Source organism: Ahaetulla prasina, chromosome 3 (genome assembly GCF_028640845.1).
Source record: "Ahaetulla prasina isolate Xishuangbanna chromosome 3, ASM2864084v1, whole genome shotgun sequence".
NCBI lineage: Eukaryota > Metazoa > Chordata > Lepidosauria > Squamata > Colubridae > Ahaetulla > Ahaetulla prasina.
In genome coordinates this window covers 230,798,250-230,939,058 of record NC_080541.1, presented here as the reverse complement: position 1 = coordinate 230,939,058, position 140,809 = coordinate 230,798,250, and the positions used below count along the sequence as shown (strand labels likewise).

At 48.0% G+C, this 140,809-nt stretch overlaps 4 protein-coding genes and 2 long non-coding RNA genes across 6 annotated transcripts; 2 read left to right on the top strand and 4 right to left on the bottom strand.

Moving 5' to 3' along the window:
• Nucleotides 1-5,780: 5,780 nt before the first annotated feature.
• LOC131195289 (BPTI/Kunitz domain-containing protein-like) lies at nt 5,781-13,603 on the bottom strand. The gene is made up of 5 exons (XM_058177082.1): nt 13,447-13,603; nt 11,744-11,914; nt 8,598-8,759; nt 6,622-6,758; nt 5,781-6,138 (listed from the first exon to the last, which is right to left on the bottom strand). The coding sequence occupies exons 1-5, from the start codon at nt 13,550-13,552 to the stop codon at nt 6,130-6,132; spliced, it is 585 nt and encodes a 194-aa protein (XP_058033065.1). The 5' UTR covers nt 13,553-13,603; the 3' UTR covers nt 5,781-6,129.
• A 13,625-nt stretch (nt 13,604-27,228) lies between these two features.
• LOC131195298 (uncharacterized) lies at nt 27,229-33,607 on the top strand. Its single transcript, XR_009154398.1, has 5 exons — nt 27,229-27,348; nt 29,264-29,642; nt 30,354-30,486; nt 31,231-31,327; nt 33,480-33,607. It is a non-coding gene; the product is annotated as an uncharacterized LOC131195298 (long non-coding RNA).
• LOC131195287 (papilin-like) lies at nt 27,334-46,905 on the bottom strand. The gene is made up of 13 exons (XM_058177080.1): nt 46,357-46,905; nt 45,018-45,649; nt 42,285-42,383; nt 41,548-41,688; nt 41,057-41,191; nt 40,210-40,422; nt 38,388-38,501; nt 34,940-35,107; nt 33,445-33,594; nt 32,386-32,550; nt 30,334-30,764; nt 29,760-29,927; nt 27,334-28,713 (listed from the first exon to the last, which is right to left on the bottom strand). The coding sequence occupies exons 2-13, from the start codon at nt 45,085-45,087 to the stop codon at nt 28,426-28,428; spliced, it is 2,142 nt and encodes a 713-aa protein (XP_058033063.1). The 5' UTR covers nt 45,088-45,649; nt 46,357-46,905; the 3' UTR covers nt 27,334-28,425.
• A 7,774-nt stretch (nt 46,906-54,679) lies between these two features.
• On the bottom strand, nt 54,680-66,240 carry WFDC3 (WAP four-disulfide core domain 3). Its single transcript, XM_058177081.1, has 5 exons — nt 66,078-66,240; nt 58,068-58,208; nt 57,747-57,890; nt 55,835-56,038; nt 54,680-55,599 (listed from the first exon to the last, which is right to left on the bottom strand). The coding sequence occupies exons 1-5, from the start codon at nt 66,181-66,183 to the stop codon at nt 55,424-55,426; spliced, it is 771 nt and encodes a 256-aa protein (XP_058033064.1). The 5' UTR covers nt 66,184-66,240; the 3' UTR covers nt 54,680-55,423.
• Nucleotides 66,241-70,381: 4,141 nt separating this feature from the next.
• On the bottom strand, nt 70,382-120,178 carry LOC131195101 (uncharacterized). The gene is made up of 10 exons (XM_058176730.1): nt 119,993-120,178; nt 116,114-116,248; nt 114,014-114,023; nt 101,950-102,091; nt 87,522-87,702; nt 86,292-86,558; nt 85,868-86,017; nt 79,421-79,588; nt 73,714-73,866; nt 70,382-72,353 (listed from the first exon to the last, which is right to left on the bottom strand). The coding sequence occupies exons 1-9, from the start codon at nt 120,087-120,089 to the stop codon at nt 73,715-73,717; spliced, it is 1,302 nt and encodes a 433-aa protein (XP_058032713.1). The 5' UTR covers nt 120,090-120,178; the 3' UTR covers nt 70,382-72,353; nt 73,714.
• A 318-nt stretch (nt 120,179-120,496) lies between these two features.
• LOC131195299 (uncharacterized) lies at nt 120,497-137,012 on the top strand. Its single transcript, XR_009154399.1, has 3 exons — nt 120,497-120,579; nt 135,595-135,735; nt 136,873-137,012. It is a non-coding gene; the product is annotated as an uncharacterized LOC131195299 (long non-coding RNA).
• Nucleotides 137,013-140,809: the final 3,797 nt, after the last annotated feature.

The window sequence follows — 140,809 nt, the reverse complement described above, 5'->3', positions numbered from 1 at the left end:
AAGGAATGGGGAAGGAGGGAGCAGGAGCAAGAGGACATCACATGATAGCAAAGTGACAATATTTCAGGGGTTGCCACAAAGAAGAGGGGCTCAACTTAATTTCCAAAGCACCCGAAGGCAGCACAAGAAGCAACAGATGGAAATTAATCAAGGAGAGAAGCAACCTGGAATTGAGGAGAAATTTCCTGACAACAAGAACAATTAATCAGTGGAATGGAAGTTGCCTCCAGAAGTTGTGGGTCTCCATCACTGGAGGTTTTCAAGAAGAGACTGGACAGCCAGTTGTCTAAAATGCTATAAGGTTCTTGCCTGAGCAGGGGGTTGGACTAGAAGACCTCCGAGGTCCCTTCCAACTCTGGTACTCAATTATTCTGTGGAGGGGGAAAGACCCTCTCCTAGCCTAACTTCTTCCACAGGTTCATTAGAAGGCAGAAGTTCCCTCCTGTTAAGTTCGGGAAGTAACGAGGCTGGAGACCAGGGTAGTGACAACAGCTCTTTAATATAGGGTGAACCCAGCAACAGGCTGGGGCAAAAACCTCTCCTTTTATACAGTTCTGCTGGAGGCTTCGTCCAATCAGCAACGTGCTGATTTCCCGCTCAAATATTTAAAGGCACAACTGTTAATACATAACACTCCTCCCCTCCCAGAAAACACTTGGTCTTATTTACATATTTATTCACATGTTATTTTTCGACGTAGTCACGCAAATAACCTGGGCGTCTCCTAGTTCTTTCTGACCTGCGCGGTTCAGTTCTGGGTGGTGTTTTGAGCTGGTCGGAGGGGCTGTTTTCTCCTCCCAGCTCTTTCTCTAGGCCATCGGGTTCTGGATTATTGGCCGACTCTTTTTCTTGGCCATCCGGCCTTGGATTAATTTTGGAATTTTCCTTGCTGTTTCCCTCGGGGACCTGATGGCGTCGCTGGAACTCTGGGACCTCAGCTAAGTCTTGCGCCTCCCCCGGGTCATTGTCAGCTGTGGATTCAAAGTGGTATTGGTCATTACCTGTCTCTGTTGGTTTGGTTTGGTCAGTTATTCGTTTCCTTAACTGATCTATGTGGCGCCACATTCGGTTGTCTGGTAGCTCTACCACGCACGATTTTGGCCCTGTTACTTTTGTTACTTGTCCGGCGACCCAACTCGGGCCGTCCCCATAGTTTCGGGCCCACACCGTCGCCTATGCTCATTTCCTTGTTTTTCTAGCTCCCCTTGTAACCCTCGGGTGTGTAATGGGGTTCAAGCGGTCAAGTGGGCACCGGAGTTTTCGTCCCATTAGCAATTCGGCTGGGCTTTTCCAGTGGCTGTGCTTGGGGTTCTGTGCTGGACGGCTAGGAAAAAGTCTATTTTTGTTTGCCAGTCACCTGGCTTGAGCCTGGACAATGCCTCCTTAGCGCTCCGGACGGAACGCTCTGCAAGGCCATTCGACGCAGGGTGGAAAGGTGCAGAGAGGGCATGTCGGATGCCTTCCTCTGCCAGGTACTCTTCAAACTGGGCTGCCGTGAATTGGGGCCCATTGTCGGACACCAGAGTGTCCGGCAACCCGTGAGTTGCGAATAGGTGGCGCAGGGTTGCGATTACTGCTTCGGCTGTGGTGGACTTCATAAGTATGATCTCTAACCATTTGGAAAATGCGTCCACCACCACTAGGAACGTTTGGCCGTGAAAGGGGCCAGCAAAGTCAATGTGGATTCTTGACCAAGGCCCTTGGGGCTTTTCCCATTCTCTGACTGGGGCTGTTGGGGTAGCGGTCTGGACTCTTGGCAAGCTTGGCATTTCCCTACCCTCTCAGCAATCTCTGCGTCCATGGTGGCCACCATACATAGCTTCTAGCTAACCCCTTCATCCTTACGATGCCTGGGTGACCCTCGTGGAGGAGGTCCAATACCTTGCCCCTTAACTTAACAGGAATTATTACGATCACCCCATAACAGGCACCCCCTTGAGCCGAGAGCTCATCACGTTTCTTAACAAATTCTTTGAACCGTTCGCCCGGCGCAGCCACCCTCTCTGTACCCAACCGAGTACAGTCCTTAACACAATGTCGGTATGATGCCGAGCCACTTCCTTTGATGTGACTGGGCCAGAGTCAACGAGTCAATAAGGAGGATGGGTGTCCCGGAGTGGGGTCTTGATCGCCCCTGGCAGTGGGCATCGGCTCAATCGTCTGCATGCCCCACTTCTTTCCCGGTCGATGCTGCAGCTTGTATGAGTAAGCGGCTAAAAATATAGTCCATCGAGTCAAGCGTGGCGAAAGTGCCACAGGCGTTGGCGATCGCCAGCCAGTAATCCCAGTAACGGTCTGTGGTCAGTCACGATTTCAAAATTCCGCCCAAAGACATACTCATGGAATTTTTGACCCCTGATACAATGGCTAATGCTTCTTTGTCTAATTGGCTGTAGTTCCTCTCTGGGGAGGACATCGTTCTAGAGTAGAACGCTATAGGGGCTTCTGTGCCGTTTGAAGTCTATGGCTGAGTACAGCCCCACCCCATAAGGGGACGCATTGCAAACCAGCACTAGGGGTAGTGAGTCGTGATATTGGATGAGCAGGCTATCACTTGAGAGCAGGTTCTTTACTGCTTCAAAAGCCCTATTTTCTGACTTTCCCCAAGACCAAACAGTATTTTTCCTAAGAGCCTATGCAGCGGTTCCATAGCAGTTGCTTTGTTCTTCAAAAGACCGCGTAAAATTAACCAATCCAGGAATGCCTGCAGCTCTGCTTTGTTTTTGGGCGCTGGAGCCTTCCTAATTGCCTTAACTTGCTCTCAGTAGGGTGAATTCCTTTCTTGTCTATCCGGTAGCCCAAGAAATCGACCGATTCGACCCCTATCTGACATTTATTTGTCTTGACTTTTAATCCGGCTGTCCGGAAAATGCTCAAGACCTTTCTTAACCGCTCCCCCAATTCCTCCATGTTTTCCCCTGAAATTAGGACATCATCAGTAGGGAACTACCCTGGGAGCCCTTGCAGTAGTCGTTCCATCAGGTTTTGGAACAGCCCTGGTGCCACACTAACCCCAAATTGCAATCGGGTGCACTTGAATGCCCCCTGTGCGTCACAATCGTTTGGGCTTGGCTGTGCGGGCGTCTACTGGCAGTTGTTGGTAGGCTTGGGCCAAGTCTAACTTTGCAAAGACTTGCCCTTGCCCCAAGGAGTGCAATAAATGTTGCACTACGGAACTGGCAGCGCTTTTCTGTAAGGCTTTGTTAAGCGTCGCCTTGTAGTCAGCGCAAATTCTAATTGACCCGTCCGATTTGATGGGGTGACGATTGGCGTCTCCCACTTTGCGTGATCGACTGGCACCAAAACCCCCTGATTTATGAGCTTGTCCAGCTCCTTATCAATTTTGGTTTTAGGGCAAAGGACTCTCCTCGCCTTAAGCCTAATGGGGCTACCTGGGGTCTAAGTTGAAGGAAATAGGGGTCCCCTTGTACTTGCCCAGGCAGTCCTTGAAGACATCTTGAACTCGTTAAAGAGAATGTCTTTCAAATTGCAGTCACTTCTGTAGATGCCAGTCACTCCCATGCCCAGGGCACGAAACCAGTCTAGTCCCAACAGACTGGGCAGAGTTCCTTCGACGATCGTGATGGGCAGGGTCTTTTTGTGAGGGCCGTACTCGACTCGGACGGAGGTGGTCCCTCGAACAGGGATGCGATTCCCTTGGTAGTCGTGCACTCGTAGCCGCTGTGCTTGCAGATGGCGCTTCGCGACGGACGGCAGCGACTTCGCCAGGGTGTCCCAGGACATGATGGTGATCGCTGATCCCGTGTCCACTTCAAGCCTGCACCGTACTCCTCGATCTTGGGCTTTGTGAAAATCTTCTTTCCACTTTGGTTGAGGCGCGGCCTATAATGACAGTCGTTTGGTTAGACTTCGCGCCTTTCTTGTTTGAACCAATCGCGGGCCGCCTTTCCGGTTCCGCGTTGTGATTGGCCGATTTGAATTTTCGGCGGGAAGGTTGGGCCGCTCTGCAAACCTGAGCTAAGTGTCCTTTCTTCCCACACCGCCGGCATGTTGCGTCTTTAAACCTGCAGCGTTGGCGCTGATGCTGCCCTCCGCAGCTTCCGCACTCGTCACAGTCCTCAGTGTCGCGTTTCTCGGTCCGGCAGACCCCTTCCTCATCCTCGCCCTCACCTTCGGATTCGGACTGAATCTCCTCCTGGTGTACTGGCGTTGGCTTTGCGCTCGTCTTGGATTGAAGAGGCTTTTGCAGAGTCTCTGCTGCTTTAGTAGACATTTCGTGTGCTCTGGCCTCGTCCAGAGCGGTGGCTAGTGTCAGGTTGCTCCTGGCTAGCAGTCGTCGCCGTAGGCGGATGTCCTTGACCCCTCGGATGAGTTGCTCGAGTAGCACTTCGTCTAAGTCTCGGTATCCGCAGTCCTTGGACGCTCTTCTTAAAGCGGCCATGTAGTCACCGATGGACTCGCCCTCCATCTGTCTACGTTCTCCGAATTCAAACCGCTGCACGTATTTGGACGGCGTCGGTGCGAAATGGTTCTTCAGCAAAGTCTGCAGAGTCGGCCACGATACCGATTGTATCGGCGTTGGCTCTGCCAGGGCTTCCGCAATCTCGATTACCTCCGGCCCACAATGGCTTAGGAAGTAAGCCCGTTTGCGGTTATCAGGGATCCCCTGTAGTTCGTTGGCTTCTAGAAAGCTTTCGAAACGGGTCATATATGTTCCCCATTTCTCCTTGCCGGGTTGTATGCGTGCGGGTGGCGTGTTGCCATTTCCGCGTTTCTGCCCTGAGTTTGCTGGGTTCGGGACTAGCGTGCTTCAGCTCGGTTCTGGTTCTCCTTAGCCTCGAGATCCCACCTTCGTCGCCAATGTTAAGTTCGGGAAGTAACGAGGCTGGAGACCAGGGTAGTGACAACAGCTCTTTAATATAGGGTGAACCCAGCAACAGGCTGGGGCAAAAACCTCTCCTTTTATACAGTTCTGCTGGAGGCTTCGTCCAATCAGCAACGTGCTGATTTCCCGCTCAAATATTTAAAGGCACAACTGTTAATACATAACACCTCCCCCCCCCATTAATTTGCGATCTTGGGCAGAAGTGAGACAAAAATGTGGTAAAACCCTTTGGGAGAGAAACCCTTGGTCAGGAGGCAGAGTCTGCACTGCCCTTCTCTTCTCCCGCCATGGGTCAGTTGTGCCCTGGACCAATCTGCAGAAAGCCCAAGATCACTCATCCCCCTGAACATGCTCAGAGAAGCCTTGCGATGGGAGGTCCTCTATTCCAACCCCAGCCCAGGGCAGAGATCCTCAGAGCAATGGCCACCAACCAGTGGTGGGATTCAAATAATTTAACTGCCCTAATGACCAGCTGGGTAGGTGGGGCTCGGTGGTCATGTGACCGTGTGGGCGTGGCCAACTCAATGTCACTCACATCGATGGGCACTTCCGCCTCAGCTGTTACAGTGTAATAAGGGTTAACCGGAGAGGCAGTTTCTGTAAGGAGGGCAATAAAGTTTAGGCTAGAAACAGCAGAATGTTTCCTTCCTGCCTTCCTTACAGGATTAGCCCTGGAAAGTGGGAAAAAACAAAATGAGATTTCTTCCAACAACTGGTTCTCCAACTGCTTAGAAAGTCGGTTCTCCTGAATAGGTGCGAACTGGCTGAATCCCACCACTGCCGCCAACCTTTGCTTGAACCCTCCAGCGATGGAGGCTGGCGGCAGGGATGGTGAGAGCACCGAGGTGTCATGCAAAGCGAGGATGCTGCCCCCGAGACAGGCGGTCCAGACTGAGGATGGTTACGGAAAATGAAACACTGCAGGGGATTTGAGTGAGAGGGAAAGATCTTTTATTGGGGGGGGGTGTCATCTCCATCAGCGGAGGGGGAGGCAAGAGCAGGCAGCAGGAACAGCCAGAGGAGCAAAGACTCCTCAGGTGGAGCAGCGAGGGAGGGAGGAGGAGCACGTAACGAGGGAGGGAGGGAGGGAGGGAGGAGGAGGAGGGGCAAGGAGAGAGTGAGAGGAAGAGGAGAAGGAGGGAGAGAGGGAGGGAGGAGGAGGAGGGAGGGAGGAGGAGGAAGAGGAGGAGGAGGGAGGGAGGCTTTCAGCATAGCTAGGTCTTCACTTTGAGTTGGATCCAAGAACGGCCATTCCCGGAGCTCAACCTTCTCTTGTGGGAGGATCAACGCTCCTGTCGAAGGAAAGGAGAGAGATTCACCTTGGGAAGCAGCAACGACACCCCCCCTATGGGGGGGGGCAGGGTCTGGTCCCCCCCTCCCAGTTCACAGGCCCTGAGTTTGGCTGAGAGGCAGGAAGACCATCAGGGAAGAGGTCCAATCCTGATGGAGTGGGAACATTTGCTTCACACCAGAGATTCTTCCCTTCCCACAAGGGGCTTCACTATCCTCTCACCCCCCCACCCCAGGCTCCTGCTCTTGTGGTCCAGGGGACCCCAGGCCAACTCCTGCCCCCACCCTGCCACAATCAGGGCAGGCCTTCAATGCCCAGAGAGTCCTTCCTGGGAAGTTTTCCTGAGGCCCAGGAAAAGGTGGGGGCCTCATCTGCCGTCCGACAGCAATGGGGTGGGGTGGGATGGGACAGCACAGAGGACCTGAAGCCTCCACTTCCACATTCTCCATCTCCATCCCCCCCCCTCCTGAAATGGGAGTCGTACCTCCTCAACTCCTCTTCGGCAGACAGTGCCACAGCCGGTGGGGCAGCAGAATGACCCTTTGCCACAGTCGGCGTCTGATTGGCATTGCGTAATACAGATGCCAAGTCCTTGGGGCTTTGGGCACCGTCTTCGTGGTCCTGCAAGAAAGGTGGCAGCTGAACCACAGACTTGGAAGGGACCTCGGAGGTCTTCTAGTCCAACTCCCTGCTCAAGCAGAAGACCCTACACCAGCGTTGGCGAACCTTTTCAGCACCAAATGCCCGAAAGGGAGCACTTCGCGCGGGCGCACAGGCAGCCTGTCAGGAAGAGGAGCTGCCCAGGGGGTTTGCGCATGCTGGATAAGGTACTTCCGGTTTCCGGAATGTGCACCGGCCAGCAATTCTTCTGCTTGCGCATGTGTGTCCGGCCAGATGCTTCCAGCCCCAGAGGAGGAATCTGAAATTCTGCGTTGGGGAGGAAGTGTTTATCTCAGACTTTTGAGATGGGAGGGGCCAGAACAAAGGGCAGCACCAATGAGAATTCTCCCTGCTTGAACATCATTGGTCTCCGGGCAGAGTGCTTTTGGACTTCACCTGAAGGAGGAGAGACAGTTCTGCAGAGAGAGAGAAGTGGAGAAAGTGGGAGGGGGGATCTTGGCCTTAAGAACCAACTGGGGCTTCTCTGCGTGGAATTCTCTCCTCCAGCAGGTGAAGTCAAGGGAGACTCTGCCTGGAGACTGATGATGCTGCAGAAGGGATAATTTCCATTGGTCCTAATACTTTCTGGACCCTCCCCATTCCGAAGTTTGAGGAAGCCCCATTCCTGGCTCACAGACCTGCTGCACTCACAAAGGCCAGCTGATCATCACATGCGCATCCACCCCAGAAACCTGGAAGAGGAACGGGTGATGTTGTGTGTGCCAGGCGACATGGCTCCGTGTGCTACTTCGGGCACGCGTGCCATAGGTTTGCCATCACGGCCCTACACCATTTCTGACAGGTGGCAGTCCAGTCTCTTCTTGAAAGCTTCCAGTGATGGAGCTCCCACAACTTCTGAAGGCAACATCTGTTCCATCGGTTGATTGTTCTCACTGTCAGAAAGTTCCTCCTTACTTCTAGATTGAATCTCTCCTTGTTCAGTTTCCATCCATTATTCCTTGTCTGGCCTTCGGTTAGAAAATAGCTTGACCCCCTCCTTTCTGTAGCAGCCCCTCAAATATTGGAAGATGCTCTCACGTCTCCCCTGGTCCTTCTCTCCACTAGACTAGCCAGGCCCAGTTCCTGCAACCGTTCATCGTATGTTTCATTCTCCAGTCCCCTTATCATCCTGGTTGCTCTTCTCTGCCCTCTTTCCAGAGTCTCACATCTTTTTTATAGTATGGAAACCAAAACTGGACACAATATTCCTAATGTGGCTGTTTCAGTGGAAACTTACAGAGTCCCAGACCAGGAATCAACTGATGAGAAGGAGGGGTCCAGGGAAGAGAGGCAGCTGGACATGGCTTAGCGGTGCCCCTCTACTGTGGCAAGGAAGGTCACAAAATGAGATAGAATCAGGGGTGAAATCCAGCAGATTCTGACAGGTTCTGGAGAACCGGTAGCGGAAATTTTGAGCAGTTCAAAGAGCTGGCAAATACCACCTCTGACTGGCCCCAGAGTGAGGTGGGAATGGAGATTTTACAATATCCTTCCCCCAGGAGTGGGGAGGGAATGGGGATTTTGCAATATCCCTCCCTTGCCACACCCACCAAGCCACACCCACAGAACCGATAGTAAAAAAAAATTGGATTTCACCACTGGGTAGAAATCACTTAACAACTGTCTCACTTAGCTATAGAAATTTGGGCTGCAATTGTGGTTATAAAGCTAGCACTCCCTGTTCTACATATGGGGAGCCCGCTTCCCTCTGCTGGACACGGCTTGCTTTTTCTCTGGCCCTGCTTCCCTTTCTCACTTCTGCTGGGGAGCAAAGCCCCTTGGGGGTCCCACCCACCTTACCTGTGCAGAACTGGGTGCAGGTTTCCTCATCCCAAAAGTTGTTGGCGTTTCCTCTGCTGCCTTTGTAGAGGAAACTCTCACAGGCCTTGGAGACGGTGTTGTAGAAGAAGCGGAACCGATAGGCGTCACCAAACCCAGAATCACTTGGGAGTCGGCAAATATCTGGACGGAGGCAGAAGATTCTGAGCGTTTATTGAAGTGTATCCCCCCCCAAATCTCTTCTTGCCAATAATTATTGCTGGCCAATAATCAGCCATTAATTCAGCAAATGGTAGAAATGCCAGATTAGTAGGTTATATCTCAAAATATACACCTTGCATTAATATCTTAGAAATGGCACGAGTACAATATTAGGAGTGGTGCAGTGGCCTAGAGATGGATCTCTAGCCTCACAATCGGGAGGCTGTGAGTTCGATCCTAAGTAGAGGCAGGTATTTCTCTCTCTGGGCACACGGAGAATATACATCTGCTGAACCAAACTCCGCATTGGCGACAGGAAGGGCATCCAGCCATTAAAACACTCTGCTAGCTCCATTCAGTTGCCCAGACTCCATTCCACAAGGGATTATGAGGTCATTAAAAGAAGAAGAAGAACGCAAGTATAATATTAGTACAATAAAAAAACCCCTCCCCTTTTACAACCCTGTATTCCCTTAATTCAAGGTAGATTTTTGGGGCAACTGGATGGAGCCGAGCATTTACTGGCCAGATGCCCTTCCTGACACCTATGTGGAGTTCTCAGATTTTTTTTTTTCTCTGAGCCCTAAAAGAGAGAAACATCTGCCCCTATCTAGGATTGAACTCTCAACCCTTCTGGAGTTGGAAGTGAGCATCTTCACCACTGGGCCACCATGGCTCTCAGAACAATAGTAGTATAATAATCCCTGCTTACCAATTACTCATTCAGAGGCCATTTGAAATTATGACACTGTTGCTCCCACTGCTCTCAGAGAAGAAAGATTGGAGAGAGATTTCAAGACAGTATGTTGTTTGCTGTTCTACATATCAAAAGCAACACGATTGCATTGGCTGTGGGAAAGGATCAGGCAGTCAAGGTATTGCCTACAGAAGTCACTTTCTCCTATTCTCTGTAGAGCAAAACGATAGGAGAGAAAGGGATCTCAAGAGATTAAGCTGTTTGTGTAGAGTGCCTGAGCCTCTCAGTCCTATTATGCCGTGTGGTCGCATTTCTTTTGATGTGTACAAAACAGTAAGCAGGCACAGGATGGTGGAAGGGGCGGTTAGGAGATAAACAGAAGCCCAAAGTATGAAACTTGTCTCTTTCAAGCCCCAAAGCATAATCTTGGTGAAGTAATTTTCCACTTAGAGTCTGCTTCACTTAATGATAGAGTTGCCAGCCCCAATTAGTATCTTTTTTTTGGTAATTTTTATTTTTATTTTTTAGACATAGACAACATTAAAAAACATCATTTCTGAACAAAATATCTGCCAGGTACATGTTTGAATCCAATTTGTTATTTTCCAACCCTCCTTCCATGCTTTCATCAATGTCTTTTCTCTCATTTTCCCTTTCCTTATTTACAACCTTCTTAGAAATCTAATTGCCTTTCGTCCCCTTCTTTAATCTTTATATCTAATTATACTTCTTTTCCCCCCTTTTCTCTATTCCCATTTATATCAAACCCCCCAATTAGGAACTTTAAGTGATGACCGTCCGTATTAGTGAAAGGGAGCTGTGGGATTTGACCTTCCATGTAACCACTTGAAAACGGTGGATGGAGGACATGGTGGATGAAGGCCTTCAAACCCAACTAAGGCCTTGTGGGAGGAGCAGATCTCACTGTTAGGCCTCTCTAGCTCCATCCCTTGACTCATGGTCCTCGTCCAGTCACGGCTTAAACCCTCCACTTGCTCTCTGTTCTTACTCAGAAGCTTTTGCAGACGGGACCCTGGAGAGGTCAAGAGACCCAGCAGTTAAGATGCTGGGCTTGTCAACCAGAAGGTTGGCAGTTCAAGTCCCGAGGGCTGCATGACAGGGTGAGCTCCTGTCACTTGTTCCAGCTCCTGCCCACCTAGCACTTTGAAATCAGGAAAATGCAAATTGATAAATAGGTACCACTTCAGTGGGAAGGTAGCAGCATTCCGTGCACCTCGGTCACATGACCACGGAACCTTCCTTGGACAAGGCTGGCTCCCTCGCACTGCCCCCTAGAGTCAGACGTGGCTGGGCAGGGCAAACCTTTACCTTTAAGACCCCTAAGTAGTTAAGGGCCTCTGGTGGCTCAGATTGGTAAGACAGTCTGTTATTAACAGCAGCTGCCTGCAATTACTGCAGGTTCAAGTCCCGCCAAGGCCCAAGGTTGACTCAGCCTTCTATCCTTTATAAGGTAGGTAAAATGAGGACCCAGATTGTTGGGGGCAATAAGTTGACTTTGTATATAATATACAAATGGATGAAGACTATTGCTAACATACTGTAAGCCGCCCTGAGTCTTTGGAGAAGGGCGGGATATAAATGCAAAAACCCCCCCCAAAACTAACAGCTGTGCTATCTAAACATCTCTAAGAATGGAGCCCTTTCAACCCTGACATTTTATCCGGAGCCTCTTAGTTAGCCTGGCTCACTCCTTCCTCCATGGTGTGGGATTATTTTTTTAGTAGTAGTAGTAATAGAAGCGGCAGTAGCAGTAATGATAATAGCAGTAGTAGTCCTGTCCCCCGCCCCCCCGCAATCACTCTGCTGAACAGCTGATTCCCTCAGCACTGTCTTAAGACTAAAGATATTTATCCATGTAATTGCTATTATTTTTCTCACCTTCTCACCTTTCCTACTACGTCCTCCTACTGGTATCTTATGATTTATTACTTGTTTGTATTTTATGATTAATGATTGCAACTATGATTTATGATCTATGACTTTTCACTTCGTTGTTCCCATGGACACTGTGAGCTTCTGCACCAGAGACAAATTCCTTGTGTGTCCAATCACATTTGGCCAATAAACCTTTTCTCTGTTCAGTTCTGTTCCATATTTTCTATTCTAGTCTATTCTGTTCCGTTCCACTTTTATTTTATTCTATTCTCTGTTCAGAGAGATCTTTGACGGGCAGAAGAGTCTGTAAAATGACCCAAGAGCCCCCATCGCCTCCCGGCTCAACCTTCTCCCCCCACCCTCCCTTCCTCACCACGGCTGGCACAGGCCCGCAGGCATTCTAGCTGAGTTGCGAAGTTGTTTTCGTTGCCTTCGCAGCCTTGATGGACAAACTTTTCACACACGCCCGCCTGGGAGTTATAGAAGACCCGGATGGAGGACTTGTCGCTGCATTTTTGACGATCTGGAGGCAACTGGCAGAAACCTGGAGGTCCCAGAGGGGTGGCAGGTGGGGAGGCAGGGAATTGTCAGTTTTGGCAGAATTGGGAGAAAGAAAATAAAGGAAGAAGGTGGATTAGATACGTTCACCGGTTTCTAACTGTGCTTCAGTTATTTATAAAAAAGTAATGAAGGTAGGATATAAATAATTCAATAAATATATAAAATAAATAAATAAACACACACACACACACACATACACATTTATAAATATATAGAAATAAATCATTCTTCATATGTTTTAGTCTCCAGGCCTTTAATCATCTTAGTTGATCTTCTCTGCATATTTTCCAAGGTCTCAACTTTAGGCTCTGTGTGTCACCCTCAGAATCCCCACATCAGGATCCTCAGCTTTGATCCCTGGGACTGGGCTACAAGGGTCCCCAGGAAAAAGCCAACACCCCCCCCTTCCAGCCCTGCCTGTCTCACTGAGAAAAGGTTTTGGTCAAAGGAGACGTTGCCTTCATAGCTGATGTTAGAGGAATTGAAGGACGGAATAAAAACAAAGGATATCAAAGACGGAGTATTTTCATTTGGCTGGGAAAATGGAATAAATCATTGCAACTTATTAATAAATGGCAGAAACTTTAACAAAGTAAATGAATCCTTCAGTGGGATGTTTACTAAAGGTGGGGAAATGAGTGGATAAATTCCCAGCAGGTCACACCACCGTGTCCTTTGGGTTCGCCCATGGAGGGAACAAGGAAGTTTATCCCCAGAGTACAGAAGCCATCCCAAGAATGTGGGGTGCCCGGAAAAAGTCCTTATCCACGCCAGAAGAAGCGGGTCATGCTTAAAGGTCATGGATGCAAATCTCCCCCTCCCCCAAAGGCATAAGAGCAAACTCCAAACCAACCAGCAGCCGCCGCCAGGAGATGCTCCTGGCAATGAAGGTGGCCAGGTGAGAACCTGGGACAGGGTCTGCAAGGTGTGCCAGCTGGAAAAGAGGTCCTGGGAAGGAGAGGGTCTCACTCCGCAGCAGGCCAAGAAGCCAAGCTGACTGCTTGCTTCCTGCCTTGGGAGGGGTGGGCTGGCCTGGCCCTGCAGGAAAGGAAGGGTGCTGGAGCCTGAAACTCACCCAGGGGAGTTTCACCAGGGGAGACATCATAGCAGTCTTCCAATATTTGAGGGGCTGCCACACAGAGGAGGAAGGGGGTCAAGCTATTTTCCAAGGCATCTGAAGGCCAGACAAGGAACAATGGATGGAAACTGAACAAGGAGAGATTCAATCTGGAGATAAGGAGGAGTTTTCTGACAGTGAGAACCATCAACCAGAGGAACAGAAGTTGCCTTCAGAAGTTGTGGGAGCTTCATCACTGGAGGCTTTCAAGAAGAGACTGGACTTCCCTCTGTCAGAAATGGTGTAGGGTCTCCTGCTTGGGCGGGGGGGTTGGACTGGATGACCTTGTAGGTCTGTTAATCTGTAATCTGTAACCCCAGAAGAGAAAATAGTCCCAGCCCAGCCACCCGGCTTCTCAGGTCCATCTCCCACCAGGGGTTTCCTGTGAGTCTACTCACTGTTCAGAGGTCTCAGGCTCTCTTCATCACCATCTCCACCACTGGCAGCATGGAGGTCAGCAGAGAAGGAGAGGAGCACCCCAACGAGAAGAAGCCTGGCCCACATGGTCTCTCAGGGGGAAGGAGGTCTCTTGCCTGAGGCAGCAGGAGTATATAAAGCTGGAGAAAGGGGCTGGTGGTGGGTGGGGCAGGTTTGTGGGGCTTTCCCAATGCAGTGCTTCCTCCAGACAGGAGACCCAACCTCAGAAGGAGGAAGGACACAGCCGTGGTTTCCAGGAATGCAGCAATCTTGTGTAATGATAGAACTCCACCCAGTGTGCATATTGCAATGGTCAGACTAGAAGGATGGGGTGAGGTTGGGATTGGACCGAACCCCCTGGACCGGCAAATCCAACACAGACTGGGCTGGCTCAAGAGTCCTGAGTTGTATCCAATCACACTTGGCCAATAAAAAGTTCTATTCTATTCTATTCTATTCTATTCTATTCTATTCTATTCTATTCTATTCTATTCTGTGGGGAATGGACAGAGGCTCCTTTCCAGAGGATACTAGGAGTGGTAGTGGTGGAGGAACTCCTATCTTTTCCGAATTCAAAAGCGAAGGGGTGGAAGTTTCTGCTTTGCGGAGGGGCAGTAGGTGAACCTGTCTTTTGCTCCCTGAAGGCACATGGACCTCAAATAGAGGTTGAGTAAGCAAAATGTAGGTAAATTCTCACTGGAGGGGGATGTCTGGGGGCTTCTTGTTCTGGCTGGAGAGACAACGTGGAAGCCACCAAGCTCCTTCAACCAAGCAAGAGGCAAAGGGATCCTTTCTTCATCTTCTCATCCAAGGTGGAACCCCACTTGGTCTCTGCAGGGTCTCATCACCATAAGGCACAACATTCTCAGCCACAACCTTGTGCTGGCTGGGAATTCTGGGTATTAGGCCTGGAGGAACCCAATATGATTTTTCATGGTACCTTCCGCATGGTCAATGGGAGAGATCCTGCTAAAGCATTTTCTCCCTTTGTCTTTTCAGCTGCTAATTATTGAGAAATATTTGCTTCTCCCTAGGTTTTTCTTTTAAACTTTAAATGGTGATTGTACCTCAGAAAAGACCTAAAAGGTGACAAATCTTAAAGCTGCTAGGGTTGAACAACACTGCTGTCAATCATAATATGCATTCTGAGATTGCAAAAGGAATCTTGGCTTCCATGTCAGTTTCCTGAGGTCAGATGTCAGAACGCAAACAGCAGAGTTGGTGTCACAATCGTGTGAGGAACATTTTGTTCCACCTTGTTGCACTCCATGGACCTGGTGGATCTGTGCCAGGTGAGGGAAAGTCTGCTTCAGGTTCATTGTCTTCTGAATCTGGCTGGGAAGTGGGACCTGCCATTGCTGGACTGTCTCCACCCTCCTGGCCAGCCGCCCGTTGACACAGATGAGGGCCTAAGACCAGAGGCCTCCCGCTCCCTTCAGCCTGCAGAGGGAGGGTCTCCTTGGGCAGCATGCAAACTAGTTCTGGATCCAGAGAGACGGCGCACCTCCAACACCAGCTCTTAGGGAGACACAATGGCTGTGAGTGTGGGAAGAAATTTCCATCTGGTTCAGTTCCAAGCCGGGAGAAAGACACTGGAAACATGGAGGCTGATTGAAAAGATGGTTTAACGATGAAGCAGAACCACATGGGTTCTGGGTAGCTGACCATGGAGTTGAACTTCCTGTTCCTGTGCAAGAACATGTATTCTATTGGCTGTTGTAGGGCCCTTAGCTGGCCCTGTAGGTTGCTTGAGCTCCCAGGTTTGGTTGAAGTTTGAAGGTGATGCAATTTCCTTAGGAGATTGTGCAATGTAGTGAGAACTGTTCTCTTAGTGGGTTAATGCTATTATGTCCTGGGGGGGGTCATGTCTTAATCCCATCACCCTGGAGCTGAAGGTCTTTTGTTTTGTAGACAGGCTGGCCCAGTCTTCCTCAATGGGCACAAAATATCTGCTGGGGACAGGGAGCTGGGGCTCTGAGTTTCTGTTTCCCTTAAGATTTTTATTTCTCTTTTAGGGGAAATATTTTATCCTGCCTTTTTAAATATTCCTCAGAAAATTTCATTCTTCTAGGAGGGGGGTGGGAGGATGCTAACTTTTTTTTTTTAATTGAAAAAGTTTTACAACAACAATTAAATTTTTTCCCTTCCCCTCCCCCCTCCCCCTCCTTCCCCCCTCCCTCCAAAGCCCCCCCCCCGACTTCCCAGAGCAAACACAAGGTATAGTTCAATAAACAAACAGTCATACATTAAATTTTTAAAATCTAACACAATTATAATCCTTCTCTCTCACATAACCTGACTTCTTCCATTAAAATCAAAAACAACGTCCTTTATTCAAAGGCAATCCAAAATTTCTTAATCTGATATCTATTTTGAATATAATCAATCCAATTCTTTCATTCGTTTAGATATTTTTCTTGAGTACTGTCTTTCAAGAAGGCTGAGATTTTAGCCATCTCAGCCAAATTGGAAACTTTCAATATCCATTCTTCTATTGTGGGTAATTCTTTTTTCTTCCAATATTGTCCAATCAACAGTCTTGCTGCTGTTAGATGCTAACTTTCTACTGTCAGCAGCAAACAGCCTGATCCCAGATTCATCCATCATGAAAAGAAGAGACAGGTGGGAAGGAAAAAAACCCCCTTAAAGTCCAGTTGCCTCTTGGAAAAAAAAAAGCACCTTTGAGACAGGTGAAATCGGTCTTTCCCTCAGAGGAGGGTGCCCCCCCCAGCACCTATATTGGGTGGGGGGAGGGAGAGTGGAGTGCGTCAGAAGTTTTATATTCAAACATGTTTTATCCTTTATGCTGTTTCCATCTTCCCTTAAAATATGAACAGAATCCATAATGGTGTGAGAATCTGTGTCCACAAGTTACTCAAATTAGCAAACTTCCTCAAACCCCAAAATGTTACCCAACCCTAATGACTCTGAACATTCTCAGTCATCCAAGTCATGGTTGTCCCAAAGGTGCCTTTGGTGACCAGAAAGTCCAGTTGCCTCTTGAAAAATCACCTTTGGGACATCCAATATGGGGCTCCAACTCAAGCCAGGGTTGCACAAGAATAACTAAAGTTAAGGAAAAAAAACAGATCCAGGAAACTACAGACCTATCAGCCTGACCTCAATACTGGGGAAGATTCTGGAAAAGATAATCAAGCAACGAATCACCAAACACCTAGAAGCAAACAAAGTAATAACCAAAAGCCAACATGGGTTTGTCAAAAACAGATCATGCCAAACTAATCTTATCGCATTCTTTGACAAAATGACAAAATTAGTAGACCAGAGGAATGCTGTCGATATAATTTACTTGGACTTCAGTAAAGCATTTGATAAAGTAGACCATAACCTACTACTAGGTAAAGTAGAAAAATGTGGGTTAGACAGCACCACCACAAGATGGATTCGTAACTGGCTGACCAACCGCACTCAACGTGTAGTCCTCAACGGAACTACATCCACATGGAGGGAAGTATGCAGTGGAGTACCCCAAGGCTCTGTTTTAGGCCCAGTACTCTTCAACATCTTCATCAATGACTTGGACGAGGGGATAGATGGGGAACTCATCAAATTTGCAGATGACACCAAGCTGGCAGGAATAGCCAACACTCCAGAAGATAGGCTCAAGTTACAGAAAGATCTTGACAGACTTGAACATTGGGCGCTATCTAACAAAATGAAATTCAACAGTGAAAAAAGAAAGGTTCTACATTTAGGCCAAAAAAACAAAATGCACCAGTACCGTATATGTGGTACCTTGCTCAATAGTAGTACCTGTGAGAGGGATCTTGGAGTCCTAGTGGATAACCATTTAGATATGAGCCAGCAGTGTGCAGCAGCTGCTAAAAAAGCCAACACAGTTCTGGGCTGCATAAACAGAGGGATAGAATCAAGATCACGTGAAGTGTTAGTACCACTTTATATTGCCTTGGTAAGGCCACACTTGGAATATTGCATCCAGTTTTGGTCGCCACGATGTAAAAAAGATGTTGAGACTCTAGAAAGAGTGCAGAGAAGAGCAACAAAGATGATTAGGGGACTGGAGGATAAAACATATGAAGAACGGTTGCAGGAACTGGGTATGTCTAGTTTAATGAAAAGAAGGACTAGGGGAGACATGATAGCTGTGTTCCAATATCTCAGGGGTTGCTACAAAGAAGAGGGAGTCGGGCTGTTCTCCAAAGCACCTGAGGGTAGAACAAGAAGCAATGGGTGGAAACTGATCAAAGAAAGAAGCAACTTAGAACTAAGGAGAAATTTCCTGACAGTTAGAACAATTAATAAGTGGAACGACTTGCCTTCAGAAGTTGTGAATGCTCCAACACTGGAAATTTTTAAGAAAATGTTGGATAACCATCTGACTGAGATGGTGTAGGGTTTCCTGCCTGGGCAGGGGGTTGGACTAGAAGGCCTCCAAGGTCCCTTCCAACTCTGTTGTTATGTTATGTTATGAGATCTAGCCAGCTACGAGGAAAGAGGAAATATTTATTCTTAAAAGCAAAATGGTTTGCTTTTAGGGGAGGCTGCAGTTAAATGGGGTACAGTAGCAAACTTTTATACAGGGAGCTTGTATAAAAGACCTGGATGAACTCACAGATACTGTAACATCATATGTCAGCTTCTGTGAAGATTTATGTGTACCTACAAGGAACTTGCGAATACACAGTAACAACAAACCTTGGTTTACACCTAAACTTAAGCAGCTACGACATTCCACGGAGGAGGCCTACAGAAAAGGTGATAAAATGCTGTACAATCAGGCCAGAAATGCACTAACAAGGGAGATCAGAGCAACAAAAAGAAGCTACTCTGAAAAGCTAAAGAATCAGTTTTCAGCAAATGAACCAGCAAACATGTGGAAAACTCTTAAAAATATCACCGGCTATGGCAAACCTCCTTCCCAGGCTGAAGGTAATCAACAACTGGCAGATGACCTGAATGAGTTTTACTGCAGGTTTGAAAGGAAACTACAGCCACCTATCTCCACAACCCCCATCTCAGACACACCAAGAACAGCCAAGCCTCCTACAACTGACTCCATTTCATTGGGTTCACAACCCCTAGTGATCACAGAAAAGGAAGTGCAGGACCTATTTCACAGACAAAAGCCAGGAAAAGCTCCAGGCCCAGACAAGATAACTCCTTCTTGCTTAAAAGTCTGTGCTGACCAATTGGCCCCCATCTTCACCCATATTTTCAATAAATCACTAGAGATGTGCTATGTTCCTTCTTGCTTCAAACGCTCTACCATCATCCCAGTGCCGAAGAAGCCCACCATCAAGGAACTGAATGACTACAGACCAGTTGCTCTAACATCTGTAGTCATGAAAACCTTTGAAAGGCTAGTGCTTTCCTACCTGAAAACCATCACGAATCCGCTCTTAGACCCCTTGCAATTTGCATACCGAGCAAATAGATCAACAGATGATGCTGTTAATATGGCTCTGCACTACATCCTACAACATCTTGAGTCTCCAAAGACCTATGCAAGGGTCCTTTTTGTAGACTTTAGTTCAGCATTCAATATCATCATTCCAGACATTCTTCTAACTAAGCTAAACCAGCTACAGGTTTAACAGTAAGCTGCAACAGTAACTTGTAAGTGGATCACAAGCTTCCTAACAAACAGGAAGCAGCAGGTGAAGCTAAGCAAGATCACATCAAATACCTGTACAATTAGCACAGCCCCCAAGGCTGTGTGCTCTTCCCACTTCTCTTCTCTCTGTATACCAATGACTGCATCTCCAATGATCCATCTGTTAAGCTACTGAAGTTCGCAGATGACATAACAGTGATTGGTCTCATTCGAGACAATGACGAATCCACATATAGACGAGAGGTCGAACGACTAGCCTTGTGGTGCAACCAAAACAATCTGGAACTGAACACACTCAAAACCGTAGAAATGGTGGTAGACTTTAGGAAAAACCCTTCCATACTTCCACCTCTCACAATACTTGATAATACAGTATCAACAGTAGAAACCTTCACATTTCTGGGTTCTATCATATCGCAAGATCTAAAATGGACAGCTAACATCAAAAACATCATCAAAAAAGGACAACAAAGAATGTTCTTTCTGCGCCAACTCAGTAAGCTCAAACTGCCCAAGGAGCTGCTGATCCAATTCTACAGAGGAATTATTGAGTCTGTCATTTGCACCTCTATAACTGTCTGGTTCGGTTCTGCAACCCAACAAGAAAAACACAGACTTCAGAGGATAATTAGAACTGCAGAAAAAATAATTGCTACCAACCTGCCTTCCATTGAGGACCTGTATACTGCACGAATCAAGAAGAGGGCCGTGAAAATATTTGCAGATCCCTCGCATCCTGGACATAAACTGTTTCAACTCCTACCCTCAAAACGACGCTATAGAGCACTGCACACCAGAACAACTAGACACAAGAACAGTTTTTTCCCCAAGGCCATCACTCTGCTAAACAAATAATTCCCTCAACACTGTCAGACAATTTACTGAATCTGCACTACTATTAATCGTTTCATAATTCCCATCACCAATCTCTTTCCACTTATGACTGTATGACTATAACTTGTTGCTGGCAATCCTTATGATTTACATTGATATATTGATCATCAATTGTGTTGTAAATGTTGTACCTTGATGAAGGTATCTTTTCTTTTATGTACACTGAGAGTATATGCACCAAGACAAACTCCTTGTGTGTCCAATCACACTTGGCCAATAAAAATTCTATTCTATTCTATTCTATTCTATTCTATTCTATTCTATTCTATTCTATTCTATTCTATTCTATTCTATTCTACTGCTGATGAGCAGATCGAGTGAGTGGGTTCACCCCCTCCCAGGTTCGGTGCCCTCCCCACCAGCGCAAAACCAGCCAGGAAGACCACCACCACGTCCTCCTGTCTACCTAGGTGTCTGTGTAATGCAAGTTTAAAAAAGGGGAGGGCGTCTCAGTCACATAGTCACAGTCACTCTCCTCACTGCTACTTGGTGTTGTGTCACATCAGCCTTGTGCAAAATGGGGAAAGAGCTGAGAGTGACACTGAGCAGAAGAGTTTCCTGCTATTGTGCTCATCCAGGTAACCACAATGACCCAGTTTTTACACAACACATTGGACAATCAGTCCCGCAGTGAAGTTGGAGACACAATCTCAGGACTCTGGCCTTTGTGAGTGCAGCAGCTCTGTGAGCCAGGAATGGGGCTTCCTCAAACCTCAGAATTGGGGGGGACCAATTGGGGGGACCAATGGAAATTATCCCTTCTGCAGCATCATCAGTCTCTGGGCAGAGTCTCCCTTGACTTCACCCGCTGGAGGAGAGAGTTCCACGCAGAGAAGCCCCAGTTGGTTCTTCAGGGCAAGATCCCCCCTCCCACTTTCTCCACTTCTCTCTCTCTGCAGAACTCTCTCTCCTCCATCAGGTGAAGTCCCAAAGTACTCTGCCCGGAGACCAATGATGCTCAAGCAGGGAGAATTCTCATTGGTGGTGCCCCTTGTTCTGGCCCCTCCCATCTCAAAAGTCTGAGATAAACACTTCCTCCCCCAAAGCAGAATTTTGGATTCCTCCTCTGGGGCTGGAAGCATCTGGCTGGACACACATGTGCAAGCAGAAGACTTGCTGGCCGGTGCCCATTCTGGAAACCGGAAGTACCTTATCCAGCATGCGCAAACCCCCTGGGCAGCTCCTCTTCCTGACAGGCTGCCTGTGCGCCCGCGCGAAGTGGGACAATCACAGACTGTGAGAGGAGGGAGAGAGGGGAGCTCAGTAACAGTAAGAGAGTTGGAATGGACCTTGGAGGTCATCTAGTCCAACCCCCTGCTCATGCAGGAGACATGTACTAGGGATTTGAACCGCCGAACTGCCGACCTTTCTGATCAACAAGCTCAGAGTCTTGAAATGTTGGAGGTGTGAGAAATGTTGGAGGTGTGATTGTGATGATGCTACATATTTTCATATTTGGTGGACTTGCAAGAAAATTAAGGTCTTTTGGATAAGAATTTGGTGGATTATTCAAAATGTACTGAAGAAGAAGATAAAGTTCCTGCCACAATTTTTCCTTTTGGGAATTATAATGGATTGTACAGGGATTGAGACTAAACTGATTTTGAACTTAATAACAGCAGCAAGACTGTTGATTGGACAATACTGGAAGAAAGAAGAGATACCTACAATAGAAGAATGGATATTGAAAGTTATTAACTTGGCTGAGATGGCTAAAATCTCAAGCGTTTTTAAAAGACAATACAGGAAAGATATTTAATTGAATGGAAAAAATGGATTGATTATCTACAAAACAGATATCAGATTAAGAAATATCAGATTGCCTTTGAATAATTAGAAAGTTATTTTATGTAATGGGGAGGGGTTGGGAGGCAGCTTTGGATGTGGTTATTTGGATTGGACTTTACCTTGATTGACCGGGAAGCCGGGGGTGGGGAGGAGGGGATGTTTTGTTTTTTTTGTTTTGTGGGAGGGAGGGGGAAAAAAGGGGGAAAATGTTTTTGTTTTTTTTAAAACTCTTTCAATAAAAAAAAAAAAAAACAAGCTCAGAGTCTTAGCCACTGAACCACTTATTCTGGCTAGGCCTCTGGCTCAGGGGCTCAGGTGGAGGATAGAGGGGGAAGGAAGCAGGTGGTGGAAGGAGGTCTGGACACACCTGAGGGCAGGCAGCCTCGACTGCAGCCAGTGAAGCAGCACTTCTCGGTCAGGGGGCAGTCATGGTCATCACTGCAGGTGTTGCTGCCCGGAGCAAAAATCTGTATTTCAACCCTCCTGGGACACATGCCAAATGTTCTATAATGAGAGGGGGTGACAGGCCCAAGAACCAATCAGGAGACGTAGAGTTACTTCTGAGCAGTTTCCTTTACTATTCCTCACCTACGGACAGAATCTTGCCAGACTAAAGCAACTATTTAGGTCAGGGAAAGGTTAAAGATCTACTGTCTGTCCCTCTGCTCAACTTGGTTAATGTTAACCTTGTCTGGGTGTCTTTGTGGCTTAACATTGGTTGCACACCTTACACATTTCTTCCCTTTATGACACACATGTTGCACATGTGCAGGAAATGGGTCAATTTAGGGACCAGCTGACGTGTATGATGTGAATAGCCCCAGGGTGATATTATGGGCTTGTGCACTCTGCCTATCAGACCCAGCTGCATGGACGGGGGGGGGGGGGCAAGGGGGGCTGTTAGGGGGCAGAAGAGAGAAAAAGGAGATATACTTTCCAAAGCCTCCTCCATCAGTTGTCCCTGATGTTGGGTGGGTGAATCATCATTGGGCAGTATCCCATGGCATCTAGGGAGAAAAGGGGGAGACAGAAGGGAAGAGAGCATTCAGTCACTGAGTGGTGCTCACATCCTAGTAGAAGAAGACGCCGTCTCCAAATGTTGTAGCACCTGCCTCAGCCTGGCAGGGGCATTGTAGGCAGTGGGGTTGGCAGTTAGAAAGTGGGGGCTTTTGCCTTACACCCCATGAAGCTGATGGAATGGCCTGTGTCACTGTGCCACGGGTGGGTGGGGTGGGGTGGGGTGGGGTGCAGAGGGTGCTTTTACAGGGCTGAAAGGCAGCCTAAAGGGCTCTTTTTGGCTATGAGGCAGCTCCAACTTGCAGCCTCCTTCTACCGTTCAACCTCTGGGGAGTCTCACTGGAGCGAGGCTGAGCTCTCATGGCAAAGCTTTCCTGGACAGTCTAGGACAACTCACCACTGCCAACTATTATTATTATTATTTAGACTTTTATACCGCCCTTCTCCCGAAGGACTCAGGGCGGTGTACAGCCAAATAAAAAAATATACAATATACAATATTAAAACAACAAATTAAAATAACATATTAAATAATGGCCGAAAAATTTAAAAGTTTAAATGTAAAACCGTCAAATTGACCCCAATAAAACACAGTACCCCAATTTAAAATTATTAAAATTCTAAAAAAAAAACTAGCTGTGGCCAACTCACTGTGGGATAACCATTGCAGGGCACCTTAACTTGAGATAACTGTACTTTAGACCTGTTCCTTTCTCCATATTATTATTATCATTAATGATATTATAATTATCTCACATTGAGTTGTCCTGCGACTGGTTGGTTCTGGCGAGTTCCATTGGACTGGCTTCCCTCTGAGCACCGATTGGGCAAAGAACCGTACAGCTCTGGCACGGCTCTGCTTTCCTTGGTGTCAGGCTTGGAAGGGACCCCCCTCCATTCCATTCCTGCACCCCCATCGTCCCCCCATTCCTGCACCAGACTTACCTCCTTCTGGGTATTTACATCGTTGCCCACAAGACGTTGCACAGCAGCGCTGATTGCTGGAGCACAATTTGCCCCAAAGATGGTCCTTGGGCTTGGGGCAGGTGCCAGACTTAGGAATACCTGCAAGATTTTGGGAGGGGGGAGGAGATGGGAAACCTATCAGTAAAGTGGGAGTAATTCTGTTCTCTTTAAACATTATGCATGAATTCAGCAAAGCTTTGATTGGGGTCCGTCAGCCCCCTCAAAATAAGACCATGGTTGGTCTCTTCCCATCCTACTTCTTGGTTTGATTTCCCACCCAGCAGTCATGCAAAGGGGAGCAGCCCAGCCCCCTTTCTGCCCAGTCTCGTACAGCACGGGGAGGGCAGGGCTGAATTTCCCAGGAAGGGGTCTCATCAAATATCCGTGGGAAGCCCACCGTACTTCCTCCCTACATTGTTCCTCAGCAGCTGGTTGTCCAAGGCCAATTTGTAATAGTCGTCTGAACCTCTTGGCCTTACTGCAGCTCCTTCTGTTTCTTCAGTCCCCAAGTCATTTAACGGTGGGAGAAGCAGGTTTCCTATTCTGAGATACTTGCGGAGGGTTCTCTGGCTAACGTCTGGGCCTTTGATCTGATCCAACAGGGACCTTAGTTCTGTCAACCATCTAAACTCACACTTTTTTATTTTATTTTGTCACAACAATATACACAAGCATCAACATAAAATAACTACATATCATATAAGCATATATATGAGCAAAAGTATGCAATAACTATATTAATTTTTTTTAAAATTTGCATTTATATCCCGCCCTTCTCCGAAGACTCAGGGCAACTTACACTATGTCAAGCAATAGTCTTCATCCATTTGTATATTATATACAAAGTCAACTTATTGCCCCCAACAATCTGGGTCCTCATTTTACCTACCTTATAAAGGATGGAAGGGTGAGTCAACCTTGGGCCTGGTGGGACTTGAACTTGCAGTAATTGCAAGCAGCTGTGTTAATAACAGACTGTCTTAGCAGTCTGAGCCACCAGAGGCCCTTCATTTGAAATAATGAAAGGAAATAATAGGACAGGAACGGTAGGCACTTTTGTGCTCTTATGCACGCCCCTTATAGTCCTCTTAGGAATGGGGTGAGGTCAATAGTAGACAGTTTTTGGTTAAAGCTTTGGGGATTTTGAGAGGAGACCACAGAGTCAGGTAGTGTGTTCCAAGTGTTAACAACTCTGTTACAAAAGTCATATTTTCTGCAATCAAGATGGAAGCGGTTAACATTAAGTTTAAATCTATTGTTTGCTCTTGTATTAGTGCAATTGAAGCTAATGATGAATTGATGAACATATCTTTTCTTTTATGTACACTGAGAGCATATGCACCAAGACAAATTCCTTGTGTGTCCAATCACACTTGGCCAATAAAATTCTATTCTATTCTATTCTATTCTAAAGTAGACTTCAACAGGAAGGACATTGCAATAGATGATTCTATGAGTTAAACACAGGTCTTGTCAGAGTCGGTGGAGTTCTAAGTTTTCTAAACCCAGGATTTCAAGTCTGGTCTCTCACTTGTATGAGGAAGCCTAGTCCTCTGGAAGTTTCAGCCTGTAGGGTCTCCTGCTTGAGCAGGGGGTTGGACTAAAAGACTCCCAAGGTCCCTTTCAATTCTGTTATTTGTCTCCTGGAGGAGGACAGTTCTTCCACAGAAGTGGAACAAGCTTTGAAGCCCCTGGACTGCATCTGTCCCAAAAGTGCTTTCTGGACTGCTTAAGAGCCATGGATTCCTAGGTTATTGTGGAGAGGAACTAAGGGAAGGGCAGGTGTTGCCCAAAACCCACGCCAGAGGAGAAAGGAGTCCCAGCCCAGCCAGACTGGCTTCTCAGGACCATTCTCCACCAGGGGCTATTCACTGTTCAGAGGATTCTGGCTCTTTTGACCCCCATCCCTTCCACCACTGGCAGCATTGAGGTCAGCAGGAAGGAGAGGAGCCCCCCCATGAAAAGGACCCTGGCCCATACGGTCTCTCAGGAGGGAGCAGGTCTCTGGCTCGAGGCAGAGGAAGGAGCGTATAAATGGTGCTGAGGGATGGGGACAGTTTGTGGGACTTTCCCAATGTGAGGCTTCCTCGAGGCAGAAGAGCCAAACTGAGAAAGCCAAGCCAGAGCTGGAGCCAATTTCCACAAGGAAATCTTTCCCCGGAGGAGGTACGTCTATCTCCACCCAGGGTGCATTTTGCAATAGGCTAGATTGAAGGATGGGCTAAGAGGTTGGAGTTGGGGTGAGCCCCCTGGACTGGATGCCTCTGAAAGAGATTGGCCTGGGCACTTTCTTTATTGTTGGTCACCCATTTTACGAGAATCTCTCCATGCTGGCTGCATCCCTTTAGGATGTGGTAGATAAAGCTTTACTAGTCTGGTCTATGACATTTCCTCTCATGAAGTGACCCCTCCCCAGGCTGGCATGCCTCTGAACTGTCCCCCTTTAACTGCCCTCCTGCTCCTTTGGCCGGTGATTCCATGAACTCCCATGTTCTCCAAGTTCAAAAGCGAAGGGATGGCAGCTCCTGCTTTGAGGAGGGGCAGAAGGCGAGCTTCTCTTTTGCTTCCTGAAGGTGCATGGACATCATAAAGAGGAAGAGGAGGCAGAAGGTAGGCAAGGACTCCCTGGAGGGGGAGATCTGGGCGCTTCTTATGCTATCTGAAGGCACAACAAGAAGGCCACCAAGCTCCTTCAACCGACCCCAAGCAAGAGGTGAGGGAGGGACTCCCTTCTTCTTCCTCTTCCCATCCAAGGTGGAACCCCCACTTGGTCTCTTCAGGGTCGCAGCACCAGGAGGCACAACATTCTCAGCTACAACCTTGTGCTGGCTGGGAATTCTGGATGTCAGGAAGCATATAATATAAATGCTGCATGGTATTTTCCAAGGTCAATGGGAGATGTCCTGTTAAGGCATTTCCCCCTTTTGCCTTTTAAGTTTTGAGTGGTTGAGAAATATTTCCTTCTCCTTGGGATTTTTGAGGCTTTAGATGGTGATGGTACCCCAGAAAAGACCTAAAAGGTGACAAAGATTTGAAAAAGAAATACTTTTGCTCCCTTGCATTTGTCTGAGGATGTTACAAAAGGCCCGTTGGATGCCAGTCCGATTTTACTCTCAGCCTGGGGAGTATCAGTCACTGGGGCCCCTTTCCACAACCTTCGCCTTAAACCCAGACTTTCCCAAGCAGAGGCAGTTTTAAAATGAGTGGACTTCAATTCCCACAATTCCTCAGCCAGCATCTTAAAGCTGCCAAAGTTGAACAACGCTGCTGTCAATCATAATAAATTTGCACTCCAAGATCACGATGCAAATCTTGGCTTCCACGTTTGTTTCCTAACATCAGAGGTAAGTATGCAAATGGCACAGTTTATGTTACAACCTGGTGAGGAATCTGCCCCGCCTTGTGACGCTCCGTGGACCTGGTGGATCTGTGCCAGGCGAGGGAAGGTCTGCCTCAGATTCATTGTCTTCGTGGCCCACACTGGACCTGGGTGACAAGTGGGACCTGCTGTTGCTGGACCAACTCCAGTCTCCTGGCCTCTTGCATGTTGCCACAGATGAGGGGCTGAGACTGACGGGACAAGGGCCTCCTTGGCCAGCGTGCATCGTAACCCATCATATTGGTAAGTGGCAAAAGGAGGTGAAAATTCAGTAGAAATGGGGCTTGCATTCTGGTACATGGCAGTTGCTCTCTCCTAATGCACCCAAAGGCAGGAGAAGAAGCAACGGATGGAGAACCAATCTAGAAGTCAGAGCAATCAGTGGAACAGAAGTTGCCTCCAGAAGTTGTGGGTACTCCAACACTGGTTTTTTTTAAAAAAGAGATAGGATAACCATGTGTCTGAGCAGGGGGCTGGACTACAAGACCTCCAAGGTCCCTTCCAGCTGTTATTCTGCTTCTTTCACGTTGCTGCAGTTCCATGAGGTGAAGAGATCTACATCTTTTGATTAAAGTCTTGCTCCAGTGGCCCCAGGAGGAGGAGGAAGTAAGCAGGGGGAAACTCTCTTCCTGGTGCAATGTTTATAGTTAGGGATGCTTATTTTAGTGTGTTTACATGGCTAATATAGACGGCTACATGGCTCCAGACAAGAACACTGGAAGTCCTGAGTTTGTTTATTTATTTGCCAAAATTTAATTTGCCCATCTTATCACAGGGTAACTCTGGCTGGCTTACCATCTTAAAAAGCGAAAAGCAAAAAGACACAAATAAAATATTGTGAATATCCAAATACTACACCTCAATTAAAAGAGGGAGAAAGTGGGAGTGGAATGAGGGGGAGGGAGATGGGGTTTCTAGTAAATCTATCAACTACCCCCTCCCCCATGTGAAAGCCCTCCATTGCAGCCTCAGGCCAATTGGAAGAGCCATATCTTTAGGCTCTTAGGAAATGTCAGGGTGGTTGGAGATGACCTTACTTGTGGGGGTGCAAGATGTTCCAGAGCAGGGGTCTCCAACCTTGACAACTTTAAGACCTGTAGAGTTCAACTCCCAGAGTTCATCTGAGGAATTCTGGGAGTTGAAGTCCACAGGTCTTGAAGTTGCCAAGGTTGGAGACCCTGTTCCAGAAGGCAGGTGCAACGGCAGAGAAGGCTCTTCTCCTGGACCCCTCCCCCCAACTGGAACAGTGGCTGATGGGGCCCAGAGCATCCCTCCTCTGCCAGCACCAGTGGACCGGGATGAGATGGTCCCTCAAGTCTCCTAGGCAACCAAAGGGTGGTTGACCTTTGTTTCCCACAGAGTCCACACTAGACTTGGGTGTTGATCTCCCACGCAAGAACCACACTCAGAGTATGCAGGGAAAGTCATGTCTTTATTTCTTGAGAAGGCAGAGGAATCACAAACAGGATCGCAGCCGTGGTGGTGGCCGTGGCAGCCGTGGGGGTGGTGCCTGCTCCCAAGGTCACGCTTCCATGCAGGGATGTTGAAGAGGATGTTGAAGAACGATTCCTCATTCTTTGGGCTGTTGCTGTTGCTGTTGCTGATGGTCTGTGAGGAGAAGAGGGGAGTGGTGGGTGGGCAAGGGGCTTCTGCCCCTGGATAAGCAGAGCAGAGCGGAGGGGGCGGGCGGCAGCTTCTGTGGCGGGTGTATTTTGCCGACCGCCAACTCACAAGCTGCATCCCAGAAACAAGTGAGACCCCCGGCAGCCCTGAGTGGGTCCCTCTGCTTTCTCCTCCTCCCCCGGCTGGGCCTGTCCCCCTGCTGAGTCAAGGGCTGCCCACGGGCCCTTCAGCAGGTGGAAAAATGGAGGCATGATTATTTTCGCCATGGCACAATCCATAAATAAATGTTTCAGAACTTCGGGTCTTACAGTGATAGTAATATTGGGGAAAAACTCCCTGGGCCAAACCCTCCTTCACTCTTTTGCAGCTTATTCTGATTTTTTGCTTATCCTGGAGTTTTTCTCACTCCACAACCCATGTTGCTCTCCTCCTCTTCAGAGCGTCACCAGCCAGGAAGACCACTGGCACAAGTGGTGGCCTCATAGCAGAACTTCCTCCTGCCTACCTATGTTGCTCATCTGCCTTCTTTCTACAGGGCCTGCTGTCACGTGTGTGATGCAAGTTAGAAAAGGGGAGGGGGTTTCAATCACACAGTCCCAGCCACTCTCTCGACCATGATTTCACAAGACTCGTTTTGCAAAGGATCCGAGCAGAAGGATCTAGGAAGCCTCCACCCTCATCATCATTTGGTTGTTGTGTCACATCAGCCTTGTGCAAATGGGGAAAGAGCTGAGAGTGACACTGAGCAGAAGAGTTTCCTGTTATTGTGCTCATCCAGGTAACCACAATCATCCAGTTTTTACACAACACAGAGTGGCCATTGGACAATCAGTCCCCCAGTGAAGTTGGAGACACAATCGGAGGACTCTGAGGATAATGAGAACGGCTCCCTTGTGAACTGGAGGACGACGCAGGTGATGCCTTAGGAGAAATGATTAATGGCGAGATTGCTTAGGGTTCGGGTAGGGCAGTTTTTCACAGACGCAACATATTTCCATGTACACAAGGTCACACTCATTCCTGTTCCTTACCAAGTTCACCACAGACCATTTCACATTCCAGCTTTGTGGAGAAGCGATTGTCGTTGCCATCACACAATCCATAAACAAATGTTTCACACTGTTTGGTGTCCCAGTTGTAATAATAGTGTGGTGCATGTGCCTGACAACGACCTGCACGTGCTGGGAGTTTGCAAACCTCTGTAGGGAGGGGATGAGAAGAGGAGAGAAGGAAGATGAGACGGACAGAGACAGAATCTTTTCCTTCCAGGAAATGGGCTGGGCCACTTTCTCTGAAAGCTTTAGATGGACCAAAGGCCTAAGATTTGATTTTGTGGGGGACTGAATGGGTCGCGTGGAAAAGTGGCCTCAGAATGAGTGCCAGAAATGCTGGCATCTGTAATGACCTTGGGGGACAGGAGGAGAAGCTGCAAGTGAGGCCATGGTTGGATAAGAGGCAGCTGAGTCCACAGAAGGAATTGGGGTCTGGGAAATGTCTCAGAAGGGACCTTGGATGGTGCTTCTTGTCTGGACTAACTCACTCAGAGGGGAGGGAAGTGCCACCCGACTTTACCAGGAACCTCAATGCCACACGCATCCTCTGTACCTTTGCTGATTTTCCCACAGGCCTTTTCACACAGCTCCTTGGTCTTAAAGCTGTTGGGATTGTCCCCACAGCTCCGAAACGAGACACACTTCTTCTTGTCTGGATCATAGGAGTAGCGCAGCAATTCCTGTTTGCAGCTGCCCTGTTGTGGAGGTAACTGGCACTGGTCACTGCGGACTGCAAGAGAGTGAGAAAAGGGAGTTTGTGTGGGTTCTGGCTCAGGGCTCTCCCTGCTGCCCGGTGCTCAGGCGGAGGGTGAAGGAAGCAGGTGGTGGAAGGAGGCCTGGACACACCTGAGGGCAGGCAGCCTCGGCTGCAGCCATTGAAGCAGCACTTCTCGGTCAGGAGGCAGTCATGGTCATCATTGCAGGTGTTCTTGCAGGGAACCAAGGTCTTTACTTCGACCCTCCTGGGACACACGCCGGGGTGTTCTGGAATGAGAAGGAGTGTCAGGTCCCAAAAACTAATCAAGACACATAAAGTTACTTCAGAGGAGTTTCCTTTGGTGTTCCACACCTCCAGATGGATTCTTGCCAGACTAAAGCAACTACTTGCATATTATAGATAATAGCAATAGCCCTTAGACTTATATACCGCTTCACAGTCCTTTACAGCCCTCTCTAAGCAGTTTACAGAATCAGCCTCTTGTCTCCAACAATCTGGCTCTTCATTTTACTGACCTCAGAAGGATGAGTCAACCTTGAGCCTGGTGAGATTTGATTTGCCAAACTGTAGGCAGCCGCCAGTCAGAAGAAGTAGCCCGCAATACTGCATTCTAAGCACTGTGCCACCGCAGCTTATAACACTCTGTGAATCTCTAGGGAAGAGCTATATTAAGTCTCTTCCTCATTACCAGATAATCTAGATTTTCCTTCCTCTTTGCTCTCTCTAATGCAGCCCCTCCCTTCTGGGAATTCAGACTACATTCCAGCACACACAGGCTGGGGGAGCAGTTCCTCAATGCCCAGGTTCGGATGGCAAAGACATCTCTCTGGTACAGCCTTGCACTTTCTCTGCTGCTGTCAGGCCAGGCCAGACCTCCCCCTGCTCACCCATAGCCCAGTGCAGGGCTCGGTCCTGGGGTGGGCCAGCAAGGAAGTCCAGGGATCTGTCCTAAAACCCTGGTGTGTGAGGACCGAGGCCCTGGGATGCGCAGTGTGAGCCATACCAGGACAGGTCAAGAAAGGCCAAGCAACCCATCCCTCTGTCCAGCTTGTTTAATACTAAGCTTGTGCCAGAACCCTTCTGGCTTCACAATTGGTGAACTTCCTTTAGGACACAGGTGTTGTGCATGTGGAGGAAATGGGTTGATTTAGAAATGAGCTGGAGTGTATGGGGTGAATAGACACAGGTGGGTTTCAGCAGGTTCTGACCAGTTCTGGGGAACCGGTAGTGGAAATTTTGAGTAGTTCGGAGAACCGGCAAATACGACCTCTGGCTGGCCCCACCCCCATCTATTCTCTACCTCCTGAGTCCCAGCTGATCGGGAGGAAATGGGGATTTTGTAGTAACCTTCCCCTGGAGTGGGGTGGGAATGGAGATTTTACAGTATCCTTCCCCTGCCATGCCCACCAAGCCAGACCCACAGAACCGGCAGTAAAAAAATTTGAAACCCATCACTGATATAATTGTGGAATTGGGCATCCTGCCATCTGTCTGGAGTGTGTGCGCGTTGGAAGTGTTGGGGTGAGGAGAGAGAGAGAGAGAGAGAGAGAGAAAGAGAGAAAGTCACAGGAAGACAGAAAGAAAGAAAAGGAAGGAAGGAAGGAGGGAGTGAGAAAATATGAAGGGAATGAGAAGAGAAAAAAATGAGAGGAAGGAAGGAAGGGAGGGAGGGAGGGAAAGGGTTGAGAAAGGAGAAATGGTGACGGAAAGGAGGGAGAGGATATCGTTGCTCACAGGACTACGAAGGCTACAGACTGTCACAGTCTGCCATTCATGAAACTTCAAAGAGAGAACTGAGAGGGACAGATGGACAAGTCCATTGCTCAGGAGAGGAGGGAGGAAAGGACAAAGTGAACAGCAGAAAAGAAAGAAAGAAAGGAGTGGTACCTTCCACACCATCCACGCATATCTTCCTGCCACCAAAGTTGCAGCACTTCTTCCGAGGAAGATCAATGCCCAGGAGGCTACAGTCCCGGTCGTTGGTGCAGTTGGGGAAGCAAACATCCCCCGTGCGGGGCGGGAGGAGTTGCTGTGGGCAGTATCCTGGGAGATCTGGGGAGAAAAGGGGGACACGGAACGGAAGAGGGCCCTCAGAGTGGGGCTCACACCTTAAGGACAGAGTCCCCCAACCCTTTCAGCTTTGTGCTCCTGTGTGTGTGTGTGTGTGGATGTGGATGCTTCTGCTGCGTGTGCAACGAGCACTCGCCCACCACTTCCTGTTCCACGGCCTGGTTCCGAAAGGCTCAAGGCCTGTTAGTGGACCACAGCCTGGGGGTTGGGGACCCCCTGCCCTAGAAGAAGAAGAAGAGCCCCCCCTCCAAATGTTGCAGGACCCTCCTCAGCCCGGCAGGGGGCATCCGTGGTGGCGAAGGGGAGGGAGATTTTGCAGACAAGCCCCCCAGCGTAAGTCCTCCATCCAACCTCATTCACTCCCCCCCCAAAGAGTTGAAGGTCTTTGCCACATCCCGTGCAGCCGGGCAACCATGAAGGGTCTTCTCTGGTCAGGCGGCACCAGATGGCAGGGAAACCTTTCCCAGCACTCCCCGGCCCACCAAACACTCCGCTGTGTAGAGAAGCCTCCAGTAGGGCTGATCTACCCAACGGAGGCCGTCTAAGGGCAGGTTGGCACCAAACAACCCTCCTCTGGCAGCACCGACTCGCGTGCCTCCTTCTCTCCTACCACCTCTGGGGAGGCTGGCTGGAGCTGGGCCGAGCTCTTTCTGCAAAGCTTCCTTATAAAGATCAAGTCTTGCTGGTCTTGGAGGAGGACTCGCCATGGCCTGGCTTCCCTCTGAGCTCCCGTGGTGGGCAAAGAACCTCGCAGCTCTGGCACGACCCTGCTTTCCTTGGTACCAGGCTTGGCAGGCACCCACCGCCCTCCGTTCCTGAACCCTGGTTCCCCACCACCTCCGCCATCTCCCCTCCCAGTCCAGGAACCAGACTTACTTTCTTGCGGGATTGTACATCTCTTCCCCCCACAGGCAGTGGAACAGCAGCGCTCTTGGCCCGGGCAGCTGGCATCGCTGGAGCAGAATTTGCCACAAGGAGCATCCTCATCAGCAGGTGGGGTGGGACACGTGCCAGGCTTGATGGTATCTGCAAGGATTTGAGGGGGAGGGGAGAGAAGATGGGACTCTATCAGTAAAAGGGGAACTTTTCTGTTGTGTTTGAAAATTATCCATGAATTCAGCAGGGCCTTCGTTAGGCTCACTGAAAAAGCTTTCTCTTTCCTGCGTGTTGTCTTTCAAAAAGGCTGAGATTTTAGCCATCTCAGCCAAGTTAGTAACTTTCAATATCCATTCTGAATGGAAAAAATGGATTGATTATTTACAAAACAGATATCAGATTAAGAGATATCAGATTGCCTTTGAATAATTAGGATGTATTATTTTATAGAATGGGGGGGGGGTTAGGAAATGAAAAGACTTGGATGAGGTTATTTGGATTAGAAGGGAAAATTTTATTCTATGTTTGGTTTATGTATAACAATACCTTGTGATTGACCCGGGAAGCTGGGGGAAGGGAGGGGCGAAGGGGGTTTTGCGGAGGGGGGGGGGGAAAGGGGGAAAATGTTTTTGTTTGTTAAAACTTTTTCAATAAAAAAAGCTTTTTCTTTTTTAAAGTTTTTTTCGGGAGAAAAATTAATATATTCTCATAAGACCTAGGTAGAATTGTAACGCTGAGCAGAATTGAGTAAATAAACTCAAGATGACTTAGGAAAACAGAAGGAGGTCTACTCTGTCCTTTCCTCCCTCCTCTCCCACGTGATGGACTTGTTCATTTGACTCTCTGAGTTCTTTCTTTGAAGTCTTGTGAATTGACGTCTAGGACAGAGTGACAGACTGTAGCCCTTGTAGTATTGTGGGTGACGATCCCCTTTCTCTTCTTTCCTTCACCATTTCTCCTTTCTCAGCCCCCTTCCTTCCTTCCTTCCTTCCTTCCTTCTTTCCTTCCCTCCTTTTCTCATTTCTTCTGAGTTCCTCTCTCCTCCTCCCTCCCTCTCTCTCTCCTTCCTTCCTTCCTTCCTTCCTTCCTTTTCTCATTTCCTTCTGATTTCCTCCCTCTTTCTTTCTTTCTTTCTTTCTTTCTTTCTTTCTTTCTTTCTTTCTTTCTTTCTTTCTTTCTTTCTTTCCTTCCTTCCTTCCTTCCTTCCTTCCTTCCTTCCTTCCTTCCTTCCTTCCTTCCTTTTCTCATTTCCTTCTTATTTCCTCCCCCTCTCTCCCCCTCCCTCCCTCTCTTTCTTTTTCTTTTCTTCCTTCCTTTTCTCATTTCCTTTTGATTTCTTCCCTCCCTCCCTCCCTCCTTCTGCTCCTTCCTTCCTTCCTTCCTTCCTTCTCTTTTCTTCTCCCAAGATAGCCTTGCTAGACAAAGCTCACCTGACCTACAGCCCATGTTCCTCCCTGGGACTGGACCACCCCTTTCCCCTCTGACTGGGCCTCACCTGGATGGACACAGCGGCGCTCACATTCTTCCTGAGTCAAGAAACGGTTGGCGTTCCCCTCGCAGCCTCCATAATGGAAAGATCTGCATGTGCCCGTGTCCTTGTCGTAGAACCAGCGAGGCTCAGACGCCCTGCAAGGGCCTATCTCCTTCGGCAGCTGGCAGATATCTGAGAAACAGAGTAGATGGCCGAGACTTAGAAGTTTGCACCTGGATGCCCCGCCTCTCAAGTGGGCACAGGAGGGCACGAGAACTCAGCCATTGTGGAACGGACCTGCCACCCAGCCGGTGGTGCCCTTTTGCCAGTTGGTGGCTTCCTGCACCCCTGTTTTGGGGAGGATGTGACTCTTAGAAGCCCAGGAGGTTTATGGCTGGCAAGTAGCTGGCATCTAGCCTAGCTTGGCTGGAAAGCAGGAGAAGACCTCCGGTGGGGGAAGACCCAGCTTGCTGAGTGGGAGCCCCTGCCGTGTTTCTCCACTTCATCGACTTTAAGGTATGGGGACTTCAGTTCCCAGAATTCCTCAGTCAGCCGTGCTGGGGGTTGAAGGCCACCCTGGGAATTGAAGTCTACACATTTTAAAATTGCACTGATTTTTATTTAAAGATATGTTTGGCATGAAGCATTTTATTGCCTTTTAGGACTATCTATCTTTTTTATTAGTTTGTAATATAAAATACAAAAATATAAAAGAAAATATCAGAAAAATAAGGGAGGGAGGAAGGAAGGGAAAAGTGTAGGGAAAAGGTGTTTGATGCAGTAGAAGAGGATAACAGCATTAACCTCAACTTTTAACTTACATAATAATATAAAGTAGCTGTTGGTATAACAACAAACCTGTCTAATCAGTAAAACCCACCCACCTCAAACACAATGTCCAGAAATGGTTTCCAAATAGAAACGAAACTAATTGAATTATTTTCTTTAATCAAAGCGGTTAATTTAAGCCATCTTTGCTAACTTCATCAACTTTTGCAGCCATTCATTGTGGGAATCAAACCATCTGTCCTGATTCAAAAGACAACTGGAAGTATCACGTAAAGTATTAGTACCGCTTTATGAAGCCTCAGTAAGGCCACACCTGGAATCCTGCATCCAGTTTTGGTCACCACATTACAAAAAAGATGTTGAGACTTTGGAAAAAGTGCAAAGAAGAGCAACTAAAAGGATTAAAGACCTGGAGAATAAAATATACGAAGGGCAGTGGCAGGATTTGGGTCTGTTCTTCTGTTATTCTTTGCCACACCACACGGGGGCGCATTTGCACAAAAGGAGAACTTGACACCCCTGGATGTTTGAGCAGCTCAAGCAGGGGGGAGAGATGGGGGTCTGCTTTCAGGGGAGGGGGGCACAGGGGGTCCCAATAACTCATCAAGGCGAACTTTCCACCGGACACAATTTACACGAATATCGAAGAAATAGGGGAATAAAAATCATTGAAAAAAGGTTGTCAAAGAAGGGACAAAATGAAACGCAAATGACAAAAAATAATTTTTTTAAACTATTTAAAATAATTAAACTAAATTGTTGAATGGTCCCTCACCGAGCTGTCCTGTGGAGAGTTAATCAATCCAATCAGAATAGAGTTGGAAGGGACATTGGAGGTCATCTACTCCAACCCCCTGCTAAAGACCTTGTACAATTTGAGATAAGTGGCTGTCCAGTCTCTTCTTAAAAACTTCCAGTATTGGAGCACCGACAACTTCTGGTGGCAAGCCCTTCCATTGGTTCCGTCTCACTGTCAGGAAATTCCTCCTTAGTTCTAGGTGGCTTCTCTCCTTGATTAGTTTCCATCTGTTGCTTCTTCTTCAATGGCTTTGGAGAATAGCTTGACTGCCTCTTCTTTGGGGCAGCCCCTCAGATACTGGAAGACTGCTATCCTGTACCCCCTAAAAGTCCTTCTTTTCTCTAGACTAGCCAAACCCAAATCCCGCCAATGCCCTTCATATGTTTTCGTCTCCGGGCTGGGGTGAAATCGAAAAATTTTGCCTACCGGTTCTGTGGGCGTGGCTTAATTGGTGGGCGTGGCTTGGTGGTCAGATGATGGGTGGGCGTGGCCAATAACAATAAATAATAAAAATAATAAACAAAGTATACAAAACTATAAGAGGTACCAAAAACCAACTTTCACACTTTACACACACACAACACAACACAACTGACTCACACACAATGTAAAAGCAGCTGCACTTCACCCAAAATGGCCCCTGCAACAAGCAGGAACCTCACTCTTTCACACTTTACACACACACAACACAACTGACTCACACACAATGTAAAAGCAGCTGCACTTCACCCAGAATGGCCCCTGCAACAAGCAGGAACCTCACACTTTCACACTTTACACACACACAACACAACTGACTCACACACACACAAAATGCCACATACAGCTTTGTGAGATTTTGTGTGTTTGTGTAGTTAGAGTGAAACACTATAGAAACACACCAAATTTCAGAAAGCTGCACAAATATTTTATTTTATTATTTTTATTTATTTTTTTAGATCAGGGTGTCTCCAACTTTAGTAGCTTTAGGTTTGTGGACTTCAACTCCCAGAGTTCCTCATTCAGCAAAGCAGGAAGTCAAAGCAGGCTGTAATCAGTAGCTGAAGTGAGCATTGCGTTGCCAGCCCAAAAAGAGCAGTAATTATAGGTAAGTGAGGAGGGGGAATTGGCTGGGCCTGGGTGGGGGCTCTTGTAAGTGGGGGCTGTTAAAAAGTGACTTTAAAAGCCTGCTAGGATCAGGAAACTCCTCTGGGATTGCCAGAGGAAAAAAAGTTTTAAAGTCAGCTCCTATGACGATCTCAGCTGAAGTTCCCTCATAGCAGCCCAGAACCTCTTAAAATAATTGTTTTAACATGTAGAAAACATGTTTTTTAAGGTTCTGGTGATGAGGAACTCAGCTGGGATGGCCAGAGGAGCCTTTTAAAGGCCCCCCCTTTCCTTTTTTCCCCCTTTGGCTGAAGAGGTTTTTTTTAAAAAAACTTTTAAAGTGTTCTGATGATCTCTGCTCAGCCCCGCGATCATCAGAGGTTTTTTTTTTTTTACTTTTAAAGGTATGTTTTCGGCTGAAGAAAAACTTTTAAAAGTAAAAAAAAACAAACCCTCTGCTGATGGTGTGGCTCAGCAGGGGGGGGGGGCAGGGATTTTTGCTACCGGTCCTCCAAACCAGCAGCTACCATTGCTACCTAATCGGGGGAGCCGGTGTGAACCGGGAGCATTTCACCCCTGCTCCAGGCCTTTAATCGTCTTAGTTGTTCTTCTCTGCACTTTTTAAACATATTTTTTGGTAACGTGGTGATCAAAACTGGATGCAGGATTCCAGGTGTGGCCTTACGAGGGCTTTATAAAATGGTTCTTGTAAGTGATAGGGTTCACCGTGATGACTGGCCTTCCTGCCCCCTTCAAGGCCCCCTGGAGCTCTCCTGCCCTGCCTCAGCTGGCACCTACCGTGTGTCTGGCATTCCCGCCTGCAGGTTCCTTCGCAGCACTTCTTCCGGTGGGGACAATCTCGGTCTGTGCGACACTTGTCCTTGGGAACCTTCGTGTCTCCTCCATCTTTCCCTAGAGGGGAGCAAAGAGCCTCAGATCCAGGGGGCCCAAAGCTGCCAGGCTGCGGGAGACGCCCTGCCTGCTTGCTTTTCCTCTGCGCCACCAACTCCTCCTGCCAAAGCCTTGGCTTCCAGGGCCTTTCCGTCCTTCGGCTCCTGGAGGGGTTGAACCTGGGAACTTCACAACACAAAACGGCTCCTCCACTTTTTACACCCCCCCCAAAAAAAAAGACAACCTCCAGCCATTGAGCAAGAATGCGCAGCCAGCCTCCCTGTTGTGTCTTGCCCGCCCTCAGAGCAGCCGGGGCCTTCTTACCTGCTCCCGAACACTGAGGAATGTATGCCTCCCGGCCCAAGTCCTGGCTCCATGCCCACACAAACTGCAGAAGAAGGAGCATCTCCCTGCCCCAGCCCTGACTCCATGCCCAGGCAAACGGAGCAGCTAGACCCCTCCCCCTCCTCCACAGCAGGTGAGCCTGAGGAGGGTTTACTCCCAACAACAGCTGATTGGAGTGACCCTCACATCAGAAGGCTGGATAGGCGGAGGCAACAGAAGGAAGGGAGGGGTAGGCCTGGATAAGTGCTGAGTCATGGAGCCACACCCCATGGCCTATATAAAGGATCTGCTTTCTGGCAGTCTCTGAGTCAGGCAAAAGTCGAACTTATCTTGCTGAAGTCACTTTCTGGTCTCCTGCCTGCTCTGAGGACTTTGCTAGGACTTTGGGCAGAGCTGCAGAGGCACGCCTGATTCGGATTTCCCTGACCCGGCCGTCAGCGGAGGAGTGGGACACGACACTCCCTCTCCATTTCTGCCCGTTTCTTGAGCCTGTGGGCTCCACTCTCTTGCTTTGTCCCATCACGGAATACAGCCTTGACGGGACCCAAAACTTCTCTTGTTCATTGAGACATTTCCTAAGTGGGTTTTTACTCCATTTTACGACCTTCCTTGCCACATTTGTTAAGAGAATCACTGCAGTGATGTGAAGTGTTAATACCACTTTATAATGCCTTGATAAGGCCACACTTGTAAAAAAAAGGTTGAGACTCTGGAAAGAGCAACAAAGAGGATTAGGGGGCTGGAGGCTAAAACCTATGAAGAACGGTTGCTAGAATTGGGTAGGTCTCGTTTGATGAAAAGAAGGACTAGGGGTGACATCATAGCAGCCTTCCGATATTTGAGGGGTTGCCCCAAAGAAGAGGGGGTCCACTCATTCCTCAAAGCACCTGAAGGCAGGATAAGAAGCAACGGATGGAAACTAATCAAGGAGAGAAGCAACTTAGAACTAAGGAGAAATTTCTTGACAGTTAGAACAATTAACCAGTGGAACAACTTCCCTGCAGAAGTTGTGAATTCTCCAACACTGGAAGTTTTTAAGAAGAGATTGGACAACCATTTAATCTGAAATGGTATGTGGTCTCCTGCTTGAGTATGGGGTTGGATTAGAAGACTTCCTTCCAACTCTGTTATTCTCAGAGGAGAAATGATGCCTGGGGCTCGTCTTGCAATTGTTCCTGGACTGGGTCAAGGAAAGGTTGCCAACATCACAACCACAAGGATGCCTGAAGCCTGACTAGGGAACAAGGCGGTGAGGAGCTGATGGAGAGAAGACAGTGGCCTCCCAGGTGTGTGTGTGTGTGTACAGGCTGGAGATCTTTGGAGAAGCCATTGGACTGCAAGAGTCAGTGGTTGCCTTGTGGAGTCTTGCCAAGCTCTTCCTCACCTGTCTTCTGATCCTGGTTCTGGTTCTGGTCCTGGTCCTGACCTTCTTCCTGGTCCTGACCTTCTTGTTGGTCCTGACCTTCAGGGTCCACACACTGCAGCCCACACTCGAAGAAGCAGCACTTCTTCCCAGCGGTGCAGGAGCGGTCATCCTGGCACTTGTTCTTGCAGGGGGTGGAGTGGAGACGCCTCTTGGGGCAAAGGCCAGGGGTAGCTGGATGCCGACAGAAGAGAATATTTGTGGCTCAGAGTGGAACTGTGGAGGCCCTGAGCTTGGGGGATTTCCCACAGACACTGATGATGTTACCTAGTCTGGTAATGAAACATCTGTGAGACAGTCACCCAGATGAGGGCGGAGGTTCGTCCTCTGAGCTCGTGGGTTGGTTTCCAAACATTTCGTTACCAGGCTAGGTGACATCTTCAGGGGAGGTCAGTGTCGGTGTTCTTTTGCTCATCAGGGCCTGGTGTGGTCAGTAGGTCCTGGGATGGGAGGGTCACGTCAGGTGAGGGTCTTGGGAGGGTCAAAGTCACCAACCTCTGAGAGCACCAAGGACCTCCCCGTAGCCAGAGGGGAGGGAATGGATTCAGCAGGCTGGAGCAACTGGGGCCAGGATTGGGAGGCAGCAAAGGGGAAGGGGTTGCACTCAGGCGCTCAGCCCCCTGGAGACCCATTCAGGTTCCTTCCAAGGATTCTGGGTCTCCTTTCCTTCCTTCCCTCCCCAACTGACTCACTGGAGCCTAAAACAAATTAAAGAGGAAGGTGGATCTTGAAGAGCCAAGGGGCAGCTTCCTCCTCCTCCTCCTCCTCATTTCCAGGTGAGCTCAGGGGTTAGGGTTAGAGACTCTACCTGGCACAGCCGGAACGCACTTCTTCCGACTATCCGACATGCAGCATTTCTCATGCCATCTGCACTGGTGGTCTGCTTCACAGGGCCTCCTATAGATGGCCTGATCTTGCGGCCTGGGGCAGTACCCATGATGGACTGGAAGAGAAAGGTGGGCACAGAAGGTCTCTTGGCATCTCCCTCAGGTAGGTCTGAATGTGCCCTCAGGTTGCCCGGTGAGCACAACTGCAACCCCAGCCCATTGCCATTGCTATAGCTATAGGTGGCACCAGAACGGGTGCTACAATCCTATATCTGGGGTCTTTAGAAGGGCACCGGAGCACCGGGAGGGTGGCACTCTGCTCTTTCCCAGGAAGGAGAGACCTGGCAAGAGCAGAATCGGATCCTGGGACACGAGGGGAAATCCCTCCGGACTCTCCTCCTTCCACTTCTGAAACTGTCCCCCCACCAGCCTTCCATCTGCCTTGCCCCAAATTGGGCAGGGGCTCACTCACCTCCTTTTGGGAAGACGCATTTCCTTACATTCCCAAATTGGCAGCATTTTTCATCCCCTGGGCAGGGTCCATTTGCCGGGCAGTAGACCTCGGTTGGAACAATTAGAATCGTAGGTGGGCACTGGCCATATTCGGGAGGACCTGAAGAGGAAGAGAAGCAACCTCAGTCAGCATTGGCCAAAGCAGAGCTCCTCCTCCTCCTCCTCCTCTCCTCTCCTCTTATCTCCACCAACCCAAAGGGAATGGTGATGATGTTACCTAGCTGGGTCATCAAACGTCTGCAAGAAAATAACCAAGCTTAGAGAGCACCAAGGACCCCTCGGAGGGAGAGGGAGAAAGGGGTCTGGCTGTGTTATCTGGCTGTTAACCGCCCTGAGTCCTTCAGGAGAAGGGCGGTATAAAAATTAAAATTATTATTATTATTATTATTATTATTATTATTATTATTATTATTATTATTATTATTATTATTATTATTATTATTATTATTATTATTATTATTATTATTATTATTATTATTATTACTATTACTATTATTATTATTATTATTATTATTATTATTATTATTATTATTATTATTATTATTATTATTATTATTATTATTATTATTATTATTATACCAGGAGAGAAGTGGGTTGGTTAGTTTGCTCCTGCTGTGGAAACAGCTGTGAGAACAAATGAGGATTAGATCCCAACCAAATTGACCAAGGAAGACGAGGTCTCTGTAAAGTTCTTACCAGTTTTCCCCGGTTGCTTCTGCCCAGAAGGGTCATTTGTTGGTGGTTCTGGGGTCTGTTGCTCCACTTGCTGTACCTTTACATGGAGATGAACGTCATCTAGAAGGAGGGGACAAAACACGAGACCTTCATCCTCTGGAGTTTGTCCTCTACTGTTCTCAGGCTGGCCTGTCAAAAGCTGCTCCACCAATTGGACAAAACTGCCCATCCCCAAGGCCAAAACTAGCCTGCCCTGCAGCCAACGTTCCTCTGCGGGGACTTTTCCTCTTCCAAAAGATGAATCTGATGAGGGAGGACTATTGGAGATATAGGAACAGGTGTGTGTGTGTGTGTGTGTGTGTGTCTGTGTGTGAGAGAGAGTTTGTGTGTGTGCTTGCATGCCCATTATTTTCAATCTCTCCACTGACAAGTATCTCTCATTGTCTCAGACTATTTGCTCTTAGAGTGGCCCTCCAGCTGAGGGACAGAAGGAGGAAAACCAGGCACCCTGTGGATCCTATCCTCCTCCTTGGCTTGGTTTCATACCCACCAGTTGTGCAAAGTGGAGCAGCCCAGCCCAGCCCACTCTCTGCCCAGTCTCATACAGCATGGCTCAATTGCTAGGGAAGGAGCAGAGCCCACAGGGGGTCCCCAGATGTCTCATTCCTCCCTCCATTGTTCCCAGCAGCTGGTCATCCAAGACCAATGTGTAATTAGTAGTCTATCTCTTCTAGTCATTAATGTACAACGTCTGTGGAGACAGTCATGGTTGTCCCAAAAGTGCTTTTTCCAAAAGGCAACTGGACTTCTTTGTTTTTCCATTTCACTTCTCATCCAAGAAGCTTCTTCAGTTCACTGAAGATCTGAAGAAGCTTCTCGGATGAGAAGTAAAACATTTTTCAAAGAACCAAGAAAGTCCAGTTGCCTTTTAGAGAAAGCACCATTAGGACTTCAGTCCACAACTCAACGGAGCTGGTGACCAGCTTTCTATTTTGTGGCTATGGATTCTACTGGTTCTTTCTGTCCCCTCCACATTTGAGAATAACGTTTGATCCTATCAGGTTCTGAATTTAGGAGAAGAGGCGAGAAAGCCCCCCAGATATTCTAGGTCTATAAAATGAGAGAAGGAGCAGACACCTCCTCCCACCCCGTGCGTCTCCTCCATGATCCTATTAGAACCCAATGGATCAGTACATGGGACCCAATGGTGGAGATGCCTCTTTGCTTGGCCTTCTGATGCTAAAGAGTTCTCTCCCACAAATTGTGGAGGTGCTGTCAACATTGATGTAACAAAAGGCAACTCATGGAAGGGAACGTTACATTGATGATTAGTAGCTATTGATCATGCAGGTTATCTAATGGAAGGGGAAGCAGTATCCCAATCTGAGATACTTTCAGAGGGTTCTCTGGGGCTCGAGAGCTGGACTGGATGGGCCGTTGGTCTGATCGAGGACCTTAGTTCTGTTGTGCTGTCAACCATCTAAACTCTTACTTGTCAGAGGAACCATGGTCCTCTGGAAGCATCAGTCTGTAGGGCAGCAGTTCTCAACCTGTGGGTTGGGAACCCGTTGGGGGTCGAATGACGATTTGCCAGGGGTCGCCTAAGACCATCGGAAATATGGGAAGTATACTTGCGAGTTGAAGAATCGCGCTCCAATGGTCGACTCCACAAGCCAGCTGCAGGCTCTTCAAATCGCTAGCCGAATTTGGCTTCAGGCGCGATGAATTAAAAAAGAGAGAAAATCTTTGCTCTGATGTCTCCCTCTCAAGCCAGCTGCAATCACTCCCAATCGCTAACCTAAACTGGCTTCAGGCGCCATAAACTTAATAGGGGAGGAGTCTCCGCTTTAATGCCTCCGTCCTCAAGGCAATCGCAAGCAGTTCAGATCGCTAGCCGATACGGCTTCAGGCGCAATAAATTCAAAACGAAAATAATTTTACGGTTGGGGTCGCCACATCGTTCGGAATTGTATTAAAGGGGTCGCAGCACTATAAAGGCTGAGAACCATTGCTGTAGGGTCTCCTGCTTGAGCAGGGGTGGGTGGGATTAGAAGACCTCCAAGGTCCCTTCCAACAGTCTGTCTTCTGGGGGAGGACAGTTCCTCCACAAATGTGGAGCAAGCGTTGGTCGCCTGGGCTGCTTCTGCCCCAAAGATACCTTTTGGGCTGCTCAAGGAGTTATATTTATAATAATAATTAGTTAGAATAACAGAGTTGGAAGGGACCTTGGAGGTCTTCTAATTGAAGCCCCTGCTCAGGCAGGAAACCCTATACCATTTCAGATAAATGGTTGTCCAATCTCTTCTTAAAAATCTCCAGTGTTGGAGCATTTATAACTTCTGGAGGCAAGTTGTTCCATCGATTAATTGTTCTGTCAGGAAATTTCTCCTTAGTTCTAAGTTGTTTCTCTCCTTGATTAGTTTCTACCCATTGCTTCTAGTCCTGCCTTCAGATGCTTTGGAGAATAGCTTGACTTCCTCTTCTTTGTGGCAGCCCCTGAGATATTGGAACACTGCTATCATGTCACCCCTTAATCCTTCTTTTTGTTAGACTAGACATACCTGCAACTGTTCATCGTATGTTTAAACCTCCATCCCCCTAATCATTTTGGTTGCTTTCCTCCACACTCTCTCCAGAGTGGATCTGTGGATTCCCAGGTTATCACGACGGAGATTTAAGGGAATGGGGGGGGGGTTTGTTGCCTTGTGCCCTTCCAATGCCCCTCCAGCCAGAAAGAAACGAATCTGCACTCACCATCCTCCCTTTCAGTTGCCCTAGCAAAAGTAACTGCCAGGAGCAGGAAACAGACCAGGTGGCCCTTCATGGTTGAAGTCCTTCTGGTCGAGCCTTTGTGGTGGAGCCTGCAATATATACCTCCCGGCCTTCAAGGCCAAGGCCAGACCTGCTGAGTCTGCTGTCCTCAACCTGCTGTGCCAAATCCCAGAATTCCTGGTTGTGTCCACAGGCTTATCTTGTGTTCCCCCAAAGGTTGTGGGGCATGTCAGGGTGACCCCTTGATGAAGGCCACAGGGAGGACTCCTGCCAGGTAGATCTCCCCACTCTATCCTTGGCAGCAGGCAGCTCTGCTCGCTCTGGAGAGCCAAGATTTTTCAAGGCCATGGGGTTGCCTTTCACGCACACTTACTGGTGGCTTTTAGGAAAGCAGGAAAGACATTGACTGTCCGGAGTGCTGTGACCAGCTCTAAATTCTTGGTGGGAGGAAACTGAGGGGCCCTCTGAGATAAAGATTTCCACTGGGGTCCTTGGTGTTCTCTGAGCTTGGTGCTTTTCTCGCAGATGTTTCATTACCTAACTAGGTAACATCATCAATGCTAGAAGTGGAGGAGGAGGAGGAGGAGGAGGTGGTGTCCTTCGTGTTTTCTGAGCTTGGAGATAAAATTGGTAAAGTTCTACATTTAGACAAAAAACCCCAAATGCACAGATGGTATCTGGCTTGATAGCAGTAATTGTGAAAGACATCTTGGAGTCCTGGTGAACAATCACTTAAATATGAGCCAGCCATGTACAGCAGCTGCCAAAGAAGCCAATGCAGTCCTAGCCTGCATTAAGAGAGGGATAGACTCAAGATCACATGAATAGAGTTTATAAGGCCTTGGTAAGATCACACTTGGAATACTGCATCTAGTTTTGGTCTCCACCATAAAGAGAGAGAGAGAGAGAGAGAGAGAGAGAGATATTCTGGAAAGAGTGCAGAGAAGAGCAACAAAGATAATTAGGGGGCTGGAGGATAAAATTCAGGAAAAACAGCTGCAGGAATTGGGTATGACTAGTTTGATGAAAAGAAGGATTGGGGGAGACATGATAGCAGTGTTCCGATATCTCAGGGGTTGCCACAAAGAAGAGGGAGTCAACTTATTCTCCAAAGCACCTGAAGGCCAGACAAGGAATAATGGCTGGAAACTAATCAAGGAGAGAAGCAACGTAGAACCAAGGAGAAATTTCCTGACAGTGAGAACAATTCATCAGTGGAACCAGTTGCCTTCAGAAGTTGTAGGTGCTCCAATACTGGAGGCTTTTAAGAACAGATTGGACAGCTGTTTGTCTGAAATGGTATATTCGGCTAAGAACTAACCTCAGATTCCTGAGCAACCTGGGATATAGAAGAAGAGCCTTCTCAGCCTCCTGGAAGCTGAGCCAACCCGGTTGGCATCCAGCCTGTGAGAAACCCCGTTGAGGAAATGGCACCTTGGCACACATTTCATGTGTAACAAACTTCTTATTCTCTTAGCAGGCTCTTTAGGCAGAACAGTCACACCTTTTTCCTCCTCCAAAATAGTTGTTCTGCAGCCAAGTCAAGAGACAGAGTCTGCTAGCAGCTCCTTTAATCAGAGTTAATTGGAGCGCCTTACTTGGGATATCAACACTTTCCTGAAATGTGAGAGAGACGCCCCTTTCTCCCTCCCCTTCATGCCCCCCATCCTCCTGCAACTGCAGAAGGTAGAAGGAAGACTTGTTTACACAACCAGCCTGCCACTCACAACTCAGCCTCTGTTTCCTTCCCTTTGTCCTCACCAAAGGCAGATTCTGGTTAGCAGAATAACAGAGTTGGAAGGGACCTTGGAGGTCTTCTAGTTCAATCCCCTGTTCAGGCAGGAAACCCTATAAGGTTTTAGATAAGAGGCTATCCAGTGTCTTCATGAAAACCTCCAGTGATGGAGCACCCACAACTTCTGGTGGCAAGTTGTTCCACTGGTTAATTGTTCTCACTGTCGGGAAGTTTCTCCTTAGTTCTAGGTTGCTTCTCTCCTTGATCAGTTGCCATCTATTGCTTCTTGTCTTGACATGATAGAAGTCTTCCAATATTTGAGGAGCTGTCACAAAAAACAGGGGATTAACCTATTCTCCAAAGCACATGAAGGCATGGGAAGAAACTAATCAAGGAGAGAACCAACCCAAAACTAAGGAAAAAATTTGTGGGAACAATTAACCAGTGGAACAGAAGTTGCCTTCAGAAGTTGTGGGTGCTCCATCACTGGAAGCCCTCAAAAAGAGACCGGGCAGCCATTTGCCTGAAAAGTTACAGGGTCTCCTGCTTGAACAGAGGTTTGGACAAGAAGACCTCCAAAGCCGTCAGGGTGCCGTCAGCCAAACAGTGTCGACTGGCGGCCCCCAGGGGGAGGGCCTTCTCTGTGGGAGCTCCGACCCTGTGGAACGAACTTCCCCTCGGACTTCGACAATTACCTGACCTTAGGACCTTTCGCCGCGAATTTAAAACTTATTTATTTCGTATGGCTGGACTAGCCTGATTTTTATTTTTATTGGATGGGTTTTTAAAATTTTGTGATTTTACGGGGGAGTACGTTTTTTAACATTTTGGGCATTTAAATTAGTTTTTTAAGGGATGTTTTTAATTATTGTGTGTATTTATATTTTATCTGCCTGTTCACGCCTGAGTCCTTGGGAGAAGGCGGTATACAAATTAAAATATGATGATGATGATGATGATGATGATGATGATGATGATGATGCGCCTTCCAATTCTGTTATTCTGTATTCTATATACTTGTTGAGGCCCTTATCACAAAGTTAAAGTCCTCTTCTTGATTTGGGGGTAAGAAAATTCGAAACGCTTTTTCCTTTATCCTTTTCTGAGTCTTGGAAAAAGCACTCATGTATTTTATTTTTTCTATTATGCAATTTATATACCACCCATCTCACCAAGAGGCAACTCTAGGCTGTTTAGAACAAGTAAAAGGTATAGAATAAAACATTACAATATTACAATGATATTTGACTTGGGCTGGTCAGGAGGCTAGATCCAACAGCTGGCAGCTACTTGGCATAGGGTGATGGGCGGGGGGCGGGGGAGACATTTGGAAGAAGGAATCCCTCTGCTCCTTCAGGATCAAAGCATCCACCCATCCCTCAAGCTTGCTTTGATCCCTTCCTGCCTTGGGCTCATCTGCAGACTTGATAGAGATTCTTCAGCTTCTTCATCCCAGCGATTGCAGAGCATAAAAAAGCGGAAGTTAGAATATTTTGGACATGTGATGCAACACCAGGAAAAATACAGCATCCTTCACTTAATCCTCCAGGGAAAGACTGAAGGCAAATGAGCTGCAGGCAGAAAGAGAACATCATGGCATCACAATCTAAGGGCCTGGTTTGGACAAAATTCAGCAGCACTTTTTTTGTGCGGCTGTCAATAAAAATAGGATCACCAACATGATCGCCAATGTCCGATGATGGATACGGTACAAGAAGACCTCACCCCATTCCTAAGAGGACCATAAGAGGCCATATTTTCTCATTTTATTCAGTAGAAAAACAAAGCTCTTCCACCAGAGGCTGTGCCAAAATCCATTGCGCACAATATTTCTCTAATCTAGGAACGCTTTCAGAGGGAGATAAAGTTCAGTCTGACACAACCTCTTTGACACAACCTCATGTCGCCTCTCTGTCCAAACTCTGATAAGATTTTGCTGAATAATCTGTTCAAAGATTTGGACTGGTGTAGACACCAAGGTGACAGGTCTATAGTTCCCCTGGTCCTCCTCCTTCCCCTTCTTGAAGATGGGCACTGCGTTTGCTCTCCTTATTTTGGGGAGACCTGATTGATTCCTCCAAGAGTTTTCAGAAGGTTGCCAGAAAGACCTGAGCCCAGTCACGTTGCAACTAAAGTGGAATTCCAAGAATACCGAACGTCCCTGTGGATGATATCATGTAACATGTTACCCAAATTATTAACTTGGGTTAATAATTCACAGGTCTCATGTTGAAACTATGCATCACCCAAAGATGCTTAGTCAAAAGGCAACTGGACTATGTTTTTCCTTGAAGATGTTTTGCTTCTCATTTAAGAAGCTTCTTCAGTTGAGTTTTTCTTGGATGAGAAGCAAAAGGTCTTCAAGGCAAAACATGAAAAAGCATCTTTGGGACAACCAAGACTTGGATGACCTAGAATCTCCACAGAGACGACCCATTTTGTGGCCTCACATGTTGGATTGGTCCAATAACTGGGGCTGGCCCCAATTCATTGCCTGAGTCCTACAACACAAGGAACCACAATCCACCTCACCCCTGTTTTAATCTAGTGCCATGAATTGTCCCAAAGGTGGTTTTTCAAGGTGGACTTCCTGCCTAAGCTGTTGGGTAGAAAATTGGCCTTTTTGTCATTCTTTGCTCTTGTTGTGTTGCGTTAGTTGTGCCTTCTTTATAAACTCTGTGACCTGTTCCAATATTTTGGTTGGTAGAAGTGATTTTAGCTCTTGGAGTATGTGTTCCACCCTCTCTTTCAAAACCTCAGTTGTGAAATTGATCTGTCTTATTTTTTCATTGAGAAGTTGGTGCTGTCCTTTCTGCAGGATGTTTTTCTGCCCTGGGTCCCTTCACTGTTGCACAGTACAGGCTGTTGGGGATGAGTCTGTATTTTGTCTGCATCTCAAACTGAAGCGCAAACGGTTGGTTTGATTGTTGTCACCGGAGGTCGAGGTCGGAGTTCATGGGGGCTTGTATTTGGGACTTTACTTCTGTAAGCTGCTTGGTTGCCATGGAATGGAATGGAATGGAATGAAATTAGATAGATGTGGGCTGTGAAGCACTGTGAGGTGGTATAGACAGTAAGTCTAAATGCTATTGCTATATAGATGATAATGATGTTATTATCCATTCAATCTTGTCTGATGCTTGCTTTGTTTTATGGGCCTCCATATCCTCCAATCTTGAACAATTTCTTTGAGTCCTTCTCTGCTCTGGCCGGTGTCAGCTTTGATGGTGTCCAGCCACCGTGTCCTTTGGTGGCCTGGTTTCCTTTGATCGCAATCTCTTCCCAATATAATTTCTTTCTCCAGTAAATTGGGCTGCGATCAAGCAACTTCAGCTGGATTGTCAGAGGAGCCTTTTAAAAAAATTTTTCCTCTAGCCCACCCAATCCCCACTCCTCACTTACCTCATTACAGCTTCTTTCGGGCTGGCAAAGCCATGCTTTACATCAGTTGCATCAGCTTGCAACTGCCTGCCTAGAATCCATCTGCTCAGTCAGCAACTGCTTTGCTGGCTGAGGAACTCTGGAAATTGAAGTCCACAAACCTGAAAGTTACTAAGATTGGAGACCCCGATCTAAAAAATATAAATAAAATAAAATAATAAAATAAAATATTTGTGCAGCTTTCTGAGTTTTGGTATGTTTCTTAGTGTTTCACTCTAACTACACAAACACACAGAATCTCACAAAGCTGTATGTGGCATTTTGTGTGTGTGTGTGTGTGTCAGTTGTGTTGTGTTGTGTGTGTGTAAAGTGTGAAAGTTGGTTTTTGAGCTTTTTGTGACTGTGTGAGGTTCCTGCTGTTGCAGAGGTCATTTTGGGTGAGGTGCAGCTGCTTTTACATTATGTGTGAGTCAGTTGTGTTGTGTTGTGTGGGTGTAAAGTGTTAAAGTTGGTTTTTGGTACCTCTTATTGTTTTTGTAAAGGGGACGCGGTGGCTCAGGGGCTAGGACATTGAGCTTGTCGATCGAAAGGTCAACAGCTTGGCGGTTCGAATCCCTAGTGCTGCCATGTAACGGGGTGAGCTCCCGTTCCTTGTCCCAGCTTCTGCCAACCTAGCAGTTTCGAAAGCACGTAAAAATGCAAGTAGAAAAAATAGGGACCACCTTTGGTGGGAAGATAACAGCATTCCGTGCGCCTTTGGCGTTGAGTCATGCCGGCCACATGACCACGGAGACGTCTTCAGACAGTGCTGGCTCTTCGGCTTTGAAATAGAGATGAGCACCGCCCCCTAGAGTCAGGAACGACTAGCACGGATGTGCGAGGTGAACCTTTACCTTTACCTTATTGTTTTGTATACTTTGTTTATTATTTTTATTGGATGGGTTTTAAAATTTTGTGATTTTACGGGGGAGTACGTTTTTTAACATTTTGGGCATTTAAATTAGTTTTTTAAGGGATGTTTTTAATTATTGTGTGTATTTATATTTTATCTGCCTGTTCACCGCCCTGAGTCCTTCGGGAGAAGGGCGGTATACAAATTAAAATATGATGATGATGATGATGATGATGATGATGATGATGATGATGCGCCTTCCAATTCTGTTATTCTGTATTCTATATACTTGTTGAGGCCCTTATCACAAAGTTAAAGTCCTCTTCTTGATTTGGGGGTAAGAAAATTCGAAACGCTTTTTCCTTTATCCTTTTCTGAGTCTTGGAAAAAGCACTCATGTATTTTATTTTTTCTATTATGCAATTTATATACCACCCATCTCACCAAGAGGTAACTCTAGGCTGTTTAGAACAAGTAAAAGGTATAGAATAAAACATTACAATATTACAATGATATTTGACTTGGGCTGGTCAGGAGGCTAGATCCAACAGCTGGCAGCTACTTGGCATAGGGTGGTGGTGGTGGTGGTGGGAGACATTTGGAAGAAGGAATCCCTCTGCTCCTTCAGGATCAAAGCATCCACCCATCCCTCAAGCTTGCTTTGATCCCTTCCTGCCTTGGGCTCATCTGCAGACTTGATAGAGATTCTTCAGCTTCTTCATCCCAGCGATTGCAGAGCATAAAAAAGCGGAAGTTAGAATATTTTGGACATGTGATGCAACACCAGGAAAAATACAGCATCCTTCACTTAATCCTCCAGGGAAAGACTGAAGGCAAATGAGCTGCAGGCAGAAAGAGAACATCATGGCATCACAATCTAAGGGCCTGGTTTGGACAAAATTCAGCAGCACTTTTTTTGTGTGGCTGTCGATAAAAATAGGATCGCCAACATGATCGCCAATGTCCAATGATGGATATGGCACAAGAAGACCTCACCCCATTCCTAAGAGGACCATAAGGGGCGTGCATAAGCTCCTGTCCTATTGCATTTTATTCAGTAGAAAAACAAAGCTCTTCCACCAGAGGCTGTGCCAAAATCTATTGCGTACAACATTTCTCTAATCTAGGAACGCTTTCAGAGGGAGATAAAGTTCAGTCTGACACAACCTCTTTGACACAACCTCATGTCGCCTGTCTGTCCAAACTCTGATAAGATTTTGCTGAATAATCTGTTCAAAGATTTGGACTGGTGTAGACACCAAGGTGACAGGTCTATAGTTCCCCCGGTCCTCCTCCTTCCCCTTCTTGAAGATGGGCACTGCGTTAGCTCTTCTTATTTTGGGGAGACCTGATTGATTCCTCCAAGAGTTTTCAGAAGGTTGCCAGAAAGACCTGAGCCCAGTCACGTTGCAACTAAAGTGGAATTCCAAGAATACCGAACGTCCCTGATATCATGTAACATGTTAACCCAAATTATTAACTTGGGTTAATAATTCACAGGTCTCATGTTGAAACTATGCATCACCTAAAGATGCTTAGTCAAAAGGCAACTGGACTATGTTTTTCCTTGAAGATGTTTTGCTTCTCATTTAAGAAGCTTCTTCAGTTGAGTTTTTCTTGGATGAGAAGCAAAAGGTCTTCAAGGCAAAACATGAAAAAGCATCTTTGGGACAACCAAGACTTGGATGACCTAGAATCTCCACAGAGACGACCCATTTTGTGGCCTCACATGTTGGATTGGTCCAATAACTGGGGCTGGCCCCAATTCATTGCCTGAGTCCTACAACACAAGGAACCACAATCCACCTCACCCCTGTTTTAATCTAGTGCCATGAATTGTCCCAAAGGTGGTTTTTCAAGGTGGACTTCCTGCCTAAGCTGTTGGGTAGAAAATTGGCCTTTTTGTCATTCTTTGCTCTTGTTGTGTTGCGTTAGTTGTGTCTTCTTTATAAACTCTATGACCTGTTCCAATATTTTGGTTGGTAGAAGTGATTTTAGCTCTTGGAGTATGTGTTTCACCCTCTCTTTCAAAACCTCAGTTGTGAAATTGATCTGTCTTATTTTTTCATTGAGAAGTTGGTGCTGTCCTTTCTGCAGGATGTTTTTCTGCCCTGGGTCCCTTCACTGTTGCGTGCAGGTACAGGCTGTTGGGGATGAGTCTGTATTTTGTCTGCATCTCAAACTGAAGCGCAAACGGTTGGTTTGATTGTTGTCACCGGAGGTCGAGGTCAGAGTTCATGGGGGCTTGTATTTGGGACTTTACTTCTGTAAGCTGCTTGGTTGCCATGGAATGGAATGGAATGGAATGAAATTAGATAGATGTGGGCTGTGAAGCACTGTGAGGTGGTATAGACAGTAAGTCTAAATGCTATTGCTATATAGATGATAATGATGTTATTATCCATTCAATCTTGTCTGATGCTTGCTTTGTTTTATGGGCCTCCATATCCTCCAATCTTGAACAATTTCTTTGAGTCCTTCTCTGCTCTGGCCGGTGTCAGCTTTGATGGTGTCCAGCCACCGTGTCCTTTGGTGGCCTGGTTTCCTTTGATCGCAATCTCTTCCCAATATAATTTCTTTCTCCAGTAAATTGGGCTGCGATCAAGCAACTTCAGCTGGGATTGTCAGAGGAGCCTTTTAAAATCTTTTTTTCCTCTGGCCCACCCAATCCCCTCTCCTCACTTACCTCATTACAGCTTCTTTCGGGCTGGCAAAGCCATGCTTTACATCAGTTGCATCAGCTAGCAACTGAATCTGCCTGCCTGGAATTCATCTGCTCAGTCAGCAACTGCTTTGCTGGCTGAGGAACTCTGGGAGTTGAAGTCCACAAACCTGAAAGTTACTAAGGTTGGAGACCCCTGATCTAAAAAATATAAATAAAATAAAATAATAAAATAAAATATTTGTGCAGCTTTCTGAGTTTTGGTATGTTTCTTAGTGTTTCACTCTAACTACACAAACACACAGAATCTCACAAAGCTGTATGTGGGATTTTGTGTGTGTGTGTGTGTCAGTTGTGTTGTGTTGTGTGTGTGTAAAGTGTGAAAGTTGGTTTTTGAGCTTTTTGTGACTGTGTGAGGTTCCTGCTGTTGCAGAGGTCATTTTGGGTGAGGTGCAGCTGCTTTTACATTATGTGTGAGTCAGTTGTGTTGTGTTGTGTGGGTGTAAAGTGTTAAAGTTGGTTTTTGGTACCTCTTATTGTTTTTGTAAAGGGGACGCGGTGGCTCAGGGGCTAGGACGTTGAGCTTGTCGATCGAAAGGTCAACAGCTTGGCGGTTCGAATCCCTAGTGCTGCCATGTAACGGGGTGAGCTCCCGTTCCTTGTCCCAGCTTCTGCCAACCTAGCAGTTTCGAAAGCACGTAAAAATGCAAGTAGAAAAAATAGGGACCACCTTTGGTGGGAAGGTCACAGCATTCCGTGCGCCTTTGGCGTTGAGTCATGCCGGCCACATGACCACGGAGACGTCTTCAGACAGTGCTGGCTCTTCGGCTTTGAAATAGAGATGAGCACCGCCCCCTAGAGTCAGGAACGACTAGCACGGATGTGCGAGGTGAACCTTTACCTTTACCTTATTGTTTTGTATACTTTGTTTATTATTTTTATTATTTATTGTTATTGGCCACGCCCATCCAGTCACATGACCACCAAGCCATGCCCACAAAATAAACCACATAACCGGTAGTAAAAAAATTTGGAACCCACCCCTGATATATATACATATACATATATACATATACATATACATATACATATACATATACATATACATATACATATACATATACATATACATATACATATACATATACATATACATATATTCAAACCTAAGGTCACATCTCAAAAAGTTCAATATTCATGAATCTTTATATCCCAAAGCTAATCAACCTGTTCCTCTGAATAGTCCCAATTTTTTTTTCCCTGAACCTGAAGGCTCCAACACAAGTCTATTGATAGAGGGACTTACGAAGGTTCCTGTCTCTCCATTCTGATGTGTTGGGTAGCTGTAACTGCTCTGACATGGTTACAAAAAAACCCTTTGAAAATTGCTAATCTAAAACTTTTATTTGAGAAAACAGAAGACACGGAAACACACAACGGATGGGCAGCAGAGGAAGGCATGAAAATCGCATGCATTTCAAAGACCAATAAGAAGAGAGGGGAGAGGGTGCTGCCCCTTTTCTTCAGGAGAAGACTCTGAGGAAGGAACCCTCGCTTGACCCCGAAGTGTCCTTCAGAACAGCCCCTTTCTGTGGGGAACTGATGGTAATGGCCCCAAGCCCCGGGCTTCCCAGGGCGTTGGGGGAGATGCTGGAACAGATGGGGGAATGGAGGAGGAGGAGGAGGAGGAGGAGGAGGAGGAAGGCTTCAGGGTCTCTCTACCTCCAGTTGGCCAGCTGACCTTCTCCTGGCTCCTTGCAGACCATCCTGCAGCCGTTTGAACAGCACTTTTTGGCTTCCTCGCAGTCAAAGTCATGAGTGCAGGTCTTCAGCATCTTTCCCACACAGGGTCCCAGGGACCCCCGCAACAGCAAGGGACACACTCCGGGCTTTCCTGCAATCAGAGAGTAGCCTGAGGCCCCTGCCTCTTCCCTCACCCCCTAATAAGCATCTCAGATCTCTGCCCAGCCCCTCCTTCTCTCTCCTCCCCTCTCCTCCCACTTGCTTCATCCTTCAAGAGCATTATGTTCTTCTGAATGTCGTCTGAGAACTTCATGTTCATCCTTCAAGAACATTATGTTCTTCTAAATATCCTTTGAGAAAAGAAGAACTTCACTGGCCATACTCACTAGGTGTCTTCCCCTCCACTTCCTTAGGCTTGGGGTGAGGTCCCTGGGAGGCCTGTGCAAAGCCAGGAGTACCTGGAGGAGGCCCTTGGCACTGGAAGCCACAAGCCGTGGGGCGACACCTCTCCTCCTTTGCACAATCGGAGTCATCTCTGCAGCGATCTTGGCATTTTGGTGTCGGTGGGTCTGTGCAAACACCAGGACCTTCTGGGGGAAAAAAAAGAGAGATACTTCCAGGACACCATTCATCTTAAAATGGCGAAGCCTAAGGACGCCTGATCTAGACTGAAGTCATGGAGGAGATGAATGCGGATCTGGTGCTTCTAGGGGAAAAAACCCGAGGGGATGTGAGGCAGGGAGAGCTGTGGCCTTGGGGCACAGAAGTGGGTGGACAAGGGGAGGGCTTCCAAAGACAAACGACAGTCTTCTTGTCATTTCTTCTCAAGCAGGGGGTCTCCAACCTTGGCCATCTTAAGCCTGGAGGACGTCAACTCCTAGAATTCTGGGAGTTGAAGTCCGCCAGGCTTAAAGTTTTGCTGGCTGGGGAATTCTGGGGGTTGAAGTCCGCCAGGCTTAAAGTGGCCAAGGTTAGAGACCGCTGCTCTAAAGTGAAGGATTAAAGAAAAGAATCAATCTACCAGGCTCCTGCCCTGAGATCTAACATCTTACAATGATGATGCGGAGGGATTCTTTAGGTGGGCAGGTTGTTTCCTCACCCAACACTCCCCCTCCTCAACACTCCCCCTCCTTTTGGGGAAGGAGCCAGGCGAGGCCCCCTCCATTTCCTTGCCCTGCAGTGGGGTGGGTGCAGTGGGGATGGGGGAGGATGGGAGTGCAGCAATCTCCCCCCAATACATCTAGTCCTCAATTTACAACCTTTTGTTTAGTGACCGTTTGAAGTTACAATGGTGCTGAAAAAAGGGATTTAGGCCCGACTTTCACACTTACCACAGCTGTGGCATCCCTGGGGTCATGTGATCAAAATTTGGATTCTTGGCAACTGACTCATATTTATGACGGTCACTGTGTCCTGGAGTCACATGATCCCCTTTGGTGACCAAAGTCAACGGGGGAGCCAGATTCACTAAACAACTGTGGCAAGAAAGGTCATAAAATGGAGAAAAACTCACCAACTGTCTTGCTTAGCAACAAAATGTTGGGGTAAAATTGTGATCGTAAGTCGAGGACTACTGTACGTCCCCTCGGGGCCCTCAGTGGGCAACCAGGCTCCCCTGCAGCCAAGGAGGGGCCCCCTTTTTTGTCCCAGCAGATCCATTTCTGGCTGTGAGACCCCCAAAGAGGGGAGCAGGCCCCCCGGGTGGGTCCCTCAGAAAAGCCCCCTTGACTTCGGGTTTTCCAGATTAGACGGACAGATCTTTATAGAAATGACTTGTTCATATTATTATGGAAAAACCAAAAGCTGTGATTTGATGCCAATGCCTCATTTTACTGCAGCAGGGAGAGTCTTTCTTTTTCTCTTCCTTTTCCTCCCTTCTCTTCCCCTCTTTCTTTCCCTTCTCATTGTTCTTTTATTTACTTTCGTATTTTGTATTTTATAATACTTAATAACCTAACAAAAATGCCTGAAAAGAAAAAAGGAGAAAAAAAAAAGAAACACCCCCACTTGTTCGAAATCATCTCCCCCCTCCCAGGAGGCCGTCCAGCGGCCAAAGCACCTGCCTTGGTGTTCTGGGCAGGGGGGGCAGAGACCCAAGCGGACCCCTTCCCCCCCCCAGCTTTCCACCTGCGAAGAATGGCCCCCTGGGGCAGGGAGGCTTCCTTGCCAAGGAGCGTTTCTTTGCAAAGAGTTGGCAGTCTCTCCTTTTCCGTTTTGTTCTTCCTAAAAGCCAGCTGGGCCCATTGTCTCAGGTGCCCAGGTCAGGAAGGCGGGTGTTGAATCTCAGAGGGGTGCTACCTGCTCTGGGTCGCAGGCACTCCAGCCCGCAGCCGGTGAAGCAGCACTTCTGGCCAGGGGGGCAGCCTCTGTCGTCCTCACATCGGTTCGGGCAGGGGGTCCCGCTGGGCAGCACCCTCCTCCTCGGGCACAGGCCTGGCCGGACTGCAGCAGAGACAGGAAGATGCCAGGGATGAGCAGAGCCTGCCCAGAGTGGGCGCCTGCCCTGTGGTGCTTGACCCTGAGCCTGACTGGACAGCAGCTGCTGGAGTGGCCCCTCTCCCTCGTTCCCCACCACCACAGGAGACCCTCCCTCTGCCCAGCCCCGTTAAGCCCCCTTACCTCGCTCTGCCGCCAGGCACCGCAGCTGGCAGTCCTGGAGGCAGCATTTCTCCCCGGGACCACAGGCGACATCATCCAGGCAGAAGACCCGGCAGGGCTCCAGGGCCATGGGGCAGGCAGTGGGGCAGTAGCCGGGGTTTACTGTAAAAGAAGGGGTAAAAGAGAAGGCCCCCTTGCCCATCCCAGCACCCTGGTCTCCATTCATTCCTGCCCTCAGCCCGGGAAAGGCTGGCCTGGCTTGGCAGCTGGCAGAGAAGCCCCCCCCCCATCCCCGCTCTTCAGGGGGCCCAGAGCAGTGCAGGTAGCCTCAACTTACAACCATTCATTTAGTAACGGTTCAAAGTTACAATGACACTGAAAAAAAATAACTTATGACTGTGGGGTCCCTGGTGCTCTCTGAGCTTGGCTGTTTCCTTGCAGACGTTTCATGACCCAGCTAGGTAACATCATCAGTGCTAGAAGGGAGGGAGGGAGGGAGGAAGGAAGGAAGGAAGGAAGGAAGGAAGAGGGGGAGGGGGAGGGGGAGCAGGAGGAGGAGGAGGAGGAGGAGGAGGAGGACTGTGGGGTCCCTGGTGCTCTCTGAGCTTGGCTGTTTCCTTGCAGACGTTTCATGACCCAGCTAGGTAACATCATCAGTGCTAGAAGGAAATGGGGTCTGTGGAGATGAGGATGAAGACAATGACTGTGGGGTCTCTGGTACCCACTGAGCTTGGCTGTTTTCTTGTAGACGTTTCATCACTCAACTAGGTAACATCATCAAACCTAGAAGGAATATGGGGCGGAGGAGGAAGAGGAGGAGGAGAACGACAACTGTGGGGTCCCTGGTGCTCTCTGAGCTTGGTGGGTTTTTTGCAAGATGTTTCATTAGTCAAACTCCGTAACATCAGCAGTTAACCCACCTCCCTTCTAACCCTGATGATGTACCCTACTTGGTTAATGAAATGTCTCCAAGAAAACCACACAGTAGTGGCCAAAATTGTGGAAACCTTTTGGGGAAAGTGTATTTTTGAGGTTTGGTGGCTAATAACACCACTTTTTTTTTTTTTTTGGAGTTTCAAGATAATCCTATTTCACTGCTGGAATGGCCTGGGAATAGCCCAGGCCTTCACCCAATTGAAAATCTATGGAGCCGACTAAAGAAACTTACTAGTCAGAAGCGACCCAGTAATAAAACCCAGTTAATAGAAGCAATCCTTCAATCTTTTTTTTTTAATTAAAAAAGTTTTTACAAAAATGTTTTACCTCCCCTTTCCCCCCCTCCCCCCTCCCTCCAAAACCACCCTCTTCCCCACCCTCCGACTTCCCAGAACACCCATAAGGTATAGTTCAAAAACAAACATAAGCTAAATTATTCCAAAACAATTATACAAATTTTTCCTCTCTGGCTCTGACTTCCCCCTTACATAACCAAAATCCTTCAAGAAATAGCAATTAACATTGATAAAATATATTCAATACAGCAGATTAATCCTAAAGTATTTAAAACCAGATAATGCTTAAAAATCCAATCCAATTCAGAGAATATCTCCCTTGTAACTTCTATAAACCATATAATCAACCCATTTCCCCCCCAAATCTTTCTTACATAAAGTCTTTTGAGAATATTCTATTTACAATTCAGTAAAACACATTACATAATTTCGATACAGCAAATTACAATCCCTATTCAACTTTAGTCCTTCTTCCTCTGACCATCGCCATTTTTCTTAGTACACAAGCTTAAGAGAAAAGAAAAAAAAATCCAATAAAATTCCAAACATCGTCTTTTGTGATATATATCAAACATATAATCAACCCATTTCTTCCAGATCTTTCTTGCATACAGTCTTTCAGGAACGCTAATATTTTTATCTGTTAATATTTCCAAAAAAACTTCTTTCAAGAATAATACTTTTGTATCTTGCCGTTTTTTTTTTGATGCATTAGTCTCTGTCTTTCCTTCATTACTCCTTTTAAAAAGTCAATCACAATATGTCCTAATGGTTCCTTTTGTCCAGCAATCCACAAATTACTACCATATATTCCATCAATCCGGAAAGAAAACTCTTGTAAAGCATTAGCCCTGTGTAATTTATCTGTTTGGGAAACAACCTCTTGTAACACAAATTCAGGTGTTTCATCCAAATCTTTTAAAGAAAGCCTCTTTACATCATCTTGTTTATTCACGATCATATCTTCATTTTTATCCACTTTTGCTTGTATCTCCTCCACTCCATTTTCCAAGTACTGATTGGACTGATTAGTTTCCCCCAAACTCTCATCCAAAACATCCCGATTTTTTATCAATTCATATTTTTGGATAATTACATACATTTTCTCTCTATATTCCTGTATAAAGTCACGAATCAATTCTTCTGAAAGAATCTTCATGGCCAAATTCTTACTGAGAGTCCCCTTCTCAAATACCTAAGCAAACTAAAGTAATCCAGCAGTCCGTTTAAATCCAAATAAAAAAAAGAAGAAATTAAAAATAAGCAAAAATCCAGTCTGCTCTGCTTACAGTCCAGCACTATACGATAGTCTCCATTCACTTTCGCTTTCTCAGCAACTAACGAGCGCCATTTTGTTTCAATGTTGATTGTAAGTGGAAAAAAGTTTAAAAAAATAAATAGAAGTCAGATTTAATACTTGCAGTTTAAATGACTGATCTCTTGTGTTTGTTCCGTCTGCTTATTAAAATCCATAGCATTCATTAGAAGCAGAGAGGGTCGCTTTCTTCTCTTTCTGCCGAAGCAGAGACACGCTGGGTCTGGAGCTACTGCAGAGGGATTTCCAGGGAACTTTCCCCTTCGAGTTCCCCACTTTCAAATCGAGAAAGCGGGGCCTCTAGGGAGTTCTTCCTATCCCTCCTCTGCTCTTTCCTTTCCCCTTTACCGGGGGAAAGTACTTTCAGCTTGCGAACAGCTGATATTCGCTGTTTTCACCGGCTTTTTACAGAATCGCAGTGCGGGCGCCTTTCAGGCATCCGTCGAAGAGAGCGGAGCTACCGGAAGTCGCAATCCTTCAATCTTGATTTCATGTGATAACAGCTGCAGAACTCAAAGACTTGGTTCACTCCATGGGAAGATGTTGTAAGGCCGTAATTCATGCTAAAGGTTATTCAACTAAAGATTAACTGACACGGTGATAGTTTTTGTATATCTCATTTTTTCTATGGTGATAAATCTTGTTTTTTCTATGTGTTTCACTGTGAGAAATGGAATTATTCCTGTAAAGAACACAACTTAAGTGATGCCATATTGTACTCCTATAACCTTGAATAACCTGAACTATTTTATAAGCGTGTAAGACATCTATGAGCAGTTTATGTAATATCTGTTCTATGGAAATATACTGAACAAACAGTTTTGTATCTTTTAATCAGGACACGCTAATTTAAGCAAAACATTGTTCTTGTAAATGGGATTTCTCATAAAAGAGATATCATTAAAGGGGTTCCTGTAAATGAGACTTCATTACGGGGAAGTATGGAAGTTAGAGGAAGAAGACACGGCTGGATAAGCCAAAACTGTTATATAATGTAGGAAAAACAACGATGGGTGGAGTCATCGCGATTGCCTTGTTGCGTGTCTGCAAATGTATTCAAACTGTGTATTTGAAGCCGTCAGACGTTCTCTCCCTTGTGGAGAACCCTTTTGCAAAAGCTTTTTAATACGTATATCTTTCGGGATATATATGTTTATATTTTTATGTATGTCTTTCTTCAACAAATCCACTTGTTCATGGTTTTTGTTGCTTTTTATGGGATTTACCCTTAGTCTGTTTCTGACATTCACTTTTCTTCTTTATACTGTAACTGCTATTCTAATAGCAAATCCTTCATAAAAGTTATTGCATTACATTCTTGATTAAATTATCTTTCCATCGATATATACTTTTATGGTACTACTCCCCCCAAAAAGTGGTGGTTATTAGCTAGTTTTAGACAATACAATTTTCCCAAAAGGTTTCCACAATTTTGGCCACTACTGTAAAGCTCAGAGAGCACCAAGGACCCCACAGTCCTCCTCCTCCTCTTCCTTCTCTTCTTCCTTCTCCTCTTCCTCCTCCTCTCCACAATCCCCCCTCCTTTCTAACACTGAGGATGTTCCCTAGTTGGGTCGTGAAATGTTTGGAAGAAATCAAGGGAGCTCAGAGAGCGGCAAAGTTCCCTTAGTTTAACTTTGAGCTACAAATATTCTCCTTTATTGACTTATGACTGCTTTTCACACTTACGACCGCTGCAGCATCCCCGTGGTCACGTGATCAAAATTCAGACCTTGGCAACCAACTCATATTTATGACGGTTGCCATGTCTTGGGGTCACGTGATCTCATTTTGTGACCTTCTGACAAGCAAAGTCAATGGGGAAGCCAGATTCATTTAACAGCTTCAGCCATCCACTTAACAACAGTGGCAAGAAAGGACATAAAATGAGGCAAAACTCACTTAACAACTGTCTCGCTTAGCAAGAGAAATTTTGGGCTCAAATTATTGTGGCCATAAGTCGAGGGCTACCTGTAGCTGGCCCCTGTTGGTGGCATCACTTCCACAGTGTGGCTGTGGGCCCCTTCCAGCCGGGTTCTCAGGGACGGCCAAAGCAGGCAGGATGGCAGCCACCAAGGTGAGACGAACATAAGAAACAGGCAGGAGTTTGCATGGCCTGCTGACCCCCTGACCCCCAGCCCCTCTCACCAGGGGAGCCCAACTGGGGGTGCACTGCCCTCTCCCCCACAAACCATCTCTACTCAGCCTTGAGAACCAGGCTGGCGAGGGGCCCTGTGGGGCGAGTCACAGGGCAGCCCCGCTCCCTTGCAGCCCCCCTACCCAGGGCAGGCTGCACGCAGATCCTTATTCGGCCCAGGCTGCAGCACTTCTCGTCCCCTGGACACGAAGCGTCTGAGAGGCAGTAGAGCTTAGAGGGCAGGGGCTCCTGGGCACTTCCCACTGGGCACCGGCCAGCTTTCTCTGGAACTGACTCCTGAGACCGGAAGGAGCCTGGGGGTGCTCCCTTGGCAGCTGTGAAGAAGAGGCAGAGAAGTGTCAGGTCTGATGGGATGGGGGTGCCAAGGCTGGGAAGGCTTCTTGTGGTCCTTGTTGGCAACCCAGGACTCCTCCTGCCCTCCCCCCCACCCCCCAAGAAGCCTAGTAGTTCCCCAAAGGATCTACCGATGCCAAAGGCTTGGAGTCTTGCTTTGAGGTAGGGACCCCTGTAAATTCTTCACCAGGGACCCCACCCCCTCTGTCTGCCCTGTGCCATCTTTTCTCTGGGGTCCCTCCTGCAGCTACCACGTCCAGGGAAATGCCACAGCCAGGAGCTCCTTCTGTGGGAACTGCTGGTTCCTGGGCATGGCAACCCGGCTCAGAGCCCCATTAGGTGCCATGCCCCTGGGGAGGGCATTCAGGGTCTGGAGCATGAACAGCCCCCTCCCGGCTGGGCCTCACTTCCAGCTGAAGAGCTGCAAAGATTCCCACTCACCTCCCCTCCCTCGCTCTGCCGTGGATGTGACCATCCCCACGAGAAGCCAGAAGGCCTGAGACTTCATGGTGCTGCTCCAAAGAGGCTTGGAGGATGCCAAACCAGCCCCCCTTGTCCTATATACCTGGCTGGACAATGGGGCTGGGGCTGGGTCCCTAACTCCCCCCCCCCAGTTCTCTCCATCAGCCAGGCATCCAGAGTTTCCCACTGAGGCGAGTGGTGCCAGCATTGACACACTGCCCTCCTGCAGAGCTCGGTTGGCATCTCCCAGGGCAGAAGTGATGGATGGCGCTTTCATCCGGATGGGAGGGGAGCCACCAGGTCCCTCCGCTGGAGGCCAAGGCATCCCTGCTGCTCTCCCGGATGTCAGGCCTCTGACCTGCCTCCAATGGGCAGGGCTGCCCCTTTCTGCAGAGAACACTGGCACCCGGGCAAGTGCTCACCCAGGGCCTCCATGCAGCCCCCACCGCAGCTGGCTGGAACTCCACTGGTTGGGTGCAACGAGACATTCAGAGGGCAGACTCAGCTCCTGCTGCGAGGAGCTCTGGTTTGTGCCAGGCTGCCATTCCCCAGCTGCTTGGCATCACTTTGGGCAGAAAGCCCAGAGTAGAGAAATTAAGATAGGGACTGGAGAAAAAAACATACGATGAACGGTTGCAGGAACTGGGCCTGGCTAGTCTAGTGAAGAGAAGAGAAGGACCAGGGGAGACAGGATAGCAGCCTTCCAATATTTGAGGGGCTGCCACAGAGAGGAGTGGGTCCAAGCTATTCTCCAAAGCACCCAAAGGCCGGACAAGGAATAATGGATGGAAACTAATCAAGGAGAGATTCAACCTAGAAATAAGGAGGAACTTTCTGGCAGTGAGAACAATCAACTGATGGAACAGAAGTTGCCTTCGGAAGTTATGGGAGCTTCATCACTGGGGGCTTTCAAGAAGAGACTGGACTTCCCTCTGTCAGAAATGGTGTTGGGTCTCCTCCTTGAGTGGGGGGTTGGACTAGATGACCTATAAGGTCCCTTCCCTTCTATAAGATGACCTATAAGGTCCCTTCCAACTCTGGTATTCTGTGTTCTGCCTTAAGGGCCAATACGGCTATGCTTCTCCTCTGCTCCCCATGCTGCATTTTCAGATACTGGACTCCCTCTTCCCAATGTTTGGAGTTCCCTCAATTTTCCAGTTTGTTCTTCAGGATTGGAAGGAAGGAAGTCAGGGTTGATGGAGACCATTGACTTTAGGCACAAATATTCAGTTGAACCCAAACACATAAAATGTTCAACGTGGCAATCATTGCCAAAATCATATCCCCCCCACCCCCAGTTTGAAAGAGGAATTTACACGTTGCAACTACCAGTTGAAGAAGGGGAGTTAGAATATTTGCAAAAGGGCCGTGGTGGCTCAGGCTGTAAGACAGTCTGTTATTAAAAACACAGCAGCCTGCAATTACTGCAGGTTCGAGTCCCACCAGGCCCAAGGTTGACTCAGCCTTCCATCCTTTATAAGGTAGGTAAAATGAGGACCCAGATTGTTGGGGGCAATAAAAGTTGACTTTGTATCTAATATACAAATGGATGAAGACTATTGCTTGACACTGTGTAAGCCGCCCAGAGTCTTCGGAGAAGGGCGGGATATAAATGCAAAAAAAAAAGTAAATGAATCCTTCAATGGGATGTTTACTAAAGGTGGGAAAATTCCCAGTAGGTCATATCACCTTGTCCTTTGGTTTCGCCCATGGAGGGAACAAGGAAGTTTATCCCCAGAGTACAGCAGCCATCCCAAGAATGTGGGGTGCCCGGAAAAAGTCCTCATCCACGCCAGAAGAAGCGGGTCATACTTAAAGGTCATGGATGCAAATCTCCCCCTCCCCCAAAGGCATAAGAGCAAACTCCAAACCAACCAGCAGCCGCCGCCAGGAGATGCTCCTGGCAATGAAGGTGGCCAGGTGAGAACCTGGGACAGGGTCTGCAAGGTGTGCCAGCTGGAAAAGAGGTCCTGGGAAGGAGAGGGTCTCACTCCGCAGCAGGCCAAGAAGCCAAGCTGACTGCTTTCTTCCTGCCTTGGGAGGGGTGGGCTGGCCCTGCAGGAAAGGAAGGGTGCTGGAGCCTGAAACTCACCCAGGGGAGTTTCACCAGGGGAGACATCATAGCAGTCTTCCAATATTTGAGGGGCTGCCACACAGAGGAGGAAGGGGGTCAAGCTATTTTCCAAGGCATCTGAAGGCCAGACAAGGAACAATGGATGGAAACTGAACAAGGAGAGATTCAATCTGGAGATAAGGAGGAGTTTTCTGACAGTGAGAACCATCAAGCAGAGGAACAGAAGTTGCCTTCAGAAGTTGTGGGAGCTTCATCACTGGAGGCTTTCAAGAAGAGACTGGACTTCCCTCTGTCAGAAATGGTGTAGGGTCTCCTGCTTGGGCGGGGGGTTGGACTAGATGACCTTGTAGGTCTGTTAATCTGTAATCTGTAACCCCAGAAGAGAAAATAGTCCCAGCCCAGCCACCCGGCTTCTCAGGTCCATCTCCCACCAGGGGTTTCCTGTGAGTCTACTCACTGTTCAGAGGTCTCAGGCTCTCTTCATCACCATCTCCACCACTGGCAGCATGGAGGTCAGCAGAGAAGGAGAGGAGCACCCCAACGAGAAGAAGCCTGGCCCACATGGTCTCTCAGGGGGAAGGAGGTCTCTTGCCTGAGGCAGCAGGAGTATATAAAGCTGGAGAAAGGGGCTGGTGGCGGTTTAACCGCAGGTTTGTGGGGCTTTCCCAATGTAATGCTTCCTCCGGACAGGAGACCAACCTCAGAAGGAGGAAGGACACAGCAGTGGTTTCCAGGAATGCAGCAATCTTGTGTAATGATAGAACTTCACCCAGTGTGCATATTGCAATGGTCAGTCTAGAAGGATGGGATGAGGTTGGGGTTGGACCGAACCCCCTGGACTGGCAAATCCAACACAGACTGGGCTGGCTCAAGAGTCCTGAGTTGTGTCCAATCACACTTGGCCAATAAAAAATTCTATTCTATTCTATTCTATTCTATTCTATTCTATTCTATTCTATTCTATTCTATTCTATTCTATTCTGTGGGGGATGGACAGAGGCCCCTTTCCAGAGGATACTAGGAGTGGTGGTGGTGGAGGAACTCCTATCTTCTCCGAATTCAAAAGCGAAGGGGTGGGAGTTTCTGCTTTGCGGAGGGGCAGCAGGTGAACCTGTCTTTTGCTCCCTGAAGGCACATGGACCTCAAATAGAGGTTGAGTAAGCAAAATGTAGGTAAATTCTCACTGGAGGGGGATGTCTGGGGGCTTCTTGTTCTGGCTGGAGAGACAACGTGGAGGCCACCAAGCTCCTTCAACCAAGCAAGAGGCAAAGGGATCCTTTCTTCATCTTCTCATCCAAGGTGGAACCCCACTTGGTCTCTGCAGGGTCTCATCACCATAAGGCACAACATTCTCAGCCACAACCTTGTGCTGGCTGGGAATTCTGGGTATTAGGCCTGGAGGAACCCAATATGATTTTTCATGGTACCTTCCGCATGGTCAATGGGAGAGATCCTGCTAAAGCATTTTCTCCCGTTGCAACTACCAGTTGAAGAAGGGGAGTTAGAATATTTGCAAAAGGGCCGTGGTGGCTCAGGCTGTAAGATAGCCTGTTATTAAAAACACAGCAGCCTGCAATTACTTCAGGCTCGAGTCCCACCAGGCCCAAGGTTGACTCAGCCTTCCATCCTTTATAAGGTAGGTAAAATGAGGACCCAGATTGTTGGGGGCAATAAGTTGACTTTGTATATAATATACAAATGGATGAAGACAATTGCTTGACACAGTGTAAGCCGCCCTGAGTCTTTGGAGAAGGGCGGGATATAAATGCAAATAAAAAAAACAAAACTTGAGGATTTAAAAGAATAACAGATTTGCAAAGGACCTCGGAAGTCTTCTAGTCTAACCCCCTGCTCAAGCAGGAGACCCTACACCATTCTGGACAAATGGCTGTCCAGTCTCTTCTTGAAAACTTCCATTTTTGGAGCAACCACAACTTCTGGTGGCAAGCTGTTCCACTGCTTAATTGTTCTCACTTTTAGGAAATTTCTCCTTAATTCCAGGGTGCTTCTCTCCTTGATTAGTTTCCACCCATTGTTTCTTGTTCTACCCTCAGGTGTTTTGGAGAACAGCCCGACTCCCTGTTTTTGACAAACCCATGTTGGCTTTTGGTTATTACTTTGTTTGCTTCTAGGTGCTCAGTGATTCGTTGCTTGATTATCTTTTCCAGAATCTTCCCCGGTATTGAGGTCAGGCTGATAGGTCTGTAGTTTCCTGGATCTGTTTTTTCCCCCCTTTTTTGAAGATGGGAACTACATCAGCTCTTTTCCAGTCCTCTGGCAGCTCCCCTGTGCTCCAGGATCTTTGAAAGATATAGTTCAGTGGTTCTGAGATCACGTCTGCCAGTTCCTTCAGAACCTTGGGGTGTAATCCATCCGGTCCTGGTGATTTGAACTCGTCTAGGGTAGACAGGTGTTCACTTACCATTTTCTTCCCTATTTTAACTTGTGTTTCTAATCTGTTTTTTGTGGTGCTGTTTTTGATAGGTTGGATTGTTTTTTCCTTTTGTGTAAAGACAGATGCAAAAAATGAGTTAAGTAGATCTGCTTTCTCCCTGTTGCTTGTCATCTTCTTTCCACTTTCTCCCAGCAATGGGCCAATTGTTTCCTTGACTTTTTTCTTGTTTTTAACATGTTGGAAGAAGCTTTTTTTGTTATTCTTTACTTTTTTCGCTAGCCTTTGTTCATTGTGAGCCTTAGCTTTCCTCACTTCATCTTTACAAGCTCAGGCTATTTGCTGATACTCTGCCTTAGTTATTTGCCCCTCTTTCCACTTTTTATATTTGTCCTTTTTGTCTTTCAATTTGTCAGATAGTTCTTTATGCATCCATGCTGGTTTCTTTTGAGATCTATTATTTTTCTTCTTCATTGGTATTGTGTTAGACTGTGCTTTTATAATCTCACTTTTCAAAATTTCCCAAGCTTCTTGAGTTGTTTTCCCCCTGAGGATTCTCATCCATGGAATCCTTCTCAAGCTCTCTCTAAGTTTATTGAAATTAGCTCTTTTAAAGTCCAAGACTCTAGTTTGACTTTGTTCTACTACTTGTATTTGTAATGTTGAATTCCAATATTGCGTGGTCACTTGCCCCAAGGTTCCTGTAGCTTCAACACCTTCTATCATTTCATCTCTGTTAGTGAGAATTAAGTCCAATATGGCTGATCCCTTGTTGCCTTCTCTATTTTTGGGAAACAAAGTTGTCTGCTAGGTTTGTTAGGAACCTGTTGGATCTTCCACTTGGTGCAGAGTTTGTTTCCCAGTTGATGTCAGGGTAGTTAAAATCCCCATTACTACTGTGATGTGCTTCCTACATACCTTAGTTAGCTGACTAGCAAAAAGTTCATCTACTTCCTCTGTTTGGTTGGGTGGCCTATAGTATAGACCTATGGCAATATCGTTTTCACCCTTTTATATTGACCCAAATACATTCAAGATGATTTTCATCATTGTTGTGCTCTATTTCTGTAGAGATGTAGTTATTTCTTATATATAGTGCAACTCCACCTCCTCTTTTATTTGGTCTATTTCTTTTAAATAATTTATGTCCCTCTAGCTGTATGTTCCATTTGTCAGTTTCATCCCACCAAGTTTCCGTAATAGCAACAATATCATATCTACCCTCATTTACTTGGTTCTAATTCACCCTGTTTATTCCTCATACTCTGTGCATTGGTGTATAGACATTTGAGTCCATTTGGATTGATCTTGTGTTTACTATCTACATAACCTGTGTTGACTGCCCCTACTTTCTTGCCACCTGTTGGTTTAGTGCACGTGGTATGGCACTCACTGTTAAATGCTTGGTTTTGCTTGATAGCAGGGCTGATAGTCTTACCCATACAGACATCTATGTTACATGCACTGATAACTCTTTTAGTTTTCGATTGCTGGGGACAGAAATTTTCTGTATCAGTTAATTCTCTGTCCCCACTGTTCAGTTTAAATGTTTATCCAGAAAATCTGTGAATGTATTGCTAAGTAACTCAGTCCCTTTCTTTGATGGATGCAATCCATCTCTTTTGTACAGTTTTTCATTGGACCTGTTGTAGACATCGTGACTAATAAAACCAAAGCCTTCCCTTTTACACCACTCCTTTAGCCACACATTAAACTCCACTACACGCTGGCCTTTGCCTTTTTGTTCCTTATGTACTGGTAAAATTGTTCCTTATGTACTGGTTCTACCACCGCTTCGCTTCGCCCACACGCTTTGCAGAAGACAGCCGTGGACTAAAACCACATGCCTGGCTCTCTTTCTTTTCACGGGACTCTCTAAGTGGAGACTGGGCCTCTCTGCATTGGAGCGTCACTTTTCCAAATTGTGCCCAGTACACCAAGTTGACCCCAAGATCCTTCTTCTGTCCTGGACCACCTGGAGACCCTCCCCTCAAACCCACCTTGGGCTGATTCCTTTTCTTCTGCAATAGAGCCTTGGCTCCAGCTGCCCTCTTGGTCTCATGTCTCTCCCTCTGCCCCTTTGGGGGTTTCCCCTCCCCACCTTGATCAGTGTCTCCCCCCCCCGCCCCCCATGACAGAGGAAGAGGGGCTGAGAGGCAGCACATCATCATTCTCCAATGTGGCTTTCCAGAAAGAGCGTGCCAAGGGGAAGCACCTCTTGGAGTGGAAATCCCTGAAACTCAGTCCCCACGTAGGGTTTACTCCAGAGTAAGTCTGGGATTGAAATGGAGACTCTGCAGTCTAGCGAGGGCCTCCCCCCCATGGCCTGGTTGGAGACAATGAGGCAACTCAGAGAAAGTTTTCTGCCTTTGTTTAATGAACAAGGAAAAAAAGAAGCAACAGGAACAACGTCAGGAAGAGAAAACAATGCTAGGAAAAATGTTAGGTATATGAGGGCTTCTTATGCATGTAGATATTTGTCCATTTTAAACATGTTATTACAGCTATCCATGCAAAATTTTTGCATGCCACCTGTTCATAAGTCACCAATAATTGCATTTCCTCAACACAAAGTGATGAAAAAAAGCATCCACTTCCTCTCTCCGTTCATCAGTTTCCACTTAAAAGTGCAGGGATGAGAAAAAACGTGGGTGTCGGGGAACCTTCAACCCTTTCCCAGAGTCCAACTAACAGCTGCAGCGCCCCCTCCTGGAATAGAGCTAATGAGGGTTTCACCAGAGCAGAATCCCACACATCCCCCTTCTCCTTCCGTCTCCCACCACCCGGCCATCCCCCCCTTTCTCTTCTTCCCACAGCCACAGTGGCCGTCTTCCTCCTTTTGGGTTTCTTGCACACTCGGCTGGGAGGGAATTCCACTTCACGGCCATTTGCACACCAGCTCCCACCAGATCAGCCCCCACTGGAGTGGAGCCACCAAGCCATCTTTCTGGTCAGCTCCTTAAAGCAAAGGGAGCTCCACATTTCCATTTTCATGTGTATTTTATACTTTGATAAGTTTAATAAAGTTATGTTTTTTTTAAAAATGTGAGTGCCCATGCATGGAGTTCCCAGCCAAGGATTTAAACTAACATTTGGCTGCCTATGTCTGATGAGTCTCAAGGAGAGAGAAAAGTGGTCACATGCTGCCTCCTGGTGGTGCATGAAAAGAGAACACTCAGAGGTTTTTTTGTAGTCGTAAAAAATAAAATTTTGGCAGGATGCCCACTAGAAACAGCATCTTCTAGTGCCCTCCAACCATTCTTGGATAGATTTTGATGTTTAAAGTATTGGCCTTCCAAGTCTGGGTGACGTACAAGACATAAAGTAAAGGTAAAGGTTTCCCTGTCCGGTTGTGTTCAACTCTGGGGATGATGCTCATTTCCGTTTCTTGGCCAAGAAGCCAGGGTTGCCCAGAGACCACTTCGGTGATCATGTGGCCAGCATGACTTTATGCCAAAGGCTGTCAAAGGGTGGGAAGGAAACGCTATTCCCTTCCCACCCAAGGGGTACCCATTTATCTACTCACATTTGCATGCTTTCAAATTGCTAGGTGGGCAGATCCCTGTTACCTAAGGATGAAGAGATTTAGAGAGGCAGTTCTGCTATCGGGGCATGGCAGGGCATCTGTAACCTCTGCTTGCCCTTCCTTATCACCTGCCACCTTTGCTTCACACCTGGAGGCTCTCTGAATCAACCAGAGGGGTCCATCAAACAGCTGGATTGACTTTTTCCTCTTAAATTGGAGATGTTTTGGACCACAACCTTCAGTTTCAAAAGAGAAGTTGTTTGTAGAAGAGATGGCCAGTGTTGAGGAACTGCTAGCCAGGCTGGAAGGAGGGGTCAAGTGGGGATCTAGCTTGGAGTCCTTGTGCAGCCACAAGAGGCATCATTTGAGCCTCCCTGAGTTCCACAAAACCTTATCTGGTTGTTTCCAATCACAGGCAGGCAGGCAGGCAGGCAGTCCGAGGAGATTCTTGTAACTTAGGCAGAAGTCAATAGAGTTGCTGACTATCAACTATCGATCAGTGGCTCTGGTTGCTTGACACCAGAGGAGGATCCCACTTGACACCAGGGGAGGATCCCTCCCTCCATCTCTCCCTGGCCAGAGCTAAGTAGAGAAGAGGGCCCTGCTGCCAAAGGGAAGGTTGGCCAAGCGGTCGGCACAAAACTAGAAGATTCAGAGGCTGCCGTGTGAAATGAGAGCTTTACTGAAAAAGAGGGGATGGGTGGAGGGTCTCCAGCATAGAGGGTTGACTAGGCTTGGGCAGGAAGGAGTCTGAGAGTGCCATGGTCATTTCTTCAGTCCTGTGAATGCATTGGGTTCTCCAGCCTGAGCTGTATCTGCAAAACAAAGGAGAAATAAGACCGTGGTAAGGCCACACTTGGAATAGGGCATCCAGCTATAGTCGCCACCATATTAGAAAAAAGAGGTTGAGACTCTAGAAAGAGTGCAGAGAAGAGCAAGAAAGATGATCAAGGGACTGGAGGCTAAAACATATGAAGAACGGTTGCAGGAACTGGGTATGTCTAGTTTAATAAAAAGAAGGACTAGGGGAGACATGATAGCAGTAGTCCAGTATTTGAGGGGCTGCCACAGAGAGGAGGGGGATCAATTTATTTTTCCAAAGCCCCTGAAGGCAGGGCAAGAAACAATGGATGGAAACTAATCAAAGAGGGGATTAAGAGAAATGTCATAACAGTGAGAACAATTAACCAGTGGAAGAACTTACCTCCAGAAGTCGGGGGCGCTCCATCACTGGAGGTTTTTAAGACGAGACTGGACAGTCCTGTAAAGGTATGGGGTCTCCTGCTCCAGAAGGGGGCTGGACTAGCAGACCTCCAAGGTCCCTTCCAACCCTTTATTTACGGGACCGCCTGCTGCCACCGATAGCCTCCCACCGACCTGTGCGCTCACACAGGGAGGGTCTCCTCAGGGTGCCGTCAGCCAAACAATGTCAGCTGGCGACCCCCAGGGGGAGAGCCTTCTCTGTGGGGGCACCCACCCTCTGGAATGAGCTTCCTCTGGGGTTACGATTACTTCCTGACCTCCGGGCCTTCCGCCGTGAACTCAAGACCTTTCTGTTTCATCGTGCAGGGCTGGCCTAATACACTTTAGTTTTTAATTGGGTTTTTTTTTATCATTTTTCTATTATAATTTTTAAATGGGGTTAGCCAAATTGAATAAGATTTTTAAAAGGTTTTTAAATCTATTTATCAAATCATTCTTATGTTGGCTGTAAACTGCCCCGAGTCCTTCGGGAGAAGGGCGGTATAAAAATCAAATCAAATCAATCAATAAATAAATAAACCCTGTTATTCTATTAATTCTGAGACTCTTTTTCCTTGTCCTGCCTTCAAAGGCTTTGGAGAATAAGATGACCCCCCCCCCGGTCCTCTTTGTGGCAGCCTCTCAAATACTGGAAGATTGCTATCATGTCCCCACTAGTCCTCCATTTCTCCAGATCGTCTCTCTCCTTTCCTCCTCCTTCCCCTTGAGGGGGTTTGCTTCTCTCTGCACCCCATTCTGCAGTTTGCTGGTGGGTCCAGGCTCTGGGTTGGTGTCCCTCCAGAACACCTCATCTAGGGAGAGGGGCTTCTGCTGGACCAGGGCTCAGAATCCCAGGGAGGGGCTCTCTCTGCTCTCCTTTGCACCCCAAGACCTCCCCTTTCCATACGTGTCCCATGAACCAAAGACACTCACATCAGGGCCTGGGGGTTGAGCAAGTCATATACCCACAGCCATTTCTGCAGCACTTCTTGTTGCTTGGACATTGCGAATCCATGGAACACGTGTTTGTGCATAAACCCAGAGGTGGGATGGGCATGTCCACATTTGGGCAAGACCCGGCTTTCCCTGCAAGGAGAGAAGAGCAAAGGGTGAGCTGGGAAGTCCTTGGTGGGAGGGGACATCACAGGAATCAGAGGAAGCCTGCAAAAGTCCTGGGGAGGATCTGCTGGCCCTGCTCCAGGGGGTCTTTGCTGCTGGTGGGCGCAGCCTGGGCGTCTTGAACTCACTGTTCCAAGAGAAGCCCTGGAGGGTTCTTCAAAGTCCCAGCCAGGAAGAACCAGAAGGGTCTTCACAAAGCAGGCAGGAGCTGCAAGAGCAGAATAATCAGGAGGGATTTGTAGGTGCCCCCACCCCCATTTTGACACCGTGATTATCCTCTGGGTGATGATGGCGGCGATGGAACTCCCTCGGCGATTGGATTCGGCTAACCACCTCCTCTTCTCCCCTTCTCCTCGATGTTTTTTCCATCTGGACCTTATGTGCTGTCTGCTTGCCTGAGGTCCGGACTTTTGGGCCAAATGGACCAAGCTGGGAGGAAGGTGATAGGAATTGGTGTGCTCGGCCATGGAGTATTTTCCCTCCCCCTGGACTCTGGATTCTAGATTCTGTTTTTGGCGTCTGGACTCTGGGGCTTGGGGGGGGGGTTTAGACGGTCGGGACTGCCAGCTCAGGGTCGTGAGATCGGTAGGACCCGGTTGAGGTTGGATTACTCCCCGGGGCCTGCCTGGACCTGCTCCCCTCCACCTTCATGTGGAGTGGGTTGTAGGGTGGAGAATGCTGGCGGCAATGACTTTTTTCCATCAGCCTGAAGGGGGCCTACCATGGAGGAGCTGCTATCCTAATGACATCAGACGCTGGTTCTTTTAAGATTGGCTCAATCCGGACTGTTGTAACATCGAGGTCGACTGGGATGAACTCATTCATATGCCGATTCGCTTTATATGCGTTATTCTCCGATCGAACTTCTTGGCCTGCGGGATTCCCCCATCTCGCGGGAATGGCCCTCCTTTTTATCGAGGGCCTACCTCAATGAGGGGTCTTGGGACCCGGAGAGGTGGCATGCGTCCAAGAAGAACTTTTGGGGTTTTTTAAAGAGGTTTTTTAAGGGGGAAAGGGTAGTGATGGGTGTTGGGGAGAACCCGTCGGGGAGGGAGCCAGTTCCTGCGTGCACTCGCGGCATTTCTTCAATAGATCCGAAGGTAATGGGGGAGGGTTATGTTCCTATTATTGAGGGTGGTTCCATCTGCACGGTAAGTGGGAGGCGCAGATATGGTGGAAGTGGGAGGCCATATCGTTCTCTGGGGGCACGTGTTCGCTGTTTAAAAGCGATCGCTCGCCCCGGCCTCCCAGACTTCTCCCGTTCCCTGAGTGGCCAGAATCCTCTGGACTTGGGCCTTCGGCTGATGCTGTGCAATGCATGGTCCGTTGTCAATAAATCCCCCCTGATTCATGATCTTATACGGGGGGGGGGGGTCGGCGGACCTTATGGGCATTATGGAAATCTGGTTGGGCACAGAAGGGGGTGTTCCCCTTGTCGAAATGTGCCCACCGGGTTTCCGGGCATTTCATCAGCCGAGGGCCCAAGGACCGCCCTGAGTCCTTCGGGAGATGGTGCGGTATAAAAATGTAATTATAAATAAAATAAATAAATAAAGGAAGGGGTGGGGGGGTGGCGGTTGTTATTAAGGAAAGTCTAGAACCAAGGGAGACCACTGTACCTCAGAAAGCCGGTTGTGAATCCCTCTTTGTGAAGTGGGGTCATAGGGTTCAGGTGGGCTTGTTGATCGCATACCTGGCTCCTTGCTGCGTGACAACAGCCCTGCCCGAGTTGTTGGAGGTGCTTGCCGGGGTGGTGGTGGAGACCCCCAGATTTATGGTCATGGGGGACTTCAACTTGCCATCGACCGGCTTGTCATCAACGACGGCTCGGGAGTTCATGGCCTCCATGACGGCCTTGGACCTGACTCAAGTAGTTGATGGCCCTACTCACATTGGGGGAAGCACACTGGACCTGATTTTTATCTCTGGACAGTGGTTGACGGATCTGGACTTAGGAGATCTAGTCATCGAGCCTTTGTCATGGTCAGATCATTCTCTCCTTCATCTGGACTTTCGGACTGCCACTCAACACCGCAGGGAGACGGGACCAATGCGTTGGTTCCGTCCCAGGCGCCTGATGGACCCGGAGAGGTTTCTGATGGAGCTTGGGCCGTTCCCCGAGGATCTGGCCTATGGCACGGCTGAAGAACTAGTCGCGGCCTGGGAACTGGCCGCGGCTGGGGCTCTAGACCGTGTTGTGCCTTTGCGGCCTCTGACTCGGCGAACTGACTGGTTCTCCGAGGAGCTGAGGGAGATGAAACGCCGGAGAAGACGCCTAGAGAGTGCTTGGAGATCCAGCCGTTCAGAGGCTGAGCGAACACTAGTTAGGTCATATAGTAGGACCTACCTAGTGGCATTGAGGGAAGGGAAGCGTTTATACGTTTCCCCCCTCATTGCGTCGGCAGATAACCGCCCGGCCGCCCTGTTTTGGGTGACCTGCTCTCTCCTTTATCAGGAGGAGCGGGAGGACCCCTTACAAGGGCAGGCCGAGGAGTTTAGTGGTTATCTACACGATAAAATCGTTCAGCTTCGGGACGGGTTGGATCAAGATTGGGTAGATCCAGGGGAGAGGTCGGAGACTCGTCTTGTTGAGACTGTTTGGGATGAATTGGACTCTGTGACTCCTGAGGACATGGACAGGTTGTTGGGGAGGTTGAATGCCACCACATGTTTGCTGGACCTGTGCCCCACCTGGCTGGTGCTGGCCACGCAGGAGGTGACACGAGGCTGGCTCCGGGGGATTATAAACGCTTCTTTGTTGGAAGGGGTTTTCCCTGCTGCCTTGAAAGAGACGGTGGTGAGACCCCTCCTCAAGAAGCCTTCCCTGGACCCAGCTGTTTTAGGAAACTATCGTCCGGTCTCCAACCTTCGTTTTGTGGCAAAGGTTGTAGAGAGTGTGGTGGCACGCCAACTACCCCAATACCTGGATGAAACTGTCTATCTAGACCCATTCCAGTCCGGCTTTCGGCCCGGATACAGTACGGAGACGGCTTTGGTCGCGTTGGTTGATGATCTCTGGAGTGCCAGGGACAGGGGTTATTCCTCAGCCCTGGTCCTATTAGACCTCTCAGCGGCTTTTGATACCATCGACCATAGTATCCTGCTGCACCGGCTGGGGAGTTTGGGAGTGGGAGGCACCGTTTATCGGTGGTTGTCCTCCTATCTCTCTGACCGGTTGCACTCGGTGTTGGCAGGGGGGTAGAGATCGACTGCGAGGTGCCTCATGTGTGGGGTGCCGCAGGGGTCAATTCTCTCGCCTCTCCTGTTCAACGTCTATATGAAGCCATTGAGTGAGATCATCAGTGGTTTTGGGGTGAGGTACCAACTGTACGCTGATGATACGCAGCTGTACTTTTCCACCCCAGGCCACCCCAACGAAGCGGTTGAAGTACTGTCCCGATGTCTGGAAGCTGTGCGGGTCTGGAAGAGGAGAAACAGGCTCAAGCTGAATCCCTCCAAGATGGAGTGGCTGTGGATGCCGGCACCCCGGTACAGTCAGCTGCAACTGCGGCTGGCTGTTGGGGGCGAGTCATTGGCCCTGATGGAAAGGGTGCTCAAGTTGGGCGTCCTCCTGGATGGGCGGTTGTCTTTTGAAGATCACTTGACGACCGTCTCCAGGAGAGCATTTCATCAGGTTCGCCTGATTCGCCAGTTGCGCCCCTTCCTGGACCGGGATACCCTATGCATGGTCACTCATGCTCTGGTTACCTCTTGCTTGGATTACTGCAATGCTCTCTACATGGGGCTCCCCTTGAAGAGCACCCGGAGGCTCCAGTTGGTTCAGAATGCAGCTGCGCGAGTGATAGAGGGAGCCGTTCGTGGCTCCCATGTAACACCACTCCTGCGCAGACTGTACTGGCTACCTGTGGTCTTTCGGGTGCACTTCAAGGTTTTGGTTACTACCTTTAAAGCGCTCCACGGCTTAGGACCGGGTTACTTACGGGACTGCCTACTGCTACCGATTACCTCCCACCGACCCGTGTGCTCTCACAGAGAGGGACTCCTCAGGGTGCCGTCCGCCAAACAATGTCGGCTGGCGGCCCCCAGGGGAACGGCCTTCTCTGTGGGTGCTCCCACCCTCTGGAATGAACTTCCCCCAGGACTGCGACAACTACCTGACCTTTGGACCTTTCGCCGCGAGTTGAAGACCTACCTATTTATTCACGCAGGACTGGCATAGAAATTTTTAAAAATAAATTTTTAGCAATTTTAATATTCTGATTTAATTTGGGGTTTTTATGTTCTTAATAGTTTTAATCTGGCCTGATGTTTAATAAGATTTTTATGATTGTTTTTATTATGTATATTGTACTGTTTTTATTTTGGCTGTGAACCGCTCTGAGTCCTTCGGGAGAAGGGCGGTATAAAAATCTAAATAAACTAAACTAAACTAAATTAAACTGTGAGGAGCCTATTTGGGGTCTGACCCCAGCTCATTCACACCTGCTCTCTGCAGCTGCTGTTTTGTTGTGTGCTCTAGAGGCTGAGAAATCATGCAGTCTGGCCCAGTCTGGGCACTGGGCATACCGTGCCTTAAACAGCCCACAAAAACGACAACAATTTGTTTAGAAGTGAGGCTGGGAGCAACTTGGTGATTTCTTACTATTCTTACTCTTACTATTCTGGCAAGGTGGCTACCCAGACTCACGGCAGCCCAGCCTGCTTCAGCCTCTGCAGCAGAAATTCCAGGTCTCGTCTGCAACTCTGGACAACATCCAGATTGGGGGATGGGCGAGCCCCCCTAAACAGCTGGCTCTAAGCCACAAGGGGCTTCCAAACCTTGTTCGGGTTCAGCTGGACAGGCACCGGCAACCAACACGGAGCACCCAGCACAAGCAGACTGCCCTGCAAACAGCTGCTTGTTGCAAAAAGCAAAATAAGTTTCAGGAGACGCCTCCTATCAGCAGAAACGAGAGCAGCTGACATTAAAGGGTGGAGAAGCATCACCAAATCTGGCCAGCCCAGGAGGGTCAACTTGCTGCAGCCAACTCCCTGTGGCCATTTTGTTGTGGTCAACTCAGCATGGACATTTCACCATGGCCAACTTGCCACGGCCATGTTGCCACGGCCAACTCACTGCAGAGCAATCCATGTGGGAGAACTCAACGCGATAAATGTTTTCCACCCCAGTTTCTTCTACATTATTTCCATTTTGGAACATTTATCACGCGGAATTCTTCCGCAGCAGATTGTCCTTTGGGGAGTTGGCCGTGTCAAGATGGCCACGGCTAGTTGTCCCATCTTAGGAAGGGACACGGCTGATGCACTCAACTAGAGAAAGTGAACTATGGCACATGCGTCCCAGGTGACACGCCACAACATTTTGGGTGACATGCTAGCATTCATGACACCCACAACTGTTCTTCAAAGCCTGCCCTGTTCTCGTGTGGTTTCTGGAGGCTGCGGAGGCTGCTGGAGAAGACGGAGTGCTCTTGCGTGCCCTCCAGCCCTCCAGAAGTCACAAGAGAGAGAGAGACAGACAGAGCGCGCCTTGTTCTCCATGGGCTCTGGAGCTGCTCACCTTTCACCAGCATGCGAAACTTGATCATCTTTAGAGTCTTATGCAGTTTTAACAGGTTGCAGCTGTCACGGAAAAGTTGTTTCCGAAGCCACCCCAGGTGAGTAAGCTCCGATCTACCTGGAGTGGGCTTGTACGGGCGGCAGGGATCTTTCACATAAATCACAGCGCCTGAAGGGAAGTGGCACACAGCGGATCCTGAGGCTCACGTACACAATAGGCCTGAATTTTTTAAAAAAAATAAATGCATGCAGGTAGCCCTCCGCTTACGACCGCAATTGAGCCCAATATTTCTGCTGCTAAGCGAGACGTTTGTTAAGTGAAATTTGCCCCATGTTGCAAGTTTTCTTGACATGGTTTTTAAGTTCAGTTAGTAACACCGTTGTCACCAAAGGAGATCACAGGACCCCCTGGGACACAGCACAACCATCATAGATACGAGTCAGTTGCCAGTTTTGATCACATGACCATGGGGATGCTGCAACCGTCATAAGTGTGAAAAAGGGTCGTAAGTCATTTTTTTCACTGCTGTAGTATCTTAGAATGGTCACTAAACGGATTGTTGTAAGTTGAGGACTACCTGTATGTAAAAAATTGTTTCCTGTGTGTGTGTGTGTGTGTGTGTCTGCATGCACAGGCATAGGTGTGTAAAGTTAGGCATTTTCCTTCCCCCCCCCCCCCGATACATCAAGCTCAAAAATTCACCATCATTTGAGCAGACTTACTTATACAAAAGACTTCCTTGCCTCAGTGCCATCACCTCGCCCTGATCCGGCCGTACTGGACCACTGGTTACTTGGTCCCCTGTCAGTCAGGGTTCGGCCTTGATATGGGAGACAGACCGCAGTGATCCCCACCAGTTGATGGTGGGGGCAGCTGATCCATCCTCTTGGTGGCCTTTGTACCGTTGCTCATGTTGCTCTTGGAGTCCTCCTGGACACTTTGACTGCAAAGTCCTCTTGGTGGCCTTCGTACTGTTGCTCACGGCGTCCTCCTGGACACTGTTGGATTGGGTGCCCTGCGCAACAGTGGTTCTCCTCGCTCTTCTGTGGATTTCTCCATTTGATGGTTGTGGGTAAGGAGAGATTGGCCCAATGGGCTCTCCTTCAGAAGCCCCTCCCCCAGATTTTGGTTCCCTCCCCCATTCATTTTAACGTCTCATGGAAAACCTGGAAGAGGTCAGTCTTTGGTTCAGAGGGCCATGTCATCAACAGATGCTGAGGACACCCAACAATGCATCACACCCAGGGCAGTACTGGCAACATCTGGAGTCAGGGTTTGAAGGCCGTTGGGGTCTGGATGGAAAGATATGGGATGAATTCAAGCAGGACGAAGTTGCTGTTTGCTCATCAAGGCCCCCCACCCTGTCCGCTATTGTTTTTTGGCCAAGAGGGAAAAAATGCACCTCCTGGAACCTCCTTCCCCAAAGAATTCGTAGAAGATGCCAGAGAAATGCTGACAACATCTCAGCTCCTGTATGAAGAAACTTCCCCATTCGAGAAGAACACTGCAGCTTCTGGACCTTCCCACGACTTGCAAAGAGCCATCGAGGAAGTCTTGTCCTTTGCTTGTAGAAATGCGAACAAGGCCTGGCATCAAAAGGCAGAACTGTTCTGGTATGATGTAAGAACCATGAAGTAGCACATCCTGGTATGCTCAGGAACATTGCTGTCTATGCAGAAGAAGCTACCGGACAGTGGGAAGTTGACTTGCCACCTCTTTACAAGCTGAGATCTTCATGGGATCCTTCCCCAGCTTGGTGGCTGGATTTGGTTAACTATTCTTCCGATGTTGGAAAAGGAGAGACTGAAACAGATGGGGAGTCAAGAGAGGAACCAGCCTGGACTCCATAAATGGTCCAAGTCAAATCCTTCTTGAATTCTGTTGATTCTTATCGAGCACCAATTTAGTGCTGACTGTTAGATGACTAGGTTTGTGTAGTGAGCAATAAATCAACTTCACTGGAACTTAACCTGGGGCCCTGTTTCTTTGCACCCGACATGGGATGAGCCATGTTCATCACCTTTGCTCCTCTACCTGTGTTTCTTGGTAACCTTGGTGGCTTCTCCCAGTCCCACTCAGAGAATCAAGTCTGGAAGTGGTAGCTCCCAGGTCCCTCCTGTCTGGGTGTCCTGGCTGCCGCGGTTCAGGAAGACCACTCTGAGGCTGTGCTCTTTCCGGAAGCTTCCAGGAATCTTTGCTGAGCCTTCCTCCTCTTCTGGAGACGGACTGACCTCTGGGGTTGGTGTGCGAAGGACCCAGAAAGTGATCCAGGTGGGGCAATCCTCTGGGGAGGGAACCTTGGTCTGACTCTGCCAATCCTTCGGAAATGCATCCTTCCTGCTTTAAACCCCCCTCCCCCATTTATCACCTTCTTGGCAAGCAGATAGGGGGTTTCGTAGCTGCTTTCTCAGCTAAGGCAGAAGGCGGAAGGTCTTCCTGTCTTCTCTGCATATTTGTGGCTGCAGTTTCAGTTTCTTACTTCTGAGAGTGGCTTCCTCTGCGCCAGAGTGAGAGGCCCAACTGTGGGCGGTTTTTTTCCCAGCCAACTTCCTAGAAGGGCTCAAGGACTTCCGGCTGTACCTGGAATAGGAGAGCAGCCTCTGCCAGTTTAGCCCAGCCCACCCCAGTCCTGGCACCGATGTCATCCTGCCAGGCTCTTCTGAAGCTCCTTCCCACCCCCCAGCCATGTTTCCACCCACCATTCCTTCTTCTTCCCATGGTAGGAATGCAGGTGAAACCAGACTCAGACCGGAGGAAGCCGCCCAGGAGAAACACAGATCTGGAGACAACCCAGAGGCTGCGTTGGCCTCCGCTCAGCTCTGACTCAGCTGGGAAAGGAAGGATGGCAGGCTGGGTTTTCCTGCCAGGAGAAGCCCTCTCCTCCCTGTGCCAGAGAAAGGACAGCATGTCCCAGGAAGAGCCTCACAGTTCTGCAAAGAAGGGAGAGTTAGCCCGATCCCACAGGAGCCTCTGACCTTTGGGAAAGCATGCCAGCAGCATCTGGGCCACCCACACCCCTAATGCCCAGTTAGGCCCATGGAGGAGCAGCTCCAGGCTGGGGGGAGAGAAGAGGGTGGGCTGTTGCTTACAGACCAGAGAGGGAAGCTCTGGGGAGAAGAAGCAGAGGGTGGGGCAAAGCTGGGAAACGAGGCTGCGACTATTATTTAGTTCAAAGTAGATTCAGAAAATACCCTGAATGTGAACCAAACAAGGAGAGTCTGTTTGCTTGAGGCCATGGAGAGTAGTAACCTTGTGCTCAGCATAGGATCCCAAATCAAAGGATCCCAGACAGGGATCTATCAGGGAATCTGTTGAGCACGGTCCAAAAAACACAAGGAGGCAAATGCAGCAACAACACAATCAGAGTTCTGCCTGTTTTTAGAGTTTTGCATTCATTGCCGGTACAGCTTCACACAGACACATAGACAACCATGCACACACACACACACACACACACACACACACACACACACACACACACACACACACAGACTTGATCAATGGGCCCTATCCAACAAAATGAAATTTAATGTGGAGAAAAGCCAGGTTTTACACCTGGGCAGCAAAAACCAAAGTTACAATTAGAGATTAGGCAAACTCTGGCTCAAAACCAGTCACTGTGTGAGGGACCTTGGAGTCCTTGTGGAAGATCACTTGAATAGGAGCCAGCCGTGTGTGGCAGCAGCCAAAAAAGCGAATAAAATCCTTGGTTGCATAAACAGAGACATAGAATCAAAATCACGTGAAGTATTAGTACTGCTTTATAAAATCTTACTAAGGCCACCCCTGTATTCCATACAGTTTTGAATCCTGCATCCAGTTTTGGTCACCACATTACAAAAAAGATGCTGAGACTTTGGAAAAAGTGCACAGAAGAGCAACGAAGAGGATTTAAGGCCGAGGTGGGATTCACTTACCTTCCCTATCAGTTCGCAAATATGAGTGCCACCTTCCATCCATGCTTGGCCTTCTATGCATGCTCTTTGCTCGCGCGTGTGCACAGCCTCCAAAATGTGGCTAAATAGGATGGCATTACATCCAGGTGGGTGGGTGGGGCCTACCGCAGTCGGAGCTACCAGTTCGCCTGAACTGGACAGAACCGGCTGAATCCCACCACTGATTAAAGGCCTGGAGACTCAAACATACAACGGAAGGTTGCAGGAATTGGGCCTGGCTAATCTAATGAAGAGAAGGACCAGGGGTGACAAGAAAGCAGTCTTCCAATATTTGAGGGACTGCCATAGAGAGGAGGGGGGTCAGACTATTCTCCAAAGCACCAGCAGGCAGGACAAGAAGCAATGGTTGGAAACTAACCAAGAAGAGAAGCAACCTAGAACTAAGAAAAAGTTTCCTGACAGTGAGAACAATCAAGCAGTGGAACGGCTTCCCTCCAGATGTTCTGGGATTTCTGGAGGGTTTTAAAGAAAAGACTGGACAGACATTTATATGGGGCGGTATAGAGTCTCTTGCTTTAGCAGGGGGTTGGACTAGAAGACCTCCAAGTTCCCTTTTGGGTTGGCAACCAATTGCAAGGAGCCAGCACGGTCTCATCCTTGGCAGGAAGTCCGGCTGGGGGAAAGGGAAGGTCCTGTAGCAGGGCTCAGATGGGGCACCTGACCAGCAGCTGAGGACCCTGAAGGTTTCGCAACCACTGTCCCTGAGGAAGGGTCCAGTGGTCAGCAGAACCTGGCCATTTCCAGCAGGCGCCTGCCCGCTCTTCCCTGATGCTGGCTTCTCTACCTGGGATTGGCATGAGGGTAGCAGGGCCCTCTGGCCTCACCCACATGCCCCCTTACAGAAGCTGCCTGGGAGATGCTTCTGAAAGCCCATCTACCCCTACACCACAGTTGGTGAGTTGGAGGGTTTTGCCCCCTTTGGGTAAAGAGGTGCGAAATACTGAGATCTCACCGTTGCCTAGAAAGCAGGATAAACATGCAGGAGATAGCTAAATACCTTTCACGTTGATTGGGAAGCAGCCAACAATGGTTGTAAGATTGATGCCTACATCACGGTTCTAAAGAACGAACGGCCCTTGATTTAGAATCATTCATTCAGCAGTTGCTTGAAGTTACGATGGGGCTAAATGGGGCTTACGGGGGGTGGGGTGTCTCTGGAATTCTCCTCCCAACTGGCATCTCTTGCACGCCCTCACTTTATGACACACTGCTTAGTGATGGACAGTCCAGTCCCAATTCCCGTTATGCTTTGAGGACGATCTGTAACTAAATAACTAAATAACAACAACTAACCAACAAAGCACTGATGATGTTACCTAGTTTGGATAATGAAACTTCTGCAAGAAAACAGCCAAGCTCAGAGAACACCAAGGAGCCCCGCAGTCCTCCCCCCTCCTTTTTCTCCTCCTCTCCCCAAACCCCCTCCCTTCCGGCACTGATGATGTTCCCTAGTTGGGTCATGAAATGTCTTCAAGAAAACCAACAAGCTCAGAGAGCTAAAAGGAGCCCCACAGTCCTCCACCTCCTCCTCCTCCATTCCACAACCCCCCCTTCTCTTCCAGCCCTGATGATGTTCTCTAGTTGGGTCATGAAGCATCTGCAAGAAACCCACCAAGCTCAGAGAGCACCAAGGACCCCTCACAACAACAACTAAAGGGAGGTTAGTTATTGAAAGCCTTAGAACTTATCAATATGGTAGTTTCCTCCCCACTTTTATCAAATGCCAGTTCTGCCACCAAATGAGTCCAGCCATAGAGAGTGTCCCCTCCCACACATCAAATGCAAATGCCCATCAAGCACAATTCTGATCCCTTCAAGGGGTCCCTCTTGACCCCTCCTGGCCCTCGTCCCAAATCTCTGTTTCAAGGGAGAAGATCTTTCAGGGAGCCAGGTGGTCCCTTTGATCTTCTCTGTTTGGAGAGCCCAACGGAGCCATTCAGAACCAGCTGCTCAGGAGAAGCACCAGGGACCCCTCCCCCCAAGCAGACGGCTCCCCCCATGGACCTTCTAGTTGGCCAATTTTTGGACAATGTCTTTGGGAGCATGCGCTGCCCAGAAGGCCTTGGAGACTGACCAATTCAAGAGATCAACAGCTCCTGGACTCCATGATAGCAGCCGGCAAACCCAGGGTCTTGGAGATCACATTGAGGGCAGAAATGCAGGAGGAGAAGTGGTTCCATGAGCCACAGCATCCCCACGGGGGCTGCCCACGGTGCTCAATGGGCTAAATGAGCTTTCTAAGTTGGCATGATCTGGATGTCCTCCTCCAGATCAGTGCCAGGCTCCACTTCCTCCCAGATCACGTCCCTACAGCCACATCAGTGGTGTCTGTCTGTGCTCCCGAGCGTATGTCTTAACTCATTGCACACATTCCGGTCAATTGCCAGCCTGTGATTCAGCATTTTGTGCAAAGCTAGAAGGAGGCTGATTTAGTAACCCAAGTTGACCAGCTGAAGAGCAGCTGGAACCGTCAAGACCCCTCTGTGAATACCGTCTGGAATCTGGCAGGAAGTCCCACATCCTGTCCGGCAGCACTTCTGGTTCCCCTCGCAGCGGGCATCGGACTGGCACTCCTCCGTGCAGTTCCCATTGGGCACCTCCAGCTCTGCCTGGGGACAGGTGCCAGCTTTCTCTGCGACTTCTGGAAAAGGCCCGGGACAGAGATTGAGCCATGGGCGCCACCTGGCGACTGGGCCTCCCTTGCCAGGGCTGGTGAGCATTTCCCCCCCACTGCTGCCATCCAGTAGAGGGGATGGGGTGGGGGAGGGCCCTCTGTTCACCCAGGTGCCCCATGGAATCCCCCCCAGCCCACCCACCTGCATCCCCAGAGCGGCCTGCTCTGGGGGCAGCCAGAGAAGGAGGCTTCCTTCTTCTTTCTCCTGGGGAAGCTGGGCAGGGCCGGCCCTTCCACCCACCTGTGGTGTTCTGTCCGGCCGAGTCAGGCTCCTGAGCACAGGTCGTGAGGAGCCCCACCAGGGAGAAGAGGAGGAGGGGGCAGCTGCCTCTCCTGGGCGTCATGGTGGCTGTGTCTGAAGAAAGCTGTGGGATCCGGCCTGCCTCAGGCCAAGCTTTAAGCTCTCCCAGGTGTGGCTGGCAGAGGGGAGGGAGGGCGGAGGGGAGGGGAGGGAGAAGACGGGCACCTGGTGAGCAAGCGGCTCTCAGCTCTTGTGCAATTGCAAGGAATCAGGTGTCACGGCCGATCTCCCCCCACCCCATGCAAACCAGGAAGCTGCCAGCTCAGACAGCAGACTGGAACTGACCAGCCAACTGGCCAGGTGATTTGAACGTGCCAGGAGAGTTCACTCCACCTGCTGGGCATCAGCTCTTGGGTTCCTCAGCTTCGGTGGATCCTACAGCCTTCTGGCATGGCTCCTGCTCAGCCCGGCCGGGGCTTTCCAGGGGAGAAGCAGGAGGCTGGTCAGCATCTGGGCAGAGCTTTTGGCCACAACGCACCTCCAAGGAGTTCCCCATGGGTTGTGATGGACAGCTGCTGGCAGTGGACGCGGGTGGCTTCCTGCAATGAACTCTTGGGTGGAGCATTTCAGAGAAGCCAGTGAGATAGCAGGAAAAGTGGGCCAGAAGGATGGAAGGACGCAGCTCTTGGTGTCCACACAATGGAGAAGGTGCTCAAAGGGTCAGTGAGATATTGGGGTACACCTAAAAGGTGGGAGGATGTATCTATGGACCTCTGATTTACAGGACAGGCCCAAGAAGACCTTTGGTGGTTAACTGTCATGCCAGCACCCTATCTTGATACTCTGTGGTTCAGCCAGGAGACCACAGCTTAGAAGATTTTCAAGATGGCTTGGAATGACCACGGTGATCTTCCTATGCTTCAGATTCCAGGAGAAGAAGGATGCTGGGTTCACTTTTGCTGGTGGGCTTTCCAGAAGCCTCTGGAGATACAACAAGGAGCACAGAAAGGGAATGTCTCAGTGCAGGAAAGGAGCTTTGAGCTGGATCCAACCACAGATACCATAAATGGATTTGGGCCACCTTCTCGGTTTGCATCCAGAAATCAATGCAGGGCAGTTTTTTTGCTTTCTCTGACATCTGGATCCTTTACCATATCCCCCAATTGCTGAAAAGTGATCACTTGAAGATTTGAAGAACCAGTTGGGTGAGTTGCTGTTTTTCCTTCTCACTTGCAAGTGAGTTGGTGAAGGTGACCTGGATGAGATGAACTCCTGAGAGACAGAATGACTCTTGGTGTGTAGAAAATCCAAGATGGGTGCTGGGCAGGAAGGACTTCTTCTCTGGGCCACAGTCCTTGATCTTGGACATCCAGGTGGTGGGAACAGCCAGGGAGGCAACTGTCTTGGCATCCTTTACAGGCACAAAGAGGGTAACAGCTCAGCATGGTCTGTGATTACTGAATAACAGAACAACAGAGTTGGAAAGGAGCCTTGGAGATCTTCTAGTCTTGCTCAGTCAGGAAGCCCTATATACCATTTCAGACAGATGGTTTTCCAGTCTCTTCTTCAAAACCTCCAGTGATGGAGCACCCAACTTCTGGTGGCAAGCTGTTTCACTGGTTAATAGTCCTCAGTGTCAGGAAATTTCTCCTTAATTCCAGGTTGCTTTCTCTCCTCGATTTGTTTCCATCCATTGCTTCTTGTGCTGCCTCTCCTGGTGCTTTGGAGAACAGGTGGACCCCCCTTCCTCCTCTCTGTGGCAGCCCCTCAAATATTGGAAGGCTGCTATCCTGTCTCCCCTAATCATTCTCTTCATTAAACTCTACATCGGCAATTCAGGGGTGAAATCTACTTACCTTCCCTACCGGTTCGGAAATGCACGCATCATGTGCAATCCGCTCTCACACGTGCACATCATGTGCACACTTGGACCCTCTGTGCATGTGCGGAGGGTAAAAAACAGGTTACTTCCTGGTTAAAACCAGGAAATAACAACATCCAGGCGGGTGGGCGGAGCCTCATGCTGCCGCCGCTACTGGTTCTCTGAACCACCTGCTGCCATTGCTACCGGTTTGACCGAACCGGTCCGAACCGGTAGCATTTCCCCCCCTGCCCCAATTCCTGCAACCTTCTTCATATGTTTTAACCTCCAGCCCCCTCATCATCTTTGTGGCTCTTCTCTGCACTCTTTCCAGAGTCTCAACTGTGACATTACATTGTGGTGACCAAAACCGGACACAGTACTTACCAAGGCCTTAGAAAGTGGAACTAAGACAGGGGTGAAATCCAAATTTTCTTACTACCGGTTCTGTGGGCGTGGCTTGGCGGGCGTGGCAGGGGAAGGATACTGCAAAATCCCCATTCCCACCCCACTCTGGGGCCAGCCAGGGATGGTATTTGCCGGTTCTCCGAACTACTCAAAATTTCCTCTACCGGTTCTCCAGAACTGGTCAGAACCTGCTGGGTTTCACCCCTGAACTAACACTTCACCTGGTCTTGATTCTATCCCTCTGTTAATGCAGCCGAGGACTGTGATCCCGTGATCTTTCTGGGTGGATTCCCCCAGTGGCTGCCCACCAGCAATCCAGGCCCACCGGGTGATCTGGGCAGCCACTTGGGTCTCAAGAGAGGCCCGTCTAAAGACAGGACGGATTGGCAGAACTACAGCTGACCAGCCTCCTGGGCTTTCAGAGGTGGCATTTTTTAAAATATGGGCCTTTTTCCTTCTACATTATTTTATCGTTGAATGTGCATCATCATTTTATCATGCAGGTAGTCCTTGACTTATAGTGCTTGTTTAGCGACCACTCCAAGTTAAGATGGCACTGAATGAAGTGACCTATATGGAGGATCTTTGCACTGGTGGCTCTCACAGAATCCTGAGTGGTTTTATGACGGACGCAACGTCCAGAGGTCACCTGAGGATGGCCGGGTGACACCTTCCCAGCAAAGTCAGTGGGGGAAGCGGGATTCGCTTTAAAAAAACACCACCTGATATCATAAAATATTATAAAATTGGGAAGAACTAAAACAACCTCATTTGCTTAGCAACAGAGGTTTCCAGTCGCAATTGCAGTCATAAGTCAAGTCACTATACAGGTAGTCATACAAGAGTTCGCTTAGTGACCGTTCAAAGTTACAGCAGGACTGAAAAAAGTGATTTACGACCATTGTAGCCGCCCCACGGTCACGTGAACAAAATTCAGATGCTTAGCCACTGACTCATACTTACGACGGTTTCCGCGTCCGGGTGGGGGGGTCACGTGATCCCCTTTTGCAACCTCCTGACATGCAGAGTCAACGGGGAAACCAGGTTCACTTAACAACCACGTCACTAACTGCAGTGTTTCACTTAACAACCGTGGCAAGAACGGTCGCTAAAATGGGGCAAAGAACCATCTCACTTAGCAATGGAAATTTTGGGCTCAATTGCAAGTCGTAACTCAAGGACTGCCTGTACTCGGTCTAACTTTTTCTACTTCGTAATACTTCTTACACTCTGCTCTGTTTGGTAGATTTGAACCCACCCCCAAGCACCCTCTTTCGGGATTCTGGGGGGCAAGGGGGGGACCCTCCCCCCCTTCCAGTCCCCACAGATAAACAGACATGCAGCAGCCCAGCCAGGCTGAGTCAAAGCCAAGGAGGGGGGGGGTGCAATTTACGTGGGGCTGATCTTGCCTGACTCCCTCCTGGCTCCCGAGTGATCTTGCGGCTTCCCCTCCGCTTGCTGTGGCTGATGGGTTTGGCCACTCCTGCGGGTGTGTGAGAGGTCACTTGGCAGCCCTGCAGTCAGCAATGTGGCAAGAGCTGAATGTGCCCACAGCCGCTTTGTTTGGAGAGCTCCCTGCCCTGCCCTGGCAGAAGCGGCTTTACGCAACTCAGCACAGTCTGGGCCCTGCGGGGAGGGGAAGGGGGCTGACGGGGGAGGGGGGGCTGGAGAGAAAGGGGGGGGGGCCCGGAAGCTGCGGTGGAGAGGCCCACCGAAGTCCCCCGCCCCTGCCCCCGCAGGACCGAGTCTTCCTCCGGTGGATCTCCAGGCTGAGTTGACCGCATGATCTAAGCTCCGCCTGTTCTGGGGCTCTGCGGAACCCAATTGAACCCCCCCCCCTCCTTGGCTTTGACTCAGCCTGGCTGGGCTGCTGCATGCCTGCTTATCTGTGGAGACTGGAAGGGGGGGGAGTTCCCCCCGTTGCCCCCCAGAATCCCGAAAGAGGGTGCTTGGGGGAGGGTTCAAATCTACCAAACAGAGCAGAGTGTATTACGAAGTAGAAAAAGTTAGACCGAGTACAGGCAGTCCTTGAGTTGCAACTTGCAATTGAGCCCAAAATTTCCATTGCTAAGTGAGACGGTTCTTAAGTGAGCTTTGCCCCATTTTAGCGACCGTTCTTGCCACGGTTGTTAAGTGAAACACTGCAGTTGTTAAATTAGTGACGTGGTTGTTAAGTGAACCTGCATGTCAGGAGGTTGCAAAAGGGGATCACGTGACCCCCCCCCGGACACGGCAACCGTCGTAAGTATGAGTCAGTGGTTAAGCATTCGAATTTTGGTCACATGACCGTGGGGAGGCTACAATGGTTGTAAGTGCTTCCTGTGGGCGAATTTGGCTCTTGGGCCTAAAACCCGGAGACCCCTGGCAGCAGGAACGCATCGGATGAATCGGTCCACCCAGATGGCATCTTATGGGGCATCGAGAAGCACAAGTTGGTTGCTTGCCCTGAGGGGGGCTGAAGGGCACCGTGGTTTTACACAGGCGGAGGAGGCTCAGCACACAGAGATGAGCCAGGGTTAGGACTTGGATGGGAGACCACCAGGAAATGCTACGGCTTAGACCAGACAAATAAGTTGAACAGATATCCCAAAGGAAAGCAGGGCCAGACTACTTCCAACCTCTTTCCTTCATCCTGCCTTGAGCAGGGGGCTGGACTAGAAGACCTCCGAGGTCCCTTCCAGGATCCCTTCCTAGGATTCTACATTCTTCTTTCTTTCCAAAGTTTTTTTTTTATTTGCATTTATATCCCGCCCTTCTCCGAAGACTCAGGGCGGCTTACACTGTGTTAAGCAATAGTCTTCATCCATTTGTATATTATATACAAAGTCAACTTATTGCCCCCAACAATCTGGGTCCTCATTTTACCTACCTTATAAAGGATGGAAGGCTGAGTCAACCTTGGGCCTGGTGGGGCTTGAACCTGCAGTAATTGCAAGCAGCTGTGTTAATAACAGACTGCATTAGTCTGTTGAGCCACCAGAGGCCCTGTGCTTCTCAAATCCGGGCACCTTCATTGCAAAGAGCCATTCAGAGATTCCTGCCTTGCGTTTGAATTGCTTGGCTCTTCTTCCGGTGACTTCCTTTGCAAGCAGCCTTCTCAGGAACTCAGGAGAAGCTTCTGGAAACAGGGTCTGGAGCATCAGAGCCACAAATGGGGCCTTTGCAGGCCATGTGAACCCCAGAGCTGAGTGGGAGCTCCCTGGGAGGAGGGTGGCGTGGGTTTTATGGGGAAACCTGGAACCAGTGTCTCTGTCCCGGGAAAAATCCATTGAAGCAAAGGGGTGAGTTCAGCTTACTACTCCTATAAAGTGACCAGCCGGAGGGAGGCTCTCTGAGCATATGCAGAGTTTCTGCTGCATTGCTGTAGCCAGTAAAAAATACAGGCAGTTCTTAAATTACAGAGCCCTGGTGGTGCAGTGGTTAGATTGCAGCATTGCAGACTAATTCTGCTGACTGCCAGTCAGTTCGATCCTGACTGGCTCAAGGTCGACTCAGCCCTTCCGAGGGGGGTAAAATGAGGGCCCAGATTGTTGGGGGCAAAAGGCTGACTCTGTAAACCGCTTAGAGAGGGCTGGAAAGCACCGTGAAGCGGTAGCTAAGTCTAAGGGTTATGGCTATTGTTATTACAACCACAACCGAGCACCAATAAACTTCCAAGTGGCCTCAACAATTCTCAGAGAGAGCACTAACGACCAGGCGACTGCAAGGAATATAAATCCTTCCATCCTCCACCCTTCAGTCAGAACTGAGGAAGCTTCTTGGATGAGAAGTGAAACATCTTCAAAGAAAACCAAAAAAGTCAAGTTACCTCTTGAAAGAAAGCGCCTTTGGGACACCCACAACCTGGACAATGGAGAATCTCCACTGACATAAACCTATTTTGTTGTTTTAGCCATTTCAGTTCAACCGGTCAGTTGCGTCCCACCCTTGGCGTTTGAAGTTACAAGGGGACTTAGGCCCACTTTTCACACTTACACCCTGGTGTCACATGATCAAACTTCAGTTGTTTGGCAACTGGCATGTACTTACGACGGTTTGCAGTGTCCGGGGGGTCACGTGATCCCCTTTCGCAACTCTCTGACAAGCAAAATCAATGGGGAAGCCAGATTCACTTAAGAACCATGTTACCCACTTAACAACTGCAGTGATTCACTTAACAGCTATGGCAAGAAATGTGGTAAAATGGAATAAAACTCACTTAAGTCTCACTTAATTTTGGCCTCTGCTGTGGTCACAAGTCAAGGACTAACTATATGAACTATCCTGCCATGAGAACAGTTTCCTCCGGTCTCTTAATCTACATAATTAATGCTCTGTTGAAGTGTGGATGTCTGTGGAGTTCTCAGTCATCCATGGTTGCCCCAAAGGGATTTTTTTTTCAAGAGGCAACTGGACTTTCTGGTTTTTCTTAGAAGACATTTCGCTTCTCATCCAAGAAGCTTCTTCAAAGAATGCAGGTGAAAAGGGAAGTCACATCACAGGAAACCATGGCCTCATCCGGTCCAGTTTTACTTTCCAAAACCTACTGGTGAAACCCTGTGAATTGTTGATGTGATGGGTGGTGTTGCCAACTAGAGGAGCCAATAAGGTGGTTAGATGTTTTGCAATGTTGTAGGTGACAGAGTTGACGCTGCCGACAATTGGTTGGCAGAAGAAGCTTCTTGAATGAGAAGCGAAATGTCTTCAAAGAAAAAACCCAGAAAGTCCACTTGCCTCCTGAAAAAGCACCTTTGGGACTATTGAAGTGTAGAAGCTAAGGAGTACAGAGAAGAGCAACCAGGATGATGAGGGGACTGGAGGCTAAAACATACAATGAACAGTTGCAGGAATTGGGCCTGGCTGGTCTAGTGAAGAGAAGGACCAGGGGAGACAGGATAGAATCTTCCAATATTTGAGGGGCTGCCACAGAGAGGAAGAGGGGGTCAAGCTATTTTCCAACTGAAGACCAGACAATGAATAATGGATGGAAACTGATCAAGGAGAGATTCAACCTGGAAATAAGGAGGAATTTCCTGACAGTGAGAACGATCCACCAATGGACCAGAAGTTGCCTTCAGAAGTTGTGGGAGCTTCATCCCTGAAGGCTTTCAAGAAGAGACTGAACTGCCATCTGTCAGAAATGGTGCAGGGTCTCTACTTGAGTGGGGGGTTGGACTAAATGATCTCCAAAGTCCCTTCCAACTCTGTCAATCTGTCAAGCCCAGGGCTTCCCCTTGTGCCTAAGCAGCCCTGCATAAGGAACCACTGCTGAGCGTTGCTCTGTGAATTCTTTTTCGGGTATCAATCTCTATTCTGTCCACAGTATTATTAAGGAAGTTACCAGATCGACGATCTGCTAAGATTTATTCTTCACAAGCTGTGCTTCTAGGGCTTCCAAGCTGATGGCCCACCTCTCTCTTTATGACCTCGCCTAGACTCTCGGCAAGTATCAGTGCCAGGCTGACTAGTCTCGGGTTCCTCCTCCTTCTCCCAGATTCGGAGATAATCGTAAAAATTCAGCCATGCCATCAATGATCTTTCTGGACCTGAGAAAGCAATTTGTCCCTCTCAAGAGACTTAAACTCCCTCAAAGTACCAAAATACGGGGACCTTGGTGCTCTCTGAGCTTGGTGGTTTTCCTGCAGACATTGCCAAACAAGCTATCATCAGCATGATCGTGTTACTAGTTTGGTAATGAAAGTTATGCAAGAAAACCACCAAGCTTAGAGAGCACCAAGGTCCCCACAGTCCTCCCCTCCCCTCCCCTCCCCTCCCCACTCTCTCCTAGCACTGATGACATTCCCTAGCTGGGTAATGAAACATCTCCAAGAAAATCACCAAGCTTAGAGAGTATCAAGTCCTCCTCCTCCTCCTCTTCCTCTGCAAACCCTACTCCCTTCTAGCACTGATGGCATTCCCTAGTTGGGTAATGAAACTCTCTAAAAAAACCACCAAGCTCAGAGAGCACGAAGAGCCCCCCCCCCGTCTTTCTCCTCCTTCCCCTCTTCCTTCCTTCTTCCTCCTCCTCCTCCTCCTCCGCAAACCCTCCTCCCTTCTAGCACTGATGACGCTCCCTAGTTGGATAATCATCTCCACAAGCTTAGAGAGTATCAAGTCCTCCCCCCCACTTCCTCCTCCTCCTCCTCCTCCTCTCCACAAACTCCACTCCCTTCTAAGATTTCCGTAGTTAGGTAAGGAAACATCTGCAAGAAAACCACCAAGCTCAGAGAACAGCAAGGACCCCACAGGTCAACCCTGAGCTGCAAATGTCCTCTTCTGTCAGTACCTAAATATTTCTGGTCTTGTTACTGATTTTCTTTTATTTTGAACTTAGTAGAGGAATCCCTAAACCTGACTCCCGGAATTGAAGTCCACAAGTCTTAAAGTTCCAAGGTTGGACACCCCAGGTCTGAGGTCTCCTGCTTGAGAAAGGGGTTGGACCAGTGGTGAAATCCAATTTTTTTTACTACCAATTATGTCGGCATGGCTTGGTGGCCATGGTGTGGCTTGGTGGGCGTGGCAGGGGAAGGATATTGCAAAATCTCCATTCCTGCCCCACTCTGGGGCCAGCCAGAGTTGGTATTTGCTGGTTCTCCAAACTACTCAAAATTTCCGCAACTGGTTCTCCAAAACCTGCTGGATTTCACCAGACCTCCAAGATCCCTTTCGATTGTTCTTCTGTATCCTTTTCCCCACTAGCTCTCTTATTCTTGCTCTGAGCTTCTGAAAATCCCCTTTGTTTCCAAGCCAAGAAACGTACATTCAGATTTATAATCCTTTAATATCATCAAACCCTCCAGCGTGACAAAGCACATTCCTCCGACGATTCACTTCCTTAATTCAACCTTCTTTATCAGTTAGGATCTAGTCAAGGTCAGTCGATTCTCTTGTGCTTTTCTCAATCTTTGGAAGGAGAAAGTGATTGGCAAAGCAAGCCAAGAACTTCCTGGGTTGAACTTCACTCTTGACAGATGGGCTTCTGGTCACTCTGTCCCCAAGATATTAATCTAGCTTTTTGGAAACTCACATATGCTGTCTTCTTCCCAGCTCCCAGTTTCAGAATTAAAATTCTGAAGACAGAATTACCATATAAGGAACTAGTATGGCCAGTCTAGAGAAAAGAAGGACTACCTTATCCCACCAGACTTGAAATCCTGGGTTTAGAAAACTTGGAACTCCGTCGCCTTCGACAGGACCTGGGTTTAGCTCATAGAATCATCCATTGTAATGTCCTTCCTGTTAATGACTACTTCAGTTTCAACTGCAATAATACAAGAGCTACCAATAGATTTAAACTTAATGTCAACCGCTCCAATTTGGATTGCAGAAATATGATTTCTGTAACAGAATTGTCTGTGCTTGGAATGCATTACCTGACTCCGTGGTCTCTTCTGCTAACCACAAAAGCTTTAACCAAAATCTATCCTATAGATATATCGCTATATATAGATATAGATATATCCTATAGATATATATCTATATCTATATATCTATATCTATATCTATATCATCTATATCTATATCTATATCTATATCTATATCTATATCTATCTATCTATCTATCTATCTATCTATCTATCTATCTATCTATCTATCTATCTATCTATCTATCTATCGCTATATATAGATATAGATATATCCTATAGATATCGCTATAGAGCACTGCACACCAGAACAACAAGACACCAGAACAGTTTTTTCCCAAAGGCCATCACTCTGCTAAACAAATAATTCCATCAACACTGTCAGACTGTTTACTGAATCTGCACTACTATTAATCGTTTCATAGTTCCCATCACCAATCTCTTTCCACTTATGACTGTATGACTATAACTTGTTGCTGGCAATCCTTATGATTTATATTGATATATTGATCATCAATTGTGTTGTAAATGTTGTACCTTGATGAACGTATCTTTTCTTTTATGTACACTGAGAGCATATGCACCAAGACAAATTCCTTGTGTGTCCAATCACACTTGGCCAATAAAAATTCTATTCTATTCTATTCTATTCTATTCTATTCTATTCTATTCTATCCACTGTTGACCTCACCCCATTCTTAAGAGGACTTTAAGGGGCGTGCATAAGAGCACAAACGTGCCTACCGTTCCTGTCCTATTGTTTCTTTCCCTATATATATATATATATATGCTTATACTTCCTTGTTTCTCATCATATATATGTTTACATATTATATAATCTTTTTGTGTGATGCTTATGTATATTGTTATGACAAAATTAAATAAATAAAATAAATAAAATAAAATAAATAAAGGGGACATGATAGCAGTGTTCCGATATCTCAGGGGCTGCCACAAAGAAGAGGGAGTCAAACTATTCTCCAAAGCCCCTGAAGGCAGGAGAAGAAGCAACGGATGGAAACTCATCAAGGAGAGAAGCAACCTGGAATTAAGGAAGAATTTTCTGACAAATGAAACAGTGGAATGGCTTCCCTCCAGAAGTTGTGGGTACTGGAGGCTTTTAAGAAGAGATTGGACAACCATTTGTTTGGGATGTTATAGGGTCTCCTGCTTGAGTGGAGGAGGGGGTTTGGACTAGAAGACCTCCAGGGTCCCTTCCAGCTCTATTCTGATTGATTGATTGATTGATTGATTGAATAGAGTGGCTGGCAGAGAGGGCCTCACTAGCAGCAGATCCCTGCCTGGCCTGGCCACCCTCCAACCCAGATCTCAGCCGAGTGTGAAACTACATCTTTATCCAGAGACTGAATCTGCACAATGTGTACATTCTTGCCCAGCACAGGTAGTGCTGGACTTACAACTATAATTAAGACTGGAATGTCCATAGCTAAGTGTTCTGGTTGTTAAGTGAGTCACGCCTATATTTATGACTGTTTTGTAACTGTGGTTGTCAAGTGAATTGCATGGAGCTGTTATTTGTGTCTGACATCCCTCACTGACTTTCTTTGTTTTACACACACACACACACACACACACACACACTGAAAATTACAAGTAGCGATCACGTGACCCCCGGGGATGCCACAACCATCCTTAATAAATGCCGGTTGCCAGGCGACTGAATTCTGATCACGTGACCAAGGGGATGCTGCAATGGTCATGAGTCTGAAGATTGGTTGCAAGTCAATTGTTTTCAGTGCCATCATACGTGTGAACAGCTGCTAAACGAATGTTCATAAATGGAGGACTACCTGTAAGAAGAAAAGTTTTTGCTGCCGGAAGAGAAGCCATCTTTCTTGACCCAAAGCTAAGAGCTTCTGATCCCTGCCAGGTTTTGGTGACTAAGGAAAAATGAGGGTTTGGACTGGGCTCCCCAGAATTCTGCAAGTCTACAGTCATCCCTCAAACTTAAGTATTGCATGTCTGTCTGTTCATCCATGCTGTTGTGTCTCGCCCGCTTTCACCGCAGCCGGGGCCTTCTTATCTGCTTCCGAACACAGAGGAATGTCCTAGTATGCCTCCCGGCCCCAGCCCTGGCTCCATGCCCAGACAGGCTGAAGAAGAGCAAGTACCTCCAGCCCCCAGCCCTGGCTCCATGCCCAGGCAAATGGAGCAACTAGACCCCTCCCCCTCCCCCACAGCCTGTGAGCCTGAGGAAGGTCAATTACCAACAGCTGCAGACTGGAGTGACCCTCGCTTCAGGAGAATTGATAAGCGGAGGCGACAGAAGGAAGGGAGGGGCAGGCCGGGATAAGTGCTGAGTCATGGAGCCACACCCCTTGGCCTATATAAAGGATCTGCTTTCTGGCATTCTCTGAGTCAGGCAAAGTCTAACATATCTTGCTGAAGTCACTTTCTGGTCTCCTGCCTGCCCTGAGGACTTTGCTAGGACTTTGGCAGAGCTGCAGAGGCACGCCTGATTTGGATTTCCCTGACCCGGTCGTCAGCGGAGGAGTGGGACACGACACATGCATCCAAGCTGTGTATCCATGCACCCATCCATGCATCCATCCACCCAATAACGCCAAGCCAAATCAAATTAAGAGAATCCAATGGAAACAATTTTCCTGTGAAAGAAAACTCCTCCTCCCCCCACAGATTCAGTGGGTGTTTTCTAGCAAAACCGTTTGCATAGGGAAAGAGGAGGAGGAGGAGGAGGAGGAGGAGGAGTGGTGAATGAGGACCAGGAGGCAGCCTGGAGGGGTTTGGTCCAAAGGAGAGCAAGCTGCCCAAGGTTTCATTCCAGTCTCCTAAGTGTAATCCCCACTGAATTCAGTGGGGCTGACTCTCCTATCCATAGGTTTGATGCTGCAGGTCCTGGGCCACAAAATCCCCACTTCCCTGCTCTTGGGAAGTGTGCCAGGCTTTAGGTACCCAGGATCCTGGGCTCTGCTGGCACAGACGTGACAGCTTCAGCCCATCTGGATGTCCTTCAACAAAAGCTAAAAAGAGAACTAAAGTGGCAGGAGAGAGGGAAAACTCCAGCTGTAGTAAATTTACTTGACCGTCTGCAAGCTCCAAGCAGTGAGAATCCGTGGCAAAGCCCCAAACAGCCCCTAAAGTCCAGATGCCACATTGAAGCATAGTGCAATGGAGACATCACAAATAGTTTCCCCCAAACTCAACCACGGTCAAGAACAAGTGCAGAGAAGAGCAGCAAAGGCGATCAGGGGTCTGGGGGCTAAACCGTACGATGAACAGTGGAGGGAACCAGGTATGTGATGGTGGTGAGTATCTGTAGCTCAGGTGGAGGATGAGAGGGGTGGAGGGTCTCCTTCTGAGTCTGTGTGGCCTGTTTCATTAGGTAACATCCTCAATGGAATTTAGGGGAGGTCAGTGTTGGTGAACGTCTCCTTATAAGGGCCTTGTGTGGTCAGTAGCTCTTGGATGGTGAGGTCACATCAGGTGAGGGTCCAGTGATGAGTCTGGTGATGGGGAGGACATGTCTGGTGAGGGTCAAGACCAACAAGCTCTGAGAGCACCAAGGACCTCACAGTAGCCAGGTGAGAGGGAATGGATTAAGCATGCTGGAGCAACGGGGGCTAGGATTAGGGGATTTCCCCTTAAATCCCACTGAAGATGTTAACCTAGGCTGGTAACGAAATGTTCGGAAACCAACCCACCAGCTTGGAATAAGGTATGTCCAGCCTAATGAAGAGGACTAGGGGTGTGTTGTGCCTCGTCCTCCCTCCTCTCCTCAGCTGGGCCCCTCCCGTCTACACCCGGGCCTGTTATCAGATTCGGAGTCTGATAATGAAGATGAACGGCGCGTCATGCCTCCAGCCCCTGGCCCTGGCCCCATGCCTGGAGAGGATTCTAGGAATGAACAAACAAACCTGATAAACCTCACTCTTACAGCGTGTGAGCAGGAAGCCAGCCATGTGCTGGAATTACTGATAGCAGATCCAGCTGAAGAGAATTCAAAGTAGGAGGATCCTCACTTCCGGAGATCTGAGAGGCGATGCCAGCAGAAGGAAGGGAGGGGCAGGCCGGGATAAATGCTGAGTCATGGAGCCACACTCCACAGCCTATATAAAGGACCTGCTTTTGGCATTCCAACCTTGAGTCAAGCAAAGTCTCATCTAGTTTGCTGAAGTCACTCCTGCCTGCCCTGAGAAACCTCGGAGGAATTTGGCAAGCTGCAGAGGCTTCGTTGCCACGTTTGATACGGACTTCCTAGACCCGGTCATCGGAGGGGGAGGGGGACACAACAGGGTGACATGATAGCAGTATTCCAACATTTGAGGGGCTGCCCCAAAGAAGAGGGGGGTCCACCTATTCTCTAAAGCTCCCGAGGTCAGGAGAAGAAGCTACAGATGGGAAGTCATCAAGGAGAGAAGCAACCTGGAAGTAAGGAGAAACTTCCTGACAATCAGTGGAACCTCTTCCCTTCAGAAGTTGTGGGTGCTCCAACACTGGAGGTTTTCAGAAGTAACTTGGACAACCATTTGACTAGGATGGTATAAGGTCTCTTGCCGTGGGCAAAGGGTTGGACTAGATAACCTACAAGGTCCCTTCCAGCCCAAGGATTCTATGATTCTAACGACCCGCTGACTCTTCCTGCAAGGATGGACGGTGTCTGCAGGGGGTCCTGAGCTCAGACCTGGAGCAAGCAAACCAAGCATGGGCCTGGCAGGGAGTGACTCAATGTTTGTTGCCCTGGCAACAGTTAATGTTTACAAGAACCTGGTCACCGCTTCCCCCCTTCTCTCCCTGCCCTCCCCCCGCCTCCTGCTCCTGTCCCACCACATTCCTGAGCCATCGCAGGGGTAGGTGGGGGGAGGGTCACTGAGGGCAAAAGGAGGGGAGAGACTCATGGTGCACTTTTGCTTTCAAAGCAGGCAAGAATCAGAGTCCTTCTTCCCGCAAGCCACCCAAGCCTCCTTCAAGAGAACCGGAGATCCAAACCAGGTACAGGAGAGACTCGGGGAGTCTGTTTGGACAGGATACTGCAGGAAGCCCCTCTCTAGAGCTCCAGAACCCATGGTGCCCAGCTCCTTCTATGACTGGAGTCGGCCTTAAATCCCCCTGGCACCCACCAACTCCACTTCTTCCACCCGTGGAGGTGGTATGCAATCTGGTTGTCCCCAGAAGTTTGAAAATATCGAGTTTGAATCCTAATTTTTAGTAGGGCAGAATGTGGAAACTATGAGATGCCCAACAAGAATACTCATATTATCAACATTTCATACAAAGGCAGTCCAGTTTGTCTTGGCTCCCTAACTCCTTTCTGCAGGTGGACCTCGGCCCAGCTGAGCCTCATCCAGTCCAGAAGAGCCCAACTGCCCTCAGGATGGCTCAATTGCCACTCCACACCTTGCTACTCCTCCCTCTGGTTTATCTGCCAGTGACCGGATGAATCCTGGAAGTTGAAGGATCCCCAGCTACTCTACTTCTGTCTGAGCAACAGAGGAAGGTTGATCCTGGAGGAAGGTTGATTCTTGACTGGCAGTCCCTGAGACTGCTGGTTAAAAAGATCAGAAGAGCAGCTGATGGGTACAAAGACCGCTCCAGGCCCCCCGTGGGAATTGTGTGCATACTTGCCCTGAAGCCACCAATGTGGTCCTCTCTGGGACTCTAGGTCTCACTGGGGCTGTTGGCCACCAGGAGTGGGAAGGATGAGGGTTTGGTCCAAGGCGGCCTGCAAGGGACCAGGCAGAGGAAGATCCCTATGGAGCTGCCTCCATCCTCAATTTTACAGTTCTCAGGTGGCTTCCAATGTGCCCTTTGGTGCAACAAACCCCTTAGAGGAGCAGGAATAGGACCGAGATGGAGAGGAAGAAGAGGACACACAGAAGCCTCACCAACAAGCAGCCAAGAAGAACCCAGACTGCCAAGGTCTCAGGGACAGACACTCCTCACCTGAGTGCCAGGAGAAGGTGACCCTGACCAAGCAGCACGGGACAGCCCAGGTCTCCTCCGCTTTTGGCCAATCACTGTAACTCTTTCCCCCACTCTGTCCTTCAGGCCATTCCCCAGGTCTTACGGCAGGGCAGAAACTCTGGTCAAAGAGGTCAAGATGATGGCCATGAAGGTGTGATCGGAGGTCCACCTGAGAAACAGCTGGAGCTTCGATCTCCTCCTTAGGACCACCTTGCTCTCTGATCATATCCTGCAGCGCCCCCCTGCTGCAGCAACATGGGATCCAAAGGGGGCTGGCTGTGGGTCAAGCACACAGGAAACCCCCCTCTCTTCCCCAGACTAGGTCACTCAGGCCAGACTGGGAATCTCCCTGCCTCCCTCCCTGCACCCAGAGTGGGTGGGACATCTGCCGTGCACTTCAGTGACCTGACTCTCCATCACCTTCCTCCGTCAGATGTCCTCCAGGTGTTCTGGGCACTGTGACTCCCAGAATCCACAGACTGAATGGGATGGAAGCATTGACTGTGCTGGAACAAGTGTGCCCAGAGATGGGTGGGGAGCCCCTTGCCCCAGCCTTCATTCATCGCTTGCAGCAGTCTTCCCCAGATCCAGGGGCTTTTAAAGGGCTTAGAGCTTGGTTGCTTTCTTGCAGACGTTTCCCTACCCAAACTAAGTAACATCATCATCATCAGGTAGCACTGATGATGTTCCCTAGTTGGGTCATGAAACATCTGCAAGAAAACAGCTTAGCTCAGAGGGCACCAAGGGTCCTCCAGTTCAACCCTGAGCTACAAAGATGCAAAAAAAATCCAAGAACCCTGTTCCCCCCACCTCCCACCCAGGCCTCTTGCACCCCTTCGGGCAATCTGCACTCACCGTCTTCAGCTGAGATCATCCCCAGCAGGATCACCGCGAGCGGGAGGAGCATGGCCTTCATGGTGCTGCTCAAGAAACCAGCCTCCTTCCAGGCTAGCAGAGCAGGCATATAAAGGACTCCTTCAGGGTGGGGGTGGGGGGCAGAGCATCAGGGGAGGGAGGGAGGGAGGGAGGGGCAAGGCCAAGGTGTACTTTGCTAATGACTCACGCTTCGCCCCCCTCCCAGAAGCAAATCTTTTCATGCGTGGGGCTGGCAGCCTTGCCCGAGGCGTTTGGGCCCCAGACACGCAACCTCCTTCTCCATATGCAGCCACAGCCACCTTCGCCATCTGATGCGTCTGCAGAGTTTGTGTCAATAAAGTTCTCACGCTGGCAGGCTGCCCGTAGCAGGAATCGAGGCACATTCTGCTTCCTCAGTCTGCAGAGAATCCCTGGGGCAGCACGGGAGCCTCCCTGCCCCGCCTGCCCAGAAGGGGGGCTGCACCGTTCCCCAGGAGGACTCGTGACCTTCACCCTATCTTCCCTGCCTCAGCCGAGCTTGGAGAGCTTTCCCTGGCTTGCGTCCTCTCCATTCTTCAGATTAAGAGAGTTGGAAGGGACCTTATAGGTCTTCTAATCCAACTCCCCTCTGCCCAAGCAGGAGACCCTACACCATTTTCTGACAGATGGCAGTCCCGTCTCTTCTTGAAAGCCTCCAGTGATGAAGCTCCCACAACTTCCGAAGGCAACTTCTCTTCCATGGGTTGATTGCTCTCACTGTCAGAAAAGTTCTTCTCATTTGCAGCTTGAATCTCTCCTTGTTCAGTTTCCATCCATTGTTCCTTGTCTGGCCTTGGGGTGCCTTGGAATATGGGTTGCCCCCCCTCCTCTCTGTGGCAGCCCCAACTATTTGTCTGAAATGTGAGCAGGGTTTGGACTAGAAAACCTACAAGTCCCTTCCAACTCCTCTGTTATTCTTGGCATCCATGTTGAATTGAGATACCAGATGTGATTCTTACAAGACCACGTCTAACCTTCCTCTTGGAAAGATCTTGCCTTGAGTTGTCCCAGTACCCCAATGGGGTGCCCATCACCTGTGCCTCATAGAGTCCTAGGGCTGGAACAAACCTTGGAGGTCTTTTAGTCCAACCCCCTGCCCAAGGCAGGAGACCTTATGCCATCCCGGTCAAAAGGTTGTCCAGTTTATTTTTTGAAGACCTCCAGGGTCGGAACACCCATAACTTCTGGAGGCAAATCATTCCACTGGTTAATTGTTCTCACTATCAGGAAATTTCTCCTTAATTCCAGGTTGCTTCTCTCCTTGATTAGTTTCCATCCGTTGCTTCTTGTCCTGTTCTCAGGGGCTTTGGAGAATAGGTGGACCCCTCTCTTCTTTGGGGCAGATATTGGAAGACTGCTATCAGGTCACCCCTAGTCCTTCTCTTCTTTGGGCTGAACATGCTTAGCTCCCTTAGCTGTTCATCGTACGGTTTAGCCTCCAGACCCCTGCTCATCATTCTTGCTCTTCTCTGCATTCTTTCCAGGATCCCAGCATCGTTTCCCTCCCCCACCCCTCCAGCACGCCCATCTTCCCTTCTATATGATTTCATCTTAATGACAGGAATAAACCTTTTCTCCACTGTTTGGAAGATTGGTTATGACTGTCCTTCAGGTTTCGTGCCTCATACTTTGAGCTGTTAGGCTTTGCGGCTGCATTCAGCCACGGTCATCCTTCCCAGAAAACTCTTTTAAGGAGTCCAAGAAGAAAAGTGGTGATTGGTAGCTGGGCGATGTGCCCTGTAATGCAGGGATGCCCAATGGAGCAGGCAAAACCCATCAGAGGTCAAGAGATGAAGCTTTCCTCCCTGGGCGGAATGGGACCACTTGTCGCGGCCAACACAGTGGGACAACTCACTGCGGGATCATGTAAAAATTCTATTTCATTATTTAAAATAAATATTTTTTAATTTTTTTTTGCCATTTCACATTTTACTGTGTCTCTCTTTCCTGATTGCTTATTTGTACCCTATGACTATCCTTAAGTGTTGTACCTTGATGAAGGTATCTTTTATGTACACTGAGAGTATATGCACCAAGACAAATTCCTTGTGTGTCCAATAAAAATTTCTATTCTATTCTATTCTATTCTATTCTATTCTATTCTATTCTATTCTATTCTATTCTATTCTATTCTATTCTATTTTCCTTTTGCATTCTTCCTTTAATGATTCTGTTCTATTATTTCTTTGATATTAGCATAACTCTTATTCTGTGGCCAGTTGGCCCTGGCAAGTTGTTTGGCTCGGCTGCAAGAATTTGCACCAAGGGGTTTCGGTGTCCAGAATGGCTTTGGGTCCCATCCATCCTTTCGGTGCAGGCTAAAACAGCCCAAGTCCATCCATTATGACCAACTCAACTGTGGTGGTTTGCATGCCACAGCAGAGTCAGGATTCTCCTGGATCTCCCCTTGCATGGCTGCGTGGTGACACCATAGCTGCATGTCCCAAAGGTGCTTTTCAAACGGCAACTGGACTTTCTTGGTTTTTGTCCTGAAAACGTTTTGCTTCTCATCCAAGAAGCTTCTTCAGTTCTGAAGTTCAGTTCTGGACTAAAGAAATGTCTTGGATGAGATGAGAAACGTCTTCAAGGAAAAAAAACCAAGGAAGTCCAGTTGCCTTCTGGAGAATCTCCATGGACACATAGCTGCATATTGCAAGGATGGGAAGACCAGAGATGGCATGAGGCCACCACACCACCATGTCTGTCTCCATGCAACACAAGAGACCAAAAGGAACTTGAGTCTGCATGTTTCGGGAGACCTTTGCAAGTTGGAGACAACAAACTTCACGTTCTGCAAAAATACTTCCTTTGGCCCTCATGTTCCCTTAGGCTGGATTTAGAACACAGCTTGTGGTGGGATCACAGTTTATGAGTCTACATGAGATCTGGCACGGCAGGTGTGAAATATCCCTGAATATTTATGATCAGCCTTCCCAGGATAAGTAAAGCCAGGCCCTCCCGGTGGCTTCCGGCAATGAAACCAACGTGGTTTATAGATTCTTTATAGATCTCCTATAAAAGACCTGGAAAGACGACAGCATAAAAACAGCCTGTCATTGCAAGCACCAGCTTGACTTTTTATCGGGTCCTGTGGACACTCCATGGAATGGTATCTCCATTCTTCCACCTAAATTACTTACTTTAATCCTTCTACTGGCTGGTATCTTCTGTCCAGCATATCATGACTGGAAGACTGCATCAGAATAACAGGAATAACTGAGTTGGAAGGGACCTTGGAGGTCTTCTAGTCCAACCCCCTGCAGGAGACCTTATACCATTTCAGACAAACGGCTGTCCAGCCTCTTCCTAAAAGCTTCCAGTGTTGGAATACCCACAACTTCTGGAGGCAAGTTGTTCCACTGATTAATTGTTCACATGGAGTTCCAGTCTTGCTTAGGGATATGATCAAAGAGGATGCAAATACACCACACTTGGTTTTTATTAGGACAGAGGGAGGCAAAGTAAAGAGTGAAAAAGGAAGCTGGCAAGGAAACCATAGGAATCATTGAACGATGTTTGTCCAATTTCCAGAGTTATAAAAACTTCTCAACTCTTGATCCTCCCGTTTAACGGCTTCAGTAAACTTGGAACTGCTGCAATCTCTGAGCTGGAGTCAAGTTTTAAAGAAGCGATTGGACAACCATTTGTCTGGAGCAGTAGAGGGTCTCCTGCTTGAGTGGGGTGGGTGGGGGTGGATTAGAAGACCTCCAAGGTCCCTTCCAACTGTGTCGTTCTGCTCTTCTGCTTCTCTTTATTGACTGATTTTGGGGAGAGCTTCTGAATAGCAAAGATTCTGAGGGGTCCCTGGTGCTCTCTGAGCTTGCTCGTTTTCTTGCAGATGTTTCATGACCAAACTAGGTAACATCATCAGGGCATTTTGCATCAGCAAAGATTCTCTCAGTGATGTTCTGCAGTTCCTCACTACCGCTCTTTTATAACCTGCAGTTTCCTAGGTCTATTCCAATTACAAGAAATCCTTCAATTACAACCATTTGTTTAGTTTCCATTTGGGGTTACAATGGCACTGACAGGTTTTTCACACTTACGACCGTTGCAGCTTCCCTCGGGGTCACATGACAAAAATTCGGCCCCCTGGCAACTGGCTCGTATTTATGACAGTCAGAGTGTCCTGCGCTCACATGATCCCTTTTTTACGACCTTTGGACAAGCAAAAGTCCACCAGGAAGCCAGATTCACTTAATAACCGTGTAACTAACTTAACAATTGCAGGGATTCACTTAACAACTGTGGCAGGAAAGGTCGTAAAATGGGGGCAAAACTCCCTTAACAACCGTCATGCTTAACCAAGGAACTACTGAGGTCAACTGTTGTCATAAGTCAAGGACTACCTGTAACTGTGACAATCCAAACTTTTATTCCGTCGTGATTACGCTTAAAAAGAAATTCCAAATAGCCAGTTTCTAAAGCCAAAATATTTGGATTTTATGGACTCCTAAAGTGAACCTTTGCAAAACTCTAGCATGACACACGTTGCTTGTATCAATACTCACCTGAAGCAATGCACAGTGAGTGATTTTCTCATGGCGCCTGGCTAATAAAATTCTGCTAAGGTCACTTGGTTCGTTGTTATTGTTTACTTTGCTGTACACCACCCAGAATCATGTTGTTTGAGTTGGGCGGCCCCCGTAAATCCATTCAGTAAATAAAGTTAATCATTTAACAAATTCCCAGGCTGGCCTGGCCTTCTACCATCTGCCTGCGTGGCCTTTGACGGTGATTCCAGGAGATTATATCTCTGGGGCAATGCAGGGCTAACTGCAGGGCTCTCTGGGTCCCAAGCAAAAAGTTACAGAGCCCCAGTTACAGAAGAAAATGGGGCCCATCTGATGTCTCCATAGCAGCAAAACTTGCACAGGAAGGTCAAGAGGTTGAGTAGCCAAGTTTCCAAGAGAAGCACTTTGAGGTCTTCTAGTCCAGCCCCTATTCAAGCAGGAGACCCTATACCATTCTGGACAAATGGTTGTCCAATCTCTTCTTAAAAGCCTCCAGTAATGAAGCACCCACAACTTCGGTTCCACTGGTGAATTGTCCTCACTGTTAGGAAATTTCTCCTGAATTCCAGGTTGCTTCTCTCCTTGATTAGTTCCCATCCGTTGCTTCTTGTCCTGCCTTCTGGTGCTTTGGAGAATAGCTGGACTCCCTCTTCTTTGGGGCAGCCCCTAAAATACTGGAAGATGCTATCATGTCACTCCTGGTCCTTCTTTTCTCCAGACTGGCCAAACCCAAATCCTCCAACCATTTTTCATTTTATATTTTTCGGCCTCCAGTCCCTAACCATCTTTGCTCTTCTCTGCACACTTTCTAGACAACCATGAGGTCTTCAGGCAAGGTGCCAGGAGAGCAATCTGGCCCAAAGGTGCTTTTTAGAAGGCAACTGGAGTTTCATGGTTTGTTTTCTTCTTGAAGACATTTTGCTTCTCATCCAAGAAGCTTCTTCAGAGAACTGAAGGTCTAGTTGCCTTTTGAAAGGCACTTCTGGGACAACCATGACCTGGATGATGGAGACTCTCCATAGATGGAGGGCAAGCTGAGTTCTGCTGGGCTTGTCCAGATGCAGCGGACACCAGTGTGGGGAGGAGGATGGAACAGGCAAGGGAGCTGCAGCCCTACAAGTCAAGAGATGAAGTCAAGGGCTGTTAGCACCTTGGAGAGCTGCTCTAAGTCCTTGAAGGATCCCACTCCCCTGGCTCCAGCTCTTGAACTCTCTCTGAGCAATGCTCATGGTTTAACAGCTGCCTGCAATTACTGCAGGTTCAAGCCCCACCAGGTCCAAGGTTGACTCAGCCTTCCATCCTTTATAAGGTAGGTAAAATGAGGACCCAGATTGTTGGGGGGGCAATAAGTTGACTTTGTAAATATACAAATAGAATGAGACTATTGCCTTACACACTGTAAGCCGCCCTGAGTCTTCGGAGAAGGGCGGGATGTAAATGTAAAAAAAAACAAAACAAACAAACAAAAAACAACAACAACAGATTAACAGAGTTGGAAGGGACCCTGTAGGTCATCTAGTCCAGCCCCCTGCCCAAGCAGGAGACCCTACTCCATTTCTGACAGATGAAGTCCAGTCTCTTCTTGAAAGCCTCCAGTGATAAAACTCCCACAATTTCCGAAGGCAACTTCTGTTCCTTGAGTTGTTCTCACTGTCACAAAATTTCTCCTTAATTCCAGGTTGAATCTCTCCTTGATCAGTTTCTTCCATTATTCCTTGTCTGGCCTTCAGGTACCTTGGAAAATAGCTTGACCCCCTCCTCTCTCTGGCAGCCCCTCAAGTCTTGGAAGATATTATCCTGTCTCCCCTGGTCCTTCTCTTCACCAGACTAGCCAGGCCCAGTTCCTGCAATTGTTCATTTTATGTTTTAGTCTCCAGTCCCCTCATCATCCTGGTTGCTCTTCTCTGCACTCTTTCTAGAGTCTCAACATATTTTTGATAGTGTGGTGACCAAAACTGGATGCAGTACTCTAGGTGTGGTCCTTTAGAACTGCAGAAAAAACAATTGCTACCAACCTGCCTTCCATTGAGGACCTGTATACTGCACGAATCAAGAAGAGGGCCGTGAAAATATTTACAGATCCCTCACATCCTGGACATAAACTGTTTCAACCTCTACCCTCAAAACGACGCTATAGAGCACTGCACACCAGAAAAACTAGACACAAGAACAGTTTTTTCCCGAAGGCCATCACTCTGCTAAACAAATAATTCCATCAACACTGTCAGACTATTTACTGAATCTGCACTACTATTAATTGTTTCATAGTTCCCATCACCAATCTCTTTCCACTTATGACTGTATGACTATAACTTGTTGCTGGCAATCCTTATGATTTATATTGATATATTGACCATCAATTGTGTTGTAAATGTCGTACCTTGATGAATGTATCTTTTCTTTTATGTACACTGAGAGCATATGCACCAAAGACAAATTCCTTGTGTGTCCAATCACACTTGGCCAATAAATTCTATTCTATTCTATTATAGAGGCTTTATAAAGTGGTATTAGCACCTCCCGTGATCTTGATTATATCCCTCTGTTAATGCAATTTAGGATTGCGTTGGCTTTTTTGGCTGCCACCACACACTGTTGGCTGGTTGCCCACTAAGACTCCAAGCTCCCTCTCACAGTCACTGCTATTAAGCCTGGTTCCAGCCGTTTTGGGAGAGAACCCAAGGCGCCTATATCTATTGGTCCTACCTATGCTTTCTTCTCTGATGGTCGTTCTATGACACTGCTGACCCCATGAAGCTAAAAGGGTGCTGACACCATGGGAGTGCACCATGGGAGATCTTGCAGGACATCCGTGTGCATGAAAATCTGTGGCTCAGAACTTCCATGCTGGACGTTCTCCCTCCTTTCAGCCGAGCTTGCAAACCTGCTGATGCCACTTCTGGAATCACACACGGTTCTTCAGTTTTGACATTGGTGTGGGGTTCTCGTGTCTTCGAACACGTTACATGAGGCCAAGGTCAGAGAGGTCACATGTCTCTGGCAGGAACCGGAGCCAAGATTTTGGCACGCGGTGCTTCTGTATAAACAACCTTGTGTACCTGATGCTGAAAGGTGTGTCTCTTGCGCCCAAGAGGGAAAGGGGGCCAGCAAAGCCGGGGCACTCCCAAGGAAAACAGAATGTGGCAAATTCCAAGGGGGGAGGAGGGGGAGGAGACCTGAAACAACCCAAGAACCCAGAAGGTCACCTTCACAACCATTCCGCTTCCATGTTTACACAAAGACAAACAGCAGCTTATCAAGATTGCAGTAATAAACACAAGAGGGTAGCATTCCCAGAAACTGGGGGAGAAGCCATTGGTCACTCTCACCTCCACAGCCGAGGGGCATCAGGTGCCCATAAGGGCCAGTGTAATATAAACCCAACTATCCAAAGAAGTTGGCAGCTGTTCCTGAACTCTGAATCTACCTCTGAAGGAGACCTTCTCCCCCCTCCATCCACCCCCAGGCAATTCCTCTTTTCTGGCTCCACCAGACTCTGACTTGGGGGGGAGGGAGGAGGGGGCACTAATGCAGACTTTCACTTCCGTGCACAGGTAGTCCCCAGCTTACAACCACAATTGAGCCCAACATTTCTGAGACAGTCGTTAAATGAGCTTTGCCCCTTTTTTACGAACTTCCTCGCCATACTTATTGTTAAGCGAATCACTGCAGTTGTTTAAGTAAGTCGCACGGTCGTTCAGTGAATTCCCCATCGACTTTGCTGGTCAGAAGGTCGCGAAAGGGGATCACCTGACCGTCATAACGATGAACCAGTTGCCAAGCGGCTGAATTTTGATCACCCGACCAAGGCCCTGCTGCAAAGGTGTGAAAAACTGCTGCAAGCCAATTTTTTCATTGTAATTCTGAATGGTCACTAAACGAATTCTTGTAAGTTGAGGGCTACCTGTTGTTTCCTTGGGCCTCTTGCTCTTCTTTCCAGCTCCCTGTTGTTGTTGTTTTTTAAAAAGGCTTGGGACTCCTTGGGGGAAGCCCCTCAAATGGGTCTCCCGCAACCCACAGCCTTAAAGGGTCCCTTCTCTTCCCAGGACCAGGAAGCCCCGGCCCTGCGCGGGACGCCCTCCTTTCCTCCGCGCCCCCCACCCGTCCCCTCCGGAGGTGGAGTGGACTCCTCCCGCAGCATCGCCCCGTCGCGCCTGGCTGGAGCCTCCCGGCGGTCTCTCCCCGTGGCGGCGGTGTGTGGGGGAGAGAAAAGCGGGGGAGGAGAAGGAGGAAGCCCTTGAGGATCGGGGGGAAATCCGCCAGTCTCTGGTCGGGGAAGGCTGAGTCGGAGTCTCCGCCTGCGGGAGGGGCTGCGGGGTCCTGGCCAGCCCTCTTGCTTCTTCTACCCGGAGTCCGCTCCAGCCCGGGTTGCGGGGCGCTCCTGCTCCCTTGGAGCCCCCACTTCACCCCCCTGGCCGGTGCCGTCCGGCTCTCCTCCCGCACCCCCCTCGGGGCCCCGCCGGTCTTTTACGCCCTCTTGAGCTCCGGCTGCCTTTGCTCTCCGGAACAAAAGAGACCATGAGATGATGATGATTGTCATTACTTCGATTTATATGTTCGTCTCTGCGACCGTCACGATTCCGGGCAGCTGGCAACAATTCAACAACAACAATAGCAGACGGCAGGAGAACAAAGGACGGCAAAGAAGAATAAAGCAATTTTCAGAAGAATTTTCTCCCCAAACGACTCCTTGCAAAACAGCCTTTTGCTCGCTTTTCTGCAGAAGCCGTGTGTGTGTGTGTGTGTGTGTGTGTGTGTGTGTGTGTGTGTGTGTGTGTGTGTGTGTGTAGTGGGGGGGGCAGGGAAAGGGGACCCTTCCTCTCTTTCTCTCTTTCAAGGGGCACTCAAGAGCATCCACTCCTTTCTGACTGGGAGATCAAGAACAGGGTCTGGAGATGGGACTCCCCCATTTTTCAGCAAAGCCTGTAATTAAACTCAGGGGGGCCCATAGAAAAATGTTTCTTTCCTGGTTGCTCTCAAGTGGTCTTGGGACCCCTTTCTTTCTTAAATATTGATGAGGGGTCTGGGTTTATGTGGGTTGTATCTATCAACATTTCCTGGATTATTTCCTGAAATGAAATCAGAAATGTCAAAATATCTTTTTTTTAGACTTCACAAACGCCCCCTCCCTGCTCTGAAAACGGCCCTGGAAACCACCATCATTCCCCGGCCCACCCTGTGGGAACTGCTGGGCTAGGAATCTCCAGGAGAACAGTGAGCACCGAGAATTGGGGTGTGCAACTGGGGGGGCAGCTCAGACCCCAAATGCAAGACGATGGCACTTTTCCATCCAATGTCAGGTTCAAAACGAGAGTGGAGGATGTCACACCCTTAACTGTGCAAGCAAGCCCTTGTAATGGGGAGAAGGTAGGTAGAAGGACCCCTTCTCCAGCCCAACCTCCATTCCCTTCACCTGGTACCACTTGGGACTTTTGGGCTGCAGGGAGGATAAGCCAAGCCTTGGTTGGATTTGAACCGGCAATCCCAAAGGCGCTTTTTTAAAAAGCCACTGGACTTTGTTTTTCCTTGAAGATGTTTCTCTTCTCATCCAAGAAGCTTCTTCAGTTGTGGCTAGATGGTGGAGGATGGAAGATTTATACTCCTTGCACTCATCTGGTCATTAGGTTTTCCAGCTGGTAGATGGGAAATGGAGGAATGGATAACTTTCTGGCAAGCTGCCATTTTCACGTCTGAACTGGTTCATGCAAGATGTAAGCTGGATAGGTGGTGTGTCTCCCTCCTGGGTTGCCTTCAAAAAGCGGTTGGACCCATTCACAACAGTCTTGTCTCTTCAGGGCTCTCGGGCATGATAGCATTTCACTTCTCATTAAAGAAGCTTCTCGGATGAGAAGAGAAACATCTTCAAAGAAAAACCAAAAAGTCCAATTCCTCATGAAAAAGCAACTTTGGGACAACCAGGACCCATCCAGACCTGGATGATTGAGAATCTCTTGAAAGCAAGCAAGCAAGAAAGAAAAGGAAGAGGAAGAGGAAGAGGAAGAAGCATCTAATAGAAGAGAATATCTGTAGTTCAGGAATTTTAATAGTAGAGTCCTTGGTGGTCTCTGAGCTTGACTGTTTTCTTGCAGATGATTCACTATTAAACTCTCCAACTTTCTAGCACTGATGATGTTACCTAGCTGGGCAACGAAACGTCTGAAAAAAAAACCACAAGCTCATAGAGCATCAGGAACCACACAATCCTCCTCCTCCTCCCTTCCACAACTCCCCTTCCTTCTAGGACTGATGATATTCCCTAGTAGGAATATCTGGAAAAAAACTCCAACCAAGTTCAGAGAGCACCAGGAACCCTACAGATCATCCCCACTTTCCCCTCCTCCCCCTCCTCTTCCTCCTTCTCCTCCTCCCTGCAAACCCCACTCCCCTTTAGCACTGAAGATATACCCTAGTTTTGTCATGAAAGGTTTGCAAGAAAACCAAAGTCGAAGAGAGTACCAAGGACCCAGCCTTCCTCTACCTCCTCTCTGCAAACCACTCTGATTTTTCGAGAAAAAGCTGGTAGACACCAGAATTTTCAATAAGCGAGTTTATTTGAGGAAGTCTTGTTTCTGAAGAAAGGACTTTGTCCAGCCTGAATCAGCTGGTGGGATGGTGGTCAGGAGTCAGGAGCAGGGAGGCCAAAGGGGAATGGACCATGCAGCAGGAAGACCTTCTCTGGCTGGGCTGGATGTGAGGATCCAAAGCTGGTGAGGGGGAATGGCTGCTTCCTGCCGGGCTCCTCCATCAGATCTTGGGGCTCAGAGTGGTCCTGAGGAGAGAGAAAAGGGGAACTGAGAAGGAGGAACAGAAGATGCATCTCTGCTGGAACGGGGCTACTTCTTCCTGGTCAGAAGAAGGTCCCTGGGATGGAATGCAGTGGGCCAGAGTCCCAGGAGGGAGGGGCCATCCCAGAAGAGAAAGAGACAGCAGATAGGCTGTGTGAGAGAAAAAGGGTGAAGACAGTGTCTCCTTAATTGTTCCCAGAGAATATTGTGCATTCAGATAGTAGAGTCCTTACTTTGACCAGATTCTGTCTGTAAGTGTGAAACAGTACTCAGCCTGGAAAAATCTCCATGTGTCCTTCTTGGTTTGGGGCATGAGACAGGGTGACTTAGGAATTCTGGAAGTTCACACATGATGTGATGGAATATAGGTAGGAGGTGGGATCATAAGAGGGAAGGATGCAATGCAGAGGAGTAAGGGGTTAACAGTCTCTGTGAGAGAAAGAGGGTGAAGACAGCCCCTCCTGAATAGTTCCCAGAGTATGTCCTTGGTGTAGATAGCAGGCAGCTTTAGCCTGGCAAGATTCTGTCTCCTAGTGCGGAACAAGAAAAAAAATCTAATTGGAAGAATCTGCATGTTTTTCTGGACTTGGGAGCCTGAGAGTCCCCTTCTGCTTTTGAGGAAAGAAATAGGGCCCTGTGGCCCCTCCAGTACCTTTGGGCTCTCCTGGATATCAGGGCCACACTTGGGATAAGGTTTCCTCAATCATTTCTATATATTGTATTCTATATGTTAACAGTGGTGTCCCCCAAGGCAGTGTTCTAGGGCCCACTCTCTTTCTAATTTACATAAATGACCTTTGTGATCATATTATAAGCAACCGCATCCTCTTCGCTGGGATGGCATAAAACTATTTAACACCACCGACAATGCTGCTGCCCTGCAAAGTGACCTTGACCATGTGTCAGAATGGTCGAACAATTGGCAACTCCAAATCTCAACTAACAAATGCTCTGCCTTACACATTGGCAACAAAAATCAGAACACCAAATATGAGCTGGGCGGATATGACCTCGTAGACAACACTCACTCTGTCAAGGACCTCGGACGGGTGAAATGCTACCAGTTCCGACTGGTTCAGCCGAACTGGTAGCGATGGGGGCGGGTGGTTCAGAGAACTGGTAGCGATGTCAGCACGAGGCTCCGCCCTGCCACCCGGTCATCGTTTTTTTTACCCTCTGCGCATGTGCAGAAGGGTTTGCACGAGCGGTGTGTGCACTTCCAAACTGCTAGGGAAGGTAAGTAGAATTTCACCCCTGACCTAGGAGTACTCATCTCAAACGATCTAAGCCCCAGAGCTCACTGTAATAGCATTGCCAAAAAGGCATTAAAGAGTTGTTAACCGAATTTTGCAAAGCTTCTTCTCCGGTAATATTGTACTGCAAACTAGGGCATACAAAACCTTTGCCAGACCAATTCTCGAATACAGCTCCTGGCTGAAGAGGAGGATTTCCTCTTTGAGGCAGATAAGCCGTTCAGAAACGTGAGATATAAATAAATCAAGGAGAACCTGGAGTGTGAGTTCCTGCTGTGAGCTGAGAGTGTTTGCAGACAAGATGAACTTTTGGGAAATTCCGTGGCTGCCAGTTCTTTTGTGGGCTTGAGGCAGGTTCTGCCAAACCTCAGCACCGGCTGTTGCCAGGAAGGGAACCCCACAATGAGGGAGGAGGGAGCTGCACTGGCCATGAAGGGCTTCAAAATGAGATGGGTGAGAAAAAAAGGATAGGACAGGGAAAGAAAGAAAAAAGAAGGAAGGAAGGAAAAGAAAGGAAGGAAGAAAGAAAAAATGAAAAAGAAAATAAGGAAGGGAGAAAGGAAAGAATGGAAAGTAGAAAGGAAGGGAGGAAAAAAGGAAGGGAGGGAGGAAGGAAAGAAAGAAAAAAAGGGAAGGAAGGAAGGAAGAAAAGAATGATAAAGAAAAAATGGAAAGAAGGAAGTGAGGAATAAAAGAAGGAAAGAGAGAGAAAGAAAAGAAGGAAAGGAGGAAGGAAGGAAGGAAAGAAAGAAAAAGAAAGAGGAAAGAGTGGAAGGAAGGAAGACAGACAGACAGACTCACAGTCTGGGCCTTCCCCTTACCTGGGGGGAAACACTCCCTGGCGCATCCGACCGGGCAGCATTTCTTATCCTCTTCGCAGTCAGAGTCACAAGTACACTTCTGGTGACAAGGATAATCAGGAGGGATTTTGACCTTGGGACACTCGCCCACCTTGACTGGAAAAACAGGAGATGAACACAGGAGATTGGCCCAGAATGATGGACGGTGCTGCTCAACAACCCCTCCGCCAGCTTCTCTCCTAAAAGTTAATGGCTTGGTGTTGGATTCCCCTTGTTGTGAATGTGGTGCCGCCATACAAACAATTACCGGTAACTCTATTGTACCAGACTGCCCACAACATGCGTTCTCTGGTTCCCTAGAAGATCCATCACTCAGGTAGCTGACCTGGACATCCAGTTATGAGGCCACTGCCATACCCCCACCCCCGAGATGTTTTATATGTAATTTTGTGGAGTGTGCGTATATGTTTACTTCTCTTTGTCATGTTTTCATCATATGCAAACTAAATAATTGCATGGTGTGTGTGTGTGTTTGTGTGTGTGTAGGAGCCTTTGGTCCTTCATCTCAGAAAATAGACCCCAATCTGCACATGGCACACTTCCCTCTCATTAAGGTAAAGGTAAAGGTTCCCCTCGCACATATGTGCTAGTCGTTGCCGACTCTAGGGGGCGGTGCTCATCTCCGTTTCAAAGCCGAAGAGCCAGCGCTGTCTGAAGACGCCTCCGTGGTCATGTGGCCGGCATGACTTAATGCCAAAGGAGCACGGAACGCTGTTCCCTTCCCACCAAATGTGGTCCCTATTTTTTCTACTTGCATTTTTATGTGCTTTTGAAACTGCTAGGTTGGCAGAAGCTGGGACAAGTAATGGGAGCTCACCCCGTTACATGGCAGCACTAGGGATTCGAACCGCTGAACTGCCAACCTTTCGATCGACAAGCTTAGCTGTCTTAGCCCCTGAGCCACCGCGTCCCTTTCCTCTCATTAGTGCATCTCATTTTCAATCTTTTGCCTTCAAGCTGATGGGAGACCCCTGACCGCTTGTACAATCAGGAGGACCCTCAGCTGGGCAGCGGCATCTGCAAGAAATCCCAAAGGTGCTTTTTCAGGAGGCAACTGGACTTTCTTGTTTTTTCTTTTGAAGACATTTCACTTCTAATCCAAGAAGCTGACATGAATTTGTAGTTTTATATCAACAAATACATTTTACGTCAATATTTACAGCAGAATATTTACAGTTTTATGTTGATGCTTGTGTATACTGTTGTGACAAAAAAAAAAAAAGACAAGATCGGCTAACAGGGGCATCAAGAAGTAAATCAACCAAGGAAAATCACCAGGAGGTAAATTACAGAGCACACAGGAGAAAGAAGTGTGGGGGGGAAAGGGAGCCTCCCCCTCCACACCCACAGCAAACAATTGCACCACAGGTTGCCTCCAGAGACTCCTAGAGAGGTTCTGGGGGCTGGGGACAGCAAAAAACATCACTTCCTGTCCAACTGGAAGTTGGTAAACGGGCCGTTTCTGGCCTCCGGAGGGCCTGGGGAGGGGTGGGAAAGGCAGTTTTCCACCCGCCCCAGACTCCTAGAGAGGCTCCGGAGCAGGGGTCTCCAACCTTGGTCCCTTTAAGACTTGTGGCCTTCAACTCCCAGAGTTCCTCAGCCAGCTCTGCTGGCTGAGGGACTCTGGGAGTTGAAGTCCACAAGTCTTAAAGGGACCAAGGTTGGAGACCCCTGCTCTGGAGCCAGGTAAAAGAGAAAAACGGGCCTTCCCCACCACCACCCAGGCCCTCTGGAGGCAGTCAGGAAACAGCCTGTTTCCCTAATTCTGGTGGGCCCAAAAGGCCCGAAAATCAGCTGGCCAGTGCATGCCCACTGATATGGCTACACGTGCCATAGGTTCACCATCACGGTTCTAGGAAGTATTTTGAGCTCTTTCCTAATCAGTTTCCTTTGCTGCCATCTAGTTATTGTGCTTTGTTCTTGCTTGCTTTTCAAAAAATCAGGGGTGAAAGGCCAATCCGGTAGCGATGGCGGCGGGTGGTTCAGAGAACCGGTAGCGAAAATCCCTGCCTCCCCCCCCCAGGCCATGCCCACCCAATGCCCGGTCGCCCACTTCCCCATTTGCCGCTTCTTTTAAAAAATGCTTTTAAAAGGTTAAAAAAAAGGGGCTCAGACGATCCAAGCTGAGCTGCCTGATCGTCAGAGCCTTTTTTAAAAAAAACTTTTTTCTTAGGTTGTAAAAAAATGCTTTTAAAAGTAAAAAAAAAGTTTGTGCACCACAGTTGATCACCCCCCCCCCATGTGCTGTTCTACTTACCCCATGCCTCCTTTTGGGTTTTTTTTTTATTTGCATTTATATCCCGCCCTTCTCCGAAGACTCAGGGCGGCTTACAGTGTGTAAGGCAATAGTCTCATTCTATTTGTATATTTACAAAGTCAACTTATTGCCCCCCCAACAATCTGGGTCCTCATTTTACCTACCTTATAATGGATGGAAGGCTGAGTCAACCTTGAGCCTGGTGGGACTTGAACTTGCAGTAATTGCAAGCAGCTGTGTTAATAACACTTAGCAGTCTGAGCCACAGAGGCCCTGTGTTGTGTCTTGCCCGCCCTCAGAGCAGCCGGGGCCTTCTTACCTGCTCCTGAACACGGAGGAATGTATGCCTCCCGGCCCCAGTCCTGGCTCCATGCCCAGACAAACTGCAGAAGAAGGAGCACCTCCCGGCCCCAGCCCTGACTCCATGCCCAGGCAAACGGAGCAGCTAGACCCCTCCCCCTCCTCCACAGCATGTGAGTCTGAGGAGGGTTTATTACCAACAGCTGATTGGAGTGACCCTCGCATCAGAAGGCTGGATAGGCGGAGGCAACAGAAGGAAGGGCGGGGCAGGCCTTAATGAGTGCTGAGTCATGGAGCCACACCCCATGGCCTATATAAAGGATCTGCTTTCTGGCAGTCTCTGAGTCAGGCAAAGTCGAACTTATCTTGCTGAAGTCACTTACTGGTCTCCTGCCTGCTCTGAGGACTTTGCTAGGACTTTGGGCAGAGCTGCAGAGGCAAGCCTGATTCGGATTTCCCTGACCCGGCCGTCAGCGGAGGAGTGGGACACGACACCCTGCATTTGGTGCGTGGTGTGCATTGTGCATGCGTACACACAGTGCGCATGTGCAGCCAGTGAACCGATAGTTCAGAATTCACCACTGAAAAAAATGCATTGTGAAGCAACCAAAAGTTTCATGATTTCCATCCAGGTGGCCATTAAGCAAAGGCATTTGAAGCCCACCCTCTCTGAAATTAACAGAATAACAGACTTGGAAGTGACGTTGTAGGTCGTCTAGTTCAATCCCTGCCCAAGCAGGAGACCCTACACCATTTCTGACAAGTGGCAGTCCAGTCTCTTCTTGAAAGCCTCCAGTTCTAAAGGCAAATTCTGTTCCATGGGTTGATTGTTCTCACTATCAGAAAATGTCTCCTTATTTCCAGGTTCAATCTCTCCTTGGTCAGTTTCCATCCCTTATTCCTTGTCTGGCCTTCAGGTGGTTTGGAACACAGGTTGGTCCCCTCCTCTCTGTGGCAGCCCCTCAAATACTGGAACACTCTATCATGGCTCCCCTGGTCCTTCTCTTCACTAGACTAGCCATGCCCAGTTCTTCATATGTTTTACTCTCCAGTCCCCTCATCCTCTTTGTTGCTCTAATGGGATTTAATTAATTAATGGGATTCTGCCCACCCAGAGTGTATGCAATGGGTAGACCCTGCCTTCTGCGAAGGAAGAAGAACAACCGGGCTTCAGGTGGACCAATTGCAATTCGTGTCAGTCAAACTAAAAGTATTCTTACTGAGATTCAAAGTTCTGGATTGAGTAGAAGTATGGGAAGACATCTTCAGGCTGTGGGGCTTACCTTTTGGAGAACAAAGTTGTTTGGTGGTCTTTGCTGATGCCAGCTGAGTGGAAAGCATGAGGAGACCAGCTAGAAGTAGAAGAATCCAAGGTTTCATGATGCAGCTCAAGTCCAACTTGCAGTAAGAATTCTTTGTCTCAACTGTGTATTTCTAATCTCACTTGGACAGGGGTTGTTCTGCAGGGAGGGTCAGATGATGCAACATCCTATGTTGGATTGTTGGCACACTCTATGCAAGAAAGGGGCGTTTACAGGAGAGGAGATCTTTGCCTGAAACTGAGTATAACTTGCTGTTGGTCAATCTGGCCTTGGTCAATCTCTTGCCCTTCCTTGTTCTGTGACTTGCACTGTTCTGGGTTTTCCATTCTTTGTGTGTCAAAGTTCTCCACCCCAAGCAATTGTAAAACAGAGGGGGGAATTTACAGTTACTGCATATGAAGAATGTATAATGAATGGTTGCAGGAACTGGGCATGGCCAATCTAGTGAAAAGAAGGACCAGGGGAGACAGGATAGGAGCCTTCAAATATCTGAGGGGCTGCCACAGATGAGGGCGGTCAAGCTGTTTTCCAAGGTTCTTGAAGGCCAGGTAAGGAATAATGGATGGAAACTGAACAAAGAGCAATTCAACCTGGAAATAAGGAGGAATTTTCTGACAGGGAGAACAATCAACCCATGGAAGAGAAGTTGCCTTCAGAAGTTGTGGGAGCTCCATCACTGGAGGCTTTCAAGAAGAGACTGGACGGCCATTTGTTGGAAATGATGTAGGGTCTCCTGCTTGGCCTAGATGACCTCCAAGGTCCCTTCCAACTCTGTTAATATGTTAAAGCAATAGCAGTTGAAGCTCCTACACTACTTGATCATGATTGATTGGTGCTGGCCTTCAGCATCAGTTGAGTTGTGCCCTGAATGAAGCTGGGATGAGGTGGGGAATCTAGAGAAGGTAGAAGGCCTCCAGCTCTGGAGAACTACATTCTTTCTGGACCAAAGTTCACTCTCAGATATTTTGTCCTGAAGGGGCCAGTTGTTTCTTCCCACCCATTTCTTATTAAGGCCACAGAGGAGATTCATGTCTTCCAAATGAAGGTCAGCTCCTTGGAACCATGGATGGAAACCTGCTTGTTGAGTCTTGCAAGCAGACATGAGGCTGTCCACCGCAAGAGCAGTGTTTTCTGTTGGCTTTGATTCAGCTGATCTGGTGTTCTCAGGGATGAGTCTTTTAAGACAAGACAGGGAGTCTATAGGAGAAGACCAGGCAGAGCTGGAAGGTGGAGTTAAATGCATGATCAGTGTAGAACCATTGCATTCCCACAAGTGATCCAGATCCAGCACCCCTAGAATTTAGTTGACCCTTATCTAGCATCAACTTAGTGCTGACCCTTAGTTGACTAAATTCTTGCATATAGGCTATAATAATAAAACATCTGTGCTTAAATTCAACAAATTTAAGTGACATAATAGCAGTGTTCCAATATCTAAGGGGCTGCCACAAAGAAGAGGGGGTCAATTTAATATAATATATAATATAATATAACAACAGAGTTGGAAGAGACCTTGGAGGCCTTCCAGTCCAATTTATTCTCCAAAGCATCCAAAGGCAGGACTAGAAGTGACAGATGGAAACTGATTCAGGAGAGAAGCAACCTGGAACTAAGGAGGAATTTCCTGACAAAACAATTAATCAGTGGAACGGCTTCCTTCCAGAAGTTGTGGGTGCTCCAACACTGGAGGTTTTCAAGAAGAGCTTGGACCACCATTTGTCTAAAATGGTCTAGGGTCTCCTGCTCAAGCAGAATATTGGATTGGAAGACCTCCAAGGTCCCTTCCAACTTTGTTATTCCATTATTCTGAATATTCCGGGTTCTTTGGACCTGACAGAGACTCTGCAATTTACTACATGTTGCCATTATTTGCAACAAAGTAGACCCAAAAAGATATAAATCCTTCCATTCTCCACCATTCAGTCAGAACTGAAGAAGCTTCTTGGTTGAGAAGCAAAATTATTCAAGGATATGTTTAAGCCCAGCTGCCTTTTGGAACAAAGTACATTTGGAACACAGAAAGATTGATGTTTCAGTGTTTAAAATATCAAAGTTTCTTTATTTCTTTATTTACATTTATACCCCGCCCTTCTCTGAAGACTCAGGGCGGCTTACAGTGTATAAGGCAATAGTCTCATTCTATTTGTATATTTTTACAAAGTCAACTTATTGCCCCCCCAACAATCTGGGTCCTCATTTTACCTACCTTATAAAGGATGGAAGGCTGAGTCAACCTTGGGCCGGGCTTGAACCTGCAGTAATTGCAGGCTTTGTGTTCTTAATAACAGGCTTTACCAGCCTGAGCTATCCGGCCCCTTGAGGGTATTACAGGAGAACACATTCCAAAGAAGCAAGTGAAGGGTTCATTTCACCTGGTTGCTGGTGTGGAGAGTTTGGGAAGTCTCCCTACTGATGGCCCGGAGATCCTGGCTGCTGCTGCTGCTTCTCTTGGAAGACTAAGACATGGTCTTCTCTCACCTGTTGGGTTCATCTTTCTCTTGGGCCTCTTAGCGGGAGGAGGTCTTGAGGTTCACATCCTACATTCTTGGGTGGAAAAAAACAACAAGTTGGATATTAACTTTTAACTAGATGTACCCATTCCATAAGCACATTATTTCACTATTGCCTAGCTGGTGCATTTTGTACCTGCTTGAGGTATGTACCTGTTTGCTGAGAAATTAAAAAGGCAAGGAATGTGTGTTGTTGTCATGCTGTTGACTCCCAGGAAGTCATAAACAGAGGCAACTGGGGAGGGGGGGTCCAGCTTTGGCAAACGTTTTGGGGATTGTGCCCACCCAAAACACATACAATGGATAGCCCATTTCAAATCAAATTAAATCAAACCTTTATTATCAATGCACAACATGTGTACAATGATTTTTTAATTTTTTTTAATTTTTTATAAACGTAATAAAAAAGATCATTGTGAACAGATTATTAGTCAGGTGCATCCTTGAACATATTTCAATTTTCACCCCACATTATGGTCTAATACAATGTATTTTCTTCTTAAATTTAATTATTATTTGTACATATCTGATAAAAAAAAACACGTGTACAATGAAATTGAATGAGTCTCCCTTGGTGCAGCCTCCCCCCGAAACACAGAATAGATCACAATAACTCAACAAATAAAAGAAAAAGAAATCCCTAAACCCAAATAAGTAATAACTAACAGACATTCCCATATACATATATGTATATAACATTATATTATGTTATACCAGTAGGAACATGTTGTACCTTCGGCTGGCCCTGCAAGTATCAAATTAAACCTAATTGTGGTGTTATGATGCGTTCAGAAGTCTGACGGCCCACAGATAAATGCTATATTTCCTTTGGGGGTGTGTGCAGAAGAAAGGCCATACTGGATCTACGGTGGAATGTTCCATAGATAAGTGAGAAAGAGGGTTGCTCTTGAATGGCTGAGAGAGAGGAACTGGGGAAAGGTTTCCCATTGTCATTTCATCAAGGAGTTTCTTTTGTCATGTTGGGAAATAACGCATTTGCTGAAGACCCCAGGCAGTTTTCAAGGATAACCTCATGTTAGGAGAATTACAGGGATCCCAGTCAGAAGATGACCAGGGCATGAGTGAAACACTTCAGGGCCTCCTGCTCCAGGTGAGATGGCCTTAGACAAAAACTTCCTCTAATGTCTATGAAGATTCTCAGTCACCCAGGTCATGGCTGTCCAAATGAAGTCAGAGACCAAGTCAGAGAGCTGAAGAAGCTTCTTGGATGAGAAGCAAAACATCTTCAAAGAAAAAACCCAGCAAGTCCAGTTGCCTCTTGAAAAAAGCACCTTTGGGACAACTTCCTGTAATGTTACCTAGTTCGGGCAATGAAACATCTGCAAGAAAACAAGCAAGCTCAGAGAGCACCAAGAACCTCTCATCTCAACCCAGAGCTACAAATATTAGTACAAAAACATCCACTCCGCTCTTCCAGAAGAGTCCAGGGGTTTTGAGCCAGGTCCTCATAGGAAAGTACCAGAGGTATGTCTAGCCAAAGAAAGAGAAGGACGAGGGGTGATCTGATAGCAATCTTCCAGTACTTGAAGGACTGTCATAGAGAAGACCAGAACAGATTAACAGATTTGGAAGGGACCTTATAGGTCATCTAGTCCAATCTCCTGCCCAAGCAGGAGACCTTACACCATTTCTGACAAATGGCCGTCCAATCTCTTCTTGAAAGTCCCAAGTGATGAAGGTCCCACAACTTTTGAAAGCAACTTCTGTTCCTTTTGTTGATTGTTCTCACTGCCAGAAAGTTCCTCCTTATTTCTAGGCTGAATCTCTCCTTGATCAGTTTCCATCCATTGTTCCTTCTTTGGCCTTCTGGTGCCTTGGAAAATAACTTGACCCCCTCCTCTCTGTGGCAGCCCCTCAAGTATTGGAAGATGTTATCCTGTCTCCCCTGGTCCTTCTCTTTATTAGACTAGCCAGGCCCAGTTCCTGCAACCATTCTTCGTATGTTTTAAGCCTCCGGTCCCCTCATCATCCTGGTTGCTCTTCTCTGCACTCTTTCCAGAGTCTCAACATCTTTTTTAGAATGTGGTGTCCAAAACTGGATGTAGTACTCTAGGTGTGGCCTTACTAAGGCTTTATAGAATGGTATTAGTACCTCCTGTGATCTTGATTGTATCCCTTTGTTAATGCAATTTAGGATTGCGCTGGCTCTGTCCTATTCTCCAGAGCACCTGAAGGCAGGACAAGAAGCAACAGATGGAAATATATCCAGAGAGAAGCAACCTAGAACTAAGGAGAAATTTCCTAACCGTGAGAACAATTAATCAGTGGAACAGCTTCCTTCCAGAAGTTGTGGGTGTTCCATCACTGGAGACTTTCAAAAAGGGATTGGAAAACCATTTGTCTGGAATGGCATATCGTCTCCTGCTAGAAACAGGGGGTTGGACAAGAACAGTGCTTCTTAAACTTTTCTTCAACATGGACCCCCTTTAAATATCTTTTGTGGTCACAGACCCCCAAGACCTAACTCAAGATTTAAATCATAACATTTTTTCAAGCTTTCACAAACCCTCTTTGATGACCCAAAGTGGGTCTGCGGACCACAGGTTGAGATTCACTGGACTAGAAGATATCCAAGGTCCCTCCCAACCTTATTCTATGTTCCACAACCCTACTGAGAACCAGTGATGTCACCAGAGCACCGGACACTGCCTTGATTGGGTCATGTGACTCAGAGTTGATGCTGTCCAACTGAGGCATTGACAGCAGTTCAGAGGGTGACCACTATGGGATATGATCATAGCCCTGTCTCGTTTGCGTGTAATGTTGATGTCTAGATGACCCAAACTAGAAGGGATTGTTAACACTTCAGAAGGCCAACTTGAACATCAGGCCTAACAAAACATGGTTCAATTCCAAGAACTCCAAGGTTCTCCACTACTTTGGGTTTTCTTTGTAAGCCACCCAGAGTCACATGTATGAGAAGTGAGGCTATGATTATAAATCATAAAAATAGTATGAAAAAGTAGATGTTACAAGATAGGTAGTACCTGACTCATCAGTAGTATTAGTAAGAAGGATCTGAGTGTTTTAGTAGACCATTAATTAAGTATGAGCTAATAATGTGCAGTAATTGCCAACGCCAATGCAATCTTGTGATGCATCAACAGCAGTCATAATGTGAAGATCTCTATTGTGTTGGCCATAGCTATCCATGGTTGCAGAAGTTGGACCTTAAAAAAAGCAAGATAGGAAGAAAATGAACTTGTTTGAGCTGTGGCGCCTGGCGAAGGCTTCCGAGTATTCCTTGGACAGTAAACTAACAAGCAAGCACGGAAACACATCGCACCAGACCTGTCACTGGAAGGCAAACCCACCAAACTGCATCTCACTTATTTTGGCCGTGTCATGCGGGGGAATTCACTGGAGAAATCAATTATGCTGGGAAGAGTTTGTGGTCAAAGGAAATCAGGCCACCAAAGAACACCGTGACTGGACACTATCAAAGCTGACACCGGCCAGAGCAGAGAAGGAAGTAGGGCAGATTGAAAGATGTGTAGAGACTATCTGGCCCACAGAGTCACCCAGAGTTGGATGCAACTGAATGGAAATCTTCATCTTCTTCTTCTTCATCATCATCGTGAACATTTTCCTCTTGGCTTTACTGGTGGATCCACCCTGGGATCCAGTTCTGGTTGTCACAATACAAGAGGGATGCAATAGAGCTGGGAAGAGTGCAGAGAAGAGGGACAAGGATGGCAAAGGGATTGCAGCTAAAGCTTAGAACGTAGAATAATAGAGTAGCAAGGGACCTTGGAGGTCTTCTAGTCCAACCCCCTGCTTGAGTAGGAGACCCACTACTGTTTCAGGCAAATGGTAATCCAGTCTCTTCTTAAAAGCCTCCAGTGATGGAGCACCCACAACTTCTGAAGGCAACTTCTGTTCCACTGATTAATTGTCCTCGCTGCCAGAAAGTTTCTTTTTAGTTTTAGGTCGCTTCTCTCCAAGAGCAGTGAAAGTAACTTGGTATGTTTAGCCTGCAGCAGAGAAAGTTGAGCCAAGACATAATAATAGTCTTCCAAAACCTGAAGGGAAGGGAAGAGCAGACAGGGAGGTTTATTCTCCGTAATGCCTGTGGTGCAAGACAAGACAAGAACCAACAGGTGGAAGCTTAGAAAGGGAAATCCAAGCTTCAAAGAATACCTGTCCGATGCCCCCATCTTTTTTCTTTCTTTCCTCCTGCTGTTATCCTGGTTTGGTATGAATGATGAATGGACATCTACTCTATTTTGACTAGGTTAAATCTGAGCCTATTTTTCTTTGTCTAGACCCTGACAGTGTCTAGAACCAGGCCTCAGGGTTGGAGATAGATGAGCCACAGTGGCGCAGTGGTTAGAGTGCAGTACTGCAGGCTCCTTCTGCTGACTGCTGGCTGCTGGCTGCCTACAATTTGGCAGATTGAATCTCACCAGGCTCAAGGTTGACTCCATCTTTCCGAGGTGGGTAAAATGAGGACCCAGATTGTTGGGGGCAATAAGCTGACTGTAAACTGCTCAGAGAGGGCTGTGAAGCCCTGTGAAGTCTAAGGGCTATTGCTAAGTGCTATTTGTCAGCACTATGTTGTTGATGCCTCATCCTAAACTGGTAGCTGACCTCTTTCGACCTTGGAGGTCTTCTAGTCTAACCCCCTGCTCAAGCAGGAGGCCCTAGACCTTTTCAGACAAATGGCTGTCCAATCTTTTCTTTAAAATCTCCAGTGATGGAGCACCCACAACTTTTGAAGCTCTGTTTCACTGATTGATTGTTCTCCCTGTCAGAAAATTTCTCCGTATTTCTACCGAAGATCTCAGTTCTCTTACCTATTACCCTTATTGCACTTCTATTTTTTCATGAGATACGTCATTTTGTATAAATTAATTACGGTTTTCCTCCTTTTTGCATGCAAGCCAGATGAACTTGGTTTCAGTTGGGGGAGGCATTTAATTAGGTAGGTAGGTAAAGAAATAGATAGATAGATGTCACAAGGACAAGAATGAGAAGAGATGTTCTCAGGCAGGGTGGTGTTTGGGCCCACCACAAATGGTGAGAGACCTTGATGGAGCAACTGGACTTCTTGTTTTCTTCTGGGAATTGCTCCCAGGATGGGCTTTCCTAGGGTTGACCATGCTTTGAGAATAGTTAGGATCTGGAGAACTCTCTCCTCATGCTTTGCTCTCTTAGGTTTGGCCAGATTCCAAAATCTTTTCCAAAATCTTTTAGAAAATGGGGCAGGTCCACCTGAGCTTTGGCTCTGCCCTTTCAGGGAGAGAAAACCTCCCTCTCCCCCCCGCACTTTTTCTTGCAGCTGTCAAGGACTCCTCCCCCACCCCACCCTGTCTTATAAGGAGGTGTAGCCGTTCAGAGGCTGATCGGACACTAGTGAAGTCCTATAATAGGACTTACCTAGTGGCATTGAGGGAAGCGAGGCGTTGCTACGCCTCCTCCCTCATTGCGTCGGCAGATAACCGCCCAGCCGCCCTGTTTCGGGTGACTCGTTCCCTCCTTCACCAGGGGGAGCGGGATGACCCGTTACAGGGACGTGCTGAGGAGTTTAACAGTTATCTATACGATAAAATCGTTCAGCTTCGGGACGGTTTGGACCAAAATTGCGGTGACTCAGGTGAGACATCTGAGGGTGGTCTTGGTGACATTGTTTGGGATGAGTTTGACCCTGTGGCTCCCGAGGACATGGACAGGTTGTTGGGTAGGTTGAATGCCACCACGTGTTTACTGGACCCGTGCCCCTCCTGGCTGGTGCTGGCCACTCAGGAGGTGACATGAGGCTGGCTCCAGGCAATTACGAGCGCTTCTTTGGTGGAGGGAGTCTTCCTGGCCGCCTTGAAAGAGGCGGTGGTGAGACCCCTCCTCAAGAAGCCTTCCCTGAACCTGGCTGTTTTAGGTAATTATCGTCCGGTCTCCAACCCGCTCATGGCGAAGGTTGTAGAGAGTATGGTGGCATATCAGTTTCCTTACACCTGGATGAAACTGTCTATCTAGACCTGCTCCAGTCCGGTTTCCGGCCCAGTTACAGCACTGAGACGGCTTTGGTCGCGTTGGTGGATGATCTCTGGAGGGCCATTGATAGGGGTTGTTCCTCTGCCCTGGTCCTATTAGACCTCTCAGCGGCTTTTGATACCATCGACCATGGTATCCTGCTGCGCCGGTTGGAGGGATTGGGAGTGGGAGGCACCGTTTATCGGTGGTTCTCCTCCTATCTCTCTGATCGGTGGCAGACGGTGTTGACAGGGGCAGAGGTCGGCCCCGAGGCGCCTCACTTGTGGGGTGCCGCAGGGGTCGATTCTCTCGCCCCTTCTGTTCAACATCTATATGAAGCCGCTGGGTGAGATCATCAGTGGCTTCGGTGTGAGGTACCAGCTGTACGCGGATGACACCCAGCTGTACTTTTCCACACCGGGCCACCCCAACGAAGCTATCGAAGTGCTGTCCCGGTGTTTGGAAGCCGTACGGGTCTGGATGGGGAGAAACAGGCTCAAGCTCAATCCCTCCAAGACAGAGTGGCTGTGGATGCCGGCATCCCGGTACAGTCAGCTGAATCCTCGGCTGACTGTTGGGGGCAAGTCATTGGCCCCGATGGAGAGGGTGCGCAACTTGGGCATCCTCCTGGATGAACGGCTGTCTTTTGAAGATCATTTGACGGCCGTCTCCAGGAGGGCTTTTTACCAGGTTCGCCTGGTGCGCCAGTTGCGTCCCTTTCTAGACCGGGATGCCCTATGCACGGTCACTCACGCCCTCGTGACATCTCGTCTGGATTACTGCAATGCTCTCTACACGGGGCTCCCCTTGAAGGGCATCCGGAGGCTGCAGTTAGTCCAGAATGCGGCTGCGCGAGTGATAGAGGGAGCCCCTCGTGGCTCCCATGTGACACCTATCCTGTGCAGACTGCACTGGCTACCTGTGGCCTTCTGGGTGCGCTTCAAGGTTTTGGTAACCACCTTTAAAGCGCTCCATGGCATAGGGCCGGGTTACTTACGGGACCGCCTACTGCTACCGAATACCTCTCACCGACCCGTGCGCTCTCACAGAGAGGGACTCCTCAGGGTGCCGTCAGCTAGGCAGTGTCGTCTGGCGACACCCAGGGGAAGGGCCTTCTCTGTGGGGGCTCCCACCCTCTGGAACGAACTCCCCCCAGGACTCTGTCAACTTCCGGACCTCCGAACCTTCCGTCGCGAGCTTAAAACACATTTATTCATCCGCGCAGGACTGGATTAGATTTTAAATTTATATTGGTTTTTAATGGGTTTTATTATTTATACTGCTTTTTAATAATTCGGCCTTTTAGAATAAGTTTTTTAATTGTTATTTTAATTTGTATTTATATGTTTTTACTTGCCTGTGAACCGCCCTGAGTCCTTCGGGAGATAGGGCGGTATATAAATGTGATTAATAAATAAATTAATTAATTAATAAATAAGGGAGAGATTTCTGGTGGCCAGCAGACTGAGTCAGGATGCCATCTGCTAGCTTTCTCCTGCTAGTGGGACTCCTCAGCCTCTGGATTGAGCTGACACCTGTCTCTGGATGGAAGATCCGTGGTGAGAGACCCCTTTTCTTTCCTCTGGTGAAAGGATAAACCTCAACATCTGTTCCCAGATGTTTGAAGTTTATTCTAGAAGCAGTTCTTCTACTTTGAGATAGATACTATTTCCTGTTTTATGCTCTTGACCTTCTGAGACAAAGACAGGCTACTTCTGAACATGGGTGTCTATTTAGACAACATGAAAATAGTGGTCACCTTGAATTGTTTACAGTTCAGAGTCAGACATAGAACCTCAGCTAGGTGTCATCCAGATCAAGTTTAACTGCTGCCCTTGATAAATGCCATTTATGGAAACTTTCATGTGAAATTTTACTATAATGCCAGTTCCTCTTTTCTCAACTTCTTCTTGTCCTTGTCTCAAGATGTTCTGCAGATTGCTTAAGTTTCTTAAGATGACTTTATCATTCTTAAGAATCTCGTTATATGTCAATGAATAGAATTTACAAAGGATGGAAGGAATAATGGATGCTTGAGATCTGGAATGCAAAATGCCAAGAAAATACCCCAGGAAGGAACGTCCATTGCTGTCCAAAGACATCTGCTCCATTTGTAAGATCTCCCTCCAAATGTTCCACAATCTGCTTGTGGGATCCTTGGTACTTTTTGAACTTGGTTGTTTTCTTGTGGATGTTTCATTACCTAGCTAGGTGCTTAAGGTTGATGATGTTACTTAGCTGGGTAATGAAATGTCTACAAGAAAACAACCAAGCACCAAGGAACCCATAATCCTTTCCCCCCTCCTCCTCCTCCTTTCCACAAACCCTTCTAGCATTGGTGATGTTACTTAGTTGCGCTGTAAAACATCTGCAAGAAAACAGCCAAGCTCAGAGAGCACCAGGGATCCCAGCTGTCCTCCTCCTCCTCCTCCTCCTCCTCCTCCTCCTCCTCCTTCTCCACCTCCTCCTCCTCCTCCTCCTCCTCCTTCCTCCTCCTCCTCCTCCTCCTCCTCCTCCTCCTCCTCCTCCTCCTCCTCCTCCTCCTCCTCCTCCTCCTCCTCCTCCTCCTCCTCCTCCTCCTCCTCCTCCTCCTCCTCCTCCTCCTCCTCCTCCTCCTCCTCCTCCTCCTCCTCCTCCTCCTCCTCCTCCTCCTCTCCTCCTCCTCCTCCTCCTCCTCCTCCTCCTCCTCCTCCTCCTCCTCCTCCTCCTCCTCCTCTTCCTCCTCCTCCTCCTCTTCCTCCTCCTCCTCCTCCTCCTCCTCCTCCTCCTCCTCCTCCTCCTCCTCCTCCTCTACAACCCCATTTGCTTCTAGCACTGATGATGTTCCCTAATTGGATAATGAAATGTCTGCCAGGAAACAACTGAGCTCAGAGAGCACCAAGCACACCAAATACATCACACGATTCCTCTTCTTCTTCCTCTCCACAAGCCCCACTACCTTCCAGCAGTGATGATGTTACTTAGTTTGGTACCTTAGTTCCTCTGTCCTAAGGTCTCCCATGGAAGCCTTCAAAAGAATTTAGAAAGTACCCAACAGCCAGAAGGTTCAACCTTGGCAATTTTAAGACTTGTGGACTCCAACTCCTAGAATTCCTGGCTGGGAAATTCTGGGACTTGAAGTTCACAAGTCTTAAATTTACGAAGACTGGACATCGACCGCTGCCTTCAATAACAGATATTCGATAAAAGGAGCACCTGAATCTTGGATGCCTGAAGTGGCCTCCAGTTTCTGTGAACAGTTTGGAGTGTCGGGGTCTCCTTTTGATGCAAGAATGACTTGAGTCATCTGAAGGAGACCCCTGCTGTGAGGAACCCGCCCATCTCTTGAGAGAGCCATTCCCAAGAGCCCTCTTGTGCGTTTCTATAGCTCTGAAGGCATGTCAGGTCACTCTATTTAACAACAACAGCAGCAGAATGTTGGCCAAGACATTTTTTGTCAACCGTGCCAATTTTGGTAATTACTTTATTGATTCTAAGGAACTGATGGATGGATTCCTTTGCAATCTTCTCTAAATCTTTCTAAACACTGACGTCAGACTGATTAGTCTTCTTGTTTTTAAAGATGGGGAAATTTCGTGACCTCCGCTTGAGGCTAACACTTCTAAAATCCAATGCTAACATCCAATACTAACATGGGCTCCCCAGGCCCTCCCTACCCACTTTTTTGCATTGTAATGCCTTGCATGTTCTCCATGTGGAATAAAGATTATGGTCCATTGAAGGAGAAAGAATTACACAGGGAGAGCCACTTGTCCTGTATTCATTTGTCCCAGTTTGTACAGGAGAATTTCAGGTTTCAACAGAAAAGAATCTTTGTCAATGATGGGGCCTTGGTGCTCTCTGAACTTGGAGGTTTTCTTGCAGACATTTCATGACCCAACTAGGTAACATCATCAGTGCTGGAAGGGAAGGGGGGTTGTGGAGAGGAGGAGGAGAAAGCGGGGGTGGAGGAGGGGAGACTGTGAGGTACTCGGTGCTCTCTGAACTTGGTGGTTTTCTCGCAGACATTTCATGATGCAACTAGGTAACCTCATCAGTGCTGGAAGGGAGGGGGGTTTGTGGAGAGGAGGATGAGGAGGAAGAAGAAGGTGAAGGCAAAGGAGAAGAGTACTATGGACTCCTTGATGATCTCCGAAGTTGGTTGTTAACTTGCAGATGTTTCATTACCCAACTAGGTGACATCATCAGTGCTTAGACGGGAGTGGGGTTGGCACACTGGAGGAGAAGGTAATGAAGAGAAGGAGGAAGTTTCCTTACAGATATTTTGGTACCCAAGATCATTGGTGCTGCTATTAGTTCTATCATGATAAGGTACAGTAGTCCTGATGACGTCCCCTAATTGGGTAAAAGTCTGCAAGAAAAAAAACCCAACCTCAGAGGTCACCAAGGAACCCACCATGTCAGTGTGGGGGATCCTGGAGGTTCACAGCTGGGCCTGAGGTTGGAGAAGCATCGTAGAGATCTCCATCTTCCTTTGGCCTCTCCTTCCAAGCCAACGAACGAATCCCCTTTTCGCCATAGAAAGATGTTACCACCTTGTTAACCCTGGACGCTGTGACGACCACAAGCCTCGCTTCTACTACGGTCACAAATATAAGAAGTGTAAGAAACTCAATCATGGCGGCTGTAAAGGAAGCGACGATTATTTTGAGAGTTTCAAGGAATGCCTTCAAAGTGGGGAAGGGGCTTTGGGGATGGGTTGGCCTGACAAGGGCCACCGGTTTGGGCAAAAAGGGACCAGCCTCCGGCCCCACTATAAGATAAATTTTAATTCAGAATAGAGCTGGAAGGGACCTTGGAGGTCATCTAGTCCAAGCAGGAAAACTTATATAGCAATAACAATAGCAGTTAGATTTACATACCACTTTACAGCCCTCTCTAAGTGGTGTACAGAGTCAGCCTCTTGCCCCCAACAATTTGGATCCTCGTTTTACCCACCTCGGAAAGATGGAAGGCTGAGTCAGTCTTGAGCCTGATGAGATCTGAACTGCCAAATTGCAGGCAGCCAGCTGAACTAGCCTGCAGTACTGCACTCTAACCACTGCGCCACCGCAGCTGAGATAGCATTTCAGACAAGTGGCTGTCCAGTCTTTTCTTCAAAACCTCCAGTGATGGAGGGCCCACAATTTCTGGAGGGTGAGGGTTGCTTAATCTAAACTCCTTAACTCCAGGTTGCTTCTCTCCTTGATTAGTTTCCATCCATTGCTTCTTGTCCTGCCTTCTGGTACTTTGGAGAATAGCTTGACTCCCTCTTCTTTTTGGCAGCCCCACAAATACTGGAATCTCACTATCATGTTCCCCCCGGTCCTTCTTTTCTCTAGATTGGCCAAACTCAAATCCTGCAACCGTTCTTCCTATGTTTTATTCTCCAGACCTTTAATCATCTTGGTTGCTCTTCTCTGCACTCTTTCCAAAGTCTCAACATCTTTTTTACATCATGGCAACCAAAACCAGATGCAATATTTCAAAATTTCTGTTGGTAAAGACAGTTGTTAAGTGAGTTTTGTCCCACTGAATTTGTTAGTAAGTTAGTAAGACAGTTAAATGAAGCTGGCTTCCCCCATTGAATCTGCTTGTCAGAAGGTCGCAAAAGGGGATCACATGACCCTGGGACCCTGCGGCTGTCATAAATACGAGTCAGATGCCAAGCAACGGTTGTAAGTGTGAAAAACAGCCATAAGTCACTTCTTTCAGTGCCGTTGTAATATGAAAGAGTCACTAAATGAATGGCTATAGGTCTAGGACTAGCTGTGCTCTTCTCTGGTTTGACTGTGGGATTTCTAACAAAGGAGAATCTGTGGGATTTCTCCTAGGCTGAGGACCAGCTGAATCTGCCTACTTGTCACTTAACTCCAGGTTGCCCTCAGGAATCTGGGCAGATTCCAGAAGCTGCTAGGAGTGGGCAGTTCTTGCGTTGGCCACCATTTCCTTGGGGGGGAGAGCCATGGTTTTCTTGTTCCACCCTGGCCCCACTCTGGGTGTGTGTGAAACCAGCAGGGGACGCTGTCTCTCTTTCCTGAAGAGCAGTGGAAATAGAGATGAATCCACAAAGAAGATGAGGGTCAAATTATTCTCCAAAGCATCAGAAGGCAGGACAAGAAATAAGAGATGGAAACGAATCAAGGAGAGAAGCAACCTGGAATTAAGGAGAAACTTCCTAACAGGGAGGACAATTCACCAATGGAACAGAAGTTGCCTCCAGAAGTTGTAGGTGCTCCATCCCTAGAGATTTTCAAGAAGAGGCTGGGCAGTCACTTGTCTGGAATGGTATAGGGTCTCTTGCTGAGCATGGGGCTGGACTAGAAGACCCTCAAGGTCCCTTCCAGCTTGATTCCATTCTAATATGTTCTTCATTTAGGTATGGCTAACCTAGTGAAAAGAAGGCTTGGGGTGACAGGATAGCATCTTCCAATATTTGAGGTCTTGCCACAAAGAAGAAAGGGTCAAATTAGTTTCCAAAATACTTAAAAGCAGAACAAGAAGCAATGGATGGCAACAAATCAAGGAGAGAAGCAACCTGGAACTAAGGAGAAATGTTGTGATAGTGAGAACAATTAACCAGTGGAACAGGTTGCCACTAGAAGTTATGGATGCTCCCACACTGGAGGTCTTCAAACCTCCTTCTTGAAAACCCCCAGACAAATCTGGAGTGATGTGTCCAGAACAGTATAAGGTCTCCTGCTTGGACTAGGAGACCTCCGAGGTCCCTTCCAAATGTGGTATTCTGTTATTCTGTCTAGAATGAAAACAATTTTCCTCTTTGAAGGAAACAGGATTGCACATTTCCACTTCAGGATCCCAAATCAAAAGAGAAGAGCCCAGTTCTAAGTTCCAGCCCAGAGTTCTGAGAGGTTGACCCCACCATAAGGAAGTGGCTGTCCATGGCTGTGTTTTGTGGGGCAGTCGGGGATGGGGGAGGTAGGATCCTGTTCCACCTGGCCCTGGCTCATGCAGGTGCACGGAGATGTTTTGGCTGCTGAAAGGCCCAGAGATGGGATCTTACTTGATCTGGGATTCCAGTTCCAGAGGATTCTCTCAGCCTTGGGATCATCTCTTTTGCAGAAAAACCTGGGGTTTGTCCCAAGGCCCCTCCAGGCACAATCACTACTTGTCCCGTGCTGTGTAGAAGTGACTGGGGCTGCAAAGGGAAAAAAAAATGTTGCCCTTATGCTTGCAAGATTGACTGCATGGATCCCGTCTAAGGTAAGAGCCCTGAGTTTTATACCTCTCTGTAGGGATTCATAGTTCCTAGAATGGACTGGATCCAAGTGGATCTGTCTGGAATCCTTGAGGCCTCCGTGCTTCTTGCATCTGTCCTTGGATGAGCCAAGCCCCAAATATGATAGCAAAGAAAGGAGATCATCAGGATCTTGTCTTGAGAACATCAACATCATCACACAAAACACCCAGGCCTGCCTCCACCAGTCCCACCTCAGAAGGACAGAGAGATGGGGTGGAGAGAGGGAGGGGGAAGTTCTCTCTCAGCTGAGCCTCAAGAGAGGGTCTGATTCTGGCTTAGGAAGATTGAGAGGGGGGGTCTCTTTCACTGTAGAGAACCTGGTCTTCTTTGCTCCTTTCCCTCTTGTGGCAAGGAAGACCCTGATCCTGCCTTTTATTTGATATTTCTTCTAAATTCCTCTCTTTGACTATGTTGAGGCCACAAAGGTTGCAGGAAGCTCAAGACCCATGGCTTTGAGTCAGCCCAGGAGGCATTTGGGAAGCCCTCTCCCTGTCATCACCACCTCTTAGGAGGCCAGAAGGAAGGAGGCAGGCCTGGGAGTGTGTGTGAAAGGTCCAGAAGGCTCTGAAGGAGAGCAGATGCTGACCGATGGTCACATCTTTGAGAGCGCAGGCCCCTGGGAGGATGACCCTCCACCCGTGGGAATCCTCACACAATCCCAGCCTGTGGGGCCTGGCAATGCTTCCCTGCCATTTGGCTGTGGACTGGTGAGACTTGGGTGACATAAAGACCAACAGCCAATTGAAATGAGGGAGAAAAAAAAGGGCAAGTAAGAAGTGATTAACCTTGCGAAATTGTTGGGAAGAAACTATTGTTTAAAGATTCTTTTTTGTTTTTTTGAAAAACGTTTAATAAAAAATATTTTTAAAAAAGAAAAAAGAAAAAAGAAAAAAAGACCAATGGCTTGGTCAGGTGAGCCACCTACAAACTCTAGCTCTCAGAGAGGTCCTCTAGACCTGTCAGCGATGGTCCAACAACCTTTTGAATTCTCTGTTGTAAGATTAAGCAGGGCAAGGATTGGGGCCGCCTGGTTGTAAGACGTAAGCAAAGTGTGGAAGATGCCTCTGAGCAGGAACACCTAACTGATTCCCTTTCTACAGGTTCCTGCCAATCAAGATTCACCATTCAACTTTTCCGAATTGTGTCTGGTGCCTCAACTTGAACCAAAGACCCAGCAGTTGCCATGGGGACCCTTCCCCTCAAATACACGGTGGACTTATTCTTCTTTTCTCAAAATAAAGGCATTGGGTCCCTACTTCCCATGGAGTGGTGGTTTTTCCCGTCCCTTGGAGGCTCTTCCCCTCCCCTTTCAGCCTGTCTTCCCCATGTCTGAGGATGAAGGGCTGATCAAACAAGGGATCTCTCAAAGGCTGAGATCTGGGGATTCAGGAATCCTCTGTGTGTCATCCGTCCGATTAACAAACCCAATAAAAGCAGACACTTTATGGAGTACATCATTTTGGCCGTGAAGAAAGCAAAAACAACTCTAAATTCTCCCACTGCAACCCTGCATAGTTAAAAATGAATTTCATCCCCTCCTCCCATGAAACGGGTCACATGGTCCAGTTAGGAATCGGCCTTTTGTTTTGATAACAGTTCACTTCTTGGCCGGCATCTACAGAGGTGTCCTTGGCTCTCACGGTTGAAGTCTGTAGCCTCCACATTCCATCTCACCCTTCCCTCCCCTCCACCCCAGTTCTTTGGCAACTTGAAAAGTAATAATGGTTACAAGAAGCTTAAGCGTTTTTCAGTCTTGACCCTGTGCATTGGTCTGCAGTCCAGCTCCCATGAAGAAAGTCAGAGCTGAATCGTCCCAGCCAACTCACTGTGGAACAACTTGCCACAGGACCATTCAATGCTGATGGGCCTATGGGCTGCTGTGACTTCACACTCACCCCAGCCTTCAGAACTTAGATCAAAGCCCACTGCAACTACATAGCAAAAAAGGCTTTAAGAGTTGTAAACCTAATCTTGCGTAGCTTCTTCTCCAAAAACACTACACTACTAATCAGAGCATATAAAACATTTGCTAGACCAATTCTTGAATACAGCTCACCTGTCTGGAACCCATACCACATTTCAGACATCAATACAATTGAATGTATCCAGAAATATTTTACAAGAAGAGTTCTCCACTCCTCTGAATACAACAAAATACCTTATGCCACCAGACTTGAAATCCTGGGTTTAGAAAACTTAGAACTCCGCCGCCTTTGACATGATCTAAGTTTAACTCATAGAGTCATCTATTACAATGTCCTTCTGGACTGTTGAAGACTACTTCACCCGTGGGAATCCTCACACAATCCCAGCCTGTGGGGCCTGGCAATGCTTCCCTGCCATTTGGCTGTGGACTGGTGAGACTTAGGTGACATAAAGACCAACAGCCAATTGAAATGAGGGAGAAAAAAAAGGGCAAGTAAGAAGTGATTAACCTTGCGAAATTGTTGGGAAGAAACTACTGTTTAAAGATTCTTTTTTGTTTTTTTGAAAAACGTTTAATAAAAAATATTTTTAAAAAAGAAAAAAGAAAAAAAGACCAATGGCTTGGTCAGGTGAGCCACCTACAAACTCTAGCTCTCAGAGAGGTCCTCTAGACCTGTCAGCGATGGTCCAACAACCTTTTGAATTCTCTGTTGTAAGATTAAGCAGGGCAAGGATTGGGGCCGCCTGGTTGTAAGACGTAAGCAAAGTGTGGAAGATGCCTCTGAGCAGGAACACCCTAACTGATTCCCTTTCTACAGGTTCCTGCCAATCAAGATTCACCATTCAACTTTTCCGAATTGTGTCTGGTGCCTCAACTTGAACCAAAGACCCAGCAGTTGCCATGGGGACCCTTCCCCTCAAATATACGGTGGACTTATTCTTCTTTTCTCAAAATAAAGGCATTGGGTCCCTACTTCCCATGGAGTGGTGGTTTTTCCCGTCCCTTGGAGGCTCTTCCCCTCCCCTTTGAGCCTGTCTTCCCCATGTCTGAGGATGAAGGGCTGATCAAACAAGGGATCTCTCAAAGGCTGAGATCTGGGGATTCAGGAATCCTCTGTGTGTCATCCGTCCAATTAACAAACCCAATAAAAGCAGACACTTTATGGAGTACATCATTTTGGCCGTGAAGAAAGCAAAAACAACTCTAAATTCTCCCACTGCAACCCTGCATAGTTAAAAATGAATTTCATCCCCTCCTCCCATGAAACGGGTCACATGGTCCAGTTAGGAATCGGCCTTTTGTTTTGATAACAGTTCACTTCTTGGCCGGCATCTACAGAGGTGTCCTTGGCTCTCACGGTTGAAGTTTGTAGCCTCCACATTCCATCTCACCCTTCCCTCCCCTCCACCCCAGTTCTTTGGCAACTTGAAAAGTAATAATGGTTACAAGAAGCTTAAGCGTTTTTCAGTCTTGACCCTGTGCGTTGGTCTGCAGTCCAGCTCCCATGAAGAAAGTCAGAGCTGAATCGTCCCAGCCAACTCACTGTGGAACAACTTGCCACAGGACCATTCAATGCTGATGGGCCTACGGGCTGCTGTGACTTCACACTCACCCCAGCATTCAGAACTTAGATCAAAGCCCACTGCAACTACATAGCAAAAAAGGCTTTAAGAGTTGTAAACCTAATCTTGTGTAGCTTCTTCTCCAAAAACACTACACTACTAACCAGAGCATATAAAACATTTGCTAGACCAATTCTTGAATACAGCTCGCCTGTCTGGAACCCATACCACATTTCAGACATCAATACAATTGAATGTATCCAGAAATATTTTACAAGAAGAGTTCTCCACTCCTGTGAATACAACAAAATACCTTATGCCACCAGACTTGAAATCCTGGGTTTAGAAAACTTAGAACTCCGCCGCCTTCGACATGATCTGAGTTTAACTCATAGAGTCATCTATTACAATGTCCTTCTGGACTGTTGAAGACTACTTCAGCTTCAATCACTACAATATACAAGCACACAATAGATTTATGTTAACTGCTCCAATCTTGATTGCAGAAAATATGGGTTCAGTAACTGAGTTGTTAATACTTGGAACACACTACCTGACTCTGTGGTCTCTTCCCAAAATCCCCAAAGCTTTAACGATCGCGTGCCCCGATCCCTCTGACTTTTCCCGTTCCCCGGATGGTCAAGACCCTCAGAGCTTGGGCCTTCGTCTTATGTTATGCAACGCACGGTCCGTGGCCAATAAGGCCCCCCTAATACACGATCTTATCCAGGGGGGCGCCGCGGATCTTATAGGCGTTACGGAGACCTGGTTGGGCACTGAAGGGGGCGTGCCCCTGGTCGAAATGTGCCCACCGGGTTTCCGTGCATTCCATCAGCCGAGGGCCCAGGGTAGGGGTGGGGGGGTGGCGGTTGCTATTAAAGAGAGTCTAGAGCCGAGGGAGACCACTGTACCTCAGATTGCCGGGTGTGAATCCCTCTTTGTGAGATGGGGTCATAGGTGTCAGATGGGCTTGCTGGTCACGTACCTGGCTCCTTGCTGCGTGGCAGCTGCCCTGCCGAGCTCCTGGAGGTGCTTGCCGGGTGGCAGTGGAGACCCCAGACTTTTAGTCAGGGGGAACTTTAACTTGCCATCGGCGGGCCCGTCATCGACAGTGGCTCGGGAGTTCATAGCTTCCATGACGGCCTTGGACCTGACTCAAGTAGTGGATGGCCCCACTCACATCGGGGGTGGCACTCTGGATCTTATTTTTATCTCTGGTCAGTGGTTGAAGGATCTGGATTTGAGAGATGTAGTCATAGAACCTTTGTCATGGTCAGATCACTCTCTCCTTCGCCTGGACTTTCTGACCGCCACTCAACACCGCAGGGAGACGGAACCACAACGTTGGTTCCGTCCCAGGCGCCTGATGGACCCGGAGAGGTTCCGGACGGAGCTTGGGCCACTTCCTGAGGTCTGGCTCACGGCACGGCAGAGGAACTAGCCGCAGCCTGGCAGCGGGCTGCGGCTGGGGCTTTAGACCGTGTCGTGCCTCTGCGACCTCTGACCCGGCGCAGATCCCAACCGGCTCCTTGGTTCTCCGAGGGCTGA

Coding starts and splice junctions, on each gene's coding strand:
- LOC131195289 (XM_058177082.1), bottom strand. CDS start 13,552: ATGTGGGCCAGGCTTCTTCTCGTTGGGGTGCTCCTCTCCTTCTCTGCT. Junction 11,915..13,446: donor GAGCCTGAGACCTCTGAACA/GTGAGTAGACTC, acceptor TGGGACCTCCAG/GTTTCTGCCAGTTGCCTCCA. Junction 8,760..11,743: donor GCGGGCCTGTGCCAGCCGTG/GTGAGGAAGGGA, acceptor GCCTCCGTCCAG/ATATTTGCCGACTCCCAAGT.
- LOC131195287 (XM_058177080.1), bottom strand. CDS start 45,087: ATGAAGGGCCACCTGGTCTGTTTCCTGCTCCTGGCAGTTACTTTTGCT. Junction 35,108..38,387: donor GCGGGAATGCCAGACACACG/GTAGGTGCCAGC, acceptor TCTGTTTCTCAG/ATATCTGCCAGCTGCCGAAG. Junction 32,551..33,444: donor ATGTACAATCCCGCAAGAAA/GTAAGTCTGGTT, acceptor TTTTCTCCCCAG/ATCTCCCAGGATACTGCCCA.
- WFDC3 (XM_058177081.1), bottom strand. CDS start 66,183: ATGTGGGCCAGGCTTCTTCTCGTTGGGGTGCTCCTCTCCTTCTCTGCT. Junction 58,209..66,077: donor GAGCCTGAGACCTCTGAACA/GTGAGTAGACTC, acceptor CTTCTTTTACAG/TAAACCCCGGCTACTGCCCC. Junction 57,891..58,067: donor GTGCCTGGCGGCAGAGCGAG/GTAAGGGGGCTT, acceptor TCTCTGCTGCAG/TCCGGCCAGGCCTGTGCCCG.
- LOC131195101 (XM_058176730.1), bottom strand. CDS start 120,089: ATGAAACCTTGGATTCTTCTACTTCTAGCTGGTCTCCTCATGCTTTCC. Junction 86,018..86,291: donor GGCCGGACAGAACACCACAG/GTGGGTGGAAGG, acceptor GGCCTTTTCCAG/AAGTCGCAGAGAAAGCTGGC. Junction 73,867..79,420: donor GTTTCGCATGCTGGTGAAAG/GTGAGCAGCTCC, acceptor CTCTCCTTGCAG/GGAAAGCCGGGTCTTGCCCA.